This window comes from Myotis nattereri, assembly GCF_964212035.1.
Source record: "Myotis nattereri genome assembly, chromosome: 7".
Lineage (NCBI taxonomy): Eukaryota > Metazoa > Chordata > Mammalia > Chiroptera > Vespertilionidae > Myotis > Myotis nattereri.
The window spans coordinates 54,196,002-54,340,180 of NC_138082.1; the positions used below are offsets into that span (position 1 = coordinate 54,196,002).

General features: G+C 39.6%; 1 protein-coding gene and 2 pseudogenes across 5 annotated transcripts; 1 reads left to right on the forward strand and 2 right to left on the reverse strand.

Annotated features, from left to right (window-relative positions):
- Window positions 1-1,719: 1,719 nt before the first annotated feature.
- TANK (TRAF family member associated NFKB activator) lies at window positions 1,720-97,477 on the reverse strand (the record flags this gene model as incomplete). Of its 3 annotated transcripts, XM_081095171.1 has the most annotated exons (8): window positions 1,720-2,269; window positions 5,867-6,447; window positions 12,118-12,233; window positions 12,889-12,965; window positions 32,945-33,063; window positions 33,886-33,994; window positions 56,381-56,528; window positions 97,232-97,477. In XM_081095171.1, the coding sequence occupies 7 exons, from the start codon at window positions 56,477-56,479 to the stop codon at window positions 2,099-2,101; spliced, it is 1,272 nt and encodes a 423-aa protein (XP_080951297.1). In that variant the 3' UTR covers window positions 1,720-2,098. The 3 variants fall into 3 exon arrangements, with proteins under 3 accessions (XP_080951297.1, XP_080951298.1, XP_080951299.1); XM_081095172.1 differs by lacking the exon at window positions 97,232-97,477 and having other exon boundaries at window positions 56,381-57,004; XM_081095173.1 differs by lacking the exon at window positions 97,232-97,477 and having other exon boundaries at window positions 33,886-34,018; window positions 56,381-56,479.
- On the forward strand, window positions 91,936-92,623 carry LOC308522013 (thioredoxin domain-containing protein 9-like; annotated as a pseudogene). Its single transcript has one exon. The product of its transcript is annotated as a thioredoxin domain-containing protein 9-like (transcript).
- A 12,865-nt stretch (window positions 97,478-110,342) lies between the features above and the next one.
- Window positions 110,343-113,076, reverse strand: LOC308522015 (nascent polypeptide-associated complex subunit alpha-like; annotated as a pseudogene). The gene is made up of 2 exons: window positions 112,825-113,076; window positions 110,343-110,939 (listed from the first exon to the last, which is right to left on the reverse strand). The product of its transcript is annotated as a nascent polypeptide-associated complex subunit alpha-like (transcript).
- Window positions 113,077-144,179: the final 31,103 nt, after the last annotated feature.

The window sequence follows — 144,179 nt, forward strand, 5'->3', positions numbered from 1 at the left end:
GCCAGGCGCGAGTGTAGGAAAGCAGATGTCCCCGCTGGCAGCAGCCTCAGCCTCCGGGGAGCGCGGCGCCGGGGGGCCCTCCCGAGGACATTCACCTCCCACTTCTCAGGCATCCCGCTCACAACTGCCTCGCCTCGGCGGGGGTGTTTTTTTCAGACTCAGCGTTTCGCGCGTGCAGCTTTTTTACCTGGGAGCTGTTCTTACCCGGCCACGCTTAGCAGATGTCAAGATGCAGCCCCTGCACGACTCAGTCATCAGAGACAGAGGGAGAGGCCGGGAGGTGCCCACTCCACCTTCAGCGGCCGCCAGCCGCCCCTGCCGCGCAGGAAGGAGCCTGCCCCCCAGGCTGCCTCCCGCGGGGCCGAGCGGGCTTTGTCCCGCGGAAGCCGGTAGTCCCAGGACCCAAAAGAAAACAAGGGTTCCCCGCGCTTCCTGCACACGTGGTGATGTGGGAAAAGAGGGAAGCGGGGTCAGCGATACACTGCCATTGGAGTCCCTTCCTGGGCTGTAATTTCTTTGGGTTGTCAGTAGTCTAGTAGATGTCAACTGTGTGAGAGGGGCTTTTCCTCTTTCAGAAAAGGAGAAAGAAAAAGCATCCCCTTTCGCGATAGGTACAGTGGTATATTCTGGCTGGGACTCACTGGAGTGTTTTTATTTTTAATTTTGTGTGTGTGTGTGGGGTGGGAGAAGTGAGAGGGGAGGCTGGGTGGGTGGAGGTTGGGGGGGAGGGGAGAGCCTGGGATAATTGTCTAGGCATTTCCATTCAGACCCAGTGGCAATGAAAGAAAGATGTACATGCCGCAGACACCTTCACAGTGAATACCTAATCACCACTATGTCACCTGGGTGAGGAAGATGTCAGTGTGATGTGCTTGGCACCCTGAGAAGTTGAGGCACTGCTCTCATCCTTCCTCAAGTTAAGGCTCTTCACTGTGGCACAGGGGCCTGCTCCAATTTCCTCATCCTAAACCCTCCAGCTTTTCCAAACACATGTTCCAAAGAAGGCTTAAATTTCTGTTTTGAGAGTTGCAAATCAATGTTTACTTCATAAAATGTAAGTCATGCCTCAACCATTTAAAAAAATTGGGGGTGGGGGAGGGAGGGAAGAGAAACCTAAAAGAATTACAGGGAATTAAACATTTTGCAGCCTTCTGAACTGGTATCTTCTCAATGTCTCCCAGTGGCCATCAACCAGGCTGCTAACAATGAGTAACAAATTTATCAACAAGAATGTGAATATTACTAATATAAATAAATATGGATATAGTTTTAGATTTGCTTCCATTAAATGCAAGTATGTTTCTTTAGTTAGTGTGAAAAATAATTAAAAAATTAAAAGTGAGCTACTAGTTGTAATAAAATATCACCTAACCTGGTATCAATCACTCTTCTATCAAGTTACTGGAAATAAAACATGCATTTTATAAACTTCCCAAAAATGTGTGTTTTTTCCTTTACATTTTTTTACTCAGGAACAAAGAACACATTGATGATCACAATATAAGTAGCTCTTTAAATACTTAATTCATTTCATCATGTAGCTACACAGAAAAATTAAAACCAAATATATTATTTAAAAAAAAATCTAAAGTGTTTAAATTGTTTTACTGGTGATTTTATCACTGGGCAACAAATGTCTTAGGTTTTGTATTTAGATGCTCATGTTGTCTGCTATTCTCTATTATAGGTTTATTAAAAAAGCATATCACGTAGAGCATAAATAATTTAAAAATTTTAATGAAAACAAATGAAACATTTGACATCACCAAATTCAATAGATATAACTAGGATTCCAAGCACTAAGCTTAGATAGTTGAAACAAACATAAATTATGGTCATACAATTCTGTTAAGTCACATACATAATTGTGAATTATGGTAATAAACACTGTAAACATGAACACAATCAATTGCAATTTGATCTTTTAAAAGATAATAAAGGAGGGTTACAATATAAGTTTAGAAAAAATTCAAATATCTGTGATTTTTCAATAAATGATCTTGAACTAACTTTGCAATCAAGTATCTACAGTATTACAAATCCCAAATCATCACATAGAACAGTGACATGTCTGTTTTCAAATGCGTCTTAAGTCTCCTCAATTAAAGTGTGAATTAAGATGCCGGAGGAAATCCCCCATGGAAGTAATGGATGGTGGGAGAACTTCGTGACAGAATTCACATACTCGAGGTATATGCAGTTCTGAGCCTGTGCGACTTAGTACCGATGATAAGTCACTGTCTTGATTAGGAAAGGGCTTCCAAACAGGCTGCAGGAAACAAAGAAAAACATTTCCTGTTATTTGTACTTAAAATCAATTTTCACTGAATTTCAAATTCAAATAGTTTGAATGGGTTATGTGCATATATATGAAATCCCTAATATGAAAGCAAATTACCTTTCCATAGAGTTAGTGTGAGACTATATTCTCTTTTTCATAAGGGGTACAACTAAACTGTGATTAAAAATCACTTAAATACACTTCCATGTACTTTGTCTTCACATATTTAAAAATTTTCCAACTTTAGCACCAGCGTATTTGAATACCAGTACCACAAAGGCAGTAGTTTTAGAACAACAGTCAATAATTGAGACCTTAAAAATTAAATTCTACCTTTTCTATTTTACAATAGAAACCTTAAATTATAGGGCCTTTATTAATACATAGTCCACTAGACATAATATGTATATATACATGCATTGTGATGAAGAGAAATTCAAATTTCACTACTTATAAACAAATATATAATGAGTAAATCATATGCAAATGTTTTTTTGATTTTTTTAAAGTTTTTTTTTCTTTGAAACTACCAAATTCCATTGATTATTTGTGGTTTTTTTTTTTTTTTTTTAAATCACAAACATTTAGCCCTAACTGGTTTGGCTCAGTGGATAGAGTGTCGGCCTGCGGACTGAAGGGTCCCAGATTCAATTCCAGTCAAGGGCACATGCCTTGGTTGTGGGGGTCAATCCCCTATGGGGGGGGGCGTGGAGGCAGCCAATCAATGATTCTCTCTCATCATTGGTGTTTCTCTCTCTCTTTCTCCCTCCCTCCCGCCTTCCCTCCTTCCCCCTTTCCCTTTCTCTCTGAAATAAAAAATATATATATTAAAAGAAAACACACCACAAACATTTAAATTAATCATTCAACAAAATCTAACACCTGATTTATTCTTTCTTATTTTGCTCCTGTTACATAGTGCATAGTCTGGCCTTCTTTATTCCTTTTAGTGGCTGAATGAAGTAAAATCTGTTAACAGTTACCTAATTATAGAATTATAGAAAATTGTAATTCAACAAAACTATAAGTAGCATATAAATACCCTTAAATAACTGAATTTATTAGTTAAAAAAAAATAATACGAGAAGGGCAAGGAAAAGCCTTTTAGCTCCATAGGAGGTATGCAATAAATACTTGTTGATTGGACTATCTTATTTTCCTAAAGTGTTGCAAGCCAAATTATTTTTTAAACTTGCTTTCTTACCTTGCATAGATGAATTACCTTGACATAGCTAAATGCTGATAGTTTGAGGAAAATCACCTCAAAAAGTCAATTTAAAGAGACACCTTTGTGTTCCTATTACTAATATGTTTTTAAAGTAATAGCCTAGTTCAACATCTAATACAGTGTTAGTTTTCATTCCCTCAATCAATCTCTTTCATTCTAGTTAGCCAATCATTTACAAAAACACTATATGTATCACTAGTTGAAACATTTAGATATTAGTATGGAGGGCTAATAATAACACTGACTCAATTCCTTTTGTGAGAAGTGGTAATTTTATTACATAAAACAGTAATATCTGAAACATACATTTTGAAAGAATTTTTGAAAAAACCTTCCTTCATGATAAAGAAGCAGTAATCATTTTGAGTATATAAGCAAATGTCTAGTTAGCTAGATTTAAATTTTACTGCTTGCAGTTTAAACAAAAAGTACAACTGATTACTACCTACCACCTTAAGGGGAAATTGATTTAGATATAAATAAAAAAGGTATGCTAAAATAATTATTAAGATCTATAAAATACTAAGAAATAGACTTAGAAGCAATTTAGCTTCTAAATTTGGTGAGCCAATCTTCTACTGCAATTTATCTTCAAAGTCCATATTTATCTTTCTTTGGATAAGGAGCTATTAATTTTTGATCTCCTCATAGAATTTAGATGGGGTCCCAATGACTGACTCAGCAAAAGTAGGAAGAAAAGAAAGTCACACAGAGCAAAAATAAGCAAGTTATATTTTAGATTTTCTAATAATAGCCGAACGTATAAAAAAAGTGTTCAGTAGTAATGATTGATAAAAAGTAAAAATCTGAAAGATGTAACCACAATTTTGCTCCTGTTATTTCAACTCAAATTTTCTATTTACCATACTAGCTTTATTAATACAAATAAAATAGAAAAATATTTTTAAAAACCCATCTTAAGAAATAGTTTTTCAATCCTAAACTGTAACATGGCTTTCAAATCAAACTAATTTTGCCTTTCCTGCCAAAATATCAATTATCTAACCTTATGCCCCATGTCTTGTGACAGCTCAACACCAATTCTCCTGAATTTTTTAAGCTGAATACTTTTCCATCAAGTTGTAATCACATAGCAGCTGTTTCCCTGCTCTATCATAGAAAGCAAATGCACAATGCAGGGTGCCATCTACTGAAACATGAATGCACAGGCTAACTAACTAGTAAAAGGACAAGCAAGAAATATAATGGAGAAAAAAGTAACAAGCATTAGAACTGATGCATTTCACAGCTCCACAGGAATTCTACTTGCAATAAATGAAATTGCTTAATTTGCTTCATTTAGTAGTAACTTATCACTAAGACTATGATGTGAAATAAGGTACAAAGTAGAATATAAGTGAGTTTGTAATTTAAGTTTATTGTCAGAGATGCCTAGTTTTCCTCACTACTAAAATATACCACAGCTTGGCTATTGCATCCTTTGTATGCTGATTTAAAAGTCTATAGCCTATCTGAGTACTTACAAAGCCAAAGGGTATTCATCAAGTTGTTTAAGACAAAGAGAAATCAAACAAATATCTGCAAGTTATATAGACATTTACACCAATCTGTATTTTCATGAGTGTCTGTTTATTTTAATAATTATATATTTTCATTTGCCTTCAGGCATTAAAAGCTTTTTTTTTAAAACTAAAAAAAATTATCCTGTGATAGTACCTGAATAAAAAGGATGGTAGGAGTGGATTGGGGGGCATTAAGAAGTCTGCAAGTTTTAGGAACATTAAAGTATTTAATTAAAATAATATATATGCAGAGACTATTAAAAATATGTTAGGCTGCATGTTCAGTGCCAGATTAGAAACCAAAACTGAACTGTACAAATCTATGTACTGTATAAATGATAATGTAATAGGATTATTAGTTGAAAGACAGATTACTTATTTTGATAAATGGGAATATACAATGCAATTATTTCCTTATGCTACATCACAGATTCTTGTAAAGATGAGTATGATCTATACAAACTGTTAAATAGAGAAATGCCACTTGTTTCACAGTATGAAATTTAAAAAAGAATCCCATTATAACACTGATGCTGAGTGAGAGCTCTGTAAAGGGACTAAGAAAGTGACACGTGCTAGATATGGATAAGGCTTCTGTATATTTTAAAACATGTGGTAAGTTTTAATTAAGGCACTTTATAATAGAGCTTTCCCATATTCATCCTTTATAATTTCATGCCATTTATTAGAGAGCTTGGATCTTTTATTGGGAGCTTAAATTGGCTAGTCATTAGTTTAAAAGGATGTCCAATAATCTGAAAGAGATGTGTATCTGTGCCTGTTTGGCAAAATGTGTGTCCACACATAATATACTTGTTAATGTAAAACAGTTACCTGCTGTGGTCCTCGGACAGCTTTTCCTGGGGAATCAAGTGAAGGAAAAGGTGTATGAGACAGGTCCTCAAGTGGCAATGTATTTACATACAATGCATTATGGTCTGCAGGTGGCAAACACGGAGCTCTATCCAGAGTGGTCCTGATACAAGTGTTTACAAGATTTGAGGCTTCTGTATTGTCAGTTGTTTTAAGGTTTTGTATAGCTGAGGCTACGGGGTCAATTCTCTGAATTTCAAATAAAGTTTCTTCTGTTTTAACAAAGTTTCCCAGGTCGTCTCTGATATCTATATTGAATTTATCTTGGCACACAGCCTCAGATGCAGCAGGACCAAGGACGTTGGGTCTTTCTGAAGTGCTATGCAAGAAAGTAGAGTCACTGTCCATCGGTGGAAACTTGACATTGAATTTAGAAAGTGATTCAAAAGAGGTGTCCTCTTCATCTTGGCCCAGTCCTCTTGGTGTGACAGATGTGATGCAGGATGCACTTCTATTTATATCATCGTTAGCCTGAGGCTCAAACAGCGCTTCTTGTTTATCTGCTTTATCCGTACATTGTATAGGCACCGAGCACTGTGTTCCTGCAGAGAAAAGAACACACAAGGAAAACATTCATATACCAATCATTCTTCACAGTCTGAATTCCATTAGCCTTGGACAGATGAGCATTATTTTTTTCTATTGGTTTTTATAGGAACTGAAGACAACTGTGATTTTTTACATTTGCTACTGTCTTACACGGAAATATTAGCATTCTCTGGTGGGTGAACTGGAACATGCTTATTAGCTGCAGTTTAACTGCTTTGTATTTTTCCCCCCAGGTCTTTTGCTGTAAACTTTACATCTTGTTCACAGTTCTACTCTTCTACACTTAAAAAAACCCCAAACCGTTTGCTTGTAATGTATACATTTAAAATTTTGTCAGGAAGAGAAGCTGCAACTGTGAGCTTGCTTATTAGACAAATACCTTGAAATACCTTGTTAAAAGGGAAAATCCTTATGAGATTACACACACACACACACACACACACACGTACACACACATATTTATTACAGATTAAAAACCTATATGAATTAGCATATAGCAAAAATTAGCAAAAATTTTAAAAGTCATTCATTTCCCCTAATATCACTGTGTGACAGTATATCACCAATCTATGTAGCCACTGTCTACTCTCAATAATCTATGTGAGAGAGTGGTGGAGGAGGAGCGGGGGTTGGGGAGAAAGAAGAGAGTAGAGGTAAAAGAAGGATGAAGTTTTGGAATGCATGTTTAGTAAATTATATATGAATATATAAAAGCTCATCTTATAGATTAAACAAAAAAGGCCTCTGCAGATAACAGGTAGATATCAGGTAGATAGATACCAGGGCCTCTGTAGCTCATTTATCTAGAAGTCACTTGTCCAACAAATTCAGCTCTCTAGGACATAGGCAAAGCTAAAAAAGTAAGTAAATGGAACTTCTCAGGAGTCAGAATTAGAGCCTCAAGCTCCACAGATATATGAGTTTTGCTCTTATTCTCATTTTAGATTTATTCTAACAAGCTTAATGATGTGTCCCTAGCTCATAGCTGGTTAGAAGCAGCATATTAAAATGTATGCATATAGTTGTTGAAGGCAGATATACTTGTCAACAAGAGCTGAAGGCAGGAGAGGAGACAAGAAAAAAAAAAAGCAGATATAAGAACTCAGAAAACACTACTCTTGTTGAAAACACTTAGCCCCAGGAGGGGCTACATTTCTCAAGGAAAAAACAAACAAACAAACAAACAAACAACCCCAAACAAAAAAACAATGATCAAAGCACTTTCCATGTTGATGATCCTGAGACATTAGAAAAGGCTCAGTTATGCTCTACAATGTTACTTCAAGAAGGCAGTGAGGTTGGAAGTTGATGATGTATTTTCATTAAATGGGCAAACAATAAAAATTAAAAATGATTATCACTTTAACAATGTAAATATCAATGAAGTTGTACACTCATGAATGGAAAATTGACCAATTTTGGATGCCGATTTAAGCAGACAGTTGTACAAAGCACCTTGCACAGTATCTGTTCAGGTTAGTAGATACTTAAGAAAAGTCAGTTCCTTCCCTTCCTCTAGGGTCTTTGCAGTCTCATACCAAGTTGCATTCCAATAATCCAACTGTTTGGTCCCTCTTTTATATACCTTCTATATTTTTTAGTACAAACCACCTTCTCTTGTTAGATTATTATAGTAGCCTTTGAACTGCTCCCTTGCCTCTAAATTTATCTCATATTTAATCCATTCTCTACATCTCCCCACTCCCTACTGCATTAATTTTTCTAAAGTGCAAATCTGGTCCTGTTACCTTCCTAATAAAACCTTTTCATGGCTCTCCATGGCCCTCAGCCCCTAGTTAACTCTCCATTCTCTCATATTCACTATACCTGTCTCACATCTTACTCTGGCTATAATGAACGTCGGTATAGTGCTCCAAAATAGATATGCTCTCTTCTTTTGTGGTTTTTGCACATGCTGTGCAGACTACCTGGTGTCCCATCCCACTACTCTTTGTCTAACTCTTACTTGCTCTTTATTCCTTGGCTTAAATATTAATTTATCTGGATGGCTCTTCTGGCTTCCCAAGACAGGTTTACGCATGACTTGGGTGCTCTGCAGACTAAACACTCTGCATTGTACCTATAAGCATAACTTTCTTAAAGGTATGCTTAAAGTGGTTTCTTAAGGTTCTAAACTATGTTTTGTTTTCCACTTATTCCCAGTACCGTGCCCAGTGCCCGGCACATAGTATGCCCTCAATAAATGCAGTCTGAATGAATCTGTATTCTCCTCCCCTCAGAGCTAGGTATAAGAATCTACATTTGCTAGATAATCTGGCCTAGGAGTGGTACAGTAATTGAGATCAAGCTTAATTGTTTAGCAAGATTTCTTTGTCTGCTGAAGTTCTTAAAATCCATTAACTCTCAAGTAGTCGTTTTCCTAGTAGTAGATTTAAGAGTGGCAAGAAATTCTAGGAAACAGTACTTTCTTTGTAGATTATACTTGCTAATTGTAAATAACAAATAAGGAAAACCAACAGTTGAGGCACCCAAATTCTGTATCACCTGAGAAGGAAGAAACACTTATCGAAATGACTGTTACAAGAAGAGTCTGCTGCTGCTGATAATGCCAACATTAATAGTGCTTCTATGTGCTATGCACTATTATAATCATTGTATATACACAATTTCATTTAATTTTCAAAATATTCACGTGATAGATACTTTATTATCCCCACTTTACCAATGAGGAAAGGAGGCATGCATGGAGAGGTAATTCCAAGGCACTTGGCTAATGGATGAGTGGTAAATCTGGCACTGGGACCCAGGCAACCTAATTCTAGAGCCTGTGCTCTGGACCATTATGCTAAGTTGAACATGCCGGTTTCTATACACAGAGGAGTCCACAAAATGACAGAAATGTGCTATGAATTTCTTTTCTGATCCTCCCTGTGAACAAAACATGAAAAACCCAAACAGCTGTATTAAAGCAGATATTTCTTTCAGCATAACTACCTGGCATAGATCAGTCACATAAAAAAAAAAAATCTTCTGGCCCTAGCTGGTTTGGCTCAGTGGATAGAGTGTCGGACTGCGGACTGAAGGGTCCCAGGTACGATTCTGGTCAAAGGCACGTGCCTGGGTTGCGGGCTCAATCCCAACTGGTGTGCAGGAGGCCGCCAATCAATGATTCTCTCTCATCATTGATGTTTCTATCTCTCTCTCCCTCTCCCTTCCACTCTGAAATCAATAAAAATATATTTTAAAAAATCTTCTCAATTAATCTGCTCAAGCAATGAAAGTTACTTTCTACCAAAAAACAACTTTTTTAGCCCAGCCGGCATGGCTCAGTGGTTGAGTGTTGACCTATGAACTAGGAGGTCATGGTTCAATTCCCGGTCAGGGCACATGCCCAGGTTGCAGGCTCGATCCCCAGTGTGGGCATGCAGGAGGCAGCTGATCAATGATTCTCTCTCATCATTGATGTTCCTACCTCTTCCTCCTTCTCTTTTTCTCCCTGAAGTCAACTAAAAAAATTTAAACGTATGATTTTTAAGGCTTCTAGAAATCCAAGTTTAGAAAACTTAACATTCAAATGAGGTATACAAAAGCCCTAACAGTGTACTGAGAAACATGATCAGGTGAGCAAATTGCTTTTCTATTTTGTTTACTTCAAGAAAACTTATTTTTTGCAGGGGAAAAAAATATAAAATGAGAAATATTTTTAGATTTTTAAAATTTTAAAGTATTGGCTATCCACTGAGACTACTTTACAGTTTAACTTGTATATCGACAAAATAAAAAAATCTGATGGTTGTGACACTCTAATCCAATTATTCTTTTGCCCCGATCTCCACTGAAATAGAACCCTCCCTTCCTCCAAATAGTGCTTTTTTTGAAGCTATATTTGCTTAAATATACATTTTTATCTTTATTCCTTCTCAAGGCTATTGCCATATGTGGATGAAATGGAAAACGAAAGTAATAAAAGGGAAACATACAAGTCTACTAACAGCAATTTTCACGAATTATGTTTATTTAAAAGTAAAAATCAAATGTTAACAAAAGAAACACAGGGACAATAACATTAAATGTACTTTTTTCAGATGTATTATGCAAATCACATTTGAAATAGTTCCTTTATACTTTTTCAAAGTAGTGTTTTATCCTTGAAAAACATGCCTAGACATCTTTTTCCAAAACATTTCTTTTTTTTTTCTTTTCTCTTTTGATCTACTACTGTCAACAGCCTAATATTTGATATTTTGGTTTCTGTTTGGATCCAGCAAAACTTCAGTGGACTCTGTGGCACAGCAGATTTAAAACATTTCAAGAATAGTGTTATATTTACTTTTTGTGATAGTTAATATAAAGCGTAAGAATAATGTAAGGAAGCAGCTTTAATGGGGAAGAAATTGAAGTTAAATACTCAGTGTTCTAGTTGACAGATACATACTAGATTTAGACCTGTGCAATTTAGAAATGGTCAAAGTATTAAGCCATGGATAATGTGGTAAGGCCAACGAATATTTCACCATTTCGATGTTTTGATAAGATGTTAATGTTCAAAAAAGCATGTTTATGAATTCCAGGTACTACTTCTCTATAGCTAGTATATTTTAAGTAAAAATAATTCTTTCGCTTCCTAAGTACCTAGTGTTTTTAGTTGGCACAGATCAATCAATCTCTAATAAACATGACAAAAATTAAGATGGAAAAATTACTTTGGAGAGGTAAGAGGAAGAGAAGAGAAGCAATACATTATGTCTATCTACAAAGATTGTTTTGTTTTTCCAACACAACATGGTGTTCTTTTTCTGAAAATAAAATGGCAGTAGTAAGCAAAAAGTGAATTCATACTACAGAATGATTTTTAAATAGCCTAGATATAAGAGCTATAAGAAACGGAAAGTGATCTTTAATTAAAGGGGTGTTAGTCAGCACTGCTGCAACATCTTTCAGAGTGAAAACTGTAAATCACATCTCTTGGGAATTGCATATAGAATATCTCAAATCACAAGGGTAAAGGAGAATTTATCATAACTGATCAGTTTACCTTCCTTTTGTTTTCATAAGTGCGTGGTAGCCAGGTTCAATCCCCAGAATTCTGCTATTCATATGAACTACTGATGCAAACACCAGGAAGGCAGTCTGAGGTTTTAGGAAAGGGTGGAGCTTTTAAAAAAAACACTGCAACATGTGTAGAACAGATGTTCCTTTTAAGATATTTTTAATACTAGGTTTGTACTTTGTGCCTCCAACAGAACTGGCCTCACAAAATGTGTAATGTTTATTTCTCAAACCAAATTACAAGCATCTATCTATAGTGTTCAATTAACTTTCAGACAGAAGTTAAAAACAAAGCTGATGTTATAATGTAACTCAGCTCATGTATGTTAGTGTAGCTATAAGATTGCTTACTAACATATGAATTAATGTTTTATAAGACCCCAGAAAGGCAACTAAAAACTATTAGAGATATATCCTGTATTTTGTACTTTTTCCAAGGTGAAACTTCTCATTAAGATGATTAGTAATTGTGTCATTCAATTTAATCTACTATATGTATCACACACAATAAAGAGGGAAAGAGCCAAGAAATTACATAAAATTATACATTACAAAATGTAAAGAGCACTTAAAATATTTCCATAATAAAAAAGAAATGTCAACCAATAAAATTATTATCAATAATACTAATATTACATTAAGTCAAACCTTACCAGCTGCAGTGGCTGAGACATTAAGTTTGCTTAAGTGGTCTTTTTGAGCTTTTGCTAGCATGCATATTCTATGAAATTCTTCTTTCAGATCCCAGAAAGTCTTCTCTATGTAACTCCTAAAAATAAATCAATATTCAAAAATTTAAGGATATTTCTTCAAATATTCTTTAATCATAATTAAAGTTATATAGCACATATTTATGTATCATAAAATAATTACTGAAAAGTTAAAGTTAAAAAAATGTTTCAATTCCTAGAAAATATCCCCCAAAACAATTCTAATGCTTGGAGAGCCAGGCACAAAGTAAGTGAAAAATGAAAAGTTCTAATACATAAACGTAGGGCAGACTAACATATGTACTTATTCATAAATCACACTTATGCTGTCTCATTCGCACATTAGAGATATCAATGTATTAACTTTTGTTCTCTGTAAGCTTCTTAAGTAGAAGAAAATTAAATATTCCTCACTTTGATAAAGTTCACATTAAGAGCCATTGTATAAAACAATGTGGCTGTAATAGTTGGTCGAGAAATCCTTAATATAAAATATTAGTGCTTTAGAAAATTCAATTTTCGGATTCACCTCTGCTATAAACTGTGTAACTTATTTAGGTTATTTTCACATTGAGCAGCCTTGGATTTGTCTCTTCTAGTTCTAAGAGGCTGCTATTTTCTTACAACTGCTCATATTTACAAAATATGTAAGTAAGAATATATTTCAACATTTGTAATTTTTAGAGTTGGCAAAAAAAAAAGATATAGAACTACCTTTCATGGAATACAGGACTGTCAAAACTCCTTGGTGAAGTTTCTTTTCTAGGAGAAGAAACCTCTTGTCTTCTTTCCTTAGAGATACAAAATAATTAACACTTTAAATTGCTTCTAAACTCAATAAGAATGGGTTAACAAAAAACACAATGGAAAATTTAAATTCTTCATTGAAAAATAAGTTTAGGTAGCTTACAGATATATAATAAGATTTTTCCCCCTTTAAATGAAAATAAGAGGAAAAGGAAAACAACGGCAGAAAAATAGGATGAGGACAAAGTATTTCTGTTCAATTATTATTTCCAATACTGATAATTCAAGAAATTTCCTCAGACCCACCTATTGATCAAAATTGCTACTCTGATCACTAATAGCACCTGAAATGACCGAAAGTTTAGGGGAGAAAATGTGTGTGTGTGTGTGTGTGTGTGTGTGTGTGTACACTTCTTTTCTTTGCTGGGGAATGCAGCTGTATTAGAGGAAGAAACCAAGCAACAGCTCCTTAGCATTTAACAAGCATTTTAAAGATAGTGCAATTTATGTATTTAAGCTTCTTTAACACAAGTTCTTGCCTTTCACTCCCACCCTGTGGCTTACACTGGTATTACATTTATTCTGACATTTAAAAGTCAATATTGAAAAATGTGATATAATGTATGGTTTAGATTAAAAAAAAAAAATTCTATCATACCTAAAAAACTTTGTGTACCTTATAAAGCTATAAGTTGACAAGTTCCAAGATGTGAAGAAGAACTAGTATCATACAATTATAAATTATAATTCAGTCAAAACGGTTAAGGACTTAAATTTAAGTTCAAACCAGTGGACTTTTATTTTTAGTGACTTTTAAGATTTTATTCAGTTAAGGTCATCGTAGCTTTTATGTGATTTTACCTTACTGTTTCTTATCATCTGGGTATATCTCCCTGTAATCTTGCTTTTCAAAAAGTTCTTTCAATTTCATAGGAGTCTCATTTATTCTTTAAGAAAAAGACTAGATTCTTGTTTTTCTTAAAATTAATATCTTCTCCAATTTATTTCAGTTTATTATTCTACTTTTCCTGCTTTTTATAATATACTAGAGGCCCAGTGCATGGATTCATGCACTGGTGGGGGGTGTGGCCTGCAGGGACCCACCTGCTGTGGGAGCGCTGCTTATCCCAGTCAGCTGAGCGACGGTGGACCCACCCTCTGAGTGGCTGCTGAATGAGGAAATTAGTCTGAGCTGGTATTTCAGGGTAATGTCTTTGGTAAAGGTATGTTCTATGTCCTGGAGGTACCTGGCAAGAGAGCTCTGCACCCCAAAGCCACTCGGTGAATGCCCTTGATGTGTGATGCCAGGTGGTGACACCATTGGGGATGTTCTGGGCAGCCATGCTTCAGGATCCTCAGCCATCAGGACAGCCTCCCCGGGGGTCCACAGTCACATCCCCACTTGCCATCCGCCTATGCCAGCTCCCCGTGCTCTTCCTAGAACACACCTTAGAGGGCCTGCATCAGCTGGTGGGGTCAGGCCAGAGTCTGGACTGTCTCAGGTATTTGATAGGGGAAGAGATTCGGCCTTACCCTGGGCCCGCTTGCGGCTGCTTCCTCTGCGGGAGTAGCTGCTCATCTCGGTCAGCAGAGTGGCGCACCCACTGTGGGAGCACACTGACCACCAGGGGGCAGCTCCTGCATTGAGCGTCTGCCCCCTGGTGGTCAGTGCACGTCATAGGGATTGGTCGACCGGTTGTTCTGGTCGTTCTGCTGCTTGGTTGCTGGGCTTTAATATATATAGATATTTCCCAGCTTTTCTAATAAACATTTCTAAATACCAATGCTTGCTTAACATTTCTAAAGTAGGGTATTACTTTGGTAATTAGTAAAATAAAATCTTGGCAACCCAATTTGTGATTTTATATATTATATCTAGTCAGATTGGGGTAAAATAAAGAACATTTCCTGCTGCATACTTTTTGTCTGACAAACATTTAGGGCATGTTTTCTTCTGGATTAAAATTGCTTTATTAAGCTTATAAAACAGTCACTCAGAAAACATTTTCACATTCACAGTTTGTTTTTGAAAGTGGCAGACAAAGTTTTTCTTTAGTGCTATGTGCAATTAGAACATGCAATGCCTTTTAGTGTGGATTAGGAAGAAAGGTCACATGCCAACCATTCAGGATGCTAAACTTTGAAAAGATTATATTAAATCCATATCAACAAAATCTGAAGTAATATTAAGAGAATAGAAACATTTGACAATGTTAAACAAATCATAATAAAATATGTAATTAAATTCAATGGAACATCTAATCTCTTTTTAAAATTTACTACTCTAGGTTCTCGATATGAAAAACAATTATTTCATTAGGAACCAAAAAGAAGTACTCTGTAATTTGAGCCACAAATGAAGGCAGTTACAGAAAGTGATAAAGACTATTTCATTTGTCAAATTACTGATGATTTTGACATAAACTAGGGATGTCTGCTTCTGATGTTAAAGAAGCTTTAAAAGGGGAGAAGATGGAAGAAAAGGTAGGAAAAGAATGATAAATCTTTGGCTTCTCAAATAACTAATGTCAACTTATTTCTGTTGTGTTTAGATTTGATTACTGGTGTGGATGAATTTATCTGGAAAATACCCCTTGGGTGTACTGGCAGGGGGTAAGGAAGGACTCACTCTGAGGAATTTTTACTCTTCTTTGGGGTTAGAAATACAGCTATGCTTACTATTATTTTTGTTATTATTATTGAAGAAAAGTATTGTTCAATACTTTAGAATTTGATTGTTCTAAGCAATGTACTTCCCCTTTTATGACTGACACCAAATAAATCTGCTGATATATTAAGTAAAAATTTTAGGTCCCCAACACCCCAAGAAAAATTTTTTAAAAGGCACCTTATGACATGTTAGTTTCGTTAAAAAAATAAAATAAAATAAAGACATACAGGGTTAATCTAGAATGGATGTAGTATTTTCCATTGACACAAATTTCTGAAAATGATCATTTATTTTTTTAAAGGATTAGTATAGTCAATGGCAACTCCAACGCTTTTTCAGAAACTTAGGATTTTTTTTCAATGCTAAATTATCTTAATGAAGATTTCTCCATTTGTTGAGCATACCAGAGAGGAAGTACACATTAGAAGAAATAACTCGTATTTTCCTTTCTACTCTCAATATTATCCAAATGGACTCTGCACTGCAGGAAGTTGAAGTCATTACAACTTCAAATAGGAGAGCAAGGGAACTTTGAACATTATGCTTTAGGAGATTTTAAACATTAAATCATTCAACAAATAAATTTGTCTTGAGGTACTAAAACTTAAAATAGTTAACATTATAAACTGTTCCAAGTACTAGTTTGGAAATGCTGAACTTGTGGAATGAATACTGACATAAGAGTTTTACACGTCATACTTTAAACCCATTTGAAAGAGTTGGAAGATATTGTAAAATGATTCCTTAAATTTTCTTTTATGCGAATAGGGAGAACTTGTTTAGTATATATAAATCAATTTAAGCTTATTATAGGTAAATAAACTTACCCATCTCATTGATGGATATTATATAAAAAATATACGTTTAAGGGCTATTTGAATAAGCAATAATATTTAAGGAGAAAGAAAAAAACAAACAAACACGAAGTGGCCAATATTTCATTAGGCCAAAGCCAGGTTTATTCTTAATGCAAAGGCAATGGAAAATATTTTTGTGCTGGAGTCCAGGTTCTGTTAGATATCAACATCTCCTCATCTAGTAACTCAGTTGGTTAGGGTGTCATCCTGATACACCAAGGTTTCAGGTTCAATCCCAGGTCAGGGCACATACAAGAATCAACCAATGAATGCAGAAATAAGAGGAACAACAAATTGCTGTTTCTCTCTCCCTTACTCTCTCTCGCGCGAATCAATAACACACAACACACACACACACACACACAAATGTATATGTCAATATCTCAAAGAAAGAAATGTGTATTTTCCCTATGCCTGCTTTTAAAATATTTGGTAGTAAAAGTGCAAGTATTTTATTCCATTTATAAACCAACCAGAGGCCTGGTGCATGAAATTTGTGCACTGAGTGGAGGGTGGGGGGCGGGGGGGGGGGCGTCCCTCAGCCCAGCCTGTGCCCTCTCGCAGTCCGGGAGCCCTTGGGGGATGTCCGACTGCCGCGGAGGTGGGAGAGGCTACCGCCACCGCTGCTATGCTCGCCAGCTGTGAGCCCGGCTTCTGGTTGAGCGGCGCTCCCCCTGTGGTAGCACACTGACCACCAGGGGGCAGCGCCTGTGTTGAGCATCTGTCCCCTGGTGGTCAGTGTGCATCATAGCAACCAGTCGTTCCGCCGTTTGGTTGATTTGCATATTAGCCTTTTATTATATGGGATTTGAAAAACACAGAAATGATTCACAATAGGCAAGACGTTCAATCTAATTGTCTATTGGCGGATGAATGAATAAAGAAAATCACATCTATATATCTACATACCTGTCTCTCTATCTCTCTCTCTCTATATATATATATATACTGTATATCCCTATATATAGATGTAGATATAATAGGATATCATACACATACACATATAAAGGAACATTTTAAGGCTGAATATATCAACTTTAAAAAAAGAACGAAAGATGTCATTTGAGACAACATGGATGAACCTGAAGGATATTATGCTATGAGAAATAAGCCAGGCACAGAAAGACAAATACTGCATGATCTTACTTGTATGTGGAATTTAAAAAGTTGAATTCTTAGAAGTAGACAATAGAATGGTGGTTGCGAGGGTTTGTGGAGTGGGTGAACAGTTACATGTTAGTCAAAGAGGACAAAATTTCAGTTTCAGGGGATAAATAAGTTCTGAAGATCAAATCTACAGCATGGCAACTACAGTTAATATTACTATTGTAATACTTGAATTTGCCAAGAGAGTTAAGTCTTAAATGTTTTCACCGCAATAAAAACGAAAGATAACTATGTGAAGTGACATATATTTGATTGATTGTAATAATCATTTTATAGCCCTAACTGGTTTGGCTCAGTGGATAGAGCGTCGGCCTGCGGACTGAAGGGTCCCAGGTTCGATTCCGGTCAAGGGCATGTACCTTGGTTGCGGGCGCATCCCCAGTAGGGGGTGTGCAGGAGGCAGCTGATCGATGTTTCTCATCGATGTTTCTAACTCTCTATCTCTCTCCCTTCCTCTCTGTAAAAAATCAATAAAATATATTTAAAAAAATAATCATTTCATAATGAATATGTATCAAAACATCATGTACACTGTAAATGTATACAATTTTTGTTAATTATACCTAAAGCTGGAGGAAAAAAGAAATGCAATGAAAAATTTAAATTCAGAATCACATTTTTTTCTAAGCAACTAGAGTCAGTGAATTGAGTTATGAAACTTGTGACGATTTTCCTAAACTCATTAATATGAAGTATCTTCTCTCATATGAAAAAAACCTAAACTTTAAAGGCTAATACTGAATATAGGTGGTAAGTTTTCAATGATACATATTTGAATACAGTGATGACTGTCACTTTTATTCCAGTGTGCATATCAAAGATTGCTTTTAGCCAAAACCGGTTTGGCTCAGTGGATAGAGCGTCAGCCTGCGGACTGAGGGGTCCCAGGTTCGATTCCGGTCAAGGGCATGTGCCTGGGTTGCGGGCATATCCCAAGTAGGAGATGTGCAGGAGGCAGCTGATCGATGTTTCTCTCTCATCGATGTTTCTAACTCTCTATCTCTCTCCCTTTCTCTCTGTAAAAAATCAATAAAATATATAAAAAAAAAAAAAAAAAAAAAAAAAAAAAAAAAAAGATTGCTTTTAAACTCTGAGATTCTTGCACGCAAAAGGAATATTTTATTTTCCTGAGTGTAGCCAGTATTTGATTTTGTTTCTGGGTGAGGCTTAACAGAATTATACTTTTAAAACAAAAAAAGAACTATGCTCTTACTTGGAACAATGTAAACTAAGAAACTGAAAATAAGGACTCACTTATCACTTAAAGTTTTTTACACTAAGAATAAAATGTTAAAAGGAGAAACTGAGGTAAAATACAGTAAGGGGCAAAAGAAGGTTTACAGTTGTTCATATGGAAAATAATACAATTAATAAATAATACAAAAATAAGCCGTTCCATGTACTCACAACTGTAAACCAACTTTTGCTTTACTCTTATATATTTACCAGTTTTAGATACACTGGGACAAGGATGTTATGATTAAAGTCAAGCACTGAATATGGTTGAATTAGTGAGAAAGTGAGAAAATGGATGAGACAAGGAAGGGATTAAAGTAGAAAATAGGAATAGGAAAAAAAAGAGATTTGATAAGAATAAATATAGAAGAATGGTAAAAAAAAGTTTGAGGTCAAAAGGTTAATTAAAAATGCAAAGAAATTGTATTTATAAGAATGTATGGCTATATGAAATCTACGGTTCTCCCACCCTTGTTAACATTACTAAAAATCTAGCAAAGCAAGACACAAATTCTAGGAGCCTTGTCTGTTTTGCATGATGCAGAGTGCTAGGCACTCCTACTGCCAGTTTGGGAACAATTCCAGGGCAAATGGGATCCATCCCAGAGTCCTGAAGGAAGTGGAAAGAAAATAAACAATATAAAAATAAAATTAAATACCCCAGTTACTTCCAAGTTTGTTACGGGGTTCTGGTTTAATGTAAATCCCCCCAAAAGCTCTATCATTCAATGTTATAATAAAAAATTCTTTTAAAAAATATAAACATTCTTTACCAGTACTGCCACAATTACTATAATTTCAATTCATTGACGTTAATTTGAAGCAGAGTGAGATTAATACCTTCCCACTATCTGTCTTTGAGTCTTTCACTTTGTTATTAGGTTCCTTTTGCACATGTCTTGTTTTCTCAATGGGAAGAAATAGCTCATTGTGGGAATACCTTTTAGTGCAAAATAGAAAATTAAATGACCTATTAAAAAAAGTAAGGTTTCCCGTAATTCTCTCATCCCTTCTCCAAACACTAGATTTAAAATGAACTAACAAGAAAAATAGAGACAGATTCATAGAGAGCAGACTGACAGATGCCAGGGGCTGGGGAGGGGGAGAGGGAAATATTGGGTGGGTAGGTGAGGATGGAGGGACATGGACAAGTGTGGTGATTGTTGCCTGGGGAGGGGGAGGAGGGAGGTACATGGAGGGTAAAATAATTTATCTACAGGTCCAGTAGCTGAAGTAGCTGCAATTGGAACCAAGGCTGTTAACTTCTCAGGCACAGGGGTTTGGCGACTAGAGAAGTAAAGTGGTATAAGTATCAGCATGGTGAGGTAGACACATTTGAATGATAACATTTACACACTGAACTGATGTAGAATAATTTTAAGATTCTAAAACCTGTCTGTCATACAACAAACATATTCCTCACTCAGGAGTAGTCCTAAGCCAAGTTTTGCTGTTTAAATATTGCCTGGATGAAAACAACTCTTCGGTATGGCCTTTTTTTGTGTGCTCAAGAATGTCCAAGTAGAAATTTACATCCAAAAACAACCTAGATAGATTTATCAAGTTCTGCCAAACCAGTTCCCTTGCTGACAGGGACAATTTGGCAGTAATTTCTTAACCAAAATTGTATAGCCTAAGTATTTCTCAAACTTATTAAAAGTTAACCATTTGACAGCATGACAATGGAATATCCTTCTGATAAATCTATCCTCTCAAAACCTGAACTCCCTTTCTTGCCTCCCTATCTCCTAATAGAAGAGTGGGCATATTTAAGTAGCTGATTTAAAATCCTTGTCTGATCATTTCAGTATCTGGATCATCTCCTGGTTGGTATCTGTTCCCTTGAAAATTAGTCACATTATCTTGACTCTCCATATGTTGAATAATTTTGGACTGTACCCTGAACATTGTTAATATTATGCTGTGGAGACATTATGTTACATGATGCCAGAGGATGTTGATGTTTTTATTTTTGCAGGCAATTAAGTAGGTCAGCCTCAGACTTCAAAATGCCACTCCTTTGAAGAGCAACAGCTCATATCTCAGTTCAGTCCTTTTAAGTTTCAGGTTGCCCCACACATATCCCTGGGTTTGGGAGAGAGCCAGAGACTTGGGCTGAGTTTAAACACAGAAACTTAGGTTTTCTTCTCTGGCTCTCTCCTCTCTGGGGGTCTTCACTCCCTCTATGGTGACCATGGTTATTCTGGGCTCATCAGCTTCCTGCTTCTGCCAGCCAAATAAGTGTGGGCTTTCTATTGGAATTGTAGCCACTGCAACTGAGGCCACACTTAGAACAAAACCACAGAAAACTAGGAATTTACTCTGAGCCATTACATTTGATTCCCTGCCAAAATGTGCAAAGTTCAGTCTCCGAAGTGATTTTTTTGTATGTTGTACAGAGTTATTACTGTTATTTATAGAGGCTTGTTTGGTACTCATTCCTTTATAACAGAAGTTGAACTTCCAAACTCAGTTTTTTTTGTTTTTTTTTAAATATATTTTTTTATTGATTTTTTTACAGAGAGGAAGGGAGAGAGACAGAGAGTTAGAAACATCGATGAGAGAGAAACATCGATCAGCTGCCTCCTGCACATCTCCTACTGGGGATATGCCCGCAACCCAGGTACATGCCCTTGACCGGAATTGAACCTGGGACCTTTCAGTCCATAGGCCGGCGCTCTATCCACTGAGCCAAACTGGCCAGGGCTTTTTTTTTTTTTTTTTTTTTTTACTGTGTTGACATTTATACTGATGATGCAAAAGTGATGGTAAAATTGCTGGTGCCAATGCCATGGTACCAAATTGTAGTCATTGTATGTATTTTTCAATATCATACTCTCAGTAAAAAAAGGAAAAAAAGCCAGTTTCACTGGACAATGTCCTTGATGAGCCTATAAAGATTTCTTGAATTTTATTTCCCAGTTAACCTCTTTTCAATATTGTGTGACAAAATTGGAAATATACACAAGGGCCTCTGCTTCATAGTGAATCACAAGGGTTTTCTTGGGGAAAGCACCTAGTGTAACTGTTTGCATTGCAAAATGAACTAGTCACTTTTTTTTTTTTAATGGAATGCCATTTTTCCTTGAAAGAATGACTGATAGGCAAGCTATGGTTAGGCAGACATTTTCTGAAAAGCAAATGAAGTTAGATTCTGACTTAAAAAAACCCAAAAAACACAACTGAGAAGATTTGTTGTCCATAAAAAAATTTAAGTTTTCATGTGAAAATTAAAATTATGGAAAACTTGTACCCATTACAATAAGCTTGACAACTGCCCAATATTTAAAAGACTATTCTGATAAGATCAGTGATGATGTTAAATGGGATTTTTAAATATATCTTACAATAAATCAATATTTGGGAGATTTACATACTTCAGTGAACCAGTATTTTCCAAATGACTAAATTCATGATACTACAAAGTCAGGTATAGGTAAAAGATACATTCAAAGTATAAGATAAGCCACTGGTTTTTAATACAGCAATAAAGTTTGTTAGTTTCGGCTGTTATACTACTGTTAACACTTAAGAAACTACTATTTATCAAGTTTTGGAGCTGTACCAAAGAAGAATATCTAACATTTCTAAAAGGGTTGTTAAAATATCCTTCCCTTTGCCCTGACTGGTTTTGCTCAGTGGATAGAGCATCGGCCTGCGGACTGAAGGGCCCAGGTTCGATTCCAGTCAAGGGCACTAAAAAAAAAAAAATACCCTTCCCTTTCCCACCTACATATCTGCGTGAGGCTAAAATTTATTCATATAATTTAACAAAACAATACACACCAAAAAAACCCCTCAAAATACAAAATATTACAACAGATCATTGCTGAAGCATTTCATAACAATGAAAACCAAATATTTTCAATTTTGAGGACTTTTAGGATGAAAGATTATGACATATTAATAAGAGAAACTAGATTGTTTTGGGGGGCTAGTCCTAACCTACTGAGGTTGAAAACAGCCTTTCATGCTTTGGTCAAGAGAAATCAGGGCTGAATAAAATATACAAGCTCTGTTTTGTGGGCTCTGGAATAGAGTAGAAATAAAAGAAAAATGGGATATGTGAGAAAGGGGATAATTGGGGGAATTAAGGGGAGAAAAGCCATACTAAAGATACTCAAATTTGCTTAGAAACCCAGAAGAGATTTAAAAAAGTGATATACCACTTCTCATTTTCTCTTACTCTCAAAAACCCTAAAATGATATATTGAATTAAAAAAACAACAACAGAGACCCAGAATAGGTAAGGGTTAGGATGAATTAATAATTAATATTTGGAAACAAAATTTCTGCAAAAGAAATTTCAATGTAAGTATTAAAATGCTTTGGATATCAGTATTTTTTTTTCTTATTGTGACATAGTTATTATGACACTTTGGAAAAAAACTTTGAACTTTAAGCAATGAACTGTTTGAAGATAATTATTTTTCCTTCTAATTATTCTACCAGAGAGTCTATAAACAAAGACTAGTCTCCAAAGAGGAGTACTATAGAAGTGTTATATACAAGAAGAAGGTATATTCGATCCAGTATCTAGAAATACAACAGGGGGAATTGGACATTTGCTCTGACTGAGACGGCAAAGTGCTACACACACACACACACACACAGGTTTTCTCTAACTTTCTGTAAGCCTCAGCCTAGATTAACGTATAGTGGGCACACTACCATTTCTACTGAATAAAGATGATGAAAAGAAAGAACAAAATGTTAAAGAAATATAGGAACTTTTTTTTTTTTTTTTACAAAGTTGAGTAATGAACATAAGCAATCAAATTTACTTCAAGTTCCTCTCTTATAAAATGTACTGTGTTTATATGATGCAAACCAGATCTGAGTTTCTCACAGAAACCACTTGGTAATTATATATCTTGACTAATGGTCTGATTTCCAACTTTTGTTCAAATGACGAAAAACAAATTTATCATAAACCTATATATTGTATTCTATTTTAAAACTTTTACAATGTATATAAAACCAGGTACCTTATATAGCAACTTAACAAACAAATAAATATAATTTGAGAGACTTGCAATAGAGAAAGGAGTGTTGAGAAAAACTATGGGGCCCTAAAATTCAGAGGGAGATCACTAAATGAGAGCTGCTACGAAGTCCAAAGTATATGAAATATCAACAGTTCAAGGATGGGGATGCCATCCAAAACCTAGACTTGTGAGGCTAGTATTTTATAAGCCACAGAGGCCAGAAAGCAGAACAGAGTTCGAGTACATACACTGTTTGCTGAAACTGTCATACGTAACTGAAGTAACACATCACAGGCAAATGCCTCTCACTGAAGAACTGTCTAAATACAAAAAAGTAGGGAGCACTGTCTCCTCTGAAGCCCTGGTTATGTCACTTAAAAAGGTAATAGTAAATGAAACTGCTCTTTCAAAATCCTCTGTTTTGGCTTTCAGTTAAAGATGATGCTCTCTAAAGTGGCCTGAAATAATTTTGGTTCTTATCTAGAAATCATTTTTTCCCCATTAAAATCTTGTAGACAATTTAAGTTTACATATCTATGCACACATTACCAAGATATAAACAAGTAATAATTTATTTTATTTTCCCTACTTGAACTAAATGTTGAACCCCTGCTCAAGCCTACCTTCAGCTCACTGAACATTTTAATTATAAAAATAACGTCCTATATGTTTTATCTGTACCATAAAGTTATAATTAGTATTTCATTTTGTCATACAATTAGGACTTCACATTGTATACAATGCTTGTTAATTGCTTTAGGTCTCTAAATCTGTTTCTCCAACCAATTTGTAGCTCCTTAAAGGGGATGCATCTTCTCTTACTCCTTTTTATTGTTGTACTAGTGGCCTGGTGCATGAAATTCATGCGGGGGGGGGGGGTCCCTCAGTCCAGCCTGCACCCTCTCCAATTGGGACCCCTTGGGGGATATCCGACTGCTGGTTTAGGCCTGACCCTTCTCACAATCTGGGACCGCTGGCTCCTAACCACTCACCTGCCTGCCTGCCTGATTGACCCTAACTGCCCTCTCCTGCAGGCCTGATATCACCCTCAACTGCCCTACCCTGCAGGCCTGATCTCGCCCCCAAATGCCCTCCACTGTAGGCCTGATCTCGCCCCAACTGCCTCTGCCTCAGCCCCCACCACCATGGCTTTGTCCAGAAGGAAGTCGGACGTCCAAAAGATGGCCGGTCAACCTGGTCTAATTAGCATATTACCCTCTTATTAGTATAGATTATATAGGATAGGATTGTTTAAATGGGGCGGGGGGGGGGGGAGGGAGACTTTTTCAGCAGGAGGAGATGCTCTTGGCAAACAGAAATGCATAATCCCTATATCTGGACTGATAGCCAGCCATATGCACTATACTGCCAAACCAGTCATTAAAAAATTGAATCGCTTTCTTATACTTTACACTGAACAGCTGTTGCCCTTAAAACCCCTCTTCAGCCCCCACCTTAGGTTCTGCCTTCACAGTTCACCCAGATTAGGTTCTGATTGGTTGGTTTCTATGCCAGTCAGCATCAAAAGCTCCACCTCCTAGAGAGCCATTGGCTCCTCACAGTTCACCCAGATTTGGTTCCGATTGGTCGGTTTCTATGCCAGTCAGCGTCTCCAGGCCTATCTCTGGGCCTGATCAGAGAGGCAGGGCTGATCAGCAGCCGCCCCAGGCTGCTGGCAAGCAGGCTGACTGCTGAACTCCCAGAGAAAGAGAGAAGCGCGGCTGCTGGCGAGGTCCAGAGAGAGAGAGAGAGGCAAGGGCTGATCAGCAACTGCCAAAGAGGCCGTGGATCAGACTCTGCTTCTCTCTCCAGGCCTTGCCAGCAGCTGTGGCAGCTGCTCATCAGCCCCACCTCTCTCTCTGAGAGGTCAGCAGTTCAGCCCGCTCGCCAGTCCCCGCCCACCTGAGCCTGCTGTGTGCGCAGCCTGGCGTTTGGTCATCCCTTCGGTCGTTTTGGATGTTATGGACTCTGGCTCTTTATATATATAGATTCCTGTCATTGACTAGCAAGAGTATGCAAATAGGAAGGATTCAATAAATACTTCTTGTATAAGTGACTGGCAGGTGAATTTTTTTTTTTGGCATTATTACAATCTTTTATTTTTGGCAGGTGAATTTTTACACATTAATATTCTTCAAATGTTAAAGTATCTATATTATTTGCAATTGCCAGGTATTGCACATTTCCTTATGTTAGTCAGCACCAATGACAACTCCACAGCTACCTTCACTGTTGTACTACTCTAAACCTACAAAATCTTTCCTCAAAGCTACCACATACTTGCTGATCTAATCATAATGAGAGCCACATCAGAATTTTGCCTACTTTCTAACTGGTAACTTAAGGTAACAATTGCATTCTTCATATTTTAAAAGTTTTGCTTAAAGCATATAACTCAGATAAAGAAGGGCATATATATAGAATAAATTAGAAATACATATAGGAAATCAGAAATGAAACAAAATAACAGCTCTTTGGACACATGAACACATAATTTCTAATAGTTAAAAGCTCAAATAAACTCATTCTATATTTACTTTGTGTGTTGGGTCCTAGAATCTGAAAAAACCTTTCAATGTTTTATAATTTCTAGTTTAGTTATTAAATCAAGATTTTAAGTCAAAGGGCAGGGACAATATCTCTTTTTTCTTCTATTGGCTGACAGTGTCAGGTACACAGCAGTTGAGAATTACTGAATAAATGAGTAAAGAAAATTTACCAGACCACCAAATTCTTTTATGTATTCTATATTATCGCTCTCTACATATTTTATTGTATTAAAACACATTAGACTTTTGTATAATTGCCACAAAAATAAAAAATGGGGCTAGAAGATGAGGGCGAACAGTTTTGCCAAGCCTTAGGCATCCGGTATAGTATTTAGTTTGGCAAATGAAGTGATTCCCAGAAGCAGTATTATAAAAAAACTTTATTTTTAAAAAAGTATTTTAATTGATTTTTTAGAGAGAGAGGAAGGAAGAGGGAGAGAAGATAGAAACATGGTTGGGATGCCTCCTGCACAACCCCTCCTGGGGACTGAGCCTGCAACCTGGGCATATGCCCTGACCAGGAATTGAACCAGCAACCAACCTTTTGGTGCATGGGACGATGCTCAATCCACTGAGCCATGCCGGCTGGGTAAAAATAACTTATTTTTAAGATCATACAAATGACCCAGTATGGTACAATCCTAGTTTTAAAAAAGCAAATTAAACAATGCCAATTTATATTTACATTAAAACACAAAATGTTATTTAAATAATAACTGCTATCATGATGTATGTTACTATCTCTGACAGTGTTGTCCTATAAATAAGAGATAATAGTTTTTGGCAGGAAAAAAAAGGTTTTGCCAGAATAAATGTATGTATTTTAGTATTATTTGATATTCTATATATAAATATTTTTAATTTTTAAAACTTGTTATAAAAATAATAACAACATGTAACAGTTTCTTTCTTCTCTAAAGCACTGTTCAGCTATGCTCCTCTGGAAAGTTTATTTCATATTAGAATTTTTGAAATTGTTAAGACGATAAACTACGATATTTTTTTCCTGAGATTAATAATGATAGGACTCAGGAAGTTGAATTCATTATTAAATTCTGCCAACTTCCTTTACCTTTCATTAATATTTATCATATGGTAAATTAAGTACTAGCCTCCTTTCACTCCACTGTGGCCTGGTGGCTCAGTTGGTTGGAGAATTGTACCACACACCAAAAGGTTGTGGGTTCAATCCCCGGTCTGGGCATATACAGGAAGCAATCAATTGATGTTTCTCTCTCACATCAGTTTCTCTCTCTCTCTCTAAAAAAAATCAATAAAAACATACCATTGGGTGAGGGTTAAAAAAAAATACTAGTCCCCCCCAACACACCTTTGATCTTTGGTACTCTCTTCTGTACCACAATCTACAATCCCTGTGATGCTTTAAAAATACATCTATCTTCCTTTCAAGGGGTGGAACTTATTTCCTTGCCTCTGGAGCATTTAGTGACTTATTTCTAATGAACAGAATAAAGTGGAAGGGAAGGTTATGTGATTTTTAGAGACTAGATCATAGAAATACTGTGGCTTTTTCCTTGTTCTCTCTCTCTTGGATCTCTTACTTTCTTACTTAGAGGAAGTTAGCTGCCAGGTTATGAATAGAGAGATCCATATGCGAGGTCTCCTAACAACAATCATGTGACTGAGCCACTTGGAAGTAGATCCTCCAACCACAGTTAAGCCTTCAGATAGCTAAAGCCTTTGCCCACATCCTGACTTTGATCAAAAAGTTTGCCCACCCCTGTTAGAGATAAAAACATCTCACAAAGTTAAAACAAATGTAATTTTAAAAATTCTGAAGAAGGTTCCCTTTGGACACTTATTGACTGAAAACTAAATCTACAACTTTCATAAATAATGACCAATTTAAAATAAACGAAATTATTAACTTATTTTAGAGTCTTTCACATCATCCCTTTTGTTCTAACCAAGACTGCTATTTTTTAAAAATATATTTTATTAATTTTTTACAGAGAAGAAGGGAGATAGAGAGTTAGAAACATCGATGAGAGAGAAACATTGATCAGCTGCCTCCTGCACATCTCCTACTGGGGATGTGCCCGCAACCCAGGTATATGCCCTTGACCGGAATCGAACCTGGGACCTTTCAGTCCGCAAGCCGACACTCTATCCACTGAGCCAAACCGGTTTCAGCAAGACTGCTATTTTTTTTTTATATATTTTTTTATTGATTAAGGTATTACATATGTGTACCCTCTACCCCCCCCTCCCCCCCCCGCTCACCCCCTCACTCCCCCGTTGTCCGTGTCCATTGGTTAGGCCTATATGCTTGCATATAAGTCCTTTGGTTGATCCTTCCCCCTTGCCCCCACCCTCCCCTACCTTCCCTCCAAGGCCCGACAGTCCAATCAAAGCCTATCCGTCTCTGGATCAGTCCTTGTTCATCAGTTTACGTTGTTCATTATATTCCACAAATAAGTGAGATCTTGTGGTATTTATCCGCTCTCCAGTTCCATCGATGCTGTGGCAAATGGTAAGAGTTCCTTTTTCTTCTTCCTCTTCTTAAAGAATACCTTTCAGCATTTCATATAATGCTGGTTTGGTGGTGATGAACTCCTTTAGCTTTTTCTTATCCGGGAAGCTCTTTATCTGACCTTCCATTCTGAATGATAGCTTTGCTGGATAAAGTAATCTTGGTTGCAGGTTCTTGCTATTCATCTCTTTGAATATTTCTTGCCACTCTCTTCTGGCCTGCATGGTTTCTGTTGAGAAATCAGCTGACAGTTGGATGGGTATTCCCTTGTAGGTAACTGACTGTCTTTCTCTTGCTGCTTTTAAGATTCTCTCTTTATCTTTTGCTCTTGGCATTTTAATTATGATGTGTCTTGGTGTGGTCCTCTTTGGATTCCTTTTGTTTGGGGTTCTCTGCGCTTCCTGGACTTGTAAGTCCATTTCTTTCACCAGGTGGGGGAAGTTTTCTGTCATTATTTCTTCAAAAAGGTTTTCAATATCTTGCCCTCTCTCTCCTTCTGGTACCCCTATAATTCTGATGTTGGTACGCTTGAAGTTGTCCCAGAGGTTCCTTACACTATCTTCATATTTTCTGAATCTCTTTTCTTTTTTCTTTTTCGGTTGGGTATTTTTTGTTTCTTTGTATTTCAAATCTTTGACTTGATTCTTGGGATCCTCTTGTCTGCTGTTGGATCTCTGTAAATTATTCTTTATTTCAGTCAGTGTATGCTTAATTTCTAGTTGGTCCTTTTTCATGTCCTCCATGGTCTCACTATACTCCTTGAGGGATTCATTAAATTTATCGGCGGTTTCCATAAAATTCTTGACAAACCTTATACACGTGGCCTTGAACTCTATATCCAGTTGTCTGCCCTCCTCCGTTTCTGCCAATTGTGACCTGTTTCTTTGTCTCCGCATTTTGGCTGCTTCCCTGTGTTGATAGAGTGGCCCTGCGCGCCAGGTGTCCTGTAGGGCCCAGTGGCTCAGCCTCCCCAGTTACCTGGGGTGGACACTCTTGGTGCACTCTTGGTGCCTTGGTTGTTGTAGGATCACTGGGAGGAATTGACCTCCAGGCCAATTGGCTGTGGGAAGCAGCTGTGTCTGAAGTGGGAGAATGGTCCCCCTCTGACCACTGGGTACAGTGGCTCCTGGATCTAAGGAGGTGCTAATTCAGCCCCTGCCTGAGGCCACACAGCTGGAGCCACGGAGAGGCTCAGCTGTGAAGCAATGCAAGCTGCTGCGGGGCCTTGGGCCTTCTCTTGGAAGTTCCGGGTCTGCCTGGCTGGGCTGTAGTTAGGTACATTCACATGCAAAAGCCTCTGCTGCAGCCTGGGTGGGGCGGGGTCTCAGGGAGTCAAAAGGGCGGAGAAAGAAGCTATGGCTGATTCTCCGCGCCCGGAGTCGCGCGTCTCAGTGTCCCGGTAATGGCTGCAAGCACCTCTGAGGGAAATCCGCCCTCAAGTTCGCCCGCTGCCGCCTGACAGAGCAGCCTCTCCCCGTATGAGTCCTGGGTCCCCAGAGACTTCCCAGAACCGGAGTTCAGAGCAGTCGGGAGCTTGTGATTCAAAAAGACAGCCGCGTCCTCAGGTGCCACCCCCTTTCCGCGCGCGCGAGCCGCTGCCATACCTCTGCACTCAGCCTCCGCAGCTCCTCTGGCTCTCAGCGTGCTTTTCTTTTCTTCTAGTTGTAGAAATTACACTCAGCCAGCCTTCCTGTTGTTCTGGACGATGTTTGCTCCGTCCTTTGGGATATTTATCAATTGTTGTGGGAGGCGACTATTTCCCGGTGTTTATCTATGCCGCCATCTTAGTTTCTCTCAAGACTGCTATTTTATAAAAAAATACCTTTTACATAGTTTGAACTGGAGATATTTTACTATCTTCAAAGAAATGTAATAATGGAAATAAAAATAATTTTGATTAAAAAATAATGGTAAATAATGAAATTTAGAAGTCTTTGAAATAGGAAAAGGATTGTAAATATTACTTACTTAAGCACTAAATTTTTTGTCAGCATTTATAATTCAGTGACTTATAATGTACTATAATAAACCAAATCATAAAATATCCTAGAAGTCAGAATCATTGTTTCTAAATTTTATCTCTTGCAAAAGAAACCTAAACGAATGCTAGTGCCACTGTTTCTTGTGTTTTTCAGCATTTTTAGATAAATGGAAATTGAAGTGAAAGTAAAGAAAGCTGAATGATTCAAATAAAAAAATGATTCTGAATTAAAAAATATGAACTGGGAGATACTATAGAGAACTCATTCTAAAATTTTATTTATAGAAAATTATTAAAATCAGATTTGATGTTAAATAAAAACAGGATAGTCTCAGTTATGGGATCAGTAACAGAATAGCCCTGACACACAAAACTAAAATCTACATCATTTAGAAGGAAAGAAAGAAACACAGTGATCTTGACTTAAAATTGATAGTGTGAATATTAAGTGTCCTCATTTGTTAGATCTCATTTTATTCAAAAGCTGTCTCATCCCACTAAAACCCAACTCACCTCATTTAAAGAATTCCTTTATAAACATAAAATTTCAATGGTTCAGAAAAATATGGAGAATAATATACATCTATATATCCACTACCTTGACTTAACAAGTCTTAACATTCTGTCATGTTTGCTTCAGATCTTTTCTTTTTTTTAAATATATTTTTTTATTGATTTCAGAGAGAAAGGGAGAGGGAAAGATAGAAACATCAATGATGAGAGAGAGTCATTGATTGGCTGCCTTCTGCACACCCCCCCCACTGGAGATTAAGCCTGCAATCCAGGCATGTGCCCTGACCGGGAATTGAACTGTGACCTCTTGGTTCATAGGTTGACGCTCAACCACTGAGCCATGTCAGCCGGGCAAGATCTTTTAAAAAAGGATAAGTTGCCGAGGCCGGTTTGGCTCAGTGGATGGAGCGTCGGCCTGCGGACTGAGGGTTCCCAGGTTCGATTCCGGTCAAGGGCGTGTGCCTGGGTTGCGGGCATATCCCCAGTGGGAGATGTGCAGGAGGCGGCTGATCGATGTTTCTCTCTCATTGATGTTTCTGGCTCTCTATCTCTCTCCCTTCCTCTCTGTAAAAAATCAATAAAATATATTTAAAAATAAAATAAAATAAAAAAAAATAAAAAAGGATAAGTTATACATACAACTGAAGCTTCCTTATCGTCTTCCGAAAGTCACACTCTCTTCTCTCATGGACTGTAGAGGTGGTCATTTTTTTAAAGAAGATGTGTACCCTTCTTACACTTTTACTACCTATTTGTGTTTTTAGGAACAATTATCATCACGTTTTATATGTTTAAAAATTTACATAAATTATTCCCGCCTTGTCATTTTGTAGTTTCCATTTTTATTCAACATTTCTTTTGAAATCTAGGCATATTAATGTATAAATTAAGTTTATTTTACTTTTTCTAAAGTGTTTTATTGTAAAGATGTACCATTCTGCTATTGATGGATGATTAGGTTGTTTCTAACCAACATAGCATGCACATACTTGTACTGTACCTGTCTCCTTGCAGATAGGAAATATTCCTTTCTATCTTGCTTCAATGAAGACATTTGCTTAAGCTGATGAGGTGGCTTTTTTTTTCTTCTTCTTTTTAAATGAAGCACAGGTAATTGATAAAAAAGAAACACCCCAGAATGCTATTTTTTAAATCCAGAATCATCAGTGTCTTACTATCTACCTTTGCATAATTTTTTATTTCTTTGTTAAATGCCTGAAAAGAGAATACCAGAAAATATGAAACCTAAGCCTTTTTTTTACTTGGAAATGGTACTTCTATTTAGGATCATGTAAGTCATTTATTTGTATATACAGAACTTCTGTTTAGAATTCAGTGGTGAATCTACCTCAGGAAAATAAAATGAAGAAGATATTTTTATGTATCAGCATTTAAATGCTGTTTTTTGCAGAAGTAATCTTATGGTTGAAAAGAATCTTGCCAATATCCTCCCCTGTTCCTGCCCACCCAAGTTATGACAGAATACTGACTAAATAATTCAGGAAGGCTGCGGAACCTAATCTCTCATTTCTCATTTCTATAGGGAATAAGCCAGAGCGCAGTTTACCTTTGATTCTTTTTCTCTTGGTATTCCTGATTTTACTTTATCAAGTGGCTGATCAAGGGTCAAATTATTCTTCCTTGCTTCACTGTCTTCAAGCAGGGGACTACAGCTGTAACTGTTATCTGTAAAACAAAACCCTCTTGGACATAAGCAGGAAACTCTACGTTTTGGTAGTACCTGAAAATGTAAACAGAATACAAATCCAAACCTCTAATTTTAAAGAGTAGAGACTTTGACAATTTAGATTTGCTGATTTCGATTTTGGCATATTTTCTTTATATTTGTTTTTTTTTTCATTTCCACTAAACATACAAAATCCTTACTCTACTTAATCAATGGTGTGTAAAATATGCAGAATTTATATAAGTTGCACTTTCAGGTATGTATTTCTTGTTTAAGATACTCATTTGTATAACTATTCCATGCTTATTTATTATCTGTGAGTTATATTCCTGGTTTGTATTTTAGCAGATTTTCATATATATATATACACATACAAACACATATATACACATACACACACACATATATATATGTATATATATAAATTCACATGAGAATTTTTTTGGCATAAATAAAATATTTATTTTTGTACCCTGTTTTGCTCATTTTGCTATATATCTTGAGTAAATGTCATGTTAATAAGCTGATCTATTATCATCAGTTTTCTTGGGTACATAGCTGTTCCTTATATGGATGACTGTAATTTAACTCTTGGACATTTCTTTATTTATAGTTTTTCATTATTAGAAATGCTATCATGAGTATCCTTACATACAGATTTTTAAGTACATGAATGTCCATTTCCCCATAGGCCGAAAGTGCTCATTTCTTAAACATATGTAAATCAGAGAAAAAAATGGAGAAATAAAATAGAAAACCTCGACTTCCACCTTTTTCAAGAAGTGGTTTAAGAAACACATAAAAAATTAGCATGAACATACCTCGACTGGAATTCACAAGAAGTAATTGTGATTTTAGCTTGTCAATAATAGTTTGTTGAAGTGACAGCTGTTCCTGTTGCTCACGTATTCTCTGCTCATAGTTTTCAGTCTGCTGACATAAAAACCAGTTAGTCTGATATTTACTGACAGATATATACATACATTTACTGTCTATTAATAATTATATGTAGATATGAGTTGCCCATATTGCTATTTCACAGGTATTGAGCATTTATTTATGAGCTAAAAATTGGCTCCAGTAATGTATTTAAAATCATTACAAACATCTGTGATTGGAAACACTTTACAATTTAAAAAATAATCTTAAAGAAAATTTCAATTAAGAGTTCAACAGATGGTTTCTGGTCCTTCAGTTAGGATAAAAATTATAATTTAGAATTTTATCCTTAATGATAACAAAGAAAGGCATGAATAATAAAAAGACATCATATTAAAGTTTTCTATAAAAATACCCCACTAACATAAAAAAGGTAAGATTTTGTGTCTTTTAAATGATCACACATTTGAACTTATTCTTAGAGGACAAAATAAAAAGGAAGTGGGTATAACTAAAACATTATGAAAACTAAAGGGACACATAAAAAGGACAAAATCCAACTGATCATAAACTTCCTTTCTAAAAGTTTTAAGAACTTGAGAACACAGCTAATTTTTAGTGTATATCTTAAATACCTTAATTTCCCTTATGTTTTTAATCCACCCCTTTTGTTATCTTATTATAATGGCTCTGAGAATTAAGCAGTGAAAGAAGACACAATTTGCAGAATACAGATACTGTAAACCTTCAAGCAAATTTGAAGATGTTGCATTACCATTACCAAATTAGTACAAAGTCTTCAAAATATATTACCAAAAATTAATATATATTTTTTTTTTACCAATTTCTATCACCAGAAGAACAAATAAATGACTAAACTGTAAATTCCTTGAAATGTGAGATGAGGTCCTAATCCTATCTAATAAAAGAGAAACATGGTAATTGGCGTACGACCGCTAACCTTCCCATTGGCTAATCAGGGTGATATGCAAATTAACTGCCAGCCAAGATGGCGGCCGGCAGCAAGGCAGCTTGAAACTAACATGAGGCTTGCTTGCTTCAGTGAGGGAGGACTCCAATGTTCCCCGCCTGCCTTGCTGGCCTCTGAGTCTGCAGTTTAAGAAACATTATAACGAATACAGAAGCTAAACAAAACCCCAGAAACCAGCTTTCAGCGAACCCAGGATCTCAGAGCTGGAGTTGATACAGAGTTTTGATTATAGAACTGAAACAAACCACATACCAGCTTTCAGGAGAGGAGGCCTAAGAGCTGGAGCCTCAGAGCTAAAGCTGGCCCAGAATAAAAAAAAAAGAAAAAAAGGAGCAGTTGGGAGCTTCAGTCGGCCTGAAAACAGCCCTCAGCCCCTCACGCAGACTGGCCAGGCACCCCAGTGGGGACCCCCACCCTGAAGGGTGTGTGACCAGCTGCAAACAGCCATCATCCCCTAACCCAGGCTGGCCAGGCACCCCAGTGGGGACCCCCACCCTGAAGGATGTGTGACCAGCTGCAAACAGCCATCATCACCTCACCAAGGCTGGCCAGGCACCCCAGTGGGGACCCCCACCCTGATCCAGGACACCCTTCAGGGCAAACCAGCCAGCCCCCACCCGTGCACCAGGCCTCTATCCTATATAGTAAAAGGGTAATATGCCTCCCAGCACCGGGATCAACAGAGCCGCGAAACCTCCCGGCACCGGGATCAGCGTGACAGGGGGCAGCGCCCAAACCCCCTGATCGCCCTGCGGCTGTGTGTGTGACAGGGGGCGGGGCCACAACCTCCCTATCCGCCCTGCTCTGTTCGTGATAGGGGAAGGCACCCCAACCCCCTGATCAGCCCTGCTCTGTGCCTGATAGGGGGAAGCTCTCCAACCCCCTGATCACCCTGTGGCTCTGTGTGTGACAGGGTGTGGCACCCCAACCCCCCCCCCCCCACGAGCCCTGCTCTGTGTGTGATGGGGTAGAGCCATAACCTCCCCATTGGCCCTGCCCTGAATGTGAGAGTGGTGGCGCTCCCAACCCCCTGATCGGCCCTGCTCTGTGGGTGATAGAGGGTGGCGGCCCAACCTCCTGATGGGCCCTGCTCTGTGAGTGACAGGGTACAGAGCCCCAACCCCCCTGATGGGCCCTGCTCTGTGAGTAACAGGGGGCAGTGCCCCAACCCCCCAATCGGCCCTAACCTGAGCGTGACTGAGGGTGGCATCACAACCTCCTGATCGCCCTGCTCTGTGCATGACAGGGGGCGGCGCCCCAACTCCCCAGTCGGCCCTGCTCTGAGCCCGACCAGGGGCTGCACCTAGGGATGGGGCCTGCCCTCTGCCACCCGGGAGCAGGCCTAAGTCAGCAGGTCGTTATCTCCCGAGGGGTCCCAGACTGCGAGAGGGCACAGGCCGGGCTGAGGGACCCCCCTCCCCGCCAAGTGCACAAATTTTTGTGCACCAGGCCTCTAGTAATTTCATAATGTCCCTTCAATAGATATTAAATATTTGATTTTGAGCTGATTCTTAACCAAAGTTCAAAATCAGTAAAGCTCGACTGTTTTCAGAGACTAATAAGCCTATAAATTACACAGCTGTTCCTAGATTCCCAAAATAAGGTAGCTTAAGAAATTAAAGCAAAAAAACACATTTTTCCAAGTAAAAGGTAAAATTTTATAATATACTTTAAACATAACTGACAAATAAACCAAGTGATGTGCATGCTGCCTGAGTGTAGTATTATATAACTTGATACTTCCATAGAGCTCTGCAAGGTAACTTATACATAGGAAGTATTCAGTACATGCTTATCCAATCTAATAAAAGAGAAACATGGTAATTAGCCGTACATCCGCTACCCTTCCCATTGGCTAATCAGGGCGATATGCAAATTAACTGCCAGCCAAGATGGTGGCCGGCAGCCAGGCAGCTTGAAACTAACATGAGGCTTGCTTGCTTCAGTGAGGGAGGACTCCAAAGTTCCCTGCCTGCCGCTGCCGGCCTCTGAACTTGCAGTTTGAAACATTGTTACAAATATAGAAGTTAAACAAAGTCCAGAAACATGCTTTCAGCCAGCTGGGATTTCAGAGCTGGAGTTGAAACAGTGTTTCGATTATAGAACCCAAACAAACCAGATACCTGCTTTCAGCAGTGGAGGCCTAAGAGCTGGAGCCAAGCCTCAGAGCTAAAGCTGGCCCAGAATAAAAAGAGAAAAAGAAAGAAAGGAGCGGTTGGGAGCTTCAGTGACCCGCCAGCCTGAAAACAACCCTCAGCCCCTCACCCAGACTGGCCAGGCAACTCAGTGTGTGACCAGCTGCAAACAGCCCTCAGCCCCTCACCCAGGCTGGCCAGGCACCTCAGTGGGGACCCCCATCCTGATCCAGGACACCCTTCAGGGCAAACCAGCTGGCCCCCACCCATGCACCAGGCCTCTATCCTATATAGTAAAAGGGTAACCCCGTAATCGCCCTGCGGCTGTGTGTGTGACAGGGGGCGGGGCCACAACCTCCCTATCCGCCCTGCTCTGTTCGTGACAGGGGAAGGCGCCCCAACTCCCTGATCAGCCCTGTTCTGTGCCTGATAGGCGGGAGCTCCTCAACCCCCTGATCGCCCTGTGGCTCTGTGTGTGACAGGGTGCGGTGCCCCAACCCCCTGATCGGCTCTACTCTGTGTGTGACAGAGTGCGGCGCCCCAACCCCCCCCCCCCCCATGGGCCCTGCTCTGTGTTTGACGGGGTAAAGCCATAACCTCCCCATTGGCCCTGCCCTGAGTGTGACAGTGGCGGCGCCCCAACCCCCTGATTGGCCCTGCTCTGTGGGTGATAGAGGGCGGAGTACCAACCGCCCCCCACGGGCCCTGCTCTGTGTGTGACGGGGTAGAGCCATAACCTCCCCATAGGCCCTGCCCTGAGTGTGACAGGGTGCGGCGCCCCAACCCCCTGATCCGCCCTGCTCTGTGTGTGACAGGGGGCGGTGCCCAACTCCCCTATCGGCCCTGCTCTGTGCCTGACAGGGGGGAGCTCCCAAACCCCCTGATCGACCCTGCTCTGTGCGTGACAGGGTACGGAGCCCCAACCTCCTGATGGGCCCTGCTCTGTGGTTGACAGGGGGCAGCGCCCCAACCCCCTGATTGGCCCTGCTATGGGCGTGACAGGGGAGGGGCGCCGCAACCTCCCCATCAACCCTGCCTTGAGTGTGACGGGGTGGTGCCCCAACCCCCCAATCGGCCCTACCCTGAGCGTGACTGAGGGTGGCATCACAACCTCCCGATCCGCCCTGCTCTGTGCATGACAGGGGGCAGCGCCCCAACTCCCCAGTCGGCCCTGCTCTGAGCCCAACCAGTGGCTGCACCTAGGGATTGGGCCTGCCCTCTGCCACCCAGGAGCAGGCCTAAGCCAGCAGGTCGTTATCTCCTGAGAGCTCCCAGACTGTGAGAGGGCACAGGCCGGGATGAGGGACACCCCCCCCCCCCAAGTGCACAAATTTTTGTGCACCGGGCCTCTAGTCCTATATAATAAAAGAAACATGCAAATAAGCCATCCCTCTGCTACACTCAAGCCACGCCCACCAGCCACACCCACCAGCCAGAGTGACTATGCAAATTAATACGACAAAGATAGAGGTTAATTTGCATAAGCAGGTGTCAGGTGCCCAGGAGGTGACGGCGGCGGCCGGCGTCTGTGGCTGCGGGCTCCCAGGACCTTCGCTGACCCAGGGAGCCGAGGCCACCTGCGCGTAGCCACGCCCACAGGCTCCTGGGACCTTGCCAGTGGAGAGAAGAATGTTTGGAGGACTTGGCAGAGCAGGAGACCGCTGGACATAGAGCAGAGCGATAGAGAGGGTGGCTTGGAAGGCATGGCTCCCTCTGTCACCCCAGCTTCCTCATCACAGCTGTGGAAACTTACAGCAGGGAAGGGGAAGTCCCACCCCCACAGAATCAGCCAGAATCAGCCATTGGTCAGACAGCTCTCAGCAGCCTGATAGCCAGGACTCTCATTCACCTGCACCTCAGACCGTGACAGTAGAGAGGTGGGACTATGTCTAAAGTACAGCTGTTGATACAACGTAGCTCTGCAGCCGAAAGATGCTGGCGTTATCGACAGAAAGTGTCTGCAGAGCAGTGTGCCTCTGATCTTGAAAGAAGGCGGTGCCTACGACAGGATGTATCTGAACACCAGCTACTGGAAAAACATCACTCTGATGCCAAAAACCACCGGCGTTATCGACAGAAAATGTCTAAAGACCAACGTGCCTTTGAAGTTGAAAGAAGGCGGTGGCGACGACGACGACGACGACAGAAAATGTCTAGAGAACAGTCATCAACAAGTACTACCAATACCGGTAGGAACTGCCTTCTCAGCAAAAATGGAGTACATGACAATGCAATCCTCGAACATAGTTGTAGTGGAATGACTACATGTGAATTTTGCCTATCACTAAATTTCTCTGATGAAAAACCATCCGATGGGAAATTTACTTGATGTTGTAGCAAAGAGAAAGTTTGTCCAAATGATATACATTTTCCAGATTACCTGGCATATTTAAAACGATTAATTACAAACGAAGATTCTGACAGTAAAAGTTTCATGGAAAATATTTGTTCCATAAATAGTTCTTTTGCTTTTGCTTCCATGGGTGCAAATATTGCATCGCCATCAGGATATGGGCCATACTGTTTTAGAATACACGGACAAGTTTATCACCACACTGGAATTTTACATCCTTCAGATGGTGTTTCTTGGAAGTTTGCTCAGCTCTGTATTTTGGATACAGCTGAAGCTACAAATAAAAGATTAGCAATGCCAGAAAACCAGGGCTGCTCAAAAAGACTCATGATCAACATCAACAACCTCATGCATGAAATAAGTGAATTAACAAAATTGTACAAGATGCTACATGAGGTAGAAAAGGAAGCCTAATCTGAAGCAGCAGCAAAAGGTATTGCTCCCACAGAAGTAACAATGGTGATAAAATATGAGCGTAACAGTGATCCAGGTAGATATAATTCTCCACGCGTAATCAAGGTTGCTGTCATACTCAGAAATGAAGGAGAACCTCTTTTGAAGGGGACTTGCTCATTCATTGTAAACCAGATCCCAATAATCCAAATGCCACTAAAATGAAACAAATCAATATCCTGTTTCCTACATTAGATGCAATGACAAATCCTATTCTTTTTCCACATGGTGAAAAAGGCTGGGGAACAGATATTGCATTAAGACTCAGAGACAACAGTGTAATCGACAATAATACTACACAAAATGTAAGGTCACGAGTCACACAAATGAGGTATTATGGATTTCATCTCTCTGAGCGGGACACGTTCAATCCTACTTTAAGTGTAGGAAAATTAACTCAACAGTTTATCATGGATTCATATTAAAAAATGGAGGCCAATTGGATAAATTTCATCAAAGCAAACCAATCTAAGTTGAGAGTTAAAAAATATAGTGGTTTGATGAATTATCTCAAATCTAGATCTGAAAATGACAATGTGCCAATTGGTAAAATGATAATACTTCCATCATCTTCTGAGAGTAGTCCCAGAAATATGCAGCAGCGATATCAGGATGCTATGGCAATTGTAACAAGGTATGGCAAGCCTGATTTATTCATAACCATGGCATGCAACCCCAAATGGGCAGATATTGCAAACAATTTACAACGCTGGCAAAAAGTTGAAAACAGACCTGACTTGGTAGCCAGAGTTTTTAATATTAAGCTGAATGCTCTTTTAAATGATATCTGTAAAGTCCATTTATTTGGCAAAGTAATAGCTAAAATTCATGTCATTGAATTTCAGAAATGTGGACTGCCTCACGCTCACGTATTATTGATATTAGATAGTGAGTCCAAATTACGTTCCTCTAATTAATTCCCTTTCAATGTGCACGAATTTCGTGCACCAGGCTACTAGTATTATAATAAATGAATAATGTTGAAAATGAATTCATTAGCTTAGATAAATTAACAGATCAACAACTACTTCAAAATGAAGTTTTGAACTATTTCTTAAGCTACTTAATAAAGTACTTTATAAACGCAAGCAAATTGTGTAATAATTTAAAAACGAAAACTTTATAGTAGGGGAAACAGAATAGCAATGGCTCACTGCTCTACATACTTATGTTATAAAAATTATAGTATTCTAGTCTAATTGTCTATATACCCAATTTTCCTTTAAACTATGACTCCTCAAGGGTGGACTATTTAGTCCTGATATCTCCACAGTATAGCAGAGTGTCTGGCACATACTGAGATGCTCAGTAAACATTACTTGAACAAATAAATGACTTAAGTACTTAAAGAAGTATCAGAGAAATAGGTATGCTTTCACAAGTGACCTGAAGGAAAGGACAACATGCACTGCTTATATTCCATAAGGGAAACAGGAACAATGGAGACAAGGTCAGCAGGTGAATAAAACAAAAGGAAGTTAAGTTTGAGAAAATGGATGCAAATGATAGGCAATGTCTGAAGATTTTTCTTTTTAAAAAAGGGGAAGCTTATGCCATCAGATAAAAACCCTACTAATTTGAGAAGAGATAATACACAGTATTCAGAAAATAGTAAAAAAAAAAATTGGCCAGAAGGCCTGAGAGGGAAAGTACAGAGAATATTAAGTCAAACTAGAGGCCCAGTGCACGAACTTTGTGTACCGGGAGGGCGGCGGGGGGGGGGGGGGGACAGGGGAGGATGTCCCTCAGCTCGGCCTGCACCCTCTCCAATCCGGGACCATCCCTCTCGAAATCTGGGACTGCTGGCTCCTAACCACTAACCTGCCTGCCTGCCTGATCGCCCCTAACTGCCCTCCCCTGCCGGCCTGATCACCCCTAACTACTCTCCTCTGCCAACCTGATCATCCTTAACCGACTCTGCCTTGGACGCCGCCACCGTAGCTTTGTCCAGAAGGAAGGACAGATGACCAGAAGATGTCTGTTTGACCAGGTCTAATTAGCATATTACCCTTTTATTAGTATAGATTGCAAAATAACCAATAGAATTCAGTTTATTTGCTATGTTTGGAAACTAAAAGAAACAAAAAGTGTTTTTTAAATTAAATGCTTTTGTGCAACCTGAGAAGTCCTTTTAAAAGGTCAGATAATTATTGCACTGTCACAGTATTTAAAAAGAAAACCAATTACAGAGCAAGTGCATTCCAGCACTACCAAAGACCCCATATAACAGAAAAATCACTAACAAACGCATTGAAAATGTACAACAGCAATGTCTTGTCAACACTTCTGTACAGAGCACAGACATGACAGCTAAAACAGACAGAAGAGAAGATGCTTTTGACAGCCAGTGTGTGTGAATGATTCTTTGAGTCAGATGGCAGCAACAAGTTACCAACTAAGAGATCTGCATGACAACTAACCATCCATCTGTATCAAACACCATCTGGCCAAGATGACTCTGGCTTCTGTGTATTTGACACTCCTTCCAATTCTAAAGACTAGCAAAATAAGTGGTCTACCAGCATCTAAAGAGGCAAAACAGGTTCTTAGGTACTTGTATTATAATGCATGTTGTATTCTTTCTTAGTGTTCAAAAGCAAAAGTTACAATAATGGTTATCACATATAGTACATATCTTAAATTTATTAAAAATGGCTGGCCATACATACTCTCAACTATCATAAATCAAAAGCTTATTTTAAGAAATGTCCCTTTATCTAGGAAAAAAATTTGAATCTATCTTCAAAACTATAGCAGCATATTTTCCATAATTTTGGACATATAGCTGCATAACTTTTTATGAGTTCCATAAATATTAAAATAGAGTTCTATAAATTAAATTTTTTCTATGCTGACACTGAAAATTCTCATTTTTCATATTTCCCAAAGCACTTATTCCTAGATGAAGAAAAAAAGTCTAGTGTCCTTATGTCATCTGTAATACTCTAAATAGATCAAACGTAAGTTATCTCTTCTTGAACATAATCTCTTCTCATCCTCAAGGACTAATCTCAACATTTTGAAAAATACCACTGTTTCCTCCAAGTATGAAAAAATAGGAATTTAACAAATGTTGAATGAATTTAAAAAACAGTCTCAATTTAAAAACCTTTTAAACTGTACCAAGATTAACAAAGAGAACAAAAGCTTTATTGAAGGATTTGCTTGGCTACCATAAAAGCTTTCAATAGGGAGCTCCAGAGTTCATAAAGGAAGATAATTAAATATTAATTATCCCAATACACAGCACTTTAGACACAAACTATCTGTCATATCTTCACACTTTGGCAAACTAAACATCAACTTCAATTTTAAGTAAAGAAAAAAAAGATTGTATAGGATTAACAATTCAGGATCCTGGTTTACACAGCTCATTCTTCACCCACTCTCTGCTATATTCTCTTATAACTAGGCAGAAGTCCTGCCCTCACCACTGCCAAGATTTATCTAGGCTGGAACTACAATTTAACAAATCAGATTATTAGGTGATGGTGTTGCCATCAATTTCACAGCATGTCAAATGATAAAGTAAGACAAACTATTTTTATTTTATAATTCTGTGTTTTGGTCCTGGTTAATTTACTTAGTCTCTTTGAGCCTTGGTTTCTTTCTCTTTGGAAATGAAAATAATATTTACCTGAAGCACTGAGAGTACATGTATAAAATATCCAGCACATAATAAGCTCCTTGTAAACATTAATTCCTTTCCTTTAATAATGAGTAAGGTATCTACATAATATCTATTATCATAGCCCAGTGATGGCGAACCTATGACACGCATGTCAGAGGTGACATGCGAACTCATTTTTTTGGTTGATTTTTCTTTGTTAAATGGCATTTAAATATATAAAATAAATATCAAAAATATAAATCTTTGAAAAAAAATATAAATCTTTGTTTTACTATGGTTGCAAATATCAAAAAATTTCTATATGTGACACGGCACCAGAGTTAAGTTAGGGTTTTTCAAAATGCTGACACGACGAGCTCAAAAGGTTCGCCATCACTGTCATAGCCTATAGTACACACATCCATTAACTAAAGCTCTGATTACCAATGAATACTGGCAATTTGTCACCAGACTTACCACACAACCACCCTATGCTCTAAGCCAGTTTTTTTCAGTCTTTCTTCTAGATCATTGTAACCTATAACTCAAAAGTTTCTCTTTGAGAAATCAGAGTGGTATCTCCATTGAATCAAAAACATTCTGTCAAGCAAAAACTCTGGTTGTTCAAAGCTTACAAAGAAGGTTCATAAAGCTTATAAAAATAGGCTAAACTGATTAAGGAATAATTAATGGCTATTAATAATATAAAAATAGCATGTTTACTGAAAAAAATGCAAACAACAAAATGTCCACCATCACCACCACAACAAAAAGCCAGGTATGTACAAAGTAAAAAGTGGCAGCCTCTTCCTTTTATTTGCTTTCCATTCCTCCTCAGAAGCAATTACTACTGACATTTTGGTATGTACCCTTTCAGAACTTCTGTGTACATGTATGTATATCTCACTTTTAAAAAATGCAAATTATTCTGTAATCAAATTTTTCAACACCTCATTAAGCACCCTTATTCTAGTATCAGTAGTTTCAGTAGAAAAAACATATAGAGTGAACTGCTCTGTTCCCATCAACACTTTACACAGAGAAATACGTTTTTTGGGAACACAGAAAGGAAAAAAAGGGTGGTAAACAATGAGATAATTTACATCTTAAGTAAAAGTAAAGGCATTAAAAAAATAAAGTAGTACCTACAATAAAGGCATTTTATGCTTTCATGCAATCCTTTTAAAACATATTTTACAAACTTGTAGAGGTAACATAAGTCTTCTGGCCAAGGTAACATTTCAGATGGGCCAAGACCAGCTCTAGAGAAAAATAATCTGACAAGATAGTCCTTACAAATTTACATTTATTGTCAGAAAAACAGTTTTGGATCTGTAATTTAAGATAAAAAGAGCATAGTCAAATTTAGTCTTATTTGAGGTCTTTACCTTAGACCAGTGGCCATCAAACTGCAGCTCGCGAGCCACATGTGGTTCTTTGGCCCCTTGAGTGTGGCTCTTCCACAAAATACCACGTGCGGGCGCGCACGTACAGTGCGATTGAAACTTTGTGGCCCATGCGCAGAAGTCGGTACTACATATTTAATTCCACATTATGGAATCCTGTGATATTGGAAACTCTCCAGGCAAATTTAGCTTAGTCAGCCATAAGATGTGGCAAAACTCCTAATTATTTCCCCATATACATTCTCAGTCTCTTTTTTAGTAATATAAACTATTATCTTGGCATATGGTCATCCAGCTAGGGAATATATTTACCAGCCTTCCCCACTACGAGGTGTGACCACGTAACTAGGTGCTAACTAACAGCATGTGAACAGAAGTAACCTGTACAAATTCTGGACCATCTCTTTCTTTCTCACCCCCTGACCCCCAAGCACACTGGCAGGGAAATAGTAACATATAGAGCAGCCACTGAGATTCCAGAGACACAAACCACATTTTAAGGATTCTCAACCTGCCTACCAGCCCTGGTTACTCAACTCTGGATTGTTATCTGAGCAAAAAATAAACTTTATATTTTCTTTATTGATTAAGGTATTACATATGTGTCCTTATTCTCCCATTGCTCCGCGCCCCCCCCCCCACCCCCTGCGCTCATGCTCTCACCCCCTGGTGTCTGTGTCCATTGGTCAGGCTTATATGCATGGACACAAGTCCTTTGGTTGATCTCTTCCCCTTACCCCCAACTCTCCCATACCTTCCCTCTGAGGTTTGGTTTGATCGATGCTTCTCTGTCCCTGGATCTGCATTTGTTCATCAGTTTATGCTGTTCATTATATTCCACAAATGAGTGAGATCATGTGATATTTATCTTTCTCTGACTGACTTATTTCACTTAGCATAATGCTCTCCAGGTCCATCCATGCTGTTGCAATGGTAGGAGTTCCTTCCGTTTTACAGTGGCGTAGTATTCCATTGTGTAGATGTACCAAACTTCTATCTGATTTAGCCACAATATTTCTTGGTCTCTCCATAACAACAGCTTATCCTCTACAATAACTACGCCAAGCCAACTCTATCACTGCCCTACGTAATAGTCTCTTCTCTTATTCTGTAAATCTATTAGAATTGTCTATGTCAGGGGCTATTGTGATTTAAACATTCCTCTTTTCTGTAAGTCAGAAAACCTCTTAGTGCAGATACATATGAATGCTTACACAAAGAAAAAAGAATAAGCAATATTAGACAGTGAACCCTTTAAGTCAGCGGTTCTCAACCTGTGGGTCGCGACCCCTTTGGTGGTCGAACGACCCTTTCACAGGGGTCGCCTAAGACCATCCTGCATATCAGATATTTACATTACGATTCACAACAGTAGCAACATTACAGTTATGAAGTAGAAACGAAAATAATTTTATGGTTGGGTCACGAGGAACTGTATTTAAAGGGCCAGAAGGTTGAGAACCACTGCTTTAAGTGCATGTTCTATGTTTTATTTATTTTTGAATCCCAGGCATTTATTATGTGCCTGGCACATCTTAAATTGGTTGTAGGACGAATGAAAGAAATATTAACAGCTTTATATTCTACCCTTTTTTGGTAAGAGATGTATAGATCACAAAATAAGAATTCATCCAAGAAAAGAGGAGACTACATTAGGGTCATAGCAAGAGGAAGAAAACAGTTTGAAAGCCTGAAATGGGCTATGATTTAAACAGGTTATTATGCTGAATATGAAGTTTAGAGTCAGATAAACCTAGTTTCGGTATAGATTCTGCCACTGAGGTTGAAAAACTAACTTTATTGAGTATCAGTTTCATCTGAAAATGGGCTCACAATGCTGACATTGTAGGGCTAAGAGGATTTACATATAAATTTAAAGTATATAACAATTTACTAGACACTTAGACAGGAGGTTCTAAGACAAACAATTTAAAGGCACAGTGGCAGGACTGCCTAGGCACAACAATGGAAAATCTGGTATAGAAAAGAGAAAAACAGTATTTAGGGGTCAGGGAATGTAAATATACTTGATGATCAGTAGTAGTGTGCGGGATCATCCTTTAAAACTTAAGCGAGGTAATTTAGGATACATAAAAAGGCAACTTATAAAACTCTGCACTCCTTTGAAATGGTATAAGTGAGAAAAAAGAATGGATATATAAGTTCAGGTCTGACATCAATTTAATGTGCCTTCCAAATGGAAATGAGATGAGCCTAAAGCTCAGAGGGCAGGTCTGGAGTAAGATAATGTGGGAGTCGTTCTTACAGGTATCTGAGGCCACAGGAAAAGATGCGATAGATGTAAGACTATACAGTAAAAAGCTAGTAAGGGGAGGTGAGGGGAGGCGGGGTCACACGGGCTCGCCTTGCGCGTTCTGACCAGGCCCTTCGGGCCTCCGGGGGGCGCTCCGGGGCAACTCCCCCTCGGAGGGGCTCAGCCTTCGAGGTCCCCACAGCAGCTGCGGGCGGGCGGGTCGGCCTCCTCCCCTTTACAAAAGCCTCCAAGTCTATCACCTTTTGTGCCCTTTCCTCAGAAGGAAAAGCATCGCCATCCTTCGCATCGCTGACTTCGGCCTCAGGGTGCCCTGTCCCCAGCAGCCTGGCACTTTCTTCGGTCCCGGTGCGCCCTCCGTGGAATTGTTCCCACCGGGGGTGTCCGTTATTGCAGTTTGATGACGGATGCCTGCTGCCTAAAGACTGAAGGTCTGAGGCAAGACTTCCCATTACTACTTAATCAAGAGGAACTGAGTTTGAGACATACTCTCTGAAAGAGACTTTGGGAACAAGAAGTGTTCAGGCAGGTTCCTCTCAGACTCAGAGGATGCTGGCCATTGATCTTTCTCCTTATGACTTTTTCTGTCTTCATGAAGAGAAGTCCAAGGGGGAAAAGATTATCACTGGATGCCTGACACATTATTCTCAGCTCTGCTTGCTCAGAGCTCTGCCAGGTGAGGAGGGAGACACAGAAAGGGAAGAATGGGTGCAGGATTGCTGACATCTTGGTCACAGGACTTGGTGATCTTTGAGGAAGTGGCAGTGGACTTCTCCCAGGAGGAGTGGGCACTCCTGAACTCTGCTCAGAAAATCCTGTACAGAGATGTGATGATGGAGAACTTGAGGAATCTGGCCTCCGTGGCAGGATATCATCTCTGCAAATACAGTCTGATCACTGAAGTGAAGCAGGAAGAACTGAGGCCAGGGAAGAGAAGAATTCTCCAAGGGGCCTGTTCAGTTTCCGGCTGGGCTAGTCAACTTAAAACATGCAATTCCTATGCAGAATGTTCCTGAGGAAAAAACTTCTAATAGCATACAAATGGACATGTGCAAAACCCTGTTGGTGAGAAACTCTGCGAATGCAGTGACTATGGACAAAGACCTTCCCTTAGGGTGCACAAAAACTCATGTACTGAGGAGGGAAGCTCAAAATGTGATAAACATGGGAAGGTTTTTACTGGCCCCTTGTCCCTTCAGAAATGTGCGAGACTTCACACTGCAGAGACACCTATGAATGTAGTGACTGTGGGAAAATATTCATTTTTCACTCTTCCCTTAAGAAACATGTGAGATCACACAGTGGACAGAAGCCTTATGAATGTAATCATTGTGGAAAATTCTTCAGCCAGAGCTCTCATCTTTTTTTTTTTTTTTAAATATATTTTATTGATTTTGTACAGAGAGGAAGGGAGAGGGATAGAGAGTTAGAAATATTGGTGAGAGAGAAACATCGATCAGCTGCCTCCTGCACATCCCCCACTGGGGATGTGCCCGCAACCCAGGTATATGCCCTTGACCGGAATCGAACCTGGGACCTTTCAGTCCGCAAGCCGACGCTCTATCCACTGAGCCAAACCGGTTTCGGCCAGAGCTCTCATCTTAATGTGCACAAAAGAACTCACACTGGAGAGTAACCCTATGACTGTAAGGAATGTAGCAAGGCTTTCACTGTTCCTTCCTCCCTCCAAAAACATATGAGAACCCACACTGGAGAGAAGCCCTATGAATGCAGCGACTGTGGGAAAGCCTTTATTGATCAGTCATCCCTTAAGAAACATCGACGCTCTCACACTGGAGAGAAACCTTATGAGTGTGATCAATGTGGAAAATCCTTCAGCATGAGCTCTTACCTTATTGTGCACAAGGGAATGCACACTGGAGAGAAAATTTATGAATGTAAAGAATGTGGGAAGGCCTTTAGGAATTCCTCTTGCCTGTGGGTACATGTGAGAACTCACACAGGAGAAAAGCCCTATAAATGTATTCATTGTGGAAAAGCATTTAGCATCAGCACTAACCTTATAATGCACAAGCGAATACATATTGGGCAAAAACTTTAAGAATGAAATGACTACAGGCTAGCTGTTAAGTGGTGCTTTACACAACATTCCTCACTCTAGAACTCACACTGGAGAGAAACCTCATTGTGACCCATGATGAAAGCCTTTAGGCACAACTCTCAACTTACCTTATACAGGAAGCAACCTTGAAATAAACCAAAAGGATGGCAGTTAAAGGCTACTGATTATACAGCAAGGACATACAATAGTATTTGGCTGTACCAACCCTGGGATGCTTGTTTCTGGACTTCATTTAACATTAAAAAAAAAAAAAAAGCTCCAAACTGGATTAAACCACTCTTGTGGGAAGATTCTGTTACAATGGATTTCACTCTCAATTGATAGATCTCATATGTGGCCAGGTTTTATGAATCTTTCAAGTATAGTTGAAAACAATGTATATTCTGTAATTATCAGGTGTAATAGATTTATCTGATAAATTTACTCTGTTTATTAAATTTGTATCATTACAAACCTTAAAAAAAAAGCACATAGGCCTTGAAAAACTCTAATATTTAGAGGCCTGGCCATAGAGAAACCTAACAAAAGAGACTGAGGAAGTGGGGCTCAAGAGGGTATGAGAAAAATCAAGCATGGTGCTGGAATGTTAAAGAAAATAGTGTTTAAAGAAGAGGTAGTACAAGAGATAGTCAGTTATGAAATGAAATGAAGTAGCTCAATATGTATGAACATGAAAGACTATCAATTTAGGCAAATAAATTGTAAAAATGAAATCTGTGGTCAGATTTTTTCAAATCCAAGTTCTACTAGCTTTACTACTTATTAGTTATGTAGTTATGTGCTTGTGGTCAAGTAATTTCACCTCTCTGCACTTAATTTTCCTCATCTGAAAAATGAAAATATTTCCTTATAAGATTTGTGTGATGATAAAATTTGATGATTGTAAAGCACTCTGACAAACATAGGCCTCACTAAATCTTAGTGATAATGACAATGAAGATAAAAATATTTTTAAAAACTTAAAACCTTTTTCAGATTGGCATGAACCTATTTTTTTTTTAAAGTATATTTTACCGACTTTTTACAGAGAGGAAGGGAGAGGGACAGACAGCCATCAATGAGAGAGAAACATCGATCAGCTGCCTCCCGCACCTCCCGCCCCCCCTCCCCTCACTCGGGATGTGCCTGCAACCAAGGTACATGCCCCTGACCGAAATCGAACCTGGGACCCCTCAGTCCACAGGCCGACGCTCCATCCACTCAGCCAAACCAGCCAGAGCAGCATGAACCTATTTTTTTTTAACCTATTTTTGATAAAACATTATTCACATATTCTAGAAGGATTTATATCAATTTACTAACAATGGTTACCCCTGAGGAGTGAGAAAGAGGACCATTACTTTATATTCTGTATATCTCGAATTATTTGTATTTTTATCGATAAGCATGTGCTGCTTTTATAATAATATTTTAAAAATCACTTACCTGCCTTGTCTTTGTCTCCCTTATTAATTTGAAATACTTAAATGCATCTGCTTGACAGAATGTTCTTGAATGGATGTAGCACATTGACTCCTCAAAGAGGGACCTCACAGTCTTAAATTGCAGTGAACTAGAAGAAACACTGTGACAAGGACTGGCTTTGTGTGTGAACAGCTAAATGGTAAAAGCCTGTTCAAACTAATGAATGACAGATGGACAGCAATAAAACAGCTAGTAAGAAAATCTAGACTACACCAATTCTATTTTTTTTGTAGTAGATTTTTTAAAGGTTGTGGTAAAATATATACAACATAAAATTTGCCATTGTAACCAGTTCTAAGTGTACAGTTCTGTGGCATTAAATATACCCACATTGTTGTGCAACCATCACCACTATCTATCTCCATAATTTTTTCATCTTTCCCAAATGAAATTCTGTACCTGTTAAATACTAACTCTCCATTCTCCTCCCCCAGGCTCTAGAAACCACCCTATTTTCTGTCTCTATGAATTAGACTACTCTAGGTATCTCATAAAAGTAGAATCATCTTTTGTTGTGAGTCTTATTTCACTTAACATAATATCTTAAAGGTTCATCTATGTTGTACCATGTGTCAGATTTCCTTCCTTTAAAGGCTGAATAATATTCCATTGTATGTATATATAGCATTTTGTTCATCCAAACATTCTGTTAAGACTAGAGGCCAGATGCACGAAATTCATGCAAGGGACTTGGCCCTCACAGCCGCAGCAGCTTGCCTTGGCCCTTGCAGCCCAGGCTTCATCTGGAAGGTAGTTGGGAATGACGTCCAGAAGGTTGTTTGGCTGTCCGGTCTAACTAGCATATTACGCTTTTATTATTATAGATGGTATTACCTTGACTGATTTTGTATGTTAACCATCTTGCATTACAGGAATAAATCTGATTTGGTCAAGGTGTGTAATGTTTGTAATATATGCTGCTGAATTAGATTTGCTAGTATTTTGCTGAGGATTTTTACATCGACATCTGTAAAGGATATTAGTTTAGTTCTCTTGTACTGTTTTTATCTGGCTTTGGTATCAGGGTAATACTGGCCTCAAAGAATGAGTTAGAAAGTGTTCTATCCTAATCAATTTTTTTTGGAGAATTTAAAAAGGATTGGCGTTAATTCTTATTTGAAGGTTTGGTAGAATTCATCAGTGAAGCATGAGTCCTGGACTTTCTTTGTTGGGAATTTTTTGATTACTGTTTCAATCTCTTAGATTTTTTATTTTTCATGATTTAGTCTTGGTAGCTTGAATGTTTTTAGCCATTTGTCCATTTGATCAAGGTTATCCAATTTGCTGGTATGAAACTTTTCCAAGGTTGTCCTGTTGCTTTTCTTATTCTATTTCTCCTTGGTACCTCTTTCTCTTGTCACTTCAAATATCATCTCTATAAAGATAACTTCCAAAGTTGTATTTCCAACTGGTACCTTATTCCAAAGATCCATATTTCAAATGCCTGCTGATCATCTTCCTCTGGCTCTTGATCCAACATGTGAACTCAAAATATCTAAGCCAAATAAAATAATTTCCTATACTAAAATCAGCATTCTCTACTTCTGTGGCTGCATCAATCTTCCATTCATCCAGGCTAAAAATCTTGGAAGTGCTCAAAATGGTATTTAAAACTTAGGTCTGACTTCAGAGCCTTTGATCTTATCTTTATACTAGTGACCCAGTGTGCGAAATCACACGAGACCCAGACCCACGGGGAATTGCGTGAGACCTGGGACCCCAAACCCCATTGCGCTGCGGGACTTCCCCAAGTCCCGCCGTGCCATGAGACCCAGAGTCAAGTCCCACCATGCTGCGGGACCCAGAGTCAAGTTTCGGCCTGCCCGTGTGTGCCTTGCCGCGCACGCAGCCCCGCCCACCCGCGCACACCTTGCCACATACTCAGCCCCGCCCACCCGCATGCACCTTGCCGCGCACACAGCTTCCTGGTGACCTGTCTTTGGTCGTTACGGTGTTAGGGCCACTGGGTTTTTATAATATAGACTAGAGGCCCGATGCACAAAATTCGTGCAAGAGTAGGCCTTCCTTCCCCCAGCTGCTGGCACCGGCTTCCCTCTGGCATCCGGGACCCGGGCTTGCCTCTGGCCGCCAGCAGGCACCCGGGACCCAGGCTTCCCTCACAGACCCAGCTCCATCCAGAAGGTCATCCGGAAGAATGTCCAGTCTAATTAGCATATTACACTTTAATTATTATAGATAGAAGTTTGAGAACTTGTTACTAAGGATTATAAGTGAGAAATAACTAGTTTGCTTTACTTTAAATTTCAATGTCATTTCTGGGAGTAGATACATGAGGAGAAGTTAGTGATTTACATTTGGTACTTTTGATTCTGTAAGTTCAAAAACAATAAATGTTTAATAAAATAAAATCCCAAGAAATGTCAAAAGGAAGTATAAGTGTCTTCACACGTTTTAGAAAAAGTTAAAAATAAATGAGATTTAAAGTATAAAACCCAATGTCAGAACTCTTATTTCTTTGTATTACAGGCATACTTTGTTTTACTGCACTTTGCTTTATTGTGCTTCATAGATATTTCCTTTTCATCAGCACTGAGCCAAGACTCTACCAGTGAAAAGATTATGACTTGCTGAAGGCTCAGATGAATTTACTGAATAAATCTGATGTACGACACTGCGCAAGTTTAAGGTATATAGCATGTTATTTTGATACATGTATCCTACATAATAAAGAACTAATATGCAAATGGTCATTACATCCTCACACCATCATGCAGTAATGGCTCAGACACTCAACACTGGGGAGAGAGGAATGGGGACCAGCCAGGCACAAATGAGCTCGCGAGAGAGGAATGGGGACCAGCCAGGCTGCGGCCCGGGAGAGGGACAAGCCACCCGTCCCATGGTCCTGGGCGCCAGTGCCTGAGGCCCAGGAGAGGGACAAGCCGCCTGCCCCACGGGTCTGGGCACCAGCAGCTGGAGCTGCAGCCCTGGAGAGGGACAAGCCCCCGTCTCACGGTCCCAGGTGCCTGTGGCTGTGGCCCAGGCGAAGCTACCCGCCCACAGTCCCCTGCAGCTGTGGCCGGCACAGGAGAAGCCGGCCTGGGTCCTGGGTGTCCGCAGTCAGCCAGAGGAAGAAAAGCCCAGGTCCTGGGTGCCTGCGACTGGCCGGAGGAGGGAATCCTGGGTCCCGGGTGCGGGGTGAGACAGAGGCGGTTAGGGGCAATCAGGCCAGCAGGGGAGCAGTTAGGGGTGATCAGGCAGGCAGGCAGGCAGAGGGGTTAGGGGCGGTCAGGCAGGCAGGCAGAGGGGTTGGGGCGGTCAGGCAGGCAGGCGAGAGGTTAGGAGCCAGCGGTCCCGGATTACGAGAGGCAATCAGACATCCCCTGAGGGGTCCTGGATTGGAGAGGGTGCAGGCTGGGCTGAGGGGCCTCCCCCTGACCCCGTACACGAATTTCGTGCACCGGGCGTCTAGTATATTATAATATACTAAACACTGTAGTGTTATCACATTACATAATTATAGTAAAATGTTACTGTCTATATTCATTTTATTGTTCATTAGATCTCTTGTCTTATTTACTACTTGTTTGTACCCTTATTTGCCAACTGTTTGTACCTTAAACACCATCAATCTTATTTCCCTCCCCCCACGCCATCCCCTGGTTACCACCATTTAACTGTTTTTTATAAGTCTGACTTTTTAGATTTTACATATAAGTAATACATGATAACCCTTCTAATTTCTGGCCACCACCACCTCCTATATGCAAACTTATTTTCATTTGCAGCTATTTTTTTCCCTTTTGTTCCCTCCAGTACCCAGAGGAATAGATGTTTCTCCTCTTGTTCATAGTAAATTCCTTAACCTATTCCTGACCAATGGGTTGGCCTCATTTCCTTCCTCTTACCATTTAGTCCTTTAACTATTTCCTTACACTATACATTCTAATTAAGAAATGTTATCCACATTCAAGGCTATAATAAAACCTGTTATTCTATTTTATTTATCTTTTATATTTTTATTGATTTCAGAGAGGAAGGGAGAGGGAGAGAGAGAATCATCAATGATGAGAGAGAATCATTGATCGGTTGCCTCCTGAACGCCCCCTAGTGGGGATGGAGCCCGCAACCCAGGCATATGCCCTTGACCAGAATCGAACCCTTGACCCTTCAGTCTGCAGATCAACACTCTATCCACTGAGCCAAGCCGGCTAGGGCAAACCTGTTGTTCTATACTCTGCATCTACAATCTCCAATTCAGAACTCTACACAGGCTTCTAGATCCATATTTGCAAACATCTACTAAACACTCTACCTGCATGCCCCATAGGTAACTAAACCTAACAACTAAAACTGAATTAGACATCATATTTCTCTATCTCCAAATTTGCACTTCCTCTCATTATTGGGTTCAGTTATCAGCACCACCATTAACCCAGTTTCTATTCCAGATATTTGGTTATCATTCCAGAATCCAGGCTGTCACCCTTAGAAGTAGCCTGCATTCAGGTGTCACCTGCTTTCCATTCTCTATCTCCTACATAAATCTTAGATCTCTTTTCCAATTCATTCCTAATACTTAATTTAACTCCTTATTTTGATTGCTTGAAATGGATGTCATTCATTTTTTTCTTTTAAAAACAGAAGTATAACATAATTATATATTAAAAGTACATAAAGTTCAACTTGATGGTTGCCACTTACTTTTAAGAGCCAATGTTCCTGGCTCTTAGAACATTGCTTAGCATTGATATGTTTGTTGAGCTGAATTCCATATTGTTCTCTATCCTATCTTCTATTCCACAGTCTTTTATATAACTATATATTAGACTTTTCTAAAGCATATATTAATCCTTCAGTAAATTCTGACTGAATAAGAATAAAGTACAAACTACTTAGTCATATTAATCATGACTGAGCCATAATATACCTTCACAACTTCTTTTAGGAATCATAGGATCACCCTATAGTATACTGTGTATAGAGGTAATTTTACAAAGCTGAAAATTCTGGTAAGTCCTTAAATATTCCACTGAGATAGTCTATTTTTCTGTTATAGTTAAAGATGGAAAACTATTATAAATTAATAACAAATTAGTTCTAGGATATTTAAAAATTTTTACTGTCTTCCTGCTTGCCAAATAACAATGTAAAAACAAAACAAAACATGCCCGGCCAGTGTGGCTCAGTGGTTGAGCACTAACCTATGAACAATGAGGTCATGGTTCCATTCTCGATCAGGGCACATGCCTGGGTTGAGGACTCAATCCTCAGTGTGAGGGATGCAGGAGGCAGCCAATCAATGATTCTCTGTCATCATTGATGTTACTATCTCTCCCTCTCCCTTGATCTCTGAAATCAATAAATATATAAAAATAAAACAAAACACAAAACTAAGACAGTGATACTTCTTTCAGTTCGTCATTTTATGTAAACACTATGAAACTAATATAAAATATTGAATGTCAATTGTAATTAAAAAAGAAATTATGAGACCATTTATAATATTTTCTTCATACAATCACCTTTAAATGAACTCTTCCCATAGGTCACATAAAAATCTCAGATTATATCCATTAATATATCCCCATGTTTCAGTACTTATAGTTCTTCAAGACAGTTTCTAACAATATAATATTTTTTCAGTAGCAAAAGACTCTCAAAATCCATTTACCAGGATAAATAACTCTGAAAACCAAAACCATATACCTTTTGCTGTAGTTCTTTTACTGCAGAATCTCTATCCATGCATGCCTGTCGGTAGGCTTCATAAGCTTTATTGAGTTGCTCACCAATGTTTTTATCCATTCCTCTCTGTCCTGTAGCATCACTATAAAGGATGGAGTAAATGACAGGTCTGGAAAATAACCAGAACAATTTATCGCTATTAAGTTAGATAAATCTCATTTTAAAAATGCGTCTTTAAAGACAGTTCTATATGGTCTATCATGAACATTATAGCATCAAGTACTATAAAGGCTTATAAAGGCATAAAAGTCTCATCTTAAATCCTAATAAGAAATACTGTGAAACCTTAATTTCTACATTTTTAAAAATATTCTTTACTAATGTTTAAGAGGCAAGCGTGGCTCCAGTTCATAAAGATGCTACATTGAAAATAGTAAAGTGCAATCTAAAAATGGAGAAATATAAAAGGCCATTTTGTTATTAATACTTTATAAAAATGCATAACAGAATTAACAGCATGGAAAGAGATTTCTTTTTACTAAATGGACAGTTATTCCCACTTCCAAGGTGATTTCTCGCTACACTGAAATTAGAGCAAAATTAAATACACAATAAATGTTTGTGGATGAAGTTCACACTGTTGTTATCACAGAGCAATTAAGATGTGTGAAAATGCTCTTATTTTAGCACAAAATCTAGGGAGAATTGCTATTGGATTGTGTATTTAAAAAGAAAAATAATGTTCCTTCAAGTACTGCCCCCACTCCATATTAGTTTTCCAACTTCCCTGCTGTTTCTGAACTACAGGTGATTTACTCAGTGGAAGTAATCTGGTTTTATCATCTCAATTTGCATAACATCTCTAACCACATACCTTAGCTCTGAGCAGAGAGCCATCCAATAACTGATTCCTCCTGTCCAGCTGTAAAAACCATACCACAGGACCTTTCTTTTAACCCTCTGAAGGCCACAGAGTAGACAAAGTTCTCTATCAGTTATAGGAGGTATTGGGAGTACCAAATTAGTTAGCTTCTTCTTCTTTTAATTTAAATTCTTTGTTTAAAGTATTACATGTCTCCTTTTCCCCCCATTGACTTCTCCCCGGCCGCTCCCAACTCCCCAGCACATGCCCTCACCCCCCTACTGTCTGTGTCCATTGGTTATGTTTATATGCATGCATACAAGCCCTTTGGTTGATCTCTTACCCCCACCCCCCAGGCCTTCCCTCTGAGGTTTGATGATCTGTTCAATGATTTTATGTCTCTGGATCTTTGTTCATCAGTTTATGTTGTTCATTATATTCCACAAATGAATGAGATCATATGATGTTTATTTTTCTCCAACTGGCTTATTTTGCTTAGCATAATGCTCTCCCGGTCCATCCATGCTGTTGCAAATGGTAAGAGTTCTTTCTTTTTTACAGTAGTGTAGTATTCCATTATGTAGATGTACCAGTTTTTTAATCCACGCATCTGCTGATGGGCACTTAGGCAGTTTCTAAATCTTAGCTATTGTAATTTTTGTTACTAATACTTCATAGAAATGGACAACATAGGGGTGCATATATTCTTTCTGATTGGCATTTCTGATTTCTTGGGATATATTCCTAGAAGGGGGATTACTGGGTCAAATGGGAGTTCCATTTTTAATTTTTTGAGGAAACTCCACACTGTTTTCCACAGTGGCTGCACCAGTCTGCATTCCCACCAGCAGGGTTCCTTTTTCTCCACATCCTTGACAGCACTTGTTATTTGTTGATCTGCTGATGATAGCCATTCTGACAGGTGTGAGTGGTACCTCACTGTTGTTTTGATTTGCATCTCTTGGATGATTAGTGACTCTGAACATGTTTTCATATGTCTCTTGGCCTTCTGTATGTCCACTTTTGAAAAGTGTCTATTTAAATCCTTTGCCCATTTTTAGCTTCTTTACAATTGGAAATTCTTCACAATATCAGTTTCTAATCTTTCATAATATCTTTCATTTTATCTTTGGGTACATAATGTTTTTAATTTAGTATTTTACATTAAGGTATAATTCATATAATATAAAACGCACCATTGTAAAGTGTACTTTTTTGTTTTTTAGTGTATTCCCTATGTTGTACAATCATCACCATTATGATTCCAAACATTTTTGTCACCACATAAAGAAACACTGTACCTATTAGCAGTCCCAATTCTCTCTCCCTCCATCCCTGGCAACCACTGATTGACTTTCTAATGCTATACATTTGACTATTTTGGACATTTCATATAAATGGAATCATACAATATATGGTCTTTGTGTCTGGCATTTTTCACATGGCATAAAATTCCCAACATTTATCCATTCTTTAGCAAGTAATAGTTCTTCATTGCTTTTTATGCCTGAATAATATTCCACTGCAGATATACACATTTTGCTTAGTCGTTCTTCAATTAATGGGCATTTAGGTTGTTTCCATATTTGTGTGAACATGTTTTCAATTCTCTTAGATATATACCAAAGTGAAAAATTGCTGGGTCAGATGGAAATTCTGTTTAACTTCTCAAGGAACTGCCAAAACTGTTTCCAAAGAAGCTGTATCATTTTATATTTCTACTAGCAAAGTACAACAGTTTTAATTTCTTCACATCTTCACCAACCTTTATTGTCCATTTAAAAATTATATGCATCCTAGTGCATATAAAATTATATGTTAAGTGGTACCTCACCATATCTTTGATTTGCATTTCCCTAAAGATGTTAAGCATTTTCCCACTGTCTACTGGTCATCTGCATATCATCTTTGGAGAAACATCTAGTGAAGTTCTTTGACCACTTTTTAACTGGGTTATCTTTCTAACGCTGACTTGTAAGAGTTCTTTATATATTCTGAAAACTAGAGACTTATCATATATATATATATATATGATATATATATATCTTATGTATTATCTATATATTATATATGTAATATATACACACATATGTGTACATATGTGTACATATATAATTGGTAAATATTTTCTTCCATTGTTTAGATTGCCTTTTCATTTCCTTGACAGTATCCTTTGATATGCAAAGTTTTAAATTCTGATGAAGTTCAATTTATCTATTTTTCTTCTTTTGTTGCTTGTGCTTTTTGTGTCATATCTAAGAAACCACTGCCTAATCCAAGGTCATACAGACTATCACCCATATCTCCTTTTAATAATTTCATAATTTTAGCTTTAGATCTTTGATACATATTGAGTTGATCTGTATATGGTGTGAGGTAGATGTCCAGATTCCTTCTTTTGCATGTGGCTATTCAACTGTCCTAGCACTATTTGTTAAAAAGTTCTTCTTTTTCCACTGAATGGCCTTGGCACCTTTGTCAAAAAATGGATGAACATTTATCACAATGCTCTTTTAAATACCTAGATAACATTTCAATCTTATTGGACAGCCTTTTATTTTAAGATAATAAATACATTCCTAGGTCAATTTTCAGGCTTAATAAGAACAATTTCAAGGTTTTTATTATGAGGACCACAGTGTCATTACTTCCTGAAGAAATTAAAAGAATGGTAATCTCTTTAAACATTCCACTCAGGAAGTTTGTTTCTACTGCTAACTCTGATAGGTGGAAAAGATGAAATACTGTTAGAATAATCAACATTGCCGGGATTTCTGACATGCCATAGACATGATGGAAATACAAATAATTAGTAGTATTAATACAATGTATCACTTTGAATACTTTATTTATATACTAAATCAATCAAAGGAGGATTTAAGGCAGCTTACACAGGAGATTACAAATAAACATACAATCAGGAAAAGAAATATATAGGTTAGGTAGCAACAGGGAGTATAATATACTGCATATGCTAATGTAGAAATTAGAGGTTTGAAGTTATTTTATCACTGTCTTAAGAAGCCGCACATGTCAGTACAAATTGTCAGTGTAAATCTCATCCATATAGATATTTAAATGTGTTTTTTTAAAATTGATTTTGGAGAGAGAGGAAGGGAGAGGGAGAGAAAGAGAGAAACTTCGATTGGCTGCCTCCTGTATGCAGGATGCATCTGGGCCAGGGATTGAACCCACAACCTGATTATGTGCCCTGACTGGGAATTGAACCCGAGACCTTTTTGGTACATGGGGTGACGCTCAATCGAGCCACACTGGCCAAGGCTTTACCTGTATTTTAAAATCTGGGACAAACAAGAGCCCTGAATTGGGAACTCATCTAGTTTCTTGTTTTGTTCTATCACTATCTGACCGCTGACCTTAGTTTAGGGCCACTAAATCTTTTTGTACCCAAGTTCTTTTCTCTCTAATACAGTGGGGCCTTGACTTACGAGTGTCCCGACTAACGAGTTTTTCGAGATACGAGCCGTCTCTTGGTCGATTTTTTGCTTTGAGTTGCGAACTAAAATTCGGGTTATGAGCCAGCTTCAGATACCCCACCGCTAGTTGGCGCAGTGAACGTCACAGTGAACACCACAACATCAGCCCAGCATCATGTGTCTCACTCGTTCGCTTTAAGATTTGACATACGAGTAATTTGAGTTACGAGCTCCATCACGGAACGAATTAAACGTGTAAGTCAAGGCCCCATTGTATAAAAAAGATGTTTGGAATCGATTTCTAAGAAACTACAGTGGGGCCTTGACTTACTAGTGTCCCGACTAACGAGGTTTTTGAGATACCAGCTGTCTCTTGGCCAATTTTTTGCATTGAGTTGACAGAGTAATTTGAGTTAACGAGCTCCTTAAAGAGCTTGGTCTCGGAACGAATTATACTCGTAACGTCAAGGCCCCACTGTACCTTGTTCTACAATTCTTGAGTCTGTAAGTCTAAAAATGCATGTCTGTTCCATCAAGAAGGTGCATTCTTGTTTTAAAAAATGTAAATGCAGAATTAAAAATAGTTGCATCATATGTAAGTAAATCGTGTGGAGCCTTCAATTCAGGTCCTTGAATTAGATCATACAAATGTCACTGAGTTACTGAGTAAATTCCACATGGATGCATTCTATTTCCTGAAATAAGAATGTTATGCTGGGTAGATATGATTCAGGTCAATACAACTAAATAAATGATACATTTAATTCCTATTTCACAACCAAGAAGAGAATTGGGTGTTAGATCAGTGACACTGACCAGAAAAAAAGAAATCAGTCTCTGGGACCCAGCTAATTAAATTGGATAGTTTTCAAATATTAACACCTTGAACTTTAAATCCACTTGTTCCTCTATTTTTTAAAGCATTTGTTAAATGTATATTTTATTTCACAATTTAAGAAGCAGTCACATTTCAATTACATTTTGGCACGTCTCCTGCACAGACTCTAGGGAAACATGCTCAAACCCAAATCTCACTTCCCAAGCCCAGAAAGTCCGAGCTAGAGCAACCTGTCTTGAAAACACTCTTCTACTTATGGTTTCACTCTTTTAAATATATTTTTAGGAAAGCCTTCTTTATTTCTGGGCCTGATTTGCTGGTTTCTTTCCATCACACACTAAGAGAAGTGCTCTCTCCCCCAATTCTCCAGAGGCCAGGGTAGTTTCCACCCACTCACCTCCATCAGGAGTTCCTTTTTTCCCCTGGTTGGTTCCTGCCAGAAGGAAAATGGGGGACAGTAAGTTCCTATTCTGCTTCCCAGGTACAGCACATGCCACCCAGGAGGAAGTACCAAGATAATCCCTGGGCAGCAAGTTGCTTCCTCCTTCACTGATCCTTGGTTCAATAAAGAAATTGTCCTAGGCTAGGAGAGGCAGCCTGTACAAGGGAGATAATTTTATCTTCCCTTGGTAAAGTTGCCCAACTCCAACAAAAGTTTGCCAACTGCTAGGGCCAGTTTTTTATTTTAATAAAATACATCCCATTACTATTGAATTCAATTATAAAAAAACTAAGGTATTTGCTTGCTTACGACATGTAAAGCAGTCTGTCGGGTGCAGCAAGGGGCTTCAGAGATGGCACTACCTTAAGAGTTGAATTCCTTTCACAAAGTTTTTTCACCAAGTCATCATGTCCTATTATTCATATTTCCACTGATAGGGCTCTGTGCAATTAAAATACTTGCCTACATTTACAAATTCTTAGTTCAAAGATTTTCATTTAAACCTGCTGCACAGCATTCTCCCAGAGTGCCATGGTGGATGTTCATTCAATACAACATTTACTGAGTATCAACTACGATCAGAGCTTTGTTGGGCACTACTGATGCAGTGAGAACAAAACAGACATGGAACCTATTCTCATGAAGGCACCACTAGCTGCAACTTAAAACATATATATATGACTACCCTGAGATAGCCAAAGGCTATAGCATTTGGAGAGGAAAGTGGTCACATCTATATATCCTATCTAATAATAGATTAACATGGTAATTAACCATACCTCCGCTATGCTTCCCACTGGCTAATCAGGGCGATATGCAAATTAACTGCCAACCAAGATGGCGGCCGGCAGCCACACAGCTGAAGCGAACATGAGGCTTGGTTGCCCAGGCGATGGAGAAAGCCAAGGTTCCCCGCCTGCCGTGGCCCAGCTCTGAGCTTCGGAAGCAACAATGTTGCAATTATAGAAGCTAAACAAACCAAAGATACCTGCTTTCAGCCAGCCCTAGGAGTTGGAGCCGCAACAAAGTTTCAATTACAGAAGATGAATAAATCCCAGAATAAAAAAAAAGAAAAAAGGAGAGACTGGGAGCTTCAGTTGCAGGCTTGGCTGGCCTGAAAACAGCCCTCAGCCCCTCATCCAGGCTGGCCAGGCACCCCAGAGGGGACCCCCACCCTGAAGGGGGTGCGGGAAGCCTGAAAACAGCCATCAGCCCCTCATCCAGGCTGGCCAGGCACCCCAGTGGGGACCCCCACCCTGAAGGGGGTGCAGGCAGCCTGAAAACAGCCATCAGCCCCTCATCCAGGTTGGCCAGGCACCCAAGCGGGACCCCCACCCTGATCTGGGACACCATTCAGGGCAAACCAGCTGGCCCCCATCCATGCACCAGGCCTCTATCCTATATAGTAAAAGGGTAATATGTAAACTGACCCTAACAGCAGAAAGACTGGGAATGACTGGTCACTATGACACACACTGACCACCAGGAGGCAGACGCTCAATGCAAGAGCTCCCCTCTGGTGGTCAGTGAGCTCCCACATGGAGGAGCTCTGCTCAGCCACAAGCCAGTACAGCGGTGGTGGTGGGAGCCTCTCCTGCCTCCTCAGCAGCGCTAAGGATGTCCGACTGCAGCTTAGGTCTGCTCCCCACTGGCAATTGGACAACCCCCGAGGACTGCCGGGCTGCCAGAGGAATGTCTGATTGCCAGCTTAGGCCCAATCCCCTGGGGAGCAGGCCTCAGCCAGCAGATGGTCATCCCCTGAGGGGTCCCAGACTGTGAGAGGTCACAGGCCGGGCTGAGGGACCCCCCTCCTGAGTGCACAAATTTCTGTGCACCGGGCCTCTAGTATATATATAAAAGGATAAGTGTCTGTCTGTCCGACTGGTAGCTAAGCACACGCTGACCACCAGGGGACAGATGCTCAACGCAGGAGCTGCCTTGATGTGCACTGGCCATTTAAAAAAATAAATGGCACCATGGACCTGGTGCCTACAAAGCAACACTCAGCTTCCCCAAAGTGGGACATAGGCCTCACCACCACCCCGGAACAATACCCCACCAAATCGCAGCCAACGCTGCCAAGGCCCCATAGTGCAAAATGCAGCCCACAGCCCAGCCCAGCCCAGCCCGGAAACGGTAGCTGTGGGTGCTGGGCAATGACATCACATAGCAATGCCTGGCTTCCTCTCCCAAGCAACTAGCCTCCTTGGAATTTCTTCAGCCCAGGAACACGACTTGCTTTATAACCAGGTGCAAACATTTTACAGTTCAATCAAATGTTTGTGAAGCGTTTTCCCATGCCTCATCTCATTTGATGCTCACAGAGGTCCTGGAGTAGGTAGATAGGAGGCTTGGTAGAATTCTATTTTCTTTTCATTAGATGGAAAACAGAGATTTAGAAAGTTTAGAAACTTGACCTGACTGAAAAGAAGAAACGGTGGACCTTGAAAATTACTTCAGGTTTTCTCACTGCACAGAATATAGTGAAACACTGCTACAGTTAAATATTTTATCCTTTGTTCTCCCTGAGTGATCTACAATAATAATCTGCTTTGTGTTGATATTTACTGCTGTGTTGCTGACAATTACCTGAAAGAGAAGTTGGGGTGCTTCACTGGGCTGGAAAAAGTTTAGCTACTTCAGAAACCAGGTCTAATAAGCAAGTTCATCTAGAACAGGGGTGGGCAAACTTTTTGACTTGAGGGCCATAATGGGTTCTTAAACTGGACCGGAGGGCCGGAACAAAAGCATGGATGGAGTGTTTGTGTGAACTAATATAAATTCAAAGTAAACATAATTACATAAAAGGGTACGGTCTTTTTTTTTTAGTTTTATTCATTTCAAATGGGCCGGATCCGGCCCGCGGGCCGTAGTTTGCCCACGGCTGATCTAGATATATAAAAAGCTAAGTTGACTCATGAATGCATGATACATATAAAGCTCTCACTGGCGCCAATCACACGTGTGTGTTTTGATCTGTCACTGTTGATCATGAATTTGGTTGACATATCTATTATAAAGGGCGAATAGCGATATTAAAATATTGCTTCTAATTAATTTCTTTTCAATGTGCACGAATCCATGCACCAGGACACTAGTCTATTTATAAGGTTTAGGAAATGTTTTGGAGGTAGTGGCATTTGGATCGGGCTTTTAATTATGGGTAGAAATGACCTCACCTATTCCTTTTAAAAATATGTGTTTTTTTAAAAAACTGATTTCAGAGAGAGGGAAGGAGAGAGAGAGAGAGATAGAAACATCAGTGATGAGAGAGAATCATTAATTGGCTGCCTCCTGCACACCCCCTACAGGGTGATTGAGCCCACAATCCAGGCATGTGCCCTGACCAGGAATCAGCTGGAGACCTCCCGATTCTTGGGTCAACGCTCAACCACTGAGCCACACCGGCCAGGCTCACTGATTCCTTTTGATTATCAAATAGCAGTCATCCTTTGTAAAACAGTTTCCAGATACCTATAAAGATGTTTTTAGTGTTAGATAATATCCATTCTTCACTAAACCAAATAAGGATTATATGCATTATTTAGCTTGATTTTCCTGGTCTGGTTAACTCAATTTTTCCTGGTCTGGTTAAGACAATTTTTAAGTATAACAATAATGGTTACTCAGAGAAATGATTGATTAGGCTAGTGCTTTTCCCATGAACCTTGAAACACAAGAGTGGAAATAAAATAAAGAACAAATCCTTTATCTTCTTTGGACCTCAATTTTCCTTGATTTCAAAATTAAGGGGTTAAATAATATAATCTCCTTCAACTTTATTATTACATAGCATTTCCAAAAAAATACAAAATAGGAACTTTTCCTTGGCAAATATGATGATTTATTTTTCCTCATAAATGACACCATAGATTTAAAAAGAGTAGCCATTTTGTTTCAAATTGTATTATAAACTAGGCCTTGGTTACAAAATGGTTGATATGGCTTTCATTTCAAGATGGTGAGAAGCAAGTATATAGGATATCCTGGGAGTAAAGAGATAATACTATACTATGAAAATATGTGATATAAAACTATGAAAATTAATGACTATTTAATAACGTTTATAAATTCCCTCCTAACATTTTACTAGGTAGAATGAAAAAAAATATAGGCTTTGGATTCAGATGTCAGATCTGCAATTTTCTAGCCTATGAAGAGACTGTTCCAAGATGTTATTGCTGTCTGCCCTGTAGGTTGGACTACTGCCAGAATGGAGGTTGCTTTCCATAAACTCCCCTTAGAGATTGTCTAATCATAACTGATGTTCATTCTGACATAAATCAGTACCACTCCCTAGTCTGCTATGTGCTGGTTCCTGGAGAAGGTTGTTGTCCTGACCTGGTAGCATTAATGTACTAACACTCCTGACTATTCCTCCTCCATCCCCATTCCCACCTCCCCACCCTGTATAATTCTTTGATGCCTGCCAAGTAGCATGGGAATCCATTTCATCTTGCAGCTTTCCAAGACATGCCTCCTTTGTAAATTTTGCATAATAAACTGTATTAATAAACTGGAGTGGTGAGCCTCTTTCTTCAGTCTTGCCCTGCTCTCCACTTATGTTTTCTTACCACATACAGTTTGTAGGGTTATTATGAAGATTAAAAGAGACCACATATGAAACATATGTTATTTGTTCCTCATATCCATTCTCTTCTATTATTCCTGATTTTTAGCTTGTATGGTCATGTGACCATGTTCTGGTCATCAGAAAGTAAATGTAATTTCTAAGATGAGCTCTCTTTTTTACCTTTCTCACTTGTCTAGCTGGATGAAATGTTGTGGTGAGTCAACCAGACCCTGTGGTGAGGGCAACACTTCAGGGATGGTTAAACAAAACAGATGGTGGAACAACAAGAATGAAGATGCTTAGGTTCTTGACACTGTGGCTGCCAGATCAGCTTTGGGTATCTTCTACTTTGAATTGGAATATGCAAATGAAATAAAATTTCTGTCTTAAGCCACTGTGTTTGGGGATCTCTTAAGAGAGGAGTTGAGCTGTTCCCTAGTTGGTACAATATTCAAGACTGGTTCAGTGCTGAATACACAGTAGGTAATCCTTGCCTTTTCCCCCTTCTAATTAGAGCTTATAATTTCTTAAGGCAGACACACATGAAAATGATTAATCATATCAGCAGTCAATTATAAATGTGTAAAAAGGTATGAACATAGCTTAATAAGGTTGTGGCAGGCACATGTAGAAGTATATGTAGGAACTCACCCAATAGTTCACTCAAGATTTGTGCATTTAATTGTATGTAAATTTCATCTCAAAAGAGCAAAAAGAAAAAAAGAACTGTTGGGCTTCACAGAGGATCTAACAATTAGACTGAGCCCTGAATATGAGAAGGATTTCAGTAAGTAGAGAATGAGAGGGAAGAACATGCACTCTGAAAGGGCAGAGGTACTGAGTAGTCTTTACTATAGTGCATTTAGGGACCGGAGGTATTCTACTTATGGAAGTCTAGCAGATGTGCAGATGAGAGGAAGTTCAGACAGGATAATCAGGGCCACCATCTAAGATTGTGCCACATTACAAAAACCCTAGGGGCAGCATTCATACTGGAATAGTATCCCCTAGAGATGCAGAGTGCACTAACTGCATAAACTATATGCAGCAGACTCAGTTATGGCCAGATTGTAGTAGACCTTGAAATTTAGACTTTAAGAAATTTAGACATTAAGGAGAAATGAAGGATTTACAAGTAGGAGATGCACATGTTTTAGAAAGGTAAACTGGACACCAGCATGGAATATAAAACTAAGGGAGACAAAATTGGAATATCCATAGGAAACTTGCTCTATTCTGGGTGGAAGATGAGGGCTTGAATAGAGCAGGGGAAATGGAAGGTGGATGGATTAAAGAAATATTTATTTCAAAGGTAAAATCAACAGGATTAGTTGGCCAATCAGATCTAGACCAGGCGGAAGCATTCAGGTCCCTACAATTCAGAATCAGTTACCTGGGATAGGGTCCTGAAATCTACATTTTGATAAGCACAGTAACCCAGGTGATACTGTTGAGGATGGTTCATCAGCCATCATTTTCAAAATACTAGGCAGACAAGTCAGAGAAAGATAAATATCACATGATCTCACTCATATGTGGGATATAATGATCAACATAATTTGATGAACAAGAATAGATCCAGAGACAAATGGTAGGGGAGGGGGAGTTAGAGAGCAACCAAAGGACTTGTATGCATGCATATTAGCATAACCATTGGACACAGACACTGGGACGGTGGGGGCTTGCCCGGGGTGGGAATTGCTGGGGAGGGGGGCGGGTCAATTGGGGAAAAAGAAGACATATGTAAACTTTAGACAATAGTAATACTTTAAAAAAATACTAGGCAGACAAGACAGGGCTGACAGCCAGACACAGAGAAACAGGAAGAAAAATTTTTGGGAAAAAGGTATTCAATTTTGGACAAAAGTGCTTGAAGAGACATAATTAACAATAGGCAGGAAAAATGTAGCTACTAAGTGATATAAAAATCTAGAGGAAAAAATAAAGACTAACTATGCCTTCCCTCCTGCTTACATTCTTTAAGTACTGATTTGAATGTCCAGTGTTCTTTGATACAGTTAACCAGACCAAAATCTTTTTTCTATTGCAGGAAAAAAAAAACTAATTAAAAAAAATATTTGTTTTTATTGATTTCAGAGAGAGGAAGGGAGAAGAAAAGAAAGATGAGAAATATCAATCGGCTGCCTCCTGCACACCCCCTACTGGGGATTGAGCCTGAAACCCGGGCATGTGCCCTGACCAGGAACTGAACTGGCGACTTCCTGGTGCATGGGTCCACACTCAACCACTGAGCCACACAGGGCCGGCAAAAAACCCCTAAGTTTTTGAAAACAGTGGAGAGAGAAAGAAGCAACATGCATTATTGTACCACTTTATGTCATAAAATGTATACTTTTTTCTCCCAAGTATAAACCAAAAGAGAAAAGGCCCACTTATCCTATCTAATAAAAGAGAAACACGGTAATTGGCGTACGACCACTACCCTTCCCATTGGCTAATCAGCGAGATATGCAAATTAACTGCCAGCCAAGATGGCGGCCGGCAGCGAGGCAGCTTGAAACTAACATGAGGCTTGCTTGCTTCAGTGACGGAGGAAACCAACGTTCCCCGCCTGCCTTGCTGGCCTCTGAGCTTGCAGTTTAAGAAACATTGTAACAAATATAGAAGCTAAACAAAACCCCAGAAACCTGCTTTCAGCGAGCCGGGATCTCAGAGCTGGAGTTATACATTGTTTCGATTATAGAACCCAAACAAACCAGATACCTGCTTTCAGGAGCAGAGGCCTAAGAGCTGGAGCCTCAGAGCTAAAGGTGGCCCAGAATAAAAGAAAAAAGAAAAAAAGGAGCGGTTGGGAGCTTCCGTCACCTGCCAGCCTGAAAACAGCCCTCAGCCCCTCACCCAGACTGGCTAGGCACCCCAGTGGGGACCCCCACCCTGATCCAGGACACCCTTCAGGGCAAACCAGCCAGCCCCCACCCGTGCACCAGGCCTCTATCCTATATAGTAAAAGGGTAATATGCCTCCTGGCACCGGGATCAGCATGACAGGGGGCAGCGCCCAAACCCCCTGATCGCCCTGTGGCTCTGTGTGTGACAGGGGGTGGGGCCTCAACCTCCCTATCGGCCCTGCTATGTTCATGACAGGGGAAGGCGCCCCAAGCCCCTGATTAGTCCTGCTCTGTGCCTGATAGGGGGGAGCTCCCCAACCTCCTGATCGCCCTGTGGCTCTGTGTGTGACAGGGTGCGGCGCTCCAACCCCCTGATCGGCCCTGCTCTGTGTGTGACAGGGTGCGGCGCCCCAACCCCGCCCTCCCCATGGGCCCTGCTCTGTGATGGGGTAGAGCCATAACCTCCCCATCGGCCCTGCCCTGAGTGTGACAGGGTGCGGCACCCCAACCCCCTGATCCGCCCTGCTCTGTGTGTGACAGGAGGCGGTGCCCCAACTCCCCTATCGGCCCTACTCTGTGAGTGGCAGGGGGGAGCTCCCCCACCCCCTGATCGGCCCTGCTCTGTGTGTGACAGGGGACAGCGCCCCAACCCCGATTGACCCTGCTCTGTGCTTGACAGGGTACGGAGCCCCAAACCCCTGATGGGCCCTGCTCTGTGCGTGACAGGGGGTGGCGCCGCAACCTCCCCATCGACCCTGCCTTGAGTGTGACAGGGGGCGGTGCCCTAACCCCCCAATCGGCCCTACCCTGAGCATGACTGAGGGTGGCATCGCAACCTCCCAATTTGCCCTGCTCTGTGCATGACAGGGGGCGACGCACCAACTCCCCAATCGGCCCTGCTCTGAGCCCGACCAGGGGCTGCACCTAGGGATTGGGCCTGCCCTCTGCCACCCAGGAGCAGGCCTAAGCCAGCAGGTCGTTATCTCCCGAGGGGTCCCAGACTGCGAGAGGGCACAGGCCAGGCTGAGGGACCCCCCCTTCCCCCCAGTGCACAAATTTTTGTGCACCAGGCCTCTAGTTACCTATATAATGTCAGAAGGAAAACTAGGTAATGCATAAAATAGAAAGGCATTTTAGTAGAAGTCTGTTGTCTTATGTAAAGAGACTATTAGCCAAATAGGTAGAAGTGTTAGCTAATGCTTTGTTCTGTTAACCCTTACATACTATTAAATAACACACAAAGCAACTCTTGTAGCATGTTTGAGTGTGTGATTTTTCTTAAGTCTTTATTTTCCAATCTACCAAAGTCATGACAATAAAACAGTATTACTAATGATCTTTAACAAGAGTAGGACAACACTGTACCTATGCTCTGGTCTTAACCAAAAAAATTTGGGGGAAAAGACAAACCTTCAAGTTATCTGAAAAAGGTCTCCCAAATAGAAGACAATAATGTAAGAGATGTCACAGGATGCACCAGATTCATAAAGAAAAAGAGGCAATTAATCTCATGAATCAACAGATTAGGGGCCTCTCCAGCATCTCTTGAGATATTTACTGTAAAAAAAACAAAACCATTATAAAAGGATAGAACGCTTCTTTAAAAAGAGTTAAATTTCAGGAGACAGACAGAGGACCTTTTCACAAAAAGGCCTGTTTTCTCTTAAATCACAGTTTAAATTGCTGAGCAGTCATTTAGCCTTGAGAATATTACCAATGATAAATGGGAACAGGCAAAAGCCCACATAATTATAAAGCTGTACTCTGTGCTCTTATCCACTGGCATGGGACTCTATAGCTCTTCATATTCCAGCTTTTAATTTCCCCGGGGACATCTACAGACTGTTGGGCAAATGCTTGCAAGTCACAACTTGTTTTATTAGAAGTAATTGTGAGAACTCCAGTAAGAAAATAATAAGATTACAGAGATCTCCAGATCTATATTTTCAGTCATTCCCAAGATGTTTAGGGTGTGACTTTAAATGTATTAATATGATAAAAGTTTAAAACCAGACATACTATTTTTACACCATGCAACACACTCCAACTGCTGAATACTCCTGAGATAGGAACTAAAAATCTTTGCATGGCCTGACAAACCAACCTTTCAAACCTGTATTTGTGCCCAACTCACCCAAGTTTCCACTCTTTCCAGGGCCACACCAATTTTTTCTGAAATATGAATATTCAGACCTCGTAAATCCTAAGACTGTTGTAGGGAAGTTTAATAAGATTTTTGGTTTGCTATTTCACTTCCTTTTTTATCTGGAAAAAATTAAAAAAAATACTATAAAATAAAGATTCCAAACAATTTTTAGATGAGACCACATCTTGTGTAATAATTTCTCTATTAAGATAATTTATAGATTACAATCAAATTAAAAAGCCTCATCAACCAAAGATAAAGTCAGAGTTGGCATAGAGAATACATGTTGAGTCTGGACATGCTTATTGATAGGTAAGAGTGAGCAAGTCATTTAACCTTTCTGTGGACCTCAGTTCCCTCATATGCCCCAGTTTAGTAGGTAGGGGTAGAGCATGCTGCAGGATATAGGTTTCCAACCTGTCAATACATTAGAATCATCAAGGGTAGTTAAAACACACACACACACACACACACACACACACACACACACACCCCACCAATGATCAGCAAACAGTGTCTAAGACTTCTTGGATCATATTTGGTGGTAGTGGTGGGGGGCAAGCAGAAGTGACACAGATTTAGAATCACTGCCATAGGAGTGTCTAGTTATAACTGGGAAATCACTGTACTCCATAAAACACTACACAAATATGAACCAAGGTAGGGAAACAGGCTTTCATAGTGTCCTTTTGTTTCACAGTAATCTGCGTTTTTAATTGTTCCAGAAAAAGTATATAGAATGTGAAAACAAAAATAGCAGTTGCTAAGGTAGATGATTTTTTTAAAGGTATTTTGATATGTTGGCAGATGGCCCAGAACAATAGCACTCCAATAATATTGTTTCCATAAAATTTCCACAACTCATCCTATCTAATAAAAGACAAAAAGGGTAATTAACTGTACCTCCGCTACGCTTCCCATTGGCTAATCAGCAGGATATGCAAATTAACTGCCAACAAATATGGTGGCCAGAAGCCATGCAGCTGAAGCGAACATGAGGCTTGCTTGTTCCAGTGATGGAGGAAGCCAAGGTTCCCCGCCTGCTGTGGCCCAGCTCTGAGCTTCGGAAGCAACAATGTTGCAATTGTAGAAGCTAAACAAACCCCAGATACCTGCTTTCAGCCAGCCAGGGCCTCAGAGCTTAGAGCGCCAGTGATGGCAACAGAGTTTCAATTATAGAAGCTAAACAAACCCAGATACCTGCTTTCAGTCAGCCACGGCCTCAGATCTGGAGCTGGGCCTCAGAGCTGGAGTCGGCTCTCAGCTCCAGTGACAGCTATAGAAGGTAAATAAATCCCAGAATAAAAAAAAAAGAGGCTGGGAGTTTCAGTCACCCGCCAACCTGAAAACGGCCCTCAGCCCTTCACCCGGACTGGCCAGGCATCCCAGTGGGGACCCCCACCCTGAAGGGGGTGTGACCAGCTGCAAACAGCCATCAGCCCCTCACCCAGGCTGGCCAGGCACCCCAGTGGGGACCCCCACCCTGAAGGGGGTGTGACTAGCTGCAAACAGCTATCAGCCCATCATTCAAGCTGGCCAGGCACCCAAGCGGGACCCCCACCCTGATCCAGGACACCATTCAGGGCAAACAAGCTGGCCCCCACCGGTGCACCAGGCCTCTATCCTATATATTAAAGGGGTAATATGCAAACTGACCCTAACAGCAAAAAGACTGGGAATGACTGGTCACTATAACACACACTGACCACCAGGGGGCAGACGCTTAATGCAGGAGCTGCTCTCTGGTGGTCAGTGCGCTCTCACAGGGGGGAGCTCTGCTCAGCCACAAGGACGTCCCCTCAGGGCTGCCGGGCTGCCAGAGGGATGTCTGATTGCCATCTTAGGCCTAATCCCCCCGGGGAGCAGGCCTAAGCCAGCAAGTGGTCACTCCCGAGGGGTCCCAGACTGCGAGAGGGCACAGGCCGGGCTGAGGGTCCCCCTCCCCCCGAGTGCACAAATTTTTGTGCACCAGGCCTCTAGTCAGTCTATAAAAGGGTTTCATCTATGAATAGAAGAGATTTACCATTAATGACATTTGCACTGAAGTTCATGTGTTTGAGTGTGACCACAGCTCTTCTCCCACCAAGCAGCAGTGACCCTTTTAACATGATGCTCCCCCTACCAATACTCCAATCATCTCAATTCTATTTAAATTCTCAAACTACCTACCGATAGTTGAGATAGGACATAGATCCCAATGGCATGTCTTCAATCCCGAAGAAGCACATAGCCATGGAACAGAAGGACAATCTTTGTCTTGTTTGAATGTCAAGCATCCCAACAATGAAGCAGGCAGTTCTCTATTTTCTCATGGGAAACATTAGGGTCAGAGGTAGGGATCCATACCTATTGAAGTAATATTACTTGCTAGATGTTTTACATTAGATACCTTATTTTAATCTTCCATCTGCAGGAGCATATATTTTCTAGATAAGGAAACAAGTCATCAAAAGTTAAAATACATTGACTAAGGTCACAGAATTAGAAAATGGAAGACCTAGAAAAATCCAGGTCTCTGTGACGTAAAAATCTAATCTCTAGTTCTTCTCACCCAACTTTAGTTTTTATTTTGTAATTAAAGCTATACATATCTATATTTTAATTAGTCAAATAGTTTCACAGGGCTTACGAAAAACAGCAGTCCCTTGCTCTCCTCTCCCCATTCCTGCTTCACTTTGGCAAAAGTTTTCAGCTCTTTTGGTTTATAGTTTCTGGTATTTCTTTCTGTACTCTAACATACTACATTGGCACTATTAATTTTTCAGTTTTATCCATCTTCCCACTATGCAAAATAAGGATTAAGGTCTCTTTATAAAACCCCCTCTCTGCATAATGCCCTCCCTGTTCTCCTATTTTTTGGTTAGAGTAGCATTCAGTTTTTACTTTCTTAGGACTATGTAATGCTATTGACTGCTGGATGATATAACAGAGTGGTGGGCAAAAGAATATTTATAGTTGTGAATACTCAAAACACAGAGTTCATTCTTGTATTATTATTTACTTACTATTATACTATTTATTTGTATTACAACTATTAATCTACTTTTGCCCACCATATACTATGGCTTTTTCCTTTTCTAAAAAACCTTTTCCCTGAAAAAACTTCCTGTTTGCTTTATTTCTTTTCCTTTTTTGTTTTAATCCTCACCCGAGGATATATTTTTTCCATTGATTTTTAGAGAGTGGAAGGAAAAGAAAGAGAGAGAAACATCAACATGAGACATGATTGGTTGCCTCTTGCATGTGCCCTGACCAGGCAGTGATCAAGCCAGCAACCGATGTACATGCCCTTGACCAGAATCAAACCCTTGACCCTTCAACTTGAGGGCTGACACTCTATCCCAGCCGTGGGCAAACTACAGCCTGCCCGTTTGAAATGAATAAAACTAAAAAAAAAAAAAAAAAAAAAGACCGTACCCTTTTATGTAATGATGTTTACTTTGAATTTATATTAGTTCACACAAACACTCCATCCATGCTTTTGTTCCGGCCCTCCGGTCCAGTTTAAGAATCCATTGTGGCCCTCGAGTCAAAAAGTTTGCCCACCCCTGCCTATCCACTGAGCCAAACTGGTTAGGACAGTTTATTATTATCACTAATACAACTCCCAATCCACTCAAACATTTGTTATTTTATCAATTTCATCTTTTTAGAAGAAGCTCTCCTTGAGCTTTCTGACTTGCTCCAGTCTGGACTTGTTGCCCTTTATGCCTAAAGGAGACCTTCTTTCACCTTGAATTTGGGAATTCCCTTTGGGATTTACGTCCTATCTCAACTACCTTTCTCTAGCTGAATCCCTCATTTTCAGTATCCCAAATCTTTATCCTTCTTGTTTACTTGTCCATTTGGTGAAGTTAACCCTGCAGTAGCTACTTCTGAGAAAGTGCTTGCGAAGTACATTTTTTGAGACCTTGCATAACTGAAAATAGCTTTACTCTAGCCTCAGATTTAACTGATAGTTTCCAGGTTAAGAGTTCTAGGTTAGAAGTAATTATTCCTTAGAATTTGGAAAGCCTTGCTATGCTCTCTTCTAACTTACATTTGTTTTTGTTGAAATCCAGAGACATTTTGATTCCTGATTTTGTACTTAACCTATCTGGAAGTTCATCCTTCAGTTTGTGAGATTTTCTGGAATTATTTTTTGGGCAATTTCATTTCTTCTGTGTCCCTTTCTGGGACTCCAACTATACGGATGTTGAAACTTCTGAAGTGGTACTCGAATTCCTCCCAGCCTCCTTTTCAATTTTAAATGAACTTCTTTTCTTCTTTTCCTATTTTACAGATAAAATATCTTAAGCCTATTGTCTATGGCAATCAGTATTATGCTGCCAAGTGACAGGTAACCAATCCTGAATAAATAAAGTAATAATCAAGGTAAGTAATGGTGCTTATGGAGCTCCACTGAGACTAGGACTGTGTGAGCCAAACAATGTCCCACCACCACATGTTCCATGCCCAGTTTAACCAGAGCAGCTCAATTCTGATTATTTATACACTCACGTACACATGCATTTCAAGGCTGAAAAGAAACACAGGCTTAAAGGTAGATTCCTACCACCTTCACCCCAGAATGACTTATAATTCTTTAATAAGATCTACCTTTTGTGGGGTGATAGACAGCGTGAGTGATTTGGGAGGCAGGAAAGACCGCTTTGCTGGGTTTCCCCCACTGCTAACACTATTGTAAGTGTTCTGCCAGTGTTCACACTTGTGAGAGGCCAGTTTAAATCTAAAGCAGTTTCAGGATGAAGGATAGAAATTACCTGAAGTAACTGCTTCCTCTTCCACTGTGCCCTAGAAAAGAAAGTCACCTGCTTTTCCCAACTCCTTGGGGTATGAATAATAAGAGTTCGAATTCTATTTAAGAAAAGTTGCCACCTTAGCAAACAAAGAGGTGAATAAGTGAGAGATACATCCTATCTTTTCTTTATCTGAGTTCTGTTGGCCTTCTCACCCACAAAAAACAACAGAGGCAAATAGCAGAAAATAAGTCAATAATGTAGTACACAAGCATAAATAAAAGGATACCCTCTGTCTTAGATAGTTAAGGTAACTCTTTAGAGAAGTATGTGTGTTTTCCTTATTTGAAGAAAGGAAATGGATGAAAACTGTCACTCGTAACATTTACTTAAGATCGTTCCCCCTTTTAAGAGAGCTCCATGGCAAAAACAGCCAATTCCCCAAATGACAGCTTGCATTTCTAGTCTCACCTTCCTGGTTGTAAACTTTGGTTATCGATATACTCATAGCACACTGCATTATACTGTTTCTGTGTCCCACTCAGACAGCTGAAATAATGGGAACTTACAGAGCCAGCATCGTCAGAATCTGGATTTTATATTTTTTCCATAAGCTGGTTGGCTAAATGCATAAGGATAAACAAGGTAAGACAACTTCATTGATCAAACTGAAAGCTCCCCAGACCAGGTTCTCCATTTGGCTGGATTTTAGAACTTGGTGAAACTTTTTGTGCTATCTTCTGAGAATTAAAAGACGACTGCACAGAGACCACATCCATGAGTTTCAGCTTTGCCTCACTCCCTTTTCTTCTTCAGTTGTATAAAATTTCTTTCAGACAATTTATCCAATGTGATTGGTTGAAGTACACAACTAAACAATATCATACCAAAAGGGAAACTAGCATGTGTTGTACGTACCCCTTTGAGGTGAACATAAACATGGTACTGCTCAGTTAGCTTGCTCAGTTTTGTAAGGGGTATCCTCTCCTGTGAGTAGGTGCCATGTTAGAATCTGGAAATGGGGTGGGGTATGCAGTTTAAAAGTGGCTACTGAATATTAAAAATCTGTTTTTATAAATCACATAGAGTAGGGCTCCTTAGAATATTCTTGAATGGAGAAACTATAAGAGAAAGCTTACATTCTGTATGAGGAGGCATACGAGGTCTGTGTTGGAAGCAAGGGCACATATTACAATCTCCTAATATTTGTGAGATTTCAATGTTTATGAAAAAGGAAATATGGACTCAAAAAGGTTGAGAAACATCAATATCAAAGAAAAGGCATTTCTAGTTTAGGGGTAGCATATATATGATGTTATGAAATGCCACATAATACATGGCTAGGAATAGTAAAACCATTCAAATATCCCACAATAACAGCTGATTTTCTTCAAGTAATTTTAAATAATATATTACCTTGAAATGATCTGAGTTCCTAATTTCTGTCTTTTTTAGCAGGTCTCTCTTCATAGCAAAATTCCCTGTTGTTTGTTCTGCCACTCATGGGAACAATTCTCCATACCTCATTCCAGATAATATCCTCCTCTTTCCCCAAGATTGAAAACCATTGCAACAAGCATAGGCCATAGTAGAGGAAAAGTTTTACATCAATTGGCTATCTATTTTCATCTACCATTTACTTTTGCATAATGGGTGTGGTTTAAAAAACATGAGTTTTTGCTATGAAGCATGCCCTCAAATCATGTCAATAGTTATTTTTTCTAGATTAACAGATGATCAATTAAAATACTCAAATATCCAACCATTCACATAATGCCTGCATCACTCTGTAAATAACATGTATGAGTCTCCTGAAGTATACATGTGCACATTGCTAAATTATATTACCTGACTGAGGTCATATCCTCGAAAGTAATCAAAAAGTGTTTAAAATAAGTTAATAACTCTACCAAAGATTACATAATATACTATTAGCCACATATTAAGTCAACTATTAGTTGAGTGAAAAGGTAGTCTTTGGTTAGATAGTTTGTATTCCTTAGAAGCCAGCCCTGTTCTATGTGTGCACACACCACACACATACCTGGACTGTGAGACTGATGTCCACTTTATATTTAAGTAAGTACCAGCATGCTTAGCCTGTGTATTTTCTCACTCACTCATTTTGAAACCACCCTATGGGATTTGCCTACAGTAGAATGTCAGCTTGGTTATTACCTGTAAAGGAAGAAATTTCCCAGCAAAAATAGGAAGCTAATGACAACAAACTGAAACTGATGCTCTTTCAATTGAGTTTCCCTCTTGGCTTCTTTCAGGGCATATAGTACCTTACCCATATAGAAGCAACACCTTTTCTTTTATACTACAACTGGAATAGAGGTGAGGAAGAGAATTTTATTATCAGCCTCAGTCTGCCTACAACATTTTCCCTGACCATAAAAAGAGGGGCTGGGGGAAGGAGAGGGATAAAAACAACCAGGATCAGCACAGCAGTTCTTTGTTCTCAACATTATGGGTATTTCAGACCCTTTTATTTATTTTGAGAAGTTTTTGTTTTGTTGTAAAGTTCTGGATCTGTTTGCGAAATATTGTTGCTGTTTTAAGAACAACGTACTTTCAAACCAACATGGTTTCATGAGTGAATTCTTTCAGACTTTCAAAGGACAGAGAGCTCTTATGCTATCTACATTACTTTAGAGCAGAGAAAGAAGGAACTCTTCACAGTTCTTTTCAGGAAACCAGCATAACCTTGATATCGCTTTGGCAAAGATAACACAGAAAAAGAAGACTACAGATAAAACTCAATTATTGATTTTAAATAAAACTGCTACCAAAAGGAACCTATATGCTTAAATATTACACCATAACCAGGTGTAAGCTTGGATCACAAACTGAAAATCTACTAAAATAATTTACCATCCTAAAATAAGTTAAACAAGAAAAACACATGATAGGCCATGACAGATGCCAAAAAGCCACAGGATAGAATTCAACTTCCAGTCCTGATGAATATATCGTTAAGTAGTAATGAAAAGACAGCATCTTAAGAAGAAATAGACAAAATGAGCAATCAACATCTATTACTTAAAAGTCCTCTCAAAGTGCTAGCCAATGCACAGACAAAATAGACTTTGCACACAATCCAAAATCTAATCTCTGCAAAAATCCTACTAAGCTAGAAACAGTAAAGACACTTTCTTGATAAAGAGAATTTATTGGAAATTAAATAATAGCGAAACAGGATTATTTTAATGAAATATGAGCAGTTTATATTTTATTGAAAGAGTGCAATATTCTAGAAAATTTTGAAAAAGAGGGACTTGCTTTATGAATTACTTTAAAAAAAAAAAGGCCATTATCAAAGAGATTAGTATTTGTATGGGAAGAGACAAATAGAACAATGCAACAGAAGAATAAGAATAAGAAGAAAAAGGCCCATGTATACATTTTTACTATTTGAAGGTAGTATTATTCCTAGCCAGTTGGGGGAAAGAATTGATTTCAGGAAAAATGGCTAAATATCTATCTTGAACAATGTACAAAAATAATTCAGATGTTTTAATAAGTAAAGCATAAATATTATTAAAAAATTAAGACAATAGAGAAACATATTTTAATAATTTTTAAGTGGGGATCACCTTAAGCAATATAAAACCTAGGCATTTTAAACCAAAAGACTGACAGTTCTTGAAAATATATTTCACAAAGGATTAATATATCTGGATCTTAATAAAATATAATTGTGAAGAATAAAGGGCAATGTACAGACAGGCTGTTTTAAGAGATAGTCAACTAGATTATGGTACACCCAGACAGAGGAATACCATGCTGCCGTTAAGAAGATAAGGTAGTGATGCCGAAACCGGTTTGGCTCAGTGGATAGAGCGTCGGCCTGCGAACTGAAGGGTCCCAGGTTCGATTCCGGTCAAGGGCATGTACCTGGGTTGCGGGCATATCCCCAGTGGGGGGTGTACAGAAGGCAACTGGGTCGATGTTACTCTCTCTATCCCTCTTCCTTCCTCTCTGCAAAAAGTCAATAAAATACATTTTAAAAAAAAAGATAAGGTAGTGTTGCATAAGGCATGACTTCCACTACGTATTTTTTTTTATCTGAGTAAGCAGATAACAGAATAGTATGCATATAAAATCTCCTTTTCATAAGAAAGTGAAATAACACGTCTATGTACCTATAAGAGCGAGATGTCAAAGGCCTTGGTGTACACGGTTGGGGGTAGGGCTGCAAAAGAGTTTCCTTTTCTGCTTTGTACATGGTTGTATCATGCTAGGGTTTCCTCCCGTCCCCAAAGATCAGGGACAAAATAATTTTCCGACGGAACACAGTGCATGCTTGTCTGCTACCTCTCGCTGGAAATGTATATTCCAATCGTGGCGGGAGGAGGGGGGAAAAGATCATTTTATTTTCCTTCGTTTTCAGGTCATTTCACTTCCTTCCTTACCCTTTCTCCCGTATGAGAACTTTGTCAAAAGCACCTGAGATAAGTGACACGGGACAGAGCAAGGCTGCCCTATGTCTGCTTGTGACAACGTAACAAGAGAGACAACTCCTCTCGCTCGGGCATCCTCCCCGCCTTCTCCGCCTCTTGACCAGCGCGGCTCTCCACGGCGGCCACTCACTCTTAGCGACTGGACCCAGCGTCCGGGTTCCCTGCACCGGCGGCGGGTGAGCCTCCGCTCTTCCCGCCCTCGGCCACCCCTTCTCCCCGGGACGCTCGGGGAAGTTACCCAACTGCTCGCCGACAAGACTATGAGGACACCCCGCGGGGAAGCCGAGAACCGAATTGCGCAACAACTTGGGAAAAAGTTTTCGAAAGCGTGACCGTGACAGCGCTAGCTTCTGGCAGGCAGCTCCCGCGCCCCCTAAGCCCTGCCTCCCCAGTTTTCCAGCGAAGACGACGGCGTCGGACAGAGTCCCTCCCCAGCTACGTCGCGGCGGGGACGTCCTGGGCCCGGAAAGCCCCTCCCGGTTCAGCCCGGAGGGCAGACCCGGTGGCTCCTCGCGCACCAAGTCCCTCCCCGTCCAGAGACCTGGACGTCTCCTCAGCTCCCTGGTTTCTCTCCCAGCGGCAACACGCTGCCAGCGGATGCCTCTCGCTCACACACACACACAAGTTCTCCGTCGCCGTGCTCGACGGGGTCGGACACACCTACTCGTTCACGAAGTTTCTTACAGTTCAGGGGTTCCGAGTGGGTCTTCCACGCTCCGGGTCGGCGGCGCCCAGCCAAGTGACTCCAACCGGAAGTGGCTTGCCGTTCCAGTTCAGAGGGCAGCGCCTGCGCGCGGAGCCATTACCTCCTCACCCTGCACCTCCCGGGGCCCAGGCTGGGCCTCTCCCGCCCCGCCCCTCTCCGCCCACACGAGCCCTGCCTAGCGCAGCCCCGCCCCCGCCCACACAAGCCCCGCCCAGCGCAGTCCCGCCCCCGCCCACACAAGTCCCACCCAGTGCAGCCCCGCTCCTCCCCGCCCACACAAGCCCCGCCCAGCGCAGCCCCGCTCCTCCCCGCCCACACAAGCCCCGCCCAGCGCAGCCCCGCTCCTCCCCGCCCACACAAGCCCCGCCCAGCGCAGCCCCGCTCCTCCCCGCCCACACAAGCCCCGCCCAGCGCAGCCCCGCTCCTCCCCGCCCACACAAGCCCCGCCCAGCGCAGCCCCGTCCCTGCCTGCCCCGCACGGAAAACTGTCACTGAAAGAGGACCAAGGTCAAGTATAAAGGTCACCTGAGGGTCTTGGTTAGGTTTTTGCCGAACAATAAATAACCAACCAGGTCTAAAACCACCCTGTAGGTGAGTTAGCGAACACAGAATCACCCGAGAGGCTTACGAAGGCTCTAACAACTCACCCAGAGAGATTCCTAGAATTCAGAGGAACTGGGTGAAGGCAAGGAACCTGTTTTCGGCAGATCCTCGCGTGGCTATGGTTAAGGTCCACACTCAGAAACCCTACTCACACACGTACACACACACATTTGGTTCCCCCCCAACAAGTAACGCCTTTCATTAACTGTACTTGCTAAAGTTTGAGTGGTTGGTAAATGCAACAAATCTCTATTAGGAAATTTCCCACGATGTTGCCATTTCCAAGCCATGCTTGAACATTGTCCAAGATAAAGATTTTAGATAACTGAAGGAAAGTGTTTGTACTCCCAGTTTTAGCTCTGACATCTACAGGCTAAGGCAAGTTGCTTAACTTAATGAACCTTCATTTTTTTTTTTTTTTAATCTGACAAAGGAGGACAATAATAACCTACTTTACTGGATGGATGGTTGAGAAGATCAATCCGATAAAGTAAGCAAAAGCTCGTGGTAAAGGATAGAATGCTCTCCAAAGGAAAGGTGGTGTCCCAAGTCACTCGCATCATGCTGGCTCCTTCCATCACCAAGGTTTTCCCTGGGATTCCTTTCAGGAAATGAAAGCAGTCAAATCCACAGCCCATGCGGCAGCTTCCCAAGAACACGGGAGGCTGGGACTGTCCGTGTTGACTGCAGTATGATTGCATCTGGCTGAAAGCAGGTCGCATTCTCAGAAGCTTCCATGATAAAGACCTATTTACTTATTTAATTAAAAATAGTTTGTAAAACTCTCACTGCTTTTGCATATATTTGATGTGGGTTAATGGTGTTTGAAAAAGGCCTCACCACCAAACACAAAGCCAAGAAAAAATGACCATGAATACTATGTATTTTTGTCAGGCAGAGCCTGCTCTAGAACATAACTTTATATCCATAGACTTGACAAAATTTTCTAAGTCATAAACTCTCCAGTCCTAGTGATCCTGGCCATGCCATGCCCGAACAGGTCTTCAGTTCATAATTTTTTCTTCATCCTGAAAATGTTAAGCCTAGCTCTGGAGTTCTTGACCTTCTTCCTCCTCCTCCTCCTCCTCCTCCTCCTCCTCCTCCTCCTCCTCCTCCTCCTCCTCCTCCTCCTCCTCCTCCTCCTTCTCCTCCTCCTCCTCCTCCTCCTCCTCCTTCTTCTTCTCTGGTTATATGGTCCATGTAACTTAGAAGCTGCTATCTCCCCGGGGAAGTCCAGCTTCTTGCCCCTCCTGTGATAGAATTTTTTTCTCTGTTAGAGCAGGAGGATCAGGCACTAGCTGCCCCAACTTCTCCCTACACTCCTGAACCATGGATGTTTGCGCTTCTTTCCTTAAGCTAGTAAGTCCAAGGGTTTACAAATTTGACAGTGCATTTTAAAATATTGGGCTTCCTTTTAAAAGTCAAAAACAAAATATAGTTTTAAAGACTTTTTTAAACAAACACAAACTTCTTGTATATAAATTGTGACCAGTTGAACAGTTTTCTTGTAATAAGTTATTGAGTTAAACATGACAATACAAAGCTTTTTAAAAAGAATTTATTTTTTAGAGAAGTTTTAGGTTCATAGCAAAATTGAGAAGAGGGTACAGAGACTTCCCATACACTCCCTACATTGACACATGCACAAGCCTCTTCCATTGTCAACATCTCCCAGCAGAGTAGTACATTTGTCACAATAGATGAACCTACATTGTCATATCATTATCGTTCAAAGCCCATAGTTCACATTAAGGTTCATGCTCAGTGTTTTATGTACAAACATACGTTTTATAGGTTTGGTCCTCGCAGCTACGGCAGCTTGCCTTGGCCCTCACAGCCCTGTCTGGTGTTATTAGCATATTACGCTTTTATTATTATAGACCGGAGGCCTGGTGCATGAAATTCATGTGTGTGTGTGTGTGTGTGTGTGGGGGGGGTGGTCCTTTAGCCCAGCCTGCACCCTCTCGCAATCCAGGACCCCTCGGACATCCCTCCCGCAATCTGGGACTGCTGGCTCCTAACTGTTCGCCTGCCTGCCTGATCACCCCTAACCACTCGCCTCCCTGCCTGATTGCCCCTAACAACTCTGCCTGCCTGCCTCATCGCCCTTGACCACTTGCCTGCCTGATTGCCCCTAACCACTCTGCCTGCCTGCCTCATCGCCCTTGACCACTTGCCTGCCTGATCGCCCCTAACCACTCTGCCTGCCTGCTGATTGCCCCTAATCACTCTGCATGCCTGCCTAATCACCCCTAACAGCCTCTGCCTCTGCCCCCACAACTGCGGCTTCATCTGGAAGGTTGTCCGGGATGACATCTGGAAGGTTTTTTGGCTGTCTGGTCTAATTAGCATACTACTCTTTTATTATTATAGATACCTTAGGTTAGCAAGCAGTACTGTGTGGTAGATTGGGATGAAAATGAGAATTGCAGACTTATTAAAAATATCTTAGAAGCTATTTTCAAAACTACTTAATATTTTATTGTGAGTTCTAAATATAAATCTAGGGACAAGGAAAGCTGCCAGTATAAATACTACAACTTGGAATGTCAGGTAAGCATCAATGATCTCACTCAAATCTTAGATGTGAAATATCACTATTAATAGAATCTGGCTGACTTCTGATTTAAGATGACATCTGGACTAGCTGTTTGTGTCTCAGATTCTCTAAACTAAATGAAAAATCAGGAAAATATGAGAACTCATAATAGCATTGAAAGGCAGGATTGATAACCAGGTGTATGGCTGAGCAATCTGTGCCCTATTCAGTGTACCCAGCTGACAGAGGTGCTCACTTACCCCTTAGGCTTGAATCATCCCTAGAGGGGTGCCTTTTTCTAAGCCACTAAAAGCATCAAAAGAGTAGCTGTAACCCTGGTGACAAAATCTGACAGGATTTCCCACCATTTGCAAGAACTGTGGGGGCTGAAATGGATATGAACTTTGTTATTTGAAGGTGACCAAATCTGCTGGCCCGAAGGAAAATAAATGTTTCTGTCTCTCTTTCCCTCTCCTTCCTTCTCTCTCTAAGATCAATAAAAAAACATATTTAAAAATAACAACAAACCTATCTGCCTCCTGGCACATACGAATGAATTGACAGTAACCCCACTACTACAGGTAGTATTTTACACCTCCTTGCCCCAATATCCCCCATTAGCACTTCTCTCTATTACCCGTTTTGGAGCTATGGTTTGGATTATAGCAACATGATTCCAATGGGAGTAGAGAGATAGGATGCTCTGTATTTAAGGATGCGTGAAGCAAAATATCAAAGGGGCTGGGCAGACAGAACAGTGTGTTTGACTTTCACTGGGAGTTTTTCACATATGGTTCCAACCAAGGAAAAGACCAATGATTGTTTCTGATTAACTAGGAATTAGTCTCTTCATAGTAAAATAGGCAATTAGAATGAGGAGTCTCACCGCAAGCCAATACCTGTGGTGACAAAATTGATAAATGTCAATTTCATGCCAAAAATTTAGCTGTGAGCTGTACATGTATACTGTCTCTAAGTTCAAGATCTGTGCAGAGAAACTAATAGAATTCACGCAATAATAATGAGAATCAAGGAAAATCCATAAATTGGGTTAGTAAAGGATACATGAGGCTTAGAATGAGTAAATTCAAGACAAAGTACTCCTTTTTAAAAGATTATGCTGCATGAATGAAGTAGGAGAGAATCCTCCAAATGCTGAGAAAGTGAACACTTTGGAAAATGATACTAGAAGCATAAGTAAACGGACTGTTAGGTAGTTAGGTGCTGACCACTGAAAGAAAAAAAAATAAGTAAATGGAAAGAATCTGCTTTGCATTTTCTATGAAACAGGAGATGAAATACAAGATATTAGACTAATATAAGAAGAGACCTAGTTAAGTGGCAGGGAGAAATAAAAACAAATTGAATAAGTTAAGGCTATAAGGACATAGAATATGCAATGTCAAAATTCAAATATTATTTAGACATAATCCAGGAAGGGATCAGTACTACAGAATATTAAATTAATGTTTAGAGTAAAAGCTTAAAAAACTCGATAAAAATGTAAATGTAAAGGACAAATAGATGAAAACCAATGCATGAAATAGTAGAAAAATAGTGCTACAACTTCTTCAGAAGAGATCAGAGTAAATGGAACAGAAATAGCAACCAAAGATATATAAAAAGGTATCTGAAGTAATAATTTAGTCCAAAGCAGAGATGAAAAGGATCAATGACTTTTGAAAAATATTAAAGAAAAGAGACCAAACTTTGACCTAACCTGGTAAAAATGTGATATTAATGATTTATCAATTTATTCAGCAAATTTTTTGTGAGTACTTGACATATGCTAACTGTTACGAATACAAAGAAGAGCCAGACACATTCCTAACGAAATAACTTAGAATGCCTTGTGATTGAGCTACATATCAGAACAGGCAATTGCTGCACGATGTGGTATTACAATATTACAATTGGGCTAAGTGTGGGGTACTCTGAAAACACATTGGAAAGGCTTTCGCCCAGGTTTGAGCAGGTGAGGGAAGACTGCCTGTATCTAAAGTACGGAAAAATAATCAACAAGAATTTGAGCAGAAAAGAAATTACTTGCAAAGGAAAAAATATATAGAAAAGTCGTCTTCATTATTAAACTTCAGAAGCTGAGTAGAATAACATTTACAGTTGTTTGGGAACTGTCCATACAAAGGCTATATAGCCACACAAGTTATCATTCACATAGGAAAGGAAAACAAAGACATTCTTAAATACTTCAGGGATCAGAAATATACCACTCATTTCCTGAAATAACTGAAGATATACTTCAGTTGGTCAAGAAGGGAATCAAAATAAAAAAACCAAAGATGAAATTCTGATATAAAATAAATATTTATAATTATTTGAAATAATTTAAATACTAGATTAAGTAAAAACTTGTTGCAAATATAAGGAGACTATTAAAAATAATTTAGAAATAATTTTTAAGACATAAGATATAAGTATAAAAATAATTTAATAATAACATATTCTAAACTTCCTAATTATAGCAACAAAAACTCAAGTGGTGAAAGAAAGCTGGCAGGAAGTAAAAATTTCTAATTGACTCATTTTTTATATTTTATATGTGGAAATAAGAAAATGATAGATAGGGTCTCACTCTAACTATAATTGAACATATATTATTTTAGCTTTTTTTAAAAAAAATATTTTATTGATTTTTTACAGAGAGAAAGGGAGAGAGATAGAGAGTTAGAAACATCGATGAGAGAGAAACATCGATTAGCTGCCTCCTGCACATCTCCTACTGGGGAGGTGCCCGCAACCCAGGTACATGCCCTTGACCGGAATTGAACCTGGGACCCTTCAGTCTGCAGGCCGACGCTCCATCCACTGATCCAAACCGGTTTCGGCTATTTTAGCTTTTTTTAAATGTAAAGATAAATAAGTACAAGTAGAATAAAAATTATATGTTCATTTTTTTATCGTGTAAATAGAAGAAAGAAAATAAAACATTGTTCATATCACATAAAACTCTTACTTCCCAGCATTTAATCAATCACCCAATAAGGTAACTCATGTAAGTGCTCCTCTGCAACCTTTCTTGCTGCATATACTCTGTGTCCCTATTGTCACACTCTGGCCTCATTGTCACTATGTCTATTGTCACCCCTGTTCAAGCTACTATCAATTCATATTTACCATATCAGCCTTCTCACTGTTTTCCTCACTTTTACTCTCATCAAATTCTAAATGTTATGTTCCTGTATCACTTAAAATCACTCACTGGTTTCATATCACCCTTAGGATAAAATCCAAACTCTAACCTTGAAGCTTCTTCTTATTTCTCTAGATTCATATCTTCTCTCTTCCTCTTGCTGATTTGGGGCTTTTTCAATACTTCAAATGCTCCCTGTTCTGTCTGTTTCAGGTGTTTGCTCATGTGGTTTTCTTATTCCAGAACATGTTTCCCTCATGTTTTACTTGGTCTGTTAGGCCTCGGCTAACTGGACTGACTCTAAGCAGGACCTCACTTGACTCCCCTTCCAGGTTAGAACTATGAGCTCAGCTATAGATCCCTATTTCACTGTCCTTTCCACTCTATGACATGCTCCACACTTAAAATTCCAATATGCACATATAGATGTTTTTGAAGTTAGGATGGCTGTTATAATGATATTAAGGGTATGTGCAAACACCAGTCTGAGGCCTAGCTGGTCATTGTCCTCCCTCCCCCGCAAAACCAAACTCAAGCTGAGATAGGTCATTCATATTGGTAATAAGTAAGAATTCTGAGTTAAAATTGGCTCATTCATATGTTGGCATTGTCATTTATTTACAATATGACTTTATTAGCCCTGTACCTCAATTTCTTCATCTGTCAAATGCAGATTATAGTAGTACTTGCCTCAAAGTTTGTGTGTATGTACAATGAGATAATATATAAGCAGGGCCCGGTATACCGAAGAAACTCAATAATATTAACTAAAAGATAATTTCTGTAATTTAAGTATGTGGTTCTACATATAGTTATTTTTAATTTAAATAAGTGGTTGTAATTATCATTTAAAATGTCTTTAAAAGCTCTTCCTGAGAAAAGCTAGACATTGGACTTACAAGAAAAAAATCTTTAAATCAACTATCTTATATGCCCAAAGAGCTAAAAAAAGCCATGGACAAAGAACCAAAGAAAATGAGGAAAATGATATATGGAAAAAATGAGAATATTAGTAAAGAGGTAGAAACTATTAAAAGGAACAAAATAGAAATGTGGAGCTGAACAATACTATAAGTGAAACAAAACATTTACTAGAGGGGCTTGGTAGCCAATTTGAGGAGGCAGAAGAGCCAGCGAATATGATGATAATGTGATGGAAATTATCTAGTTGGTGGAGCATTAAAAAAAAGAAGAAAGAAAAAAGAGGCTAAAGACATGTGAGACAGCATCCAGTGAACCAACACATGCATTATGGAAGTTCTGAAGGAGAAGTGAGAGAAAAGGAACAGAAAAATTTTTTTTTGAGGATATGATGGCCCCAAATTTCCCAATTTGATGAAAGACTGAATCTGCACATTCAAGAAGCTCAATAAACAACAGTAGGATAAGCACAAAGAGATTCACGCTGAGGTACATTATAATCAAACTGTCGAGAGCCCAAGATGAAAGTCGTAAGTAGTAAGAAAGTAGTAAGAAAGAAATGACTCATCATGAACAAAGGATCCTCAGTAAGAATACAAACAACTTCACTTTGAGATTATGAGGGAAAGAAGGCAATGGAATGACATATTTAAAGTGCTGGAAAAAAATAGGTCTCAACCATGAATTCTATGTCTGGCAAAACTATTCTTCAAAAATAAGGAGAAATTGAAATAGTCTGAGATAAAAATAAAGGTAAGGGAGTTGTTGTTAGTAGACTTACCCTATGAGAAATGATAGAGTCCTTCAGGCTCAAATAAAAGTCTACTAGACAATAATTTAAATCCATACCAAAAAGTTAACCCTGGTGAAGACAACTACATAGGTAAAATATATAATCCAGTGTGACTGTATTTTTTGTTTGAAGTCTTATTTTTATTTCCAACATAATTTAAAAAACAAATGCTTAAAAATAATTATAAATCTATGTTAATGAGCATACAATGTATAAAGATAAAATTTGTGATTACAACAACATAAGGGAGGGAATCAAGCTGTATTTGAGTAGAATGTTTGTATATTATTGAAGTTCAGTTAGTATTAATTCAAATTAGATTATAAATTTAAGTTGCTAATTTTAATCCTCATAGTAACCACTAAGACAGTATCTTAAAAAATATATAAAAGCAAATGAGAATGGAATAAAATGGTATATAGTAAAGAGTTAACGAAACACAAAAGAAGGCAGTAATGGGGGAAGTAAGTGAGGAACAGAAAAATGGTGCAAGGCTTACAGAAATCAAATAGCAAAATGGCAGAAGTAAGGCTTCCTTATCAGCAATTACTTTAAATATAAACAGATTAACCTCCCAAACCAAAAGGCAGAGCTTGGCAGCATGGGTAATGCAACATGATCAAACTACCTATATGTTGTTTACAAAGACTTACTTTAGATAAAAAAGACATAAATAAGTTAAAAGTAAAAGCGTGAAAAAATTCTCCATGCAAATAGTTACAAAAAGAGAGATGGAGCAGCTATACTAATAGCAGATAAAATAGCTTTTACATAAAAAACTGTTGTAAGAATAAAGAAGGGCATTATAGTGATAAAAGTCATGTATCAAGAAAATATAAAAATTATACAAATGTACACATCAAACAAACACCCCCTGTCCCTGTAAATACATGAAGCAAATATTGATAGAACTGAAGGGAGAAATAGACAGTAGAGAATAATAGTTGGAGATACCACTTTTATTTTTATTTTATTATTATTATTTTTTACATATATTTATTGATTTCAGAGAGGAAGGGAGCGGGAGAGATAGAAACATCAATGATGAGAGAGAATCATTGATTGGCTGCCTCCTGCACGCCCCCTACTGGGGATCGAGCCCACAACCCGGACATGTGCCCTTGTCCAGAATCCAACCTGGGACCCTTCAGTCTGCAGGCCAACGCTCCATCCACTGAGCCAAACCGGCTAGGTTAAGGAGATACCACTTTTAATAAATGATAGAAAAAAACAGAAGTTCAAAAAGGAAATAGAGGACTTGAAGAATAGTATAAACAACTAGACTTAACATATATATATATATAGAACAATCTACCCAACAACAGTAGAATACACATTCTTCTCAAGTGGATATGAAAACTTCTCCATGATTGATTAAATGTTAGGCCACAAAAACTCTCAATATACTTAAAAATATCAAAATCATACAAAATATCTTCTCCAACCAAAATGAAATGAAGCTAGAAATCAATAAAATAAGGAAAACTGGAAAAATCATAAATATGTGCAAATTAAACAACACATTCTTAACCAACGGATCAATAGGAAATCACAAGGGAAATTAGATTTACTTAGAAATAGATCACACCATGCCAAAACTCATGGGATGCAATGAAAGCAGTGCTCTGAGGGAAATGAATAGCTGTAAACATCTACATTTTTTAAAAAAGAGAAAAGTCTGAAATCAGTAACCTAACTTGACATGCCAAAGAACTAGAAAAGAAGTAAAGCTAGCAGAAAAAAAGAAACAATAGAGATCAGAGCAGAGATAAATGAAATAGAGAGTGAAAAAACAGTAGAGTCAATGAAGTCAAAATCAGTTTTTGAAAAGCTTGACAATAAATCTTTAGCTAGTCTATAAGAAAATGGGAGAGAACAACAAATAATTAAAATCAGAAATGAAAGTGTGGACATTACTACCAACTAAACAAAAATAACAAGGATAATAAGAGAATACTATGAATAATCATATGCCAACGAATTAGATTACCTAATAGTAATGTACAAATTCCCAGAAACACACAAATTACCCAAACGGAATCTAGAAGAAATATAAAATATAAACATACTTATAACAAAGAGATCTAATCAGTAATCACAAACCTCCTAAGAAAGGAAGGTCCAGGACCAGTCAGTTTCACTGGTGAATTCTATCAAATGTGTAAAGAAGAATTAACACCAGTCCTTCTCAAACTCTTTAAAAATACAGAGGAGGAGGAAATACTTCCTAACTCTTTCTATGAAGCCAGGATTTCTGTGATACCAAAGCCAGACAAAACACGGAAATAAAAGAAAACTAAAAACCAATATTCCTCTCCCCTCTCAATTCCTCAGGGTCACAGGCTGTAAAATATAGAAGGAACCCTGCCAATCTGGAGGTAAAAGTGACAGCCTGTTATTAGCCACTAGCAGTTGTTGCGAGGCTGAAGCCAGAGCGGACAGTTCTTCTGGAGCCACTGGTCCGTCATTTCTCAGGTATCGCCGAGAGCCCAGCAAGGCTGAACTGTAAAGAATGGAAGCAAATGCCTCTGTTGAGATGTTTTTAAAAGTCCTGGAGGATCAGTTGCTTCAGACTACCAAATTAGTGGAAGAACATTTGGGTGCTGAAATTCAGGAACTGGATCAGATGGATGAGGATGAATTGGAACACCTCAAAGAAAAGAGATTCGAGGCACTAAGAAAAGCTCAACAGCAGAAACAAGAATGACTTTCAAAAAGGACCTGGGGACTACAGAGAAATCCCCAGTGAGAGAGACTTCTTTCAAGAAGTCAGAGAGAGCAAAAAAGTGGGTTGCCATTTCTACAGAGACTCCACATTCAGGTGTAAAATGCTAGACATTCACTTGGTAATATTGTCCTAGAAACATCTGGAGACCACATTTTTGAAGCTGAATGTAGAAAAGCACCTTTCCTTTTTTTGAGACTGAGGATCAAAATCATTCCCACATTAGCACTGGTAAAAGATGGAAAAACACAAGATTATGTTGCTTGACTTACTGGCCTAGAAATACAGATGATTTTACCACAGAAACTTTAGAATGGAGGCTTGGTTGTTCTGATATTCTTAATTACGATGGGAATTTAATGGAGCTACCATTTCAGAGCCAAAAGAAATTTGGAACAAACTTCCCAAAGCTGGAAAAGAAAACTATCAAGGAAAGAAATATGATTTGGACTCTGGTGATGGAGAGCAGTTATAATTCTTTGTAAACTGACTTTTTACTTCTGCTTACTTTAGAATTAGATGTATTTTCTAAATTCTGTTGACTTTTGATACATTGGTCATCTAATGAGCTTATTTTAGCTTTATACAGTTGCATCACACTGAAAGATATCTTTAATATTTTCTGTGTGGACCTCATGTTTAAGTTGTGGAAAACTGCTGAGTTCTTATATTATTCGGGTAGGATGTGGATTATCTATTTTTGCAATTTATTTTATCATAATATGAGTTTTTATGTCTTTGTACCATTCACAGTTGTGTTTTTAATCCACTGGTTTGGAAATAGAACTTCAGCGAACAGTTTCAGGACTAATTCTCATGCATTATTTACTTTATGCAACAGGTCAAGTAACATTTAATAGTGTAACAGACTGCACTTGTAAATGAATTATAAACACTTTTTACTTCTGTAATATATTTACATAACTATTAAAGAATTGGTAAAAAATAACAACCAAAATCACTTACAGATAAAGATGCAAAAGTTCTCCACAAGATACTAGTAAACTAAACTAATAGCATATTAAGTAGACTTCACATTATGACCAAATGTGATTTATCCCTGGAATGAAAGGGTGGTTAAACAGAAGAAAATCATTCAATGTGGCATATACCACATAATAGAATAAGAAAAAAAAAAAAACACCCCACACGATTATCTCCATTGATGCAGAAAAGACATTTGACAAAATCCAACACCCTTTCATGATTTAAATAAAAAGATGCAGACAACTAGAAATGGAAGGGAACTTCCTCAATATGATAAAGAGAACTTACGAGAATTCCATAGCTACCATATTACTCAATGGTGAAAAACTGAAAGGTTTCCCCTTAAAACCAGGGACAAGACCACTGCAGTTCAACATTGTCCTAAAGTTCTAGCCAAAGCATTTAAATAAAAAAAAAATAAAAGGCATACAAATTAGAAAGGAATAAATGAAAATATCTGTTTTCAGATATTATCTATATATATAAAAGTCTAATATGCAAAGTGTCCCATCAGGAGTTCGACCAGGAGACCAGGAGTTCACTTGCTTCCTATGACATGTGCTGACCACCAGGGGGCGGCGCAGAATGAAAGAAGGCCCCAGCTGGCAGCCAGAAGGCTCCAATCAGCTCTGATTGCCTGCCAGGCCTAGGGACCCCACCCATGCACAAATTTTGTGCACTAGGCATCTAGTTCCTATGTATAAAAATATTCCAAGAAACCCATAAGAATGAACAAATTATTTTACCAAAGTTGCTAAATATAAGATTAACACTCAAAAATCAGTTGTGCTTTTATGCATCATCAATGAATAATCCAAAAATGAAATTAAGGAAATAATTCTACTTACAATAGTATTCAAAATAATTTTATGTGATGTGAATTTTACCTCAATTTTTTTAAAGGGGGAAAAAAGGAAAAATTAAGGAATTCTGAATAAACTATGGACTGAGTTAGTAAAAATGTATCAATATTTGTTCCTTAAGTGTAACAAATGTACCATACTAATGTAAGCTGTTAATAATAGAAGAAACTGTGTGTGATGGAGTATATGAAAACTCTGTAATGTTTGCTCAATTTTTCTCTAAATCTGAAGTTATTCTAAAAAATAAAGCCTATTAACTAAAAAAAACCCTTTATTATCCTAAGTAATTTTTGGATCAAAGAGAAAATAAAACTACAATGAAAAAAACATAAAATAATGGCCATGAGAAAGTGACATATAAAAGTGAGATGTAGTTAGAATGGTACTCAAGAAAATTCCTAGCCTTAAATGTTTTCATTACAAAACAAGAAAGAAAAAAAAATGAACTAATCATTCAACGCAAGAACAGAAAAGTAAAAGTAAAATATTCTAAAATAAAGCGTTAAGAAATATTAATAAATATAAAAAACTAATTATTTGAAAAAATGAAAACCATAAAAGTAATACATCCAGATTAACTCTTTGACATGTCCAATCAGGAAAAAAAAAGAGAGGGAGAGAGAAAACATAAATGGTCAAAATAAGTAATGAAAAAGGGTTATCCACATAGTTATAGAGATGATTTTTAAAAAGTACAAGGGAATACCATGGATGCTAATAGATTTGAAAAATTTGATAAAAACAAAATCACATGAACAAAACAACCAAAAGTGGGTGCCAAGGATAAATAGTGTTAAGGTTTGCTCTTTAAACATTTCAAAGAGCAAATAAAGCCCATTAAACTTTTTGAAAGCATGGTAAACCGGTATTTTTTTAAATCAGAAAATAAAAAATACAGATTAATTTCGTTTAAGAATATGAAAGCAAAATTTCTCAGTAAATTACAGACATTTCTTATTCAGCATACATTGGTGTAAGATCAGTGAATTTGGACACATTTTGCATACCACTGTCGGTTGTAACTGAATTGTGGTCTGCAACTGGCGCTGTCATAATAGGGAGAAAGCTTTTTGCACAAAATGCAGGAACAGCTGCTTTGTTTGAGTATCTGGTTGCTCTGCCGGGAGAGGGCTTTTTGGCTGTGACACATTGTTTTCATTCTTTTCTGTTAATTTGAGTTGTGAACTAAATTGTGAATCCAAAATAATAGGGGAGAGGCATCTAAGAAGTGTGGATTGAAGAGAAAATGAGGAAATGTGTAGGTTTGGTTTGGTTGGTTTTGATCAATTTATTATTTTAACCAGAGCAAAAAATATATATACATTAAACTATAAATCTACCTTTTTACTGGGGACATGATTTTTGGTATCACAGAATTTTAAAAAAATGAAATTATTGTATTGTGTAACAGCACAGTACTATATAGTTTAAAACTATATAGGAAACCATACAGTTGTCTCTAATGATATAAAAAAGACATTGAATATAGTTTTACATGAAGTCTTGATACACCTTTAGTAAACTCGGGTTAGAAATGTATTTGGTAGTTATCTGGTTTTTATAACAAGCTTATTTACTTCAAACCAATAGCCAACGTCATTCTTAATGTTAACCACTAGGGAAATTCCCACTGAGATCAGAATGAGACAAGGTTGGCTGCTATCTCTTCTGTTATTAAACACTGTTCTAGAAGTTCTGGACAATGTGGTGAGAAAAAAAAAAAGGCTACGAAATTATATTTTTTCTATGTAGACTTCACATGTAAATTACCTAAAATAATTTAGAATAAAGGATTGATATAATGGCTAAATGCAAGATAAAATTATGAAATCAAGAACTTTTTAAAATCACCACCCCACACAAAGAAAATAAAACATGCTGATGTTTACTATAAACAAAGACCTATATGTTTTCTGAGGCCTTAAGTACATGGAGAGAAAGAATGTTTGCAGACAGGCAAGTTCTCTACTGTAAGAATGATTCTTTTCATCAAATCAGTGTATGTTTTATGAAATTCCAACCAGAACCTTTTGGGAGGAATTTAACAGGTTTGTTTTAAATCTTCCAGTTGGCCATCTCTTTTATTGTCACAAGTGTTTAAAAGAAGTAACCAGACATTCCTTCAGGGCCCTGGTCACTTGCTAGGAGGAACCTCAGCCAGGTTGGACTTGATATACAGCCCACACCCCTCCTGCCTGGAGACAGACAGCTGTGTGCGCCCGTGAACAGGTAAGAGTGCACCCTGGGGGGAGTGAGGAAATGGGCTGGATGAGTGAAGAGAAGGGAGACTTGGAAATAACTTCTAAGCTTCAGTGAATGACTTGGCTACTCTGGGCCCTTGGCTAGGTCATCTTCCTTTCTCCCCCATCATTCTGCAGTTCAGATAACACATCTCAAAATATTGTTTTAATGTTGTAAGAAGGCAGGGCAGTGGAAACAGAGAGCCATGGAAAAAGTGATATGAGATCTTGTTTAAGCCCTGGTTCTGCCTTGAACTGGAAGACCTTGTGATTGTTTTCCTCCAGGAGACACTCAATAAATGGCAGCTATTAATATAACAATAGTGATAATGATTCTTGATGTTTACTCTTTTTGAACTATCAACATTTCCTAGGCTTATCATTAAGAAAATACTTAAGAAAATACTATACAATCTTTAGTATTCATCTTTGTTTCTGAACATAGAAGTCAATTGGTAATAGAAGAAGTCTAGATTACTCTAATTATGTAAGTTTAACTGTTTTAAGATAGGAAATGGAAAGTTTTCCATGAGGTTAATTCTTTATTGTAAAGATATATTCATTAACATTTATTTCTTAGAAAATGGAAAAATATAAACTTTAGTTAATGTTTGAATGAATACACTGGATGAGACAGGAATTGATTTTTAAAATTTTAACCCAAAAGAAGTATGACTATATATAGTATTAGTGTACTTTTCAACCTAGTAAGCTATATGCAACTTAACTTATGCTAACTACACATCTTTTAAGTCTTACATTGTTATAAAAACCACTCAGAGAAGGTGTATGTTCCAGATATAAACGAAAAAAAAAATGATCATTTCAAGTAGACCTCAATTTTATTTTAAATGTTGGGAAAAGTGTAAAAAAAATCACAGTATTTTAAATTATCCTTTAGTTTTAGCTAAGGACCCTATTTTGTAAACGTCAAATTTCTAACTATGACAATAAATACAAAGGTATTATTGAATCATGTCATAAATTACTCACTTAGCAGAAGCAAGAGGAGAACAAGTCAGCCACAGCCACACTTCAGTTTAAGACATCCTGGCCACCTTGCTTAGGTTGCGAATCAATAGGAACGACTGAAGTTTTTGGTCACCTCTTCTTCAGCTTACAAGTCTTCCTTCACAGACTATTCCTCTTTAAAGATGTGGGCAGTTACCGAGTCTGAAAGCTTTATACACAGGCTCTAGAATGCTGCCCAAGCCTCCCTGAGCTCTCCCTTGTGTTGAACTGGGAACTTCCACTGAGAAATCCCCTGACTTGAAAACTTCCTTATTTGTAACTATCAACGGCCAATCATGGCAACATATTGAAATGAAGCAAAGACACCAGAAATTGTTCTGTAAACCACCCGTGACTGTCGCTCTGACTTCCTTTTGAAGCAAAGACACTTTACTTGAATAGTTAGGGCATTTTAAGAGAAATCCAGAAATTATAACACAAATATTTTAGGTTTAAGCAGATTTTCATGTAAGAAAATTTAAAAAGCAAGTTTATTTGACAAATAGTGTTTTTTGTTGTTGTTGTTGTTTTTGCTTTTAAGAAGTCACTCTCTCCCCTAAGTAGTATATTTATAAGCAGAAGGCAAAGACTAGTTGTCTTTGCTTTATGGTCAACAGGGGTCAGTTGGATGAAGCCTACAAATAATAATGTTTATGCTGGATTCCAGAGCCTGACCTCAGGTACTTAGGAGAGAGGGGAAGAGGCTCTTAAGACAGCTCTTTTCCTTGGGAACTAAGGTGCACATGGAGGGGTGTGTGTTCCAGCTTCTCGGGCTATTTGGAGTAAAACATGCAAATGGAAGGCAGCACAGGCACCACTGTCATTTTTCTTTGTTGTAAAATTTTAGAGCTGGGAATGTCCTTAGACACCATCTGTTCTATTTCCTTTTTATTCAGATGAGGGAACAGGAAAGGATAAATGCTCAAAGTCACAAAGAAAGTCAGAGGCAAACTCAGATTAAAATCTGAATCTTTTGAATCCAAGTGCGTTTCTTCTCTTTACGGTACTATACTGTCAGCCTCTCAACTTATTAACGAGGGAAAAGGCTGTAACCACGAAAAGACTGAGAGGCTCCTGGTTCAGTTCCTACATTTTTCAGATAAGGAGTTCGAGACCTTACCCAGAGTTCCTCGCATCAGTAAAAGGCTTAGAATTTAGAACTTCTGATTCTCAGTCTAGTGGCCTGTCCGCTTGAAAACACTGCCCTCTGTTAAACTAGATGCTAAATAAGCCTGAGATATTTCTACTCGTGATGAAATTATTCTATAAAAAGAAAATCATTTTGAAAGTATCTAAAATGATGAATAGGTTTATGATTTAACATGTTCCATTTACTCATCTGACATAGAATGAAGAATTAATTTCCTTCAGTGCCTTGTGTTTTATAACTACCTTACTGATATCAAACATTAAGCTTTCTTGTGTGCAATGGAAAAATAAAACCTAACTAATACTGCAAATGCAGAAAAAGAAAAAAAGTGAGCCACCGGTGGAAGGAAAGCATGCGTCTCAAGAATTTACATTTTGAATTAACAGGATCTTAAAAACAAGACTCTTTTTAAAAAAGCAGTGCTGACGTCTTCACTGGGAAATGCCCCTTTGATTTCTCCATCTGTGCCCCTTTCCTCTTCTATTCACTTTGGCCTCTGAGCTTGGCTGATGCCCAAGCTCCAGAGGAACTGGCCAGTCCTGGGTATTTGGCCTCAACCCGGAGGGGCACTGCTTGTAAGAGGGTCCTGAGGCCAAGACAGAGAAGCTATAGTTAGAGATCTTTTTGAGGAAATTCTGTCTGAGTGAATGGAATTTAAAACCTACGCCACTGACTGAGCAGTTCTGGCTCTTGGCAAAGCATGTGAGGCAGATGGAACTTTTTATCTTTGTTGTTTCTACTGGTTCCTTTTTCTATTCCCTTCCCCTCCTTTTTTCCCCTCAGAGTCATAAATGATATAACCTGGGCAGGTAGAAATGCAGATTCCTGTAGGGGAGAAAGGAGCAAACCGGCACTAAGCCACAATCGGCAAGGGTTGGGGTACAAATGATTAGAGTAAGAGGGGACTTGGGGTGCTTCAAGCCCAAATGAGAGGATGGAAGGCAAAAGTCAGGTTCCCATTTAAGCTGAGGTGAATGGCCAAGGGGTTGCTAATCAAAGGACGGAGAGATCACTACCATGAGCAGCAGGATTCTCAGGGCAGGTCTGGGAGAAAGGCCTCCCTAAGAATTCCTGGAAAGCAAAGTCTTACCTAGGGACAGTGGAGGGCAAGAAAGCCAGAGCTCTTCATTGCTGGCTGGGATGCAGAGCAGAGAGATGTGCAAGGCGCTGTGTGGAGGGAAGAGTTGGTTCTCAGCTGAGTGACTCATGAAGAGAAGCATGGACAGCCGGGAACTGAACAAGCAAAAAGGATCTAGGGTTAAAGTTTGAGACTTTCCCCCATAGTCTCAGTAAGTTCGCTATAATTTTTTTAGGCTAACCTTTTGACATTATGCTCATTTCTATAATTTTATAAGTAAAATTTTTCTAAAAACCTTAGTTTGCTTTTTAACCTTTAGAGCAGTGGTTCTCAACCTTGGCTGCACATTAGAATCACCTGGGAATCTTTTTAAAATCCTGATTTCTGGGCCTCATCCTCCAGAAATTCTGTTTCTTTGTTATGGGGTGGGGCCACAACATGAGTAATAAAGAAACAGAATTTCTGCAGGATGAGGCCCAGAAATCAGGATTTTAAAAAGATTCCCAGGTGATTCTAATGTGCAGCCAAGGTTGAGAACCACTGCTTCAGAGGTAAACAAATCTGTGAGTACTCATATGTGGAATCTAATGAACAAAATAAACTGATGAACAAAACAGATACAGAGACATAGAAACATGGAACAGACGGCTGAATCTCAGAGGGAAGGTGGGGGAGGGTAGGTGGATGGGAAGAGATCAACCACAGAACTTACATGCATATATTTATAACGCATTGACAAAGACAATAGAATGGTGAAGGCCTGGGGGAGGGGAGGGAGTGGGCTAGAAGGGGGTCAATGCGGGGGAGAGGGGGACATATGTAATACTTTTTTTTTTTTGCAGTGGTTCTCAACCTTCTGGTCCTTTATTTTTTTCCCCTTTATTAATTAAGATATTACAAATGTGTCCTTATCCCCCCAATGTCCCCTCATCCCCCAATCCTGCCCTCACCCTCACCCCCTGTTGTCCACATCCATAACTTACGCTTATATGCATGCATACAAGTCCTTCAGTTGATCTTTCCCCCTCACCCCGACCCTTGCCTGCCTTCCCTCTGAGTTTTGAGCATCTGATCGATGCTTCTCTGTCTCTACATCTGTTTTTGTTCATCGGTTTATGTTGTTCATTATAATCCACAAATGAGTGAGAGCATGTGATATTTATCTTTCTCTGACTGACTTATTTCACTTAGCAGAATGCTCTCCAGCTCCATCCATGCTGTTGCAAATGGTAGGAGTTCCTTCCTTTTTACAGCTACATAGTATTCCATTGTGTAGATGTGCCAAAGTTTTTTAATCCATTCATCTCATGATGGGCACTTAGGCTGATTCCAAATCTTAGCTGTTGTAAATTGAGCTGCTATGAACATAGGGGTGCATATATCCTTTCTGACTGGTGTTTCTGGTTTCTTGGGATATATTCCTAGTAGTGGGATCACTGGGTCAAATGGAAGTTCCATTTTTAGTTTTTTGAGGAACCTCCATACTGTTCTCCACAGTGGCTGCACCAGTTTGCATTCCCACCAGCAGTGAACGAGGGTTCCTTTTTCTCCGCATCCTCGCCAGCATTTGTCATTTGTTGATTTGTTGATGATTGCCATTCTGACAGGTGTGAGATGGTACCTCATTGTCGTTTTGATTTGCATCTCTCCGATGATTAGTGACTTTGAGCATGTTTTCATATGTCTCTCAGCCTTATGTATGTTCTCTTTCAAAAAGTGTCTATTTAGGTCCGTTGCTCATTTTTTGATTGGGTTGTTTATCTCCTTTTTGTTAAGTTGTATGAGTTCCCTATAAATGTTGGAGATTAAACCTTTATCGGAGATATCATTGGCATATATGTTCTCCCATGCAGTGGGTTTTCTTGTTGTTTTGTTGATGGTTTCTTTTGCTGTGCAGAAGCTTTTTATTTTGATATAGTCCCATTTGTTTATTTTCCCTTTAGTTTCCATTACCCTAGGAGCTGTGTCAGTGAAGAAATTCCTTCGGCATATATCTGAGATTTTGCTACCAGTGGATTCCTCTGCTATTCTTATGGTTTCCCGTCTTATGTTAAGTCCTTTATTCATTGAGTTTATTTTTGTGTATGGTGTAAGTTGGTGGTCTAGTTTCATTTTTTTTTTTTTGCATGTGTCTAACCAAATTTCCCAGCACCATTTATTGAAGAGACTATCTTGACTCCATTGTATGTTTTTGCCTCCTTTGTCAAATATTAATTGAGCATCGTGGTTTGGGTTGATTTCTGGGCTCTCTATTCTATTCCATTGATCTATATGTCTGTTCTTGTGTCAGTACCAGGCAGTTTTGAAAACAGTGGCTTTATAATACAGCTTGGTATCTGGTATTGAGATCCCTCCTACTTTGTTCTTCTTTCTCAGGATTGCAGCTATTCAGGTTTTTTTTTTTTTAATCATATGTAATACTTTCAACAATAAAGATTTAACTTCAAAACAACAAAAACAAAAACAGATCTGTGAGGTACACAGATATCCTGAACGTTAAGAAGTACCTCAGGCCTATTATTTTTGAGACTAGGAATAAAAGTAGGACACTGGTTTTCTCAGCACTCTTTCGTCCTTATTGTATGATGGCTACATGTTTTTGGTTATCAAAAGAAAGAGGACACTTAGTGATGTATGATGTAAAGAAGGTTAATCGAACTAAAATCCAAAAGTATCTTAAGAAACTCAAGTTATAGGCGGGTGCCAGCATGAAATTTAACAAGAGTAATTATAAGGTTGTCTAGTTACTACTCCCATCTTATACACTACACCAAGCATGTCAAACTCGTGGCCTGTGGGTCTCATGCCTTGTTTATTTGGCCTGTGTTAGCTTTTGAATTTGATATGCTTGCCTTGCACCATCCTACAACCATGCCATACCATCCACCATCCTACAAAAAAACAGACAAAAATTGCACTAGCCCGGAAAGGCAATGATGAAATGCAATTTAGTAGTAGTCATACAGAAAAGACTTAAGAGTTTTACATGAGGTAATGTTATGGGGATGTTAAAAAAAATTCCAAAATGAACTTAGAAGCTCCATTCTTAGAAGTTCCTCTAGAACAGCGGTTCTCAACCTGTGGGTCGCGATCCCTTTGGGGGTCAAACCACCCTTTCACAGGGGTTGCCTAAGACCATCGGAAAACACATAAATAATTACATATTGTTTTTGTGATTAATCACTATGCTTTAATTATGTTCAATTTGTAACAATGAAATTGGGGGTCACCACAACATGAGGAACTGTATTAAAGGGTCGCGGCATTAGGAAGGTTGAGAACCACTGCTCTAGAATGAGGGGAACTGTGCTTTCAGACCCTCTTTCTGGGTACCACTCTTTAAGAAAACCATGGGAAAACTAGTTATTAAATACTTATCCATATTATATGTGTATGATTGTAGGAATGGAGGATGTTTAACTTAGAGAAAATGAGAAAAAATATCAATTCAAATATCAATTATCTTTTTTTATATCACTCCAATGTGGTCCTCAGACTAGTAAGTAGGAACTAAAAGGAATATTAAACATAATAGTAAGTCACCCTGGGAGATAATGAGTTCCCTGTTCTTGGGAAAATCAAGCATAAGATAAACAGCCACTTCTTGGGAATGTTGAAAGGGCATTAACATCTCATGTGAAATCATAATGACTAATATAGCATTTACTCTGGTCCTGGCATGATTCTACTAGTGAGTACTTCACATGTACCTCTTCATTTAATCCTTACAAGTACCCTATAAGGAAGGTGCTCTTTTATAGAAATAAAACTGAGGCTTATAGAAGTTAATTAACTTAACCAAGTACATGTAGCTAGCAAGTGGGAGCCCAGGCATCTGTCTCCAGAGTCCATACTCTTGACAACTTTACTCTAGTGCAGCTGGGATGTTCATTATAGCGCGCTTTACCTAACACAGAGTCCCTTATTCACTGGTAGCATGGAATTTTAGAGGATGCAAAAAGAAACTCAAACGTTTACCCTACCAGATTTTAGTCCTTCTTAGGCCCAATTTTGAAAGCTTCCAACCTGACAAGAAGTTAATGAACTGAGAGTGTGCCACCTCTAATCCCTGTTCAATATCTACCGGTTTGGTATTAGGATGGGCATGTAAAGATGATATAATTGGAGACAGCCAGAGGATGGGAAAAGAAAAGGAGAGTGATGCAGAAGTGGGGCCTCTGTTGAGAAATGGAAAAGGGAACTAGACTTGCAGCTATTTCTCAAATGCCAATTTAGGAAAATGAGGCAGCCTTGGAGCAGAGTCAATGCCATTAGTTAAGGATGATGACAGAACACAATTTGTTTCTGCAGATTTACTTATCCTTCAGTTTTTCCTTTCCAATCTGTTATGTATAGCGTAGTAAGTCTCATAAAAAATCCATGGTACTTTCTTCAGGGTACAAGGTGAACTATCTAAGGCTCCATAAAAAATTTCTATGAGTGACAGAATTTCATCAGGGAATGAAGGCACCTCTCCATAGAAAGGCCTGCTCCAGGCATTACACATTCTACTTTCTCTTTTAGTGGTCAAGGTAGCGATACATTGAATTTATTGCCAAATGGCCCTTTTATTTTGATCTATGTACTGAGATTTCTCCTATCTAAGGTTAATGAGAACCACCAGCCAAAAGAATGAGTCTCACAGACATTTTCTTTCTATATTGAGAAACCCAGAAAAGTGGTTCAGATATTAGAATAAAGAAAACAGAAATTACTTGGCTCCCTCATAGAGATCCAGAATTTATAAATGGTAGAAAACAAATTTGCATTACTTAAAACATATCTTTTGGATTTACAAATTCATGAAATTGCAATTGCTGTGAGATGCTTAAGGTCATCAATAATTTTCTATGTGAGCACACACAATACAGTAATTTAGTTCTGATTCAGTTTCTAATATTGATAGGATCAATGGTTCATACTTGTAATTCTCTATAAATGAGGGGATAAAAAAAAACATGAGAGCTTATGCACAGCAATAACAGCGAGAAATTAGAGAGAAGAAAAAAGAGGGAGAGACAGGAAAGATAATCCATAAAATCTGAGTTTATCTGTGACTTTAATGAGTCAGACTTCCAAAAAGCTCTGACCTTTGAAAACCATTTAGCTTGACTCCAGGGGGAGGTTGGGAAGACTGAGTAGCTGAAGTTCGCAGAGAGATTTCAAGATTCCTTCTGTTCTTTATTCGTTGGCTTACCAGTTAAGTTTCCTTTTCATTTGATCCTATTTGGGGAATGTCAGAGACATGATGAGAGATTCAATAAACATGGGTTTCAAGTAAAATCACAAGCTATCGTTTGAGGGGGGAAATGAAGCAGTGCTAGGAGTGCAGGAATCAAAGAGATTTTCTCAATATCAAATGCTGATTAATGGTGTTGAGAAATTTCCCCTGGCATTAGAGAACCTGCCTCCAAAATAATCAGCTCTGACTTTATAATTTGAGGACGCTGTAAGGTTTGGAAGCTGAGTGGGGTGTGACTGGAGAACTTTCTTCTGATTACTCTACTGGGGAAATGCCGTCTCATCACTTTTCATTGGGTTTCATATTTTTAAATATTGTTTGACTGGAAAAAAATAACACCCTCTAGGAACTGTCCATGTCCTCCATTTAGTTATCAGTTGCTCTAGGGCAGTGGTCGGCAAACCGCGGCTCGCGAGCCACATGCGGCTCTTTGGTTCCTTGAGTGTGGCTCTTCCACAAAATACCACGTGTGGGAGCGCACGTACAGTGCGTTTGAAACTTTGTGGCCCATGTGCAGAAGTCGGTTTTCGGCCTGGGCGAGTCTATTTTGAAGAAGTGGCGTTAGAAGAAGTGGGGGGTGTCGGTAGGTCCATCGGTCGGTCGGGCTACGGGAGACAGGCGCAGGTGGGCCGCGGGATACGCAGAGCCGGGGAGGCACGTGAGATTCATGCACTAGTTGAGTGAGCCAGTCAGTCAGCAGTCTCATTGTGCAGTGGTTAGGGATGTTGAGATGGTTTGGACATATAGAGAGGATGAACGAAAGGAGATAGACGAAACAACTATACAAGACGAGTTGGAAGGGGTCGACCTCATCGAACGTACTTCGATCAGATTGAGGACGTTTTTAGCAAAGACCAGCTTAGGAGTACTCTAATTAAGTTAATAACAATGTACCTACCTATATAGTTTACGTTTAAAAAATTTGGCTCTCAAAAGAAATTTTAATCGTTGTACTGTTGATATTTGGCTCTGTTGACTAATGAGTTTGCCGACCACTGCTCTAGGTTGATCACCTCTGGGCAGAGGGTGCCATAGAACCAAGCACTTTGTAGCACATCAGAGGAATTAAACATCACCTCTGTGTTGAGAGGCAGTCTATCAGAAGTTTAGGCACACAGATGGTGGAGCCATATTGCCTAGGTTCCAAATCCTGACTCCATTCTTGAATAGTTCTTTGCCTAACTCTTACGGTAGTTGGCACATAGAATGAGTGAATTAATGTATGTAAAACATAAAATGTTGAGCACATGGTGAGGCTATGTAAGTTTTTTGTTATTGTTCTTTACTCCCTGGTATATTTTTATTTACTGTCTCTGTGAAATCATAATGTGAATTTATACACGTATTGCTGGAAAACTAGAGAGAGAAATTAAATTAATAAAGAAGATAAAGAGACATATTTATCAAGTAACTTTATTGTGCCAGGCATCATGCTAGTTGTTATATACAAATACATCACCTTACTGAGTCATCTCAACCACACTAGGAAGTAGATTTAATTCTCATTCTATAGGTGAGAAAACAGGAGAGAAGGATCACACCGCTTCTAATGGGGAACCAGGATTTGAATTGAGGCCTATCTAACTCTGCAGCCCATGCTTTTTCTACCACACGACACAGTCTCTCTTAAGAGGAAAATTTATAATAATCAGAATGAGTGAAAAATTCACTTCCTTAGTTTAGGCCCATGACCCGAGTTTCCTCTAAAAGCAGGGAACTTTTTCATGGGGCTTGAGTGTGTAACTTTGAATGAAATTAACTAGAGTGGAGTGGCGGCTAGTTAGAAAGCTGCCGAGACAGGAAACACAGCTTTAGTCCAGTTGGTGGCCCAGCAGGGAGGGGGTATGCTGGTGCAGATTTTCTCCAGTTGGGTGCTCCTTTCCAAAGGTGGGGGCGTGGTCTGGAAAAAAATGGCACCACAGCTGGGAGAGCTTTGGAGACTGGTGAATGTTTGAAGACAGAAGTACATTAAATAGTTATTTCTTGGGGTTTCCCATTTCATTTTTATGTTTGGCTTCTGTCAACTGGAGGAGACATCTTTTGTATATACACACCTTTCTGAGGTTTCAGAGGAAATGGTTATTTAATAGCTGAAAACTCTAGTTGAGTAGAATAAATTACTTTGAACTACTCTGTGGGGTACAGAGAGGAAGAAAACATTATAATTGGATGAAGAGGAGAGAGATTAGAGACAGGGAGATCAGTCAGGAATAATTTTTTTTAAACTATAAAATTGGCAGAACATGGATGGATTAAATAAGGGAAACCAAGGAAAGGAAGTTGTTGAAGAAGCTACTGGATTTCTGACGGTGCCACTGGAAAGTTGGTTTATTAGGGTAAGCCTTAATCCAGTGACTGAGAGTCACTATGGTGCCAGGCACCATTCTCGCTGCTGCACACAAAGATGTCATTTCCTCGAACCTTTCCAACCACATCAGAACCTGGAAGAAAGGATTTAGAGAAAACAGGACCATGTTAGTGGAGGAGAGATGTTCATTTTTACAGAACTTGATATTCTGGAGCAGGGAAAGCATTCATGTGGAGGTAACTGAGCAAGTAGTTGGGCATGAGGTCTATGAGGACTTCAATTCACCCATAAACTCTTAAGATGGTAAATCCTGCCAAGGGTCTGAGGAGAAGACTTTAACTGCAGCTCTGAATCTTAATCACCAGTCCCTTTTGAAACTTTTAAACAAATGGTATCAAACTGAGCTCTCAAATATTCCCTTCTTTTCTAGCTATAGAAACATGACTAAAGCCTTGAAGATAGTACTCCTGTTTAAACATATGCGTATGTTAATGAGAAAAGTTTACTTATTTCATGTAGGGGGAAAATAGTTTATTTTTCTGACATGTGATAAGATACAGTATGAGGCTATAATATTTCAGACATTCTGTATTAGAAGATTTGAAGACAAAGATGGTAAGCTTCCTAAAAAGATACTGATTGCATTCTAACTTGACTTTTTAGGTTGATTTTTAAATGTGATAGAAGTATGCTGCAGAAGTTTTCTGAAGCTATAAGACATATAGCATTGAAGTTAATACGCAGAAGAAATGTTCTCTCTATTAACTGGTTTACTAGATGTATTAGTTTCCTAGGGTTGCCATAACAAATCACCACAGGCTAGGTGGCTTAAATGACAGACATTTATTTTCTGCCGAAAACCAAGATGAAGGTGCTGGCAGAGATGGTTTCCTCTGAGGACCACTGGGGAGGAAACTGGTTCCGACCTTTCTCCTTTGCTTGCAGATGGCGGCTCTCCTGCTGCCTCTTCACATGGTTGTCTCTCGGTGCAGACATGCCTCGTGGCATGTATTTGTGTATCCACATTTCTCCTTTTTTTAAAAAAAATATTTTTATTGATTTCAGAGAGGAAGGGAAAGGGAGAGAGAGATAGAAACATCAATGATGAGAGAGAATCATTGATCAGTTGCCTCCTGCACGCCCCACACTGAGGATCGAGCCCACAACCTGGGCATGTGCCCTTTAGGAATTGAAACCCGACCTCCTGGTTTGTAGGTTGATGCTCAACCACCGAGCACATCGGCCAGGCAACGTTTCTTCTTTTTATAAGGACGCCAGTCAGGTTGGATTGGGGCTTACCCTAACAACCTCATCTTAACTTAATCACCTTCTTAAGGCCCTATCTGCAAATACAGTCACATTCTTAGGAATTAGGGGTCAGAGCTTCAATGGAAGATTTTGGTGGAGCACAATTTAGCCCACAACATTATATGAACTGAACTTGGCATGGGACAAACAGAAAGCAACTTAATTTCTTTTGTCACCACTTTAAAAAAGTCTTGTTCCATCTAAATAAGTACTAATTTTTTTCCCCCAGCGTGGGCCTGTCTTGGACTCAGAATCTACAGTGAGGAAAAAGGCATTAAGAAGGAATGGTGGGCCTCTCCCCTCTTCTGACTTGCTCTGACAGTCCTCAGTCCCCACCTTACTGTGATACCAGCTATGGCTTTGCTACCTCAGTGTGGTTGGCAGGTCAGCAGCATCAGCACCATCAGAAATACAGACTATCAGGGCCCTGCCTCTACATTTCTCAACCTGAATCTGATGAATCTGCATTTTAACAAGATGCCCAGGTGATTATTGCTCTTTCCAGAAAACCAGGACCTTCAGGGCCAACAGACAGAAACTCTGTGTCTTCCAGACACGGGTGCGAGGTTGTGAGGATGAAGGAGAGGTATGGGACAGAAGGTCTGCTGCTGGAGTGTTAATCTGACTTGGAAGGCCTCTGTGTAGCCCTAATCCCAGTTGTTTGTGAGTCATTTGACTTGTCCCTGGCATGAACAATGTAATCTCTGATTTCTTACTATTGCCCATCAGCCCCTGCTTCAGCAGTATATCCCACACAGACTCTTTGTTTTGGGACCTTGACTTACACCTGATTCTCTCCTCTAGTGTCCACCAGAAAACCTGTGACATTTCTCTGCTCAGTTGTAGAAGTGTGGGCTACTTCTGCAACGAACCTCTCTCCTCGCTGTGTCTTCAGAGGCAGGTCCAGGCCAGCCTTTTGCTTGAGTTTCTACCCAGCCAACTTCAGTGGACACAGCCAGGCTTCCTCTCCCTCTCACCCGGCTGGATGCATTATATGCTTGTAAATATTCTCCCAAATTCTGCAATGAGATGGTTAGAGAAAAATGCCATCTGCTTTGATTACTCTCTCTGGATTGAGTTTCTGGATTACCTTTTTAGGTAACCCTTGAGCAAATTTATGGATATGTAAGCTCTTAACACTGTTCTTTACTCTGGGGTTTCAGATGAAAATCAGAGGCAACAGGAACAAGTCTACTTATAGTGCTATATATATCAGTAATTTCACTATTGAGACAATTTAAGCACATTTAGATTCAGGCTTTATCTATAGACAATTATATGACTTAATTTATGGACTTGTTTTCTCAAGGTATTGCTTCAGTCAATATGGTTGGACCAGTTTGGTGTGTAGAATTAGTCTCAGAGACTTTCATCATTCTTTTCAGGTGGTTTCTTCAGACAGGCAAGTGGATAGACAGAGCAAATGGGAGTTATTTTGTAGGCTGGAGATGACAAAGGAAAAGATTTCTGAGAGATAGATTTAAGGTCTCTTCAGCCTTCTTTCCCAGAAACTCTGAATTAAGGCACTTTACTTAGCATTCGCCTATCTCTGGTCTTTTGTGTTCATGCTTCTCAAATAAAGACTTAGTTCTGATCTACTGTATTGCTAATTTTGGCCTGATCACCAAACTCCAACAGCCTGTTTCTATGCTATTTCTGCTTTGTTCTTGATTTCTTTTTTTTCCCTCATCCCACAAGAAGCCATAGGTTTTTAATGATAGAGTACAAATTTCAAACCAAGCTGCAGTTACTCTTTTTAAAAATATATTTTTATTGATTTCAGAGAGGAAGAGAGAGGGAGAGAGAGATAGAAACATCAATGATGAGAGAGAATCATGGATCATCTGCCTTCTGCACACCCCCTACTGGGGATCGAGCACACAACCCGGACATGTGCCCCGACTGAACCATGTCCTCATGGTTCATAGGTCAATGCTCAACCATTGAGCTACCACCGTAGATGGGCTGCAGTTACTCTTTTAAAGCCCCCCCCCCCACTCCTCATTTTTAGATGCTTACAATGTCATTCTTGTTCCTCAGGGCTTGGACTGCCTTTGCTTTCAACACATTTGCTTGTGATGTGACCAACTCTATGTCTTTAACTTCCCCAATCCTCTTTACTCTCCTCTTGTATAGTTGGAGTCTGTGTGTTTCCTTGAATGTTGTGACAGCTTCACCTTGAACTTTGAATTTCTCAGCAGCTGCTAGCTGTGTTTGCTGAGATGAATCTTACATTTTGGCTTTTCCCCAAATTATGGAGGTATCTGAAACAGGGCTCTTGTAGACATCTGGTTTTGTGATGATAAAGAGGATATTCTTAGATTTCCTAGTAACCTCTGAAACCTGTTAGGACCCAGTTTATGGTGCTGCCTTTTCACACTGGCTCCCTTTGCTTTACTGACTTGTTGTTTATCAATTTCAGCAGCTGCTGCCAGCTGGGCTTGTGTGGTTGCCTGTGTGGTGTTCCTCGAGTTCTGGCACTGATTCATCACTGTCCGGTTCTGTTCCAGACCCTGTTTCAGCCTGGGGCTGTGGCAGCTCCTGCTCAGTAGCAGGGATGATTTCTGAGGTTTCACAGGGTTCTTTGTGCGGGGAACGCAGAACCTAGATGATGGCAGAAAGAGAGACAGTGAGAGTGTGACCCATACCTGTTGTAGAAGAAAGCCTGGCAGCTTTGCTCTTGATTTCAATGCTCATATTTCCAACCCTGAATTTGCAACCTGTCTGGATTTCTACTTCTCCCTTGTTGAGTTCTGGTGTCTGTGGCCCTGAATTTGCTTCACTATGATTTGTCCCATTGTCATGACTCAGAAGGAAGGATTCTGCCACTGCTTCCACTGATCTATGATTAATAAAGATTTCAAAGTTAAGGCATCTTTAACTACAAAGTATTTTTTTGATTTAATTTTACCTTTATTGAAGTCACTTTTGAAACGTGAGAGAAACATAGTTTTGCCTTCTTTTCAAAGCTATCACAACTTCCTAAAAATGGTGGCAGAATTAAATCCTGACAGACTCAGAAATTTGTTCCTTTTCCAGGTAATTACACGGTGTGGGCTGCTCATAAATGGGTTCACTAATGCAGCTCGCACAGTGTATGGCAGAGTGTGGCAACTTGGGGGAAATCAGTGGTTCATATTCTACAATAACTGAAAAAAATGAAAAGTTCTTTTTGACCAGAGCCTGGCCTTCCCTCAAAAGATAGGAGATAGGATTAACACTGGTTGGCCTTGATAGGCCGAAATGGACCAGCAGGTAGAAGAGGGCAGCTGAAGTGGAACACATGGAAATAGAAACTGGCCTTCCAGGACACCTGGGTGTCTACTGCACAGGGCACAACAAACAGGATATGTGCAGGGATGAGGGATGGTTTAGCAGATACTGGTTTTCAACCTGGTTTCAAAAGAGCCAGTTCATTTCCTCAGCAAATATTTTTGAAGTTCTGATGTAAGTCACTCATTATACAGTGATATATACCAACTGACAAAGACACAGATAACCTCATCAGGAAGGGAGCATGGTCTTTGGATAGTGGCAGACAGACTGTGGAGCAAAAGTGGCAGCGCATTCCAGAGGCAGTTCCCCAAGTCAGCAGCAGGAGCTGAGCCCAACGGGAGTGTTGCCTATGGATTTCCTATCGGTGCTACTTCTGGGAACCATTTGAAATTGTTGTTGTTTTGTTAGTATTAATGATATACCAGGAAGATGAAAATCAAGGATTCGTGAGAAGTATCGATAAAGCACACATTGTAATTACATAGTTAGAATAAGATGACTATTTAATGTTATTTTAAGTGTATGAACACTTAAACATTCTAGCTTATTATCACTGGCAGGTTGGCGTCACAAAGAAAGAACATTGTCTCGCCAGGCTAAATCAAAATCAATTCCCTTAGGGAAGTGCTCCTAGTTGGAGTCAATTGTTTCTTTCTCTGAGCTCTCATCATATCCATATCAGGGATGTCAATATTGGCTATTGGGTAGGTCTCTGTGTTAGGAAGGATTCTAAGGCAAACTATGATCTCAAAGGGAAAAAAAAGAATGTTATGAATGGACATTGATGCCTGCCAAGTTCTCCAGAGGGAAGACAATGGGAGATATTTGTGATTGTTGTGTATTTGCCATTTCAGGTCTGTACCTTCACTTGATACTCAGCACATATTGCTCCAGATGTATAACTACTTATCCATTTATTTATACAGGAAATTCTCACTCTTCACGATGGAGCTTCCTGTGAGCTGAATGTAAAATTGGGTTTTCATAAAATGGATTGTGCTTTTCCAGATGAGGAATGTTTTCATTGTGGGATGCATTTCCACCCAAACACTCAGCATCAAATATACCAGAAATGGCAAACAAAGAATATCTCACAGAAGAAAAAAAAGGCCTTGAAACAAAAGAATTGTATCTGCTGCAGAAGTTAGAGATGAAAAGGACCACCTATGACTTTGCTACCTAAGTGTGGTTGGCAGAAAGGCAGCATCAGTACCCTTAGATTATCAGAAATGCAGAATACCAGGGCCCTGCCTTTGCATTTCTCAACCTGAATCTGATGAATCTGCATTTTAATAAGATCCCCAGATGCTTCTAGTTCTGTCCAGGAAACCAGACCAGGAGGACTAGCAGACAGAACAAAGTCTATTATAACCACTGGAAGGGGGCATAAGCCCAGTGCAAGGGGGACACAGGACCAGGCCAAGTCATCTGGAAGGTTGCAAGGAAGAGCTGCATCATAAGACATACTTCCAGGCTGGGCCTGGAAACTCACTGCAAGCTCACGGGGCTTCTTCCTGGGAGAGATGATGTGGCTCTTCTAAAATCCCAACCAGTGTCTTGGCTAGAGTTGGCACTCAGAGATTAATCAGTGGGGAGCAGGGCTCTGAAGTGTAATAAACAAAGGGGGAGAGAAATAGACATGTCTACTCCATCCCACTCCCCTCAGGCTGCTCATTAAAATCATCTGGGGAGCCTTGGACACCGTCCAGTGCCTGGGAACTACCCCAGAGATTCTGATTTAATTGGTCTGAGGTTTGTCCCAAGCTTCAGTATTTAAAACATTTCTCTAGTTATGTGCAAACAGCATCGCAAAGTCTGTAATATTTTATTTGTTTATAGAACTTTAAAATAAAGATCCGCAGAGAAGAAAATAAGTATTTACACTTCACAAAAAAGCAGCTGTAGCCCAGCCAGTGTGGCTCAGTGGTTGAGCATCAACCTATGAACCAGAAGGTCACGATTCCATTCCCAGTTAGGGCACATGCTGGGATTGTAGGCTCCATCCCCAATATGGGGCGTTGCAGGAGGCAGCCAATCAGTGATTCTCTCTCATCATTGATGTTCCTATTTCTCTCTCCCTCTCCCGTCCTCTCTGAAATAAAATGTATTTATATATATATTTATATATTATATATACATGTGTATATATATATTTAAAGCAGCTATACTACAGCATAAATATCTGCTATACAAATTAATATAAAAACTAAAGTAAACATTTAATTGGAAACATCTTTTTATTGTGTCAGGACCTTGAAGGATGACAGTGAGGATGAATTTGAAGATCTGTATATGTATTTTAAACTACAAATAAAATATTCTGCTTTAATTTTATTTAATATTTTTGTCACAAACAGATTCTCAGAAGTATCCATTGGGATAAGAATTGGGAGACTGGATCTGCTCTGTGACTTCTTGCTAGCCATTAACTGTTCTTGAAACTGATGAACGTGTGGGTGAAGGTGAAGACTGGGTGTTAATTAGACTGTCTGGAAGTGGAGCAGCTCCACAAAAGGCTAATCTTGGAAACAAGGAGATTCTTTTCATTACCTTAACACCTAGTTTGCAAATTCTTATGAAGATAAGGAGCAAGAAGCTAACTCTCACTGGGTGCCTATTCTGTGCTGAACTAGGTTTTCTCATTTCGTTTTGACAACTACCTTGTAAATTAGATATTTTTCGGAGGATAAAACAAGCTCAGAGAGACTAAGTAAATTGTACGTAGATAATAAATGGAAGATCAGGATTTGATCTCAGGAATGTCTGTCTCCAGGGTCTAGGGCAGTGGTTCTCAACCTTCCTAATGCCACGGCCCTTTAATACAGTTCCTCATGTTGTGGTGACCCCCAACCATAAAATTATTTTTTGTTGCTACTTCATAACTGTAATTTTGCTACTGTTATGAATTGTAATGTAAATATCTGATATGCAGGATGTATTTAGGCGACCCCTGTGAAAGGGTCGTTCGACCCCAAAGGGGTCACGACCCACAGGTTGAGAACCGCTGGTCTAGGGTCTTTGTATGACACACATGCTATATGTTCCCCAGAGGGCAGAAGGGCCTGTTAGATCATGTTTCTTTATATCCATAAAGATATTTTCTACACATGAAAGATGGCTGACAATTATTTCTTTAAGATTCAGCAATTGTTTTGTATGTGAAACATACTAGGCAGATGTGTACAGCTCTGTTTTATATTGTGTGAGTGGGCTGTGACCTGGCTCCCCTCACTTTTCATCACCTCCCTTGATTCTCTTTTTGGTGAATCTTTGACTATTCCAATCCTATGATATGTTTCTTCTTTCCCTGAGGATCTAAATAGAGCCAAATGCCAGCTGAACTCCCAGCTTCTCTCTAAATTCTGTAGCTGCTGATTATGGCCGGATAGTCTGTAAGTTTAGGTGGAGGGTCAGATTGGCCCAAGCATGGTGTTTGAGCCTTGATTTCAGGTAGAGCCAGGTGGAACTAGGGAAGACTCGTAGCCTCAAACACTCTAATTTAGAGAGTAGTTCAGGCTTAACACCCAGTAGTTAGCATTATGGGTTTCTGAGCCCCTGTGAATTTCTGAATTATTGATGGGACTGAATAAAACAGGCTGTTTTCAAAGGTTAATATTCTGAGGCTGCCTCTTCTCTACAATTTGATGCATTTAAGACTGAATCATGAAGGCTGAGCTCATGGGAAAAATTTTTCGATCTTAACAAATGGACACAATATTGAATCATGAAAATGAAAGCTCTATTTTTTGTTGGATTTAAAATTGTTGGATTTGAAATTGATGGGTTAGAAAGTGTTAAAAATGAGCAATTCTGTAAAAAAAGCAACAATCAGTGACTAAAAATTAATACCAGTGACTAAAGATTAATAACAGTTGTAAGATGGGTTTCGTGATGAAAACAGACTTGTGGAGGATTAGGGCAGCTGTATGGGCACATGACTGTCACAAGTTACAGTTTCACTACGAAGCTTGGTGTGAGCATTCACTAGGCTGGGTAAGGGTTAGTTAGCTAAGCGGAAAATGCAGTTTTATAACTGGTCTGAAACTTACCCAGTGCATGACTGTGGGATCTCCCCACCTCCAATTTAATGTTTGACTGATTTCCTCTTCACTTAGAGTTTAGATGAGAGAAACAATAATAATGATAATAATATTATGACTCATTAGGCACGCAACTGTCCTAGGTATTGTGTTCGGCACTTGCATACATTAGCTGTGAAGTTAAAAGCTCATCAGTAGAGAGGACTTAGGGTAGTTTCCACCTCTTACTCCACATCCTAAAGGAGCTATGTCATTTTCAGGGACACCAACATCATTATTATTGAGCTTCTCTGGAATTGCGCTTGGATGGGACAGATAATAGAGTTGAAGATTTCCCCCCTATGTACAAGTCAAGCTCTGTTCAGGAGTCTGTGTGCCCAGAAAAAATTGAGCATTAGGAGTAGACTTGGTAGCATCTGATCCAGATCCTCTGTTATATTGAAGCTTTTCCTGGGCAGGTGAATTTGATGGGGCGAAAATCATGGAATCAAACAGCTTTGAAAATGAACATATAGCCGATTTCTTCTCCCAAGAGAGAAATGTACACTCTCTTCTGGGTGTTGCATCAACAAAAGAACAGATTTGGTGAGCCAAGTTCCAGCTGGATATTGGCACCACTCAACCTCTTGCCTGAGCCCTGTGCAGTGCCCTTCTTGAGACACTTTTCATGACATCCCTGACATAGATTTTATCTGTATTACTAGAGGCCGGGTGTACAAATTCGTGCACCAGTGGGGTCCCTCAGCCTGGCCTGAGGGATCAGGCTGAAACCGGCTCTCTGACAACCCCTGAGGGGTCCCGGATTGTGAGAGGGCCCAGGCCAGGCCAAGAGACCCCCACCGGTGCATGATCAGGGCCGGGGAGGGACATGGTAGGTTGGCCAGCTGGAAGGGACCGAGGGAGGGCTCCAGGGCATGTCTGGCCCATCTCATTCAGTCCCAATGGGCCAGACCTCAGCAGCAGGTTAACCTACCAGTTGGAGTGTCTGCCCCCTGGTGGTCAGTGCACGTCATAGTGAGCAGTGGAGCGGCCTTAGCATATCATTAGCATATTACACTTTGATTGGCTGAACGGCCAACCGGATGACCAGGCACTTAGCATATTAGGCTTTTATTATATAGGACTAGAGGCCCGGTGCACAAAAATTTGTGCACTCGGGGGGGGGGGGGAGGGGGGTCCCTCAGCCCGGCCTGTGCCCTCTCGCAGTCTGGGACCCCTCCGGAGATAACGACCTGCTGGCTTAGGCCTGCTCCCGGGTGGCAGAGGGCAGGCCCAATCCCTAGGTGCAGCCCCTGGTCGGGCTCAGAGCAGGGCCGATTAGGGAGTTGGGACCGCCCCGTCATGCACAGAGCAGGGCAGATTAGGAGGTTGTGATGCCACCCTCATTCACGCTCAGGGTAGGGCCGATTGGGGGGTTGGGGCACCGTCCCCTGTCACACTCAAGGCAGGGTTGATGGGGAGGTTGCGGCGCCACCCCGTCACGCACAGAGCAGGGCCAATCAGGGGGTTGGGGCACCGCCCTCTATCACCCACAGAGCAGGGCCAATCAGGGGGTTGGGGCACCGCCACTCTCACACTCAGGGCAGGGCCGATGGGGAGGTTATGGCTCTACCCCATCACACACAGAGCAGGGCCCGTGGGGGGGTGGGGGTTGGGGAGCTCCCCCCTATCAGGCACAGAGCAGGGCTGCTCAGAGGGTTGGGGCCCTGCCCCCTGTCACACACAGAGCCGCAGGGCGATCAGGGGGTTTGGGCGCTGCCCCTGTCACGCTGATCCCGGTGCCGGGAGGCATATTACCCTTTTACTATATAGGGTAGAGGACTGGTGCATGGGTGGGGCTGGCTGGTTTGCCCTGAAGGGTGTCTTGGATCAGGGTGGGGGTCCCCGCTGGGGTGCCTGGCCAGTCTGGGTGAGGGGCTGAGGGCTGTTTTCAGGCTGGGAGCGACTGAAGTTCCCAACCGCTCCTTTTTTTCTTTTTATTCTGGGCCAGCTTTACCTTGAGGCTTGGCTCCAGCTCTTAGGCCTCTGACCCGCGGCTGAAAGTAGGTTTCTGGCCTTTGCTTACAATGTTGCGAATCTGCTGGCTGAAGTCCGGAGGGATTTGTTACAATGTTTCTTAAACTGCCCGTTCAGAGGCTTGCAGCCGCAGGCGGGGAACGTTGGTTTCCTCCAATGATCCTCCGTCACTGAGGCAAGCAAGCCTCATGTTAGTTTCAAGCTGCCTGGCTGCCGGCCGCCATCTTGGCTGACAGTTAATTTGCATATCTCACTGATTAGCCAGTGAAAAGGGCAGTGGTTGTATGCCAATTACCATGTTTCTCTTTTATTAGTGTAGATTTTATTGCTTATACTCTTCTAAGAGTCTTGAGATTCTCAATATCATTTTCAATTTGTAAGTAGAGGGAAAAATATTCTCTCTTCCTAAACTGAAACTCTAAGAAAAACAGCTGCAATAAAAAACCAAATGTGTTCAATGTACTGCAGAGTAAAATTTATTATGAATTCTAAGTTTGGCCAGATCACCTATGGACTTCTAAAGAGGAACTATAGGTGTTTTCTGGAGGGTGGATCTTTGTGCTACCCCTCAAGACAGTGAGCAGATGCAGGCCCTTGAAGCCATTATGGGAGGGAGGAGAAGAGTTATTTGATTTCTAGTTTGAGAAGTGAGTTAAAGAGTCTTGATGATAAGTAGTTGGATGTTAGTGGGAAGATGATAGGAAATAAAAAAGATCTTAATATGTGATACTGAAAATTTTTCATCTATTTCTTTTGTTTCATAACACTTGTCAAATTAGTGTTAATCTACTTGGTAGACTTGTCAGAGGCTGCATTTGGAGTCCCACCCCTATCACAATCTAAATGTTATTTAAAATTTTAGGGAAATACAACATTAAATGTATTTTTGAAAAAAACCCACAAAAAATGAAGAGAGTGGACTCACCCATAATCTGACTTTTTCTCTCTTAGTTTTTTCCAAATACATACACAGATTTAGCTGCAATTTTGTGCTCTACATTATTGTTTGTTTTCTTGAAGATTTCTATATTGCGTAATAGTTTTCATAATAACCATTTATAACAACTGCAGAATATTTCATTGATTAGATGTACTATATTTTAGTTCACTATTTGCTTATTGTTGGATAGTTAATCTATTCAGATTCTTTGCCTTTTAATAAAGGAAATGGGGCTATTTATGTATATAATTAAGTCTGGTCTTTAGAAAGCATTTGGTCTTTAGAAATCATTCTATTTAATTAAAAAACTTTGTTTCTTGCCTTTTTTTTTTTTTTTTTTTTTTACCTTTAAAGTAACGGCCTCTTCTTTTGTCTTATATTGTAAAATTTAGAAGATAAACATCATTATTGAAATCCTATTGGTGATTATAGTAAAGAAGTGGTTCTCAAACTTTAGTGGCTATGAGGTGATCCACCTGTGGTACTTGTTAAACGCGAATTTCTGGGTTCTGTCCTCAGATATGCTGATTAACTAGATCTGGAGTGTAGGCCTAGGCATTCTTTTGTAAGGGTTATAGAGCATATATGTGATAAACACTGTCTTCAGGGAAATTTAGAACATCTTTTTTTTAAATTCTCACCTCAGGATATGTTTATTTGTTTATTGATTTTATTTTTTAATTAAATTTAATTTTTTTCCAACACCATTTATCCCCTCTATACCCTCTTCCACCTCTATCACTCAGCCCCCACCCTTCCTCCTCCCTCCCCACAATCACCACACTGTTGCTCATGTCTATGAGTTCTCTCTATTTTTTTTTTTTTTGGCTCAATCCCTTCAACCACCCTCCCCCAACACCCTACCTTCCACCCTGTGCTGTCTGCCTGATAGTTCCATTTGTTCATTAAATTACACATATGAGAGAGAGAAAAAGAAAGAAACCATGGATGTGAGAGAGAAACGTACTAGTAGATCAGTTTCCTCCCATAGGTGCACCGACTGGGGATTGAGCTGGAAACGCCGGTGTGTGCCCTGACCAGGAATCGAGCCCACAACCCTTTGGTTCATGGACAATGCTCCAACCTACTGAGCAACCCAGTCTGAGGCTAGGACATACTTTAACACAATTGTAGAATTAACCATAGAATGCTGGAGGTTTTATATTTGAATTTACGTAAACTTTTATTTTCCCCCCAAAATATATTTATTGATATCAGAGAGAAAGGAGAAAGGGGGGGGGGGAGAGAGAAATATCAATGGTGAGAATTATTCATCAGTTGCCTCCTGCACACCCCACACTGGAAATCGAGCTTGCAACCTGGGCATATGCCCTGACCAGGAATTGAACCCTGACCTCCTAGTTCTTAGGTTGATGCTCAACCACTGAGCCACACCAGCCAGGCATAGGTAAACTTTTAAATACAGACTGCATAGTCTAATGATTCTTGTATCTGTAAGTATAAAGTCTAGTTTTGGCTTTATGTCAAAACTCACTAGGCAGCAGAGAGGGAATGAAGACAGGGAGAATGAAGAGATCAGCTACCCCTTAGCTAGGAGATTGATAGGGAGGCAGTCCTGCCAACTGTGTGTGTGTGTGCGTGTGTGTGTGTGTGTGAGAGAGAGAGAGAGAGAGAGAGAGAGAGAGAGAGAGAGAGAGAGAAAGAGAGAGAGAGAGAGAGAGAGAGAGAGAGAGAGAGAGAGAGAGAGAGATGATGAGAGGTAAGGGGAAGACATTGTAAGGAGGACTGTGGAATCACACATCAATATTCTTTTCTAGCTAGAAAGTGATGTGCTCAAGAGACAGCAAACTTATTTGATTTCTTAAGAAATCTAAGTAGTGATTTTAATAAGAACAGAGTGAATATATCTAGTCAGCTTTATAGTTTGATGAAACTAAGGGTTTAAACTTATATTTGCCATTTAAAGAAATCAGTATCTCTACCAGAATAAATATCCCTGTTTATCACACTTCCTCCAAAGGCATCAGAGAATAAAAGTGTGATTAGAACCCAGTATGTTTTTTATACGACGTCTTCTATTTTAAAGTGTCCATCATGAAGCTCAAGCATTTGTCAGACTGTTCTTTTTCCTTTATTTCTCAAAATAAGCAGTGAGTGGGAAGATTTCATTCCTATTTTCTAATCACAGAAAGAGAAGCACTGGAGAGTGGATTTCTCTGCTTATAGTCCCACACCTGCTAACTGATCTATTTCACTGGATTTTCTGGGGGTTGAGGCCATGTTTCTTTAGCCTTTATAAGTGCTATGGAAGGCTTAGCACTGCTCAGAGGTAATTTTCCATGTATTTCTCACATTTCTGTCTGTCTTGGGAGCAGAGACATGGACTGTCCTTTGCCCTGGATTGTCTTCTCAAGGAGATTAGTACAGCAAACCATTTTTGAGATGGTATTTCCCTCCAGAGCAAAAGATAAGCATGCTGCCCAGTTTACAAGATTCAAGTTCCCTAAGTTCAAAGTTCTTTTCCTGAAATGCAAGCCACTGCATGTGCAGGCATCCATATGGGCCCATCTGTATTGCCTCTGTAGGACTTGAAGACAAGGAAGAACAGACAACAATATGCTACTCGTGCTGCTTGTTGTGCCATGAGTAATAAAGTCCTTCATCTTTAACTCAAGAGTTATCAGCCAACATCCATGAAACTGTGGCAGGCTAACTTGTTACCTAGTCAATACGATAAAACTAACAGTTCTTGACACCACAAAATGGTATTCAATGAAAAATTATAGAGTAGAATAAAAAAAGCCAAATAACAGATTCTGGGGCTGCTGACCATAATTTATGGCTCTTGGAGAAGTCAGCACTTTTCTGCAAAGTATAACTAAAGAAGAAATAACAGCAGCCACACATTCCCTGGGAGAAAAAGACACCTAGCAGGACAAACTGCTATCAAATGTAGTTAGTCTACTTGGCTTGTATCTGAAACTGTTGAATTTGGGGTCATAAATTTTTGTGATCAAGAAATGTCATATTTATTTTCTGTAAGTTACTAAAGTGGTAGGAAACCCAAATTTTGCCATTATTGTGCTCCCTTTCCTTCCTTCCAGGGGATTAAATTTTGCTCAGAACATGGGGAAGAGGCAGGATGGTCCATTATGGTCACCACTGATAGGCTCTTTGTCTGAGCAAGTACAGTCCCCTTGAAGCAGCTAACCCTGCTCCTTCTGTGATGACCTGATCATATGCTGATGCTGACCAGCAGACCATGAGCGATGGATGAATGATTACTCTGACACACAATTGCTGGGAAAGAGAGGGCTAAGGGACTGCCTGGCTATAGGAACCATTCAGCCTCGTTCGCCTGCCTCTTCAGGCTTTTATTGTAATAGCAATTTGAGATAAAGTTTAACTTTTAGAGACAATCAATGGGGTAAGCATTCTTGGGAGGACACATGTGTCTGCAGTGTCCTTTAAGCAAGGACGCCTAAAGATTAAGCATAAAGATCCTGGTAAACACCTGAGGATCCCCAGTACACAGACTTGTTTGGAAAAGACAAGGAACAATTAGGGGTTGTTGCCTTCAGCCAACTCCTCTAGGTCGGAATTTCCTCCTTACAAACTTTCCAACCAAGTCTCCCGTGCTCCCCCACAACCATAGGCATCTCTGCTGAAGCCCAACCTGGGAGGAAGGTGCAGGTCGCAGGCTCCTCACTCTGTTTACAGGCAAGGTGAACCTTCTCTCTGTCAAGCCAACTTCTTTCTCATCATCCTCTTAACATAATATCTTCAATGCTCACAATGTTTGGAAAACAAAGGCAGGAGGAATATATTGGGACCTCTGGGGCAACGGAGTCCAAAGGGCATGGATCTTTTTCCTGGAAAGGAACTGAAGAGGGAAAAGTAATTTAAGAATAAAGCATGATTTAATAGCTCAGTGAATCATCCCGCCACACTGTTTTATATCTTTTCTTTCTTACATTCTCCTTAGATTCTCTCCCCTACTACAAGTGGATGACCATTTGTAGAGTGTTGCATGGACCATTGTAAGGGTGTAAGTTCCAGGACAGTAGCCTGGGGATAAGCGTGAGTTTAAGGAAAAAGGTGCCGCCTCTGGAGAGCCACAGAATGAGTAGGAAACCTGGAGGTTGGTGCCTTAGGCTCCTGACCTCTTAGTTCTCTGGAGAGCCACAGAATGAGTAGGAAACCTGGAGGTTGGTGCCTTAGGCTCCTGACCTCTTTGTTCTCTTGTTAACGAGCAACGTTTCCCCCTTCTACTAGGCTCTCAAGGTAAAACCAACCAGAAAATGCCTGCTTAGCCAACACTTTCACATTTGAAGACTATGTAAACGACAATAAAACACTGGCAGTATGTGCAGCTTCTCTTGCATACTAGATTCAGAAAGGAAAATATGGTCTGTCTTGACTCTCACTGCTGTCAAGTGTTTAAATTGTCCTTCCAGCATATATTTAAAACACATTGTCATTGCAATGTTACCAAACAGTGCGCAAGTCAACGTATCTGAGACCACGCAATGATTGACACTTTGTAAGGGAAACAGAGAGACATGGAACCTCACACGGCGACTGCTGTTTCCAGCTCTGAGGACTGCGGATACAGTTTCTGACAGGGAGGAGAGATGTGCAATGCTGGTTCAAAACCACAAGCTGTAGAGTCGGAAGGTTGCCTCAGCTCCTTGGTCGCTTGGCACGGGTTGTTTCCTTGAGTTGGGGAGATTGGAAGCAAAGGGCAGTGATGTCGCTAACACATTGTCAAAGAGTTGTTCCTTTTTGGTGAATGCTGGGGGTGTTATTTATTTATTTTGCTGTTTGTAGTCTTTTACTATATTTGGATTCAGAAAAGATGATCATATCTGGGTTACATGCTCATGTGGGATCACTTACAGGATCACAGAGCAAGTCAAGGGGGAGACACGGGCCTTCTGAATCGCATGGTCATATATGGGTAAGTGAGGTTCTTGCCCTCAATGCAAATCTTTTGCTAAGTTTCTCACAAATCATCTGAAGAATTCAACTAAGATTCGACTTTTAAAAGTGGAATCTGCACCTGACATGAGAGGTCAGACTAATCTTCTTAATTAAAATAAAGTTCTAGCTAAGCAGCTGACCCGACAACCACCTCGACTGAATTAGGGTGAAACATTTTTTTCACCCCCGGGATTGTGAACCATTGCAGAAGGCAGAAAACACACTTTTCATCTTTGTATTCTAAAAGTGTAGCTCAGTGCCTGCCACTAAATACATGTCTCATAAAGTTTTGTCAAATGAGTGAAGCAATAAACACCAACAATTAAGAAACAGTGCAAATAAAAAAAAGAACCTTTCAGGTTTCCTCGGTTTTGTTTTCTGAGGTCACTCTCTTCATGCCATTTTTGTCAGCTCTAATGACTGCATCTCATTTTATTACATCTTTTATTTTTTTCTAATTAAGCTTCTATGGTTCATAAACCCTGTGAAAATAGCAAGGTTATCTACTAACGAGTGTTTTTTGACCCTCATTCCCTTAATAAGCATCCCTTGCCATGTTTTTGACTTCCCAAATGAGCTGTTGCACAGACTTCATATTATTTAGATGGAGAAAGAAGAGAACAACATGATCAATAAAATTAAGGCTTTTGCATAATTAGGGGAAAAACACCCTTTTTCCTGGCACAACTTCAATCTTCTTTTTCACCAGCTGCTAAGTCATTTTCATATCCCTACTGCTTCCTACAAGTGCAAACACACCTGTTCTCCCAGCTCGGTACCCATTTCATGCTGGCTCCTTGTGAGCAGGAGATGTGTTTTGACTTGCATCAGAGAGCCAAATAATCATCTCTTTATTCTCGGATGACAATCGTCCTTTTTGGCAGACTCAGTGGGGTCACCCTCAGAAATTTTCTCCTGAGAGAGTAAGCAGGACACTACACTTAGTAAACCATTTTTATGCACAACTACAAGCTTGGGTTTCTTTTTCTGGGCAGCTTCTTACTCGATCAATCTGTGAAAGGCCCTTTGGTGTGGTTGTACCTTATGCTATGGCAGAGCTTCGTGTCTGGTGGCCAGCCCACAGACAACCAATCTGATACTTCCACCTTCCACATCTGCTGCAGATGAAATCACCCAGAGATTGGGGGACTTGCTGTGACACTAAGGAAGGAGCTTGAACTAATGCACAAAGGCTGCACAGTTTATGTGTAAATGGGAACAAAGCTAAAGCCAGTGTCAGAGATGAGATTAAGAAAAGTCAAAGATAGAGCAGTTGGAGTGCTGATTGGCAGTGATATTTGGCAAAAGTAGAGACTATTCCCACCTCTGCTGTTTCTATTATACTCTCACCAGGTACGAATGATTTACATGGAATTCAGAACTTTTAGTCCTCAGCATCTTTAATGCTTTTTACCAAAGACTGTTCAAGAGTGACTGGTTCATTTTTTACTGGGAATTGCTTGTAGGTCCCCAACCCCATCTGATATATAATAGTTTCCAAAATAATGGTGTTATCTTGAGGATTTCATTCCATTGTTCCACTCTGTATTCCTCCCATCGGAATAGCACACCACTCATCTTAATTAGTAAAATGCCATCCAGTCTGGTCCTCCCTTGCCAGCAAGTCATTCAGTTCCAAAATCACTTCTTTACCTCCATCATATAGTTTAGTATTTTGCAATAGGAAAACTGTAACATAGCACATCCTTCTCCTAACAGGGAAAAATGAAATTCGCTATAAGCAATGCTAATTAAGCAGTTTAACATTAGCTTTAATTTAAAGCAGCCCTCCTGAGACTTCCTAACATATACCCAGGGTGTCATAAAATCTGAAGCCACACTCCCTCTCAATTAGCATCCATTTATTTGGGAACAACACCAAGCAGCAATAAACAGGCACAACCTGTTCCTTTCGCTCTTATTCTGCCCAGCAGCCACCGCCTGCGCCGCCTGCTCACTGGAGACTCCTGTTAGCAGCAGCAGCAGCCTTGAGGTGGCTGGGTCAAACCACATTGGGTCAAATACAGCGCCTTACTAGGCATCTCCCTCTCAAATCTTAGATGTGTGTTTCAGCTTAAAGTTGCATCTTGACGGTGAGTTAATTGTTGAAATAATTTGTATTAAAAGGCAGACTAAAACACACACTAAAAATGCAATTGGTTTGGCCAGAGGTGATTTTAAGCAGAAAGTAAGCTGGCGGTAGAGGCTGCTGGGCATGAGATTGTGATTATGACAGGTCAATGAATCAGGCTGTTTTTCAAAACCTTTTATATTCTTAACTGTCTCACCTCCACCTGCCAGATCTAAACCTCCACCTCCTCCCTCCTCTTCTGGCTCTGAGTGGTCAGTGCCCCCATTATTGAGTCTTCCTGATATGTTTATGATAGCCTCGTTTGTGGAATTGTAAATGACTGGTGTATTTTCGGTCAGTAGTAAATGCTATCCTATTAGTTTAGTCTAAAGTGTTCATGTTAGACCTCCCAGACAAACATTTTTAGTATAGGTAGGGCTTTAAAGTTTCCCCCCATCAATTTTTATTTCCCAAACATCAAACACGAAAAAAGAATGTTATAAAAGGAAGGAAAAGAATTCATAATCCATCCAGTCACCTGCATTAAATCCTAACACATTTGTAACTGCTTAATCCAACTGTGTCAGTTGTTCCTGCCGGTAAGGCCTCCACACATTTACAAATGACAGGAGAAATACATTTTAAACTACCTGGATAAGGTGATCTTCACAAATTCATCCCAAACACAGAAGCCTTCTGTGTTTTTTTTTTATTATGTAGTTCAGAGCTAGAATTTTAATAAACAATAAACAAGAGAAGTGGAAAGAGGAAAAAAAAATTCAAGGGAGATATCAATAATATCAAACGTCTTCTGGGCCCCATCTGTTGCATAGTCCATTAGCTGAGAAATTGCAGAAAGCCCTAATAATAGTACTTGCGATTTAAATAGCACCTTTCAAACAAAGAGCTTCACCATCACTAATCTCACCTATCTTTCCAGCACCCTGATAGGATGATTGCCTGGGACAGGAATTATTATCTGTGTTTTACAAATAGGAACACCAGGGCACATGGTTTAGTGATTTGAGCAAGGTCACGCTGTTAGCCGGGGCATGTATAGGACATGTTTTAACTATGGGATAGCTTTGTAGCAGCTACACTGTTCAGATCTGTGCAGACCCAGACCGGGATGGAATGTAATGGCCTGACCAGCATTGTCTGCGGACAAAGATCAGAGCCTCTGCTTAGGGAATGCTGGTTGCGTTCATAGTGATGTGTCTCTGTAATATAATAGGTGTCCTTAGCCTGAGTGAAAACACTTAAAGGCCTTTCTCTAGCACAAAGTTGTTCTTTTGATAGAAATATATGTTTATGATAGCCTGAGTTCAGGTGTGTGTGTGTGTGTGTGTGTGTGTGTGTGTGTGTTGTTGAGGTGTGGGACTTTTTGACACGTTGGTCCAACCTGGGCTACTGTTATTAGAACAAATTTAGACAAAGAGCAGCAGTAAATCTGGTCAGAGATAAATCTGTAACAAAGTCCTGTCAATCGTAGATGCACTTGACAGGTTTCCTTGGGATTTGCATGTGGGTGTCATTTTTCACTAATGGAAACATTCCTAGTTGGAGGTCCCCGTAGACTGGGCTGTTGACAAAACCTTGCTTCACAAGGAAAACTGCAAGGAGAACAGAAGCTCCCCTAATAGTTAAGGAAAAGGTGCCATTTCAGGAAAGAAGAGCCAGGATCACATTTTAAAATGCTCCTTAAAAACTGCTCTCCAAACTTCTCAGTTCTTTTCATTGCATAGCCCTGGAAGCAAATATTTAACCGATGTTGCCAGTTTGTTCAGTCAGTCAACAAACATTAGTTACGCTTATGCTGTGTGTCAGATCTTTATGTAGGTGTAGGGGACAGAGCATTGAATAAGACATCCAAGGTCTTCAAGAAACTGATAGTCCAGGGGCAAGACAGATCATAAGCAAGAAAAAAGTGGGAGACTAAGGAAATAAACACATAGAAAGCCAAAAAAAGAAATAAGATAATGAGAGATTATTATAATGTGTTCTGAAGGAAATAGGATATGAATGGGCGCACACACACACACACACAGACACAGAAAACAGGAGAGGCCCCTTTGGAAAAGGTGGTCAGAAAAGACTTTTCTGAGAGAGTGAAGTGACATTGAAGCTGAGGTCTACAGGCACTGTTAATATAGTATCTGCTATTTATGTGTTCCTTAATCGCTGTTGGTTCCCCTGTGCTATAAAAGTAGAACAATATTTCATTATTGATTTCTTTGGAATAAAGCTTGCTATACAACCCACATATTGGTTCTCATAGACCAGTGATTCTCAGCCTCCCTTTACACTCTTAACAATCGTTGAGCCAAAACCGGTTTGGCTCAGTGGATAGAGCGTCGGCCTGCGGACTGAAAGGTCCCAGGTTCGATTCCGGTCAAGGGCATGTACCTGGGTTGCGGGCAAATCCCCAGTGGGGAGATGTGCAGGAGGCAGCTGATCGATGTTTCTCTCTCATCGATGTTTCTAACTCTCTATCTCTCTCCCTTCCTCTCTGTAAAAAATCAATAAAATATATTTAAAAACAAAACAAAACAAAAAAAACACACAAACAATCGTTGAGGATCCCAAAAAGCTTTGGGTTATGTGGATTGTATTACTATTATGTTAATATTAGTAATTAGCAAAGTTTAAACATTTATTAACTTAAATGTATGAATTTAAAAATAACACGTGACGAGTTGATTATTGTTAACATAGGTCACGTGATTTATATTCTATATTATACATTCACATATGCACTTTAAAATTATTTTTTTTAAGCAAAAACATTAATGAAGAAAGTGGCATTGTTTTACATGTCTGCAAATCTCCATCTTTTTTTGGCTGAATAGGAGACAGCTGGATTCACATGTCTGCTCCTGCATTCAATCTGTTGTGAAATGTTGTTTTGCTTGAAGTGTATATTTTAAAAAATCCAGCCACACACAACTTTGTAGTTGGAAAAGGGAGGACCTCATGTATCCTCTGAGAGCCCTCCGGCACAAAGTAGCTTTTATCTCAGTTTGTCTATACTACAATGCTAGGAAGAGTGAAAACTATTCCTGGTACATAGAAATCTGGTGATCTTATCCTCACATTTATTAGTTGCAAGGGGATTTCATCCCTCATTGTTACGGGCGGGCATGGAGTTAAACTCAGATAGCAACAAAACTCAAATCTGACTTCCAGCAGCTTATTTCTTTTTGAGTAATTTACAGTGACTTTTGAATCTCTGAACATAGAAAATGTGGCAAGTGGTAGAAATTTACACATCAAGACTCATATTTTCACTTTATTTTCTACAACTGACTTCACGGTACTCTGGAGACCCCATTCCCAAATGACAGCAAAGCACACGGGCCATGCCAGTAACATGTACCTGCATTTCTGCAGGTTCAAAACAGTCTGTTTGGGCAATTACTCAGGTTTCCAGGGCTTCCTCCCAGAGGTCAATTAAAGGCAGCATATGCTTCAGGGCTCCTAATTTGCCTGTGACTCTTAAAAGTTCCTGGGAGGTACCCTAGCAATTTTCTATTTATAATTTTTTTCCCTGAAGATGAGTCCTTAAATTGTATAAGCTTCGGGCACTGCAAAATCTGGATTTGCCCCTCTCTTCCCCTTCTCAAGTGTCTACTCTTTCCCTTTCTTCTTCTCAAGATAATATGTAGGTGAGAGGAAATGCTGGCAAAGGAGAGGAATGTCTGCCCTTATGCCACACTCTGGATTCTTGCTGAACGAGCTGCTGGCATGCCCTTGGCCCCCATAATTATGGTGTAATGCCTTTCTTTGTTGACTTGACCCTCACCTTAGTTTCAGTGAGAAAAACCTTGTGGGTTCCGGGTTCTGGCTGCGATCCACTACAGTCTCCTCACCCATGATCTTGGTGAACTTCTTATGAGCTTGACACCCTGAACAGTTTCTGTGACCACCCCAGACACATGCAGGGCCTGGGGAAAAGGAATTCTAGGCCATCTGGCCAGGCACCTTGTCCAGTTGCTTCTCCTCTATTGCGCAGGTGCCCTGTTGGTTTGGCAAGGCCGTATGTGATAGTGGGGTTTCTCTGAGAGGCTTATAGCCTGTCCAGGAGAAATATTCCTGCTCTGGAAAACTGCTCTCCTCAACCAATCTCAGTATTTCTACTACACAGCTCACTTAAAGTTTAACCCTGAGGAGGTAAGGGGGAAGTGGAAGCTCCCCCCACCCCACTCCTCCTCCTCCTCCCCCCTCCTCCTCCTCCTTCTCCTTCTTCTCCTTCTCCTCTTCCTCTTCCCTTCCTCCTCCTTCTTTTTAGCTATCTTAACTATGTCACGATTTTTGAAGTGCACAGTTCAGTAGTGTTAATAGAGCTACAGATGTTTTTCATCTTGCAAATTGGCAACTACGTGCCCACAAACCACAGCTCCCTTTTCCTGTCCCCCAGCCATCTAGCAGCCACCATTCTACTTTCTGCCTCTATAAATTTGACGACTCCAGTTACCTCACATAAATGGAAGTATCTTTCTGTGACTGGCTTATTTTCCTTAGCATAATGTTCTCAAGGTTCATCCATGTCATAGTATGTGACAGGATTTCCGTCCTTTTTAAGGCTGGGTAATCTGCTACTGTGTGACAGACCACATTTTGTTTATCCATTCATCTGTGTTGGACATCTGGGTTGATTCCACGTCTTAGCTATTGTGGATAGTGCTGCTAAGAACATGGGTGTAAAAATGTCTCTTTGAAACTGCTTTTGATTCTTTTGGATGTATACCCAGAAGAAGGGTTCCTGGATCCTATGGTAGTTCTATTTTTAATTTTTTGAGGAACTTCTGGATTGTTTTCCAGAAGTTTGCACCATTTTACAATCAAACCAATAGTGCACAAGAGTTCCGACTTCTCCACATTCTTCTCAACACTTATTCTTTTCTGTTCTTTCTGTTTTTGAAAGTAGCTGTCCTAATGGTTGTGAGGTAATATCTCACTGTGGCCTTGATTTGCATTTCTCTGATGATTAATGCTATTGCACATCTTTTCATATTGCATGTTGGTCATTTGCATATCTTTTTTGGAAAAATGTCTATTTATTCCAGTCCTTTGCCCATTTTCCTTTTTTCCTTTTTGCTGACACATATCTCCTAGCACCCTATGGAAGAAATCCCCCTTTCTTGGGTCAGGAAACTCCCATTGTTAATTATTTCATCTCCCCTCCACTCTAGTTCTTGAAAAAGAATATTTAATACCTATGGCACTCATTTCCTGTTCTCCTACCACCCCTCACCTTCACCCTGCTTAACTTCCATTGCTGCTGCTATGATTCTAGTTGAAGCCCATAACATTTTTTTTTTAAATGTGAACCCTCTCACAGTCTTCTATTTAGTTATACCATCTTTAGTCTTTATCCTTTCAAGCTATCCTGTGTCCCGTTTCTGGAGTGTTGCTGCTTAAAAAACATGATTTTGACAATTACTGTTTAAACTTTTCAGTGGCTCTCCTTGCCTACAATAAAAAGTCTACATTTCTTAGAGTAGAATATAAGGTTGCTTAACATTTGAGTTTTGATTACTGGTTTGTGTCTCTACCATATCCTGAATAACTTTTTTTTTCCCTTTCTCTTAGCATTGAATTGCTTTGCCTTTAGTAAACCGCTTAAAGGGAAGTCCTGTATTACTCATATTACTCATCTTTGCATTCTTATATCTAACATAGTGTCTGAAACAAGATAAGTACCTAATAAATGTAATGAAAGCAAATAATCCCTCCTATTTTATTATTTTGAATTTTGTTACTTTGGCTTTTTCTTAAGTTGAAATATATATGTATATAATTAAATTGGCATTTCCTAAAACAGATATATATATCCCATTAACAAAAATTAGTATAGGTTTGGAGAGTATTATGCTAAGTGAAATAAGCCAGTCAGAGAAAGACAAGTATCATATGATCTCACTCATATGTGGAATCTAATGAACAAAATAAACTGAGGAACAAAATAGATCCAGAGACATAGAAGGATAGAACAGACTGTCGAATTTCAGTGGGAAGGTGGGGGTGGATGGGTGGGTGGGAAGAGATCAACCAAAAAACATGTATGCATATATACATACTAGAAGCCTGGTGCATGAATTCATGCACAGGTGGGGTCCCTCGCCTGGCCAGCTGTTGGGGCCAATCAGGGCCATCTTGCCCAGTCCTGATCAGGGCCGGCCAGCCGGAGGAGGGACCACGGGAGGTTGGCTGGCCAGGGGGAGGTTAATTGTGGGTCAGTGTGCATCATAGTCACTGGTCAAATAGTCGATCAGTTGACCAGTTGTTATGGTTTCTTAGGCTTTTATATATATAGATATGCATAACCCATGAACACAGAAAATAGTGGGGTGAAGGCCTGGGGTGGGGAGCAGGGACAAACTAGGAGTCAATGGGTAGGAAAAGAGGGACATATGTAATACTTTCAATAATAAAGAGTTTAAAAAATTAGTATAAGGATACATAACATTTTGAGTTAGTTCCTCCATCTTTAAAGTCAACACTGAAAATAATATTTGGAGAGTAAAAAGAAATTAAACCATAAGAAATTTTCAATCTGCTAACAGTTTCATAGCAGAGTTCAAATAAAATGTCCTAAATGGCAAAGTATTATCCACATTTAATTTCTCCTCTGTATATTTTAATACAGGGGGCCTTGGGGCCCTACTGTTTTCACTGTCAACTTCTTGTCAACTAATGATCCAGGGGCTTCATCATTTAGGGCTTTAAGAACTTAGTATTTAACAGACATTCTTCCTCATTCACCATGACTTAACTTTGCTTGCTGACCCAAATATGAGAGAATCAAACAACACATAATAAACTATATTTTCATAGTTATTTGTTTACTGTCTTGGACCTCAATTTCATCCCTTATCATGGTGGACCATCAGAAAGCATTGGCATGGCTGAAGTTCAACAAGTTTGTTCAGCTGCACTTCACATGTTTTTCCCCTCAAACTTCCTGTGCCCCAATATTCCACAGCCAGGATTTACCTGGCAGGGAAGTGGGTCTCATCTCTTTTGCATAGCATATAAAGTTTTGCAGAATCATAAGGTGGTGGCATTCTTCTGCTCTCTGCTCTATTTCTGTGCCTTCGACAGCTGGTTGCCAGTGAGCCTTGGAATCAACTGCAGATGTTTATGTCACCAGCAGTCCCTTAGGGCTCAGTTTGAAAACTGACATGTCCCCTTGGCAGCCAAGGATAGATATTCCTCACACATTCTCTTTTTTACTGCATTTCTTCCTGTTCAGTCATGTGTTTTTTAGAATTATGGTTAGGTTTATGTTGGCTATCTATTTATCTATCTATCTATCATCACTTAATTATTTTTAAGCTTCTTGTAATCTAAAAACCTGAAGGTCCTCAGAATTTGAGCATGATTTTAGATTTAGAAAATCTGGGATCTGTGCAACCTCTTACCTAATTAAATAAACTTGGGTAAGTCCTTTGACAGAGGCATCTATTTCTTCATCTATTATATGAATTTATTATTGTTACTGGTGGGGAAAGGTCCTCATCCCTATCTGTTGCTCCCGGGAGTGGAATTCTTACAATATCCCAAGAAAAAGAATTTTCTGAGACTTGCACGGGAGAATGAGATATTGTAGAAAGTTTTATTTCTTTGGAATTAAATCCCTGAGTTTCCAAATCCCATTTCCCTTTGTCCAGTCACAGGAGAAGTGCAGCCGGGTTTCAGCAGAGTTAAATCCAAGCCAGTGTCCAGAGTTTCCTTCCCATGTTGGAGCAGAGTCCAGTCCAGCATCAGGCTAGCATAGTTCGTGTTACCCACTGTAGTCCATCAGCCCATGCATGTGGGGTCCACATGGCTATGGAGGAAACTTGGGCAGGAGCAAGGAAGCAGGAACAAGAGAGTCCCACGAGCAAATGTCTTTGTTTAGGGGATTATGTATTCACAAAGTTGTGGGCTTGCAGCGTGTTGGGGGCCAGATGTAAGCTGGCAAGGTCCTTGCACCTGAAGGGGCTAGCAAGGCTGGGACCCTTACCCACACAGTTTTCCCAGACTTGTTTGGATGGCGATTATCAGTAGAATGAGAGCAACCTTTGTAGAATGAGAACAGCCTTTCATAGCTTACCAAGAAGTCTGTAACTATTTACTGAGATATGCTGTACTGAGAACGTGTCCTTCTGCTGTGTCTCTCCCTTAGAGATTAAGAGGAACAAAGGATACATTCCTCTTGACAGACCTCCGATTCAGTGTGTTGTGTATAAATAGGATTGTGTGGCTAATAAACTCGCTTCAGTTCATCGGGAGAACTGGGGTCCTCCCGACCCCGCTTTCCTGTCTTTCTTTCTTTTCTCAATTCCCACCTCCCTGCCTCAGCCCGGCTCAACCTTGTCAGGCTGGCCCTGACAGCAGCGGCCCTACCCATTCTGGCCATCCACCTCTGCCCCTAGGTGTCACTGACAAGCACCCTCCCTAGCCATTCCAACTTCACTGCACATGCATCCATCTCCTCTTTGTTGGACCCCTTTGCCCAGTAATCTGTGGGGAATGGGCAGGTGATTTCCTGGGGAGTGCAAAGTTGCAGCTTCCTGTGTAGTTGCCCAAATGACCATGCCTATAATATCTGGCCTTCCCTTTGCTTCTTTCCTATTATTAATAATTAGCTAATACAATGATATCATTATCACCTAACAAAAGGAATTCTTTAAAATTTCAAAGAGATAATTTTTGAGCAAGTGCTTTGAAAGGTATAAGTGTGTACAGTTTTGACTTGGTATTGTAATGATGTATTTTTTTACCTATAGCTATCAAATTTCAATTGGCAATTATGTAGATGATTCTTCGTTATATTATAATAACCAGCCATTTTACCTAATTCAGTCAAACATTTGGTCAAATCCACAGTAATGTTATTTTGACTGAATTTATTAAAGAGAAAGTCTAAAATAGCCTGAAAATGTAACTCTGCTATTTAACAAAGAAGCTTCCTGTTTGTCTTGTTAATGACACCTGCATGACTCACTTTTGAGCCAGATGTTGTATTTCATCATTTCATAACGTGTCATTTCTCTGCACCGATTTTTTTTTATAGTTCCTGAAGCAAATTCTATTTCATCCATCACCAGGATATTGTTGGTGACAGCTGTAACACCTGAATAGGTAGCTTTAGCTTTCACATGGACATAGGGATGGAAAAATTTCTCAGGATGGAGACAGCAGGGAATGAAACATATGGCAGGGAGTGGAAGAAGTGAAGACTAGTTTCTATAACAAACCTCTGCAAGTTTTGACAAGGCTCTCTGATATACTGTCAAACCACCCCAGGGCTGAGAGGCAGGTAACACTTCTCTGTCTCTAGTTTGAACACTAAGACTTGCCTGAGGAAAGAACTTTCTTACATTGTTACCCCCCAAAAATGTTGGGAGGCAGTGAATTCTTGCTGGATGCAATAAAGAAATCATTTGTAACCCTAACTGCTCATCAGATTCGCCTGCACAGATGTTTAGGACTCGCCCACCCCCAACCCCACTTCCACCCTTGGATATTTTAATTCAGTAGGTCAGAGATGGGACTCGGGCATCGATATTTGTAAGATGTTTTCCTGCTGTTTCTGATGGGCAAAAAGCTAGGCAAAAATGTATTGAAGGATCTAACTATCTAATGAAAGACTGTTTTAGAAGATGGACTTTAAGGCCCCGCAGATATTGAGTTTATATGAGTGTATGAAGATAAATCTTCATTTGCAGGGGTCAAAATCTGAAATCTATCCAGGGACTAATGGGTAAGGTGGATGTGTGAAGTGTCTCTGTGAAATATAATAGGTAGTGGTGGGGATGGTGGCATATGGAGAGTGAAGCTCTTTTGAAAGGCACTCAGGCCACGCTAGTAACAAAACACATCTATGGATGTATTTGGCGCTTGGGTCTGTTATTTTACCCGAGTATACAGTCTCCTGGGGTTGAGGGATTTGGGGAAATTATTCTCATGCCTGAGGTTTTCTTCAGTTTCTCTGGTGTAAAATACTCAGTACTACTTTCTTTTTGAGGTTTTTAAAACAATGTTAAAACATTAACTATGAGAGGTACATTTGATGGATTGCCTTTTGCAAAGATGGAAGAGAGGAATATGATTTAAATGGATCCATTTCCTTCTCTCATTTTACCCCCCAGCTTTTCCCGTCTGACTAGACTCCATGTTTGGTACAAGTTGGAGCTAAATGTGGATAAGTAGAGTATGGGGAACTTGACATTTAGTTTATCTTGATTTTCTGCTCCTGGATCCACTGCTAATCCTGTAGTACAATAATCAGAAAGTCTCAATAAAATAAGAGAAATGTCAATGAATACAAAGCACTTCAAGAAGGTGTAAAGAACTGTTTTAAAGTTAGAAGTATTTTAGGGGCATCCGCTACAACTGTTGCCTAAGTGTGTTTTTTTTTTTTTTTTCTCACTTTGGGGCAATGAAATTTTATGAGTCACTAAATACATATTTTGACATCTGGCTTCACTGCTTCCCTCCCCCCCCCCCCAAATGCTGTAAATTCTCATCATAAGAGTTTCCTTCTTGTCAGTCTTTTGATACTATACTTTCAATCATTTCCTGGATGATTTACAGATGGTTGTACCTAATTGCCTTAAGTCTTAGATTCCTATGAATTCTGTAGGTTAGAGTAGGGCATGAGGGTAAGAAATAGAAATGTTAAATTTTATGTGAGGACAGGCTAAGTTTTGGCCTTCCTCAACTGTGTAATTTATACCCTTGTGCCTATTTCACCTGTTAATGTAAATTCTTATACCTACAATTATTTAGACATCATTTCTTACAGATTTGAAGATTTTCTTGCCTTAAAATTTTATTCTGACACTTCTATCTTAATTACAGCTGCCAGTTTTAGAGATTTTTAAATATGAAATTCTGAGATGTTTTAATTTTGAGTTTGTTGATTTCATTTGGTAAAAAAAATTAATTTTACATTGATATAAGGTAATGAAGACTATTTTCATGAAGAAATTTTAAAATTTGAAACTGGATATTTATGATCAAAAAAGTTTTATTTTCTATAACTGAGGAAATATGTCTATACTGTTTTATGCCCTGGTTTTCTGTTTGCGGACTTACAGTTTGGTTTATGAACTTTTTGTATCAAGAGTTGGATAATAGCCCTAGCTGGTTTGACTCAGTGGATAGAGCGTAGGCCTGCAGACTGGAGGGTCCCAGGTTTGATTCCAGTCAAAGGCATATGCTTGGGTTGCAGGCTCGATCCCCAGTAGGGGGCGTGCAGGAGGCAACTGATCAATGATTCTCTCTCATCATTGATGTTTCTATTTCTCTCGCCCTTCCTCTCTGAAATCAATAAAAATATATTTAAAAAAAAGAGTTAGATAATAAACGGGAAGTGACTATTAACAGTACCATATCAAAACTTGTTGCCTAGGGAGTTCACTTTTTCCTCTTATCTCCCACTCTTTTTATCTTCCCACATTTTATAGATTCCTCTATTAGTATCTTTTTTTTGGATTAATTAAAAACCTTTATTGTTCAGATTATTACAGTTGTTCCTCTTTTTCCCCCCCATAACTCCCCTCCACCCAGTTCCCACCCCACCCTCCGCCCTCACTCCCCACCCACTGTCCTCATCCATAGGTGCACGATTTTTGTCCAGTCTCTTCCCACATCCCCCTCTCCCCCTTTCCCCCCAAGAATAGTCAGTCCACTCCCTTTCTATGCCCCTGATACTATTATAATCACCAGTTCATTCTGTTCATCAGATTATTCACTTGATTTTCAGATTCACTTGTTGATAGATGTGTATTTGTTGTTCATAATTTGTATCTTTACCTTTTTCTTCTTCTTCCTCTTCTTAAAGGATACCTTTCAGCATTTCATATAATACCAGTTTGGTGGTGATGAACTCCTTTAGCTTTTTCTTATCTGTGAAGCTCTTTATCTGACCTTCAATTCTGAACGATAGCTTTGCTGGATAAAGTAATCTTGGTTGTAGGTTCTTGGCATTCATCACTTGGAATATTTCTTGCCACTCCCTTCTGGCCTGCAAAGTTTCTGTTGAGAAATCGGCTGACAGTCGTATGAGTACTCCCTTGTAGGTAACTGACTGTCTTTCTCTTGCTGCTTTTAAGATTCTCTCTTTGTCTTTTGCTCTTGGCATTTTAATTATGATGTGTCTTGGTGTGGTCCTCTTTGGATTCCTTTTGTTTGGGGTTCTCTGTGCTTCCTGGACTTATAAGTCTATTTCTTTCACCAGGTAGGGGAAGTTTTCTGTCATTATTTCTTCAAATAGGTTTTCAATATCTTGCTCTCTCTTTTCTTCTGGCACCCGTATAATTCAGATGTTGGTACGCTTGAAGATGTCCCAGAGGCTCCTTACACTATCTTCGTATTTTTGGATTCTTTTTTCATTTTGCTTTTCCGGTTGGGTGTTTTTTGCTTCTTCGTATTTCAAATCTTTGACTTGATTCTTGCGCTCCTCTAGTCTGCTGTTGGGATTCTGTATAATATTCTTTATTTCAGTCCGTGTATGCTTAATTTCTAGTTGGTCCTTTATCACAACTTCGAGGGTCTCATTAGATTTCTTGTAGGTCTCATTAAGTTTATCGGCAGTTTCTAGAAAATTCTTGAAAAGCATTAAAAGTGTGGGTTTTAACTCTATATCCAGTAGTTTGCTTTCCTCCATTTCTGACATTTGTGTCCTTTTTCTTTGTCTCCACATTTTTTATGCTTCCCTGCATTGATAAAGTGGTTTTCTGTGCTAAGTGTTCTCTGGGGCCCAGTGGTCCAGCCTCCCCAGTTACCTGAGGAGGACACTCTTGGTGCACCTCCTTGTGGGCTTTGTGCACAGTCTTGTTGTAGTTAAGCCTTGATTGTTGTAGGTATCACTGAGAGGAATTGACCTCCAGGCAAATTGGCTGTGAGAATCAGCTGTGTCTGCAGTGGGAGAACTTCTGTGCTGGAGACACCCCTCTGGGGCAAGACTTGCTTCAATGGGGCTTTGGTGCTCACTGAGTCTGCCCCCTGAGTGTGTCCTTTATGGTTCCACAGAGCTGCAAACTGGATGGTACCACTCTGACCTCTGGGTACACTGGCTCCTGGACCTCTAGGGAGGTGCTAATCTAGCCTCTGCCTTAGGCTATCCAGCAAAAGCCTCCCTGCAGGGCTTGGGTGGGGCGGGTCCCACGGGATCAACAGGGCGGGGCTAGCAGTTATGGCTGCTCTCAGAGGCTCTACTTCTGAGTGTCTCGACAATCGCTGCACACCCCTCTGAGAGAAAGTTGCCCTCGAGTTCCGACCGATGCCAGACAGTCCCGCTTCTCCCGTATGAGTCTGGGTCCCCAGAGACTCGCCCGGAACTGGAGCTCAGAGCCTGAGACTCCCTCCTGATTAAAAATGACAACCGCGCCCTCAGCCGCCAGCCCGCTCCGCGTGCGCCTCTGTACCTAAGTATTTTACTTCCTCACTGCGCCTCCTCTGAGTCTCGGTATGCTTTTCTCTTTCCTTCTAGTTGTAGAATTTCCACTCAGCCAGCCTTCCTGTGGTTCTGGACAATTCCGTTCCATCTTTTTCATTTTTTCATTTTTTTATTAAATATTTTATTGATTTTGTACAGAGAGAAAGGGAGAGGGATAGAGAGTTAGAAACATCGATGAGAGAGAAACATCGATCAGCTGCCTCCTGCACACTCCCTACTGGGTATGTGCCCACAACCAAGGTACATGCCCTTGACCGGAATCGAACCTGGGACCCTTGAGTCCACAGGCCGACACTCTATCCACTGAGCCAAACCGGTTAAGGCCCGTTCCGTCTTTTAGTTGTATTTTTGAAGTGGTTGTTCGAGGCAGCAAACTCTGGTGTTTACCTATGCTGCCATCATCTCTACTAGTATCTTTAAGAGCTTCATTAAAACCTGACCATCCTCATGGGGAGAAGGGCCTGTGACGAGATAACCATTAGACAACCTTGTGAGGAGATATACAAAAAAGGGGCTAGGGTGAGTTTGTAACCACATGTGCTGGGAAATTTAGGATAATGTGAAGTCCCAGCTCCCCACTAACCACCCTGATTAGTGAAGCTGAGAAAATGTGACGGAATCCATGCCTATGTACATATGCTTTTAGGAAATGAGCTCAGGATCCCTCAGGAAAACCATAGTATCTAAGATGTTAACATTGAGCCCTGGCTGGTCACATTAATTCCTTTCACTGATATTGTCTAATCTTAGGAATTGCTGCCAGAGTGTGAAAGAATGTGATTTGTGTGGGTTACTCTTTGCGTTTGCCAGCCATGGTCCTTGGGGTGTCTAGAGGTACAGAGTCAATTGCTAAAGCAAACTATAAGGACTCTGAGAACCATAATGTTATTAGGGCTTCAGTAAGAAGCTTGGAAATGGGGATCACCCTGGGTTGTTAACACTTCCCAGGAACTCTGATTTTTAGTTGAGAAAAACTGGGCACTTATTTTAGAATCTGTGGAATGTCTTTCACTTTTTGTTTTGTTTTGGTTTGCTTTCACTTTTGACCTTGGCCTTGGTGGGGAAGGTTTTGCCATGGACTGGGTCTGAATGGCCTGATATCCTTGTCAGTTGCTTTGGGGCAGCTGATATTCAACCCATTTGCTTGAGGGTAAACAACCAGTTTTGTTGCCCTGTCTTTCTCAAAGAGAACTGCTTTATTATGTAAACTAGTTTTGGCCAGGGCTAGAAGTTAATAAAATTGTGGCCTGATTTTGAGGGGCGATGCTTGAGCTACTCGAAGTAAGTTATATACTTCTGTTTCATAGGTTGCCTCCATGCTCCTCACTGATTTTTATTCTCTCTAATATTATGTATGTCAATCTTATAAAATTTGATTAAAATATTAGAATATGTTTTTATGTTATTGCCTCTTGCATCTAAGCATAGCTTACCCAGACAGCCACACCACAATGAGCACATTATTGATTATTCATGAAGACACCCTAGGCATTGTAATTATTAGTTTTTCTTCAAATCAAATAGACTTAGACATATAACTGAAAAGATTAATAGAAGCAGGAGCAGCAAATGGGGAAACCGGGAAGGCCAAATTGCAAATCTGATTAAAATGTCTAGTATATTGAAATTGAGGAGAAGATGTAAAATTAAGAAAGTTACAAGCAGGAAATGGCAAACACCAGCTGAGGCGATAGGGAATGCCATATGTTATATGTTCTTCATGCTTTTTTTCCCCCTCTTGCTTTTTTCATAAAAGACTATATATAACACACACACATTATATATATATATTGCCCTGGCACATGTATCATTAAGGATCTCCTTGGAAAGGCAAGTTGATATATTTATTTTTTGGAATAAAAAAGTCCCAAGTTATTTTCTGCAGCATCAGGTTTGCATTTATACTGGCAATCCCACGACTCTATTCATTGTTAAAGATTTAAAATTCTAGTCAGTTTTCTTTTGGTTTTCCTGTTGGATTTTATCTGTCCAAGTTCTGAGCTCTGCTGTTTCTCTGTTTCTGTTGATGAGCATCCAAGGAATACTTTGGAGCCTGTTCCCATGTATTCTTCCCACAATATTTGTTTAACACAGGATAAACAACTTATTACAAAGGATAAACAATGATAGAATATCCTTAATCTTATTGTATTAAGGCCATGCAAATCTGGGCAGCATTTATTACATGAATCAAATGTGATTTTTATTTTATAACGTGAAATTAGTTTTGGATGTCAAAATGGATTATCCCATTTATGTTCCCAATTCAGATTTATTTTTATTTTTAAATACGTTCTTATTGATTTTTAGAGAGAGGAAGGAAGAGGGAATAGAGAAAAAGAAACATGGATGAAAGAAACATCATTGATTGGCTGCCTCCTGCATGCCTGCCACTAGGAATCCAGCCCACAACTGGGACATGTGCCCTGATTGGGAATCAAACTGGTGACCTCTTGGTTCCTCAATCCCTCAATGGCTGAGCCACACCAGCTAGGCCAGATTTATTTTTAAAATTTGACACTTTCCCCCTGCAATTCACTGTTCAAGACCTGTCTGCATTTTTTTTTTTTTACATTCTTTCATGACATGCTGCTGTAAACAATAATTAACAAAGCATCTAATAAAAACCTCTAGAATTGCTGATTGTTGAGAAAATCAACAACTTTCTTAAAAGGAGCAGCTTTTCATCTTATTGGTTCATCTCAGTTTCTCCAGGCCTTAGATGTCTTTGACCCCTCTAGTCTGCCTTCCAGATGACAGTAGCAACTGACTTTTCTCTACATGCTCCATATTCATGGTTTCATAGAGTTTATCTTAAAAAAACACACACACACACGCAAAAAAAAAAAAAAAACATCTGAAGAAAATCTCTTAGCCCTGGTTAACAATTTATTATCAGTTCACAGATTTGTAAAATTTACATCAAGAAGGCTCTTCCTCCCCATTACAAAACAGAGAGCAATCATGCTTTCTGCTTTAGGAAGGAGCCCACCAACGTCAATGATTCAGCTTTATTTCATGTCTCAGCTCTCTGTGGTTCTGCTGTTCTCAAATCTGTAGGGACTGTTATTTTGGGGAGACAATGGAAGTGGGCTCTATTAAAGCAAAAAATGTTTCATTAGCATCAATCACTTCATTTTGATGTGCCATTTGCTATAAAGAAAGGATTTCTAGTTCAATAAAATATTGGTGGTGACCTAGTATGTCAACTTATGCTAAAAATAGACTCCAACAAAGAAAGGATCTTTTAAAGATATTTTCTAGACAGCGATGACTTTAGCACAGTTACCTAGATCAACATATAAAGGGAATTTATTGGTATGGATGCAAACATTATAATAACTTTTAATTAAGAAAGTCAAAAAAGTATAAGACCTGGGATGTATAAAGAGTCATGGATTATAAAAAGCTATGTCTAGCCCAGCCTGGTGTGGCTCAGTGGTTGAGTGTCTACCTATGAACCAGGAGGTCACAGATAGATTCCAGGTCAGGGCACATGACCGGGTATGGACTCGATCCCCAATGTGGGGGCATGCAGGAGTCAGCCGATCAATGATTCTCTCTCATCATTGAGGTTTCTATCTTTCCATCTTCCTTCCTCTCTCAAATAAGTAAAAATATATATATTTTTAAAAAGCTATGTCTACAAACACATCAATAATCTTTGGAGTATTCAACAAAGTCTTGAGTTACTTGATGTTTCAAGTAAGTTTCTCCTCTTCCTTGTCTTCCTCACCTCTTTCTTAAAAAAAAAGTAAACAATCTACCTATGTCTTAGTTATCTATTGTGATAATCTAGGTCAGAAAAATGGAAGCTGGAAATGGGGACATAAATAAAAGCTTATTTTTTGTATATTATAAATGAAATAGTAGTTATAAGTAAAAATCTCAAGGTAATTTGACCAAGAAATGTATCAGACCAACTAATTTTTGTCTCTGTCTTTGCAAAGACAGGAATCACTGTTATCTGTGTTTCTCAAGGGAGAAAGAAGAAAAATGAAGGGAAGAAGAACTATGTCAGGGCAAATGACTAAGAAATTACAACATTGTGAAGTTTTAAAGAACTGTAATAGCAGGAGAACAATTGAACAAGAAAATAAGTTACTGAGAGTAAAGCATTCTTGAAAATGGGTAGGTGAGAAAAAAGAAAACATTTTGGAACCTTAATGTAAAATGAGAAATGAAATAGAACCTTGTTCTTTTCTATCATTCTCTCTCCTCACTTCCTTCCTCCCCACCAAATCATCATGTTGAAGGTCAATGAAACCTCAGTCGGGGCTGGATTCTCATGAAGATGTAAATGAGTCATACAGGATGTCAGTACAGTATCCCTATTCAGAGTGATGTTGATAAATATGCTTAAATACACATTTCTATTTCAACTAAATCACTTGGTGGAAATTACAGGATGAAACTTCACATTATGAACCACATTGCTTCTCCCCTGAAAAAGTGAAGATGATGCTTTGCACTTGTAAATACTAATAAATGGTAAGTATATCTAATACTTGTTTGTGTGTGTGTTTTACAACAATTTTTGCCTCTGTGTGATGTTCAGATACTGAGTATGCTAGGGGTAGAAAGATAGATGAAAAGGTAGCCAAGAAGGGGAAAAGGTAGGAGAAATACTTTTCTATCAGTTTTGTAATATTTCCAGAGTACTGGTGCCTACTTTAAAAAAAAAGTTTGCTTTAACTGATTTCTCTTTATACACATGTTCCTAAACAGAGCTATCTTTAGTGAGGTGTTACTTATGGAAGGCTTTAAGAATTACTGGGAGAATCCTATTCCTTCCAAATATTTTAGTTTCTTATTCTTTCTATCTCTATGGTCTAACTATTCAGAAATGATTTCTTCGGGTCTTCAAAAATGTCCCACTGAAATTTAATTATATAAGGGAAGATAACAGCTTGACCTTCCCAAGGTGGAGATCAGGGTGAGTGGGTGGGTATGGCCTGAATTCAGTGAGACAAATCTGTGTGAATGTAATGGGTTAAGTGGGGGTTGAAGGAACAGCAATGTTCCAAGAGGAGAGCTGAGCAGAGATGTGAGACGTTGGTATGTAGGGAGGGAGAGAGCTATGCTCTGAAGGAACGTTAGCAGT